Source organism: Delphinus delphis, chromosome 8 (assembly GCF_949987515.2).
Source record: "Delphinus delphis chromosome 8, mDelDel1.2, whole genome shotgun sequence".
In the NCBI taxonomy this organism is placed as follows: Eukaryota; Metazoa; Chordata; class Mammalia; order Artiodactyla; family Delphinidae; genus Delphinus; species Delphinus delphis.
The window spans coordinates 47,623,060-47,759,811 of record NC_082690.1 but is presented as its reverse complement, the minus strand read 5'-3'; the positions used below and the strand labels follow the sequence as shown (position 1 = coordinate 47,759,811).

General features: G+C 36.6%; 1 protein-coding gene across 10 annotated transcripts; it reads right to left on the bottom strand.

Annotated features, from left to right (window-relative positions):
• Window positions 1-18,861: 18,861 nt before the first annotated feature.
• On the bottom strand, window positions 18,862-126,549 carry PICALM (phosphatidylinositol binding clathrin assembly protein). 10 transcript variants are annotated; one of them, XM_060018154.1, is made up of 23 exons: window positions 126,208-126,549; window positions 94,253-94,395; window positions 90,603-90,678; window positions 87,321-87,423; window positions 70,365-70,458; window positions 67,224-67,335; window positions 65,553-65,659; window positions 63,208-63,249; window positions 60,000-60,085; window positions 57,994-58,117; window positions 57,585-57,721; window positions 55,281-55,384; window positions 49,998-50,147; window positions 46,510-46,590; window positions 42,281-42,388; window positions 40,598-40,729; window positions 40,475-40,505; window positions 40,195-40,294; window positions 36,798-36,821; window positions 35,350-35,409; window positions 33,523-33,627; window positions 22,047-22,149; window positions 18,862-20,780 (listed from the first exon to the last, which is right to left on the bottom strand). In XM_060018154.1, the coding sequence occupies exons 1-22, from the start codon at window positions 126,335-126,337 to the stop codon at window positions 22,057-22,059; spliced, it is 2,142 nt and encodes a 713-aa protein (XP_059874137.1). In that variant the 5' UTR covers window positions 126,338-126,549; the 3' UTR covers window positions 18,862-20,780; window positions 22,047-22,056. The 10 variants fall into 10 exon arrangements, with proteins under 10 accessions (XP_059874137.1, XP_059874128.1, XP_059874127.1 ...); XM_060018145.1 differs by lacking the exon at window positions 46,510-46,590 and having other exon boundaries at window positions 18,864-20,780; window positions 40,598-40,714; window positions 126,208-126,547; XM_060018144.1 differs by lacking the exon at window positions 46,510-46,590 and having other exon boundaries at window positions 18,865-20,780; window positions 126,208-126,546.
• Window positions 126,550-136,752: the final 10,203 nt, after the last annotated feature.

Sequence of the window (136,752 nt, the reverse complement as noted above, 5' to 3'; positions counted from 1 at the left end):
CTTATTGGTACCACAAGCCAAGGACACTCTGACTGTGCCTGAATTTGGCATCAGCTTTCCATTTTAAAGCTAGTTCTACTTATAAAGCTTTTTACAAGAAATGCCTTTTTTTTTCTTTCTTTTGAAACACGTTTTAAATATAAGGCCACAGATAGATTGAAAGTAAATACACCATGCAAACATTAACCAGAAGGAAGCTGGTGTGACCAAACTATTCGACAAAGTAGACTTTAAGGTAAGAAGTGTTAAGAAAATGAAGAAATATATGTCACAATAATAAGCAGATTAATTCATCAGGATGATATAACAATTCTAAATAATAATATAATCTCAAAATATATAAAACAAAATTTACCAAACTAAAAAGCAATATGGTAAACCTTATGTATATTTTACCACAATAAAAAAAGAAAAAAGAAAACAGGCAGAAACAAATTCACCATTAGACTTGAAGGTCTTACCACACCTCTCTCAATAACTGATTAAAAAACAAAACAAAACCCCAATCATTAAGGATATAAAAAGTTAAACAACTGTAGATTACACATACTTTTCAAGTGTACATAAAATATTTACAAAAATAGACTATATCCTGGGCCATAAAGTAAGTGACAACAAATATTCAAAAAGTTGAAATGCATGGAACGGTTCTCTGACCACAGTAGGAAATAACTAAAAACAACAACAACAAAAACAAAGCTGTAATTTTCAGGTAAGCAAGATACTTCGGAAAAGCCTATGTGTGAAAGGAGAAATCACAAGGAAAAAATACTCTGAATTATAATGAAAAATATGACATCAAAACTTGTGGGGACCAGTTAAAGTGATGTTTAAAGGGAAATTTATAACCTTTCATGTATTAAAAAGAAGAAAGTTTGAAAATTCAATCATCTAAGCTTTCATCTCAGGAATCTAAAAAAAGCAGCAAGAATAAACCCAAAGAAAGTAGAAGAAAGGAAATAAAGAGCAGAAATTAATTAAATAGAAAGTTGACATATAAAAGAGAAAATCAACAAAGTCAAAAGCTGGTTCCTTGAAGGGTTAATTAAAATTGATAACCCATAGTAAGACTAATCAAAAAAGAGAGGAAATAAATGAAAAAGAGACATCACTACAGAATTACAGACATTATTAAAAGGATAAAAGGAAATTAAGCAGAAAAAAACTTTCCCCATAAATTTGACAATTTAGATGAAATGGACACATTTCTTGAAAAATATTTCTACAAAACAGGAGGAAACAAAAATTCTGATTTAGGCCTAGATATGTTTTTAAAAATCCAATCTGCATTTAAAAAATTTAAGAAGCCAGCTGGCTTGCTTCACTGGTGAATTTTTCCAAACATTTCAAAAAGATACAATACCAAATATACACAAACTCGTTCAGAGAACAGAGAAAAAAGAAACACTTCCAAATTATTCTATGAGGTCAATATTATTCTAATACCCAAACCTGGCAACATCATTACAGGAAAAGAAAATTAAAGGCCAGTATTTCTCATGAAGATAGATGCAAAATCATTCACAAAATATTAGCTTATTGAATCTAGCAATATTATAATATATAATATTTCATGAATAAAGAATGCAAGGTTGGTTTAATATTCAGTAATCAGAGTGGAAACATGAATGAGATCAATGGATTATATCAATATCAATATCCTGGTTGTGACATTGTACTATAATTTTGGAAAAAATGCTTATTTTTAGGGAAACTGGATAAAGAGTACATGTGATCTGTCTGTATTATTTTTGTACAACTGCATGTGATTCTAAAGTTATCTCAAAATAAAAAAATCAAGGGTAAAATGAACAGAACATAGGTGGTAACTCATATGATCATCTCACTAGATACAGCATTTGATAAAGTTTAACAGTGTGATAAAAATTCATAATAATATGATAAAGCTCTCAGCAAAGAAGGAATATCTTTTTTTTAAAAAAAAAAAAAAAAAGCCCTGTAGCTAAAATTGTATTTAATAGTGAAATATTAAACATTTTCCCATTGAGGTCAGGAACAAGACATATATTCACCATCACACTTCTATTCAACAGTGTTGACTAGAACTGGAGTATTCTAACCAGGCAAGAAAAAGGAATTAAAAGCATAGAGATTAGAAGAAAGAAGCAAATTGTCTTAGAGATGTCAAGGTTTTGTATGTAGATAATCCAAAGTAATCTACAAACTACTAGAATTTACAAGTGAACTTAGCAAGGTCACAGAGTACAAGGTCAATAAAGATCCAATGTATTTCTTTATACTAGCAACAAACAATTGGGAAAAATAAAATAGAATCAATAACGTCAAATATCAAGGAATTCATGCAATGAAATATAAGCAAAATTTCTATGCTGAAGACTTCAAAACATTGTTGAGAGAAATTAAAGAAAACTTAAATAAATGGAATAAACAGAGAGATACACCATTATCATGAAGTGGAAGATTCAAAAGAGTTAAGATGTCTGTTCTTCCCAACTTGATCTATAGATTCAGTGCAATCCAAATCAAAATGCTAGCATTTTCTTGTAGACGTTAACAAGTTTTTTGTAACATTATTATGGAAATTTATAACCTAGGCAGAAGACCTAGGATAGCCAAAACAATCTTGAAGTAAAACAACAAATTGGAGACCTTAACACTACCAAACTGCAAGACTTAACATAACATTTCAGTAATTAAGACAGTGCACTACAGGCCCAAAGATGAAGAATCAGTCCGGTGGAACAGAATAGAGAGTCCAGAAACAAAGCCACACATTTACAGTCTCTTGACTTCTGCAAAGATGCCCCTATAATTCACTGGGGGGGGGGGGCATGGTCTTTTTTAATAATAAATGATGATGAGGCAATTGTGTAGCTGGGAAAAAAATGAACATTGACTCTTACCTCATACCATACACAAAAATCAACTCAAAGTGAATCTGAGACCTAAATATGGAACGTAAAACAATAAAGCGTTTAGTAGAAAATATAAGAATATTTTCATGCTCCCCTGTGCACATCCAATAGATCCTCAAAGCCTATGCCTGAAATTTTAAACTACATCTGGAACGTGGGTAAATGTGGATTTGGTAGTGTTCCACATGGCTCCATCAAGCCTACTGCTCCCTGTATCAACCACCTCCCTGGGAAAAATAAAAGTCATAAAAATAACCAATCATAAAAAGACTGATAAACTGCATTTTATTAAAATTAATATCTCTTTTCATTAAAAGACACCATTAAGAGAGTCAAAAGGCAAACCACATATTGGGAGAATTTATTTACTATACCTATATCTAACCAAAAAATCATATCCAAAATATATAAAGAACTTGTACAAATCAGTAGAAAGAAAGATTTGAGGAGGCACTTCACAGAAGAATATATCCAAATGACTAGGAAGCCTAAAAAGGAGATCAACACTATCAGTGATGAGGGAAAAGCAAATTAAAACCACGATATACTATACACCCACTAGAATGGCTAAAACTTAAAAGTTGAAAATAGTAAATACTGACAAGGATACAGAGTGATTTGAACTCCTCTCATAGTTGTTGATGGGAGTATTAATTGGCACAAACACTCTGGAATATGTTTGGCAGTAATTATTAAAGCTGAACATATATATGTATGTATACATGTATACATATATGTGTATATGTATGTCATGCTCCAGCAATTTCACTCTTAATATGGAACAGAAACAAGTGGTTATGTTTACCTGAAGACAGGGATAAGAATGTTCCTAGCAGCTTTACTGAAAATAGGCCAAAACTTGAAACAGTAGTAGACTATCGGCAGTAGAATATGTAAGTAAATTGTGCTATATTCATGCAATGGAATAATACTATACAGTAATGAAAGAACAAACTATTTCCATATGCAGCAATGTAGATCAATCTTATAGACGTAATACTGAGTGAAGGAAGGCAGACACAAAAGAACACATACGGTATGATTCCATTTACACAATATTCAAAAACAGGACGAGCGTGCTAATCTTGATGATAGAAGTCAGAAGAGTGATTACTTTTGTGGAGGGGAATGGCGAGGATGGTACATGAAAGAGTTTTCTGGTAATTTTGATGAGTGGCAGTTAACATGGACATGTTCACTTCGCAAACATTCATCAAGCAGGACACTTAAGATTGGGTACGTGACTGATATGTTTTATACTTCAGAAAGATTAAAAAAAAAAAGCCCCCCCACACACACCCAGGGAATTCCCTAGCTGTCCAGTGATTAGGACTCCCATGCTTCCACTGCAGGGGGCACGGGTTTGATCCCTGGTTGGGGAAATAAGATCCTGTAAGACGCGTGGCACAGCCAAAAAAAAAAGTCCCCCCAAATAACCATATTCCAATCCACTCCATGAAGTGACAGTGTGAACGGCAGCAAGAGTGTTTCCTGACAGGAAGGCAGAATACTTTGTTAGGACAATCTTTCAAAGGTCAACAGAAACAGAAACGTCCTTGGAAAAGTTAGTAACAATATGGAGTGAACTGGCCAATTTTCTTTTCAAGAAAGAAAGGTAAACTTTTTATAGATAAGATCTTTACTTTTCTTGGGTAGGAAAAAAAAAAAACTTACTGACCTTCCACTGGGACAAACCAAAGAGCTCCCAGTAACCAACAAATATAGCCTATGTGACAGCTCATTGGTTTCAGTAGGTCAGCAGAAACTGACTTTCACATTTGGAAAGTTCAGACCATGAGATTATTAAAACAAGCCAGGCATAACATGGTAGGATTCCAGCATTTATTTATTAGGTGTGGCAGTTTCTCCTTCACAATGTGAAATTGAATCAGAAGAAAATATCAAATGACTAAAAGTCCTGTTTGCTGCCAAGATGTCAGAGTGGAAAAGGCATCCTTTGGAAAAAGGGAAGAATTTTCTTTTCTTCTGTTAATATTCCTTGCGTTTAGAATTTGCAGATAGCAGTATCTCTAAAACAAATCTTCGGGATTTTCCTAACAACCTAGATTCTTAATAGCTTAGGGTGGTAGCCCTGTTAGGTGACTACATTACAAGGAAATCTCAATAAAGTTGTACCACTGTGAACTTCCCATCAGTGTCACCTATCCAACAAACCACTTATCAAATGAATCTTTGCACCCAGGCACTGTGTGTAGGACATGAGGGAGGCAACATGAAACTGCCCCTTTCCTCAAGATATTCACGGTCCAGCAAAAGTGCCTGATGGGTCAAGGAGCCTCTCAGCCTTGGTGTAACCTGCTTTCACTCTTAAACACTAACAGCAGAGAAGGAAGAAAGGAAAGTGGGAGATGGCAGAACAGGATATTCTAGGTGGTGCGGTGGTTGTGTTTAACTCAGAATACTTTATTTTTCACACCTTTAGCGATAGGTTTGGAAAAGAAATTTAAGATGAGTTTTGGAGAATTTTATGTTGGTTTCAGTTCTCAGAAAAACCAAGCATGTGAGTTCTATATGTTGTCATTCAAGACTGGGGAAGACAGGACAGGGTGTTGGCAGCCTTAGCATCAGGCTGGGAATGTGCTTACTGTGGCCCAGGAACAAGATAGGTTTGAAGAAATTAAGGTGTAAAGAGACTGGGTGGCGTGTGGGGAAACACTCTGGGATCAGGCTGGCTGCCTTGAATCTCGGGCAGTCACTTCACCTCTTTCAAGCCTATTCTCCTCAGTATTACATGGACCCAATTCCTGTATTGAAGGATTGTTTCAAGGATGACAGAGACTGCATGTAACCTGCACACAGTAGATATGCAATACATGGCAGTTGAAATGATAACTGAATTTAACAGCAATCTCTGGGAGAAAGGCCTAAGACTTCTGCTTGTCTTTACAGTACATTCACTCAAAGGTGCACAGACTGTGCCCGTGTCTGATCCATCACATGCTGTGAGGCGCCGAAAAAGCTCTGATGGCAGCTGGGCCCTGCGTGCTTGTATCAAGGGGCTCACTGAACCAAATTGGTTGTTACTGAACCAAATTTGGGTCCACTCACCTGTGTGCAGTAAAGGCAATCTACTGACACTAGGTTGTGGTGAAGAGAAGTGCAGCATTTATTGCAGGGCCAAGCAAGGAGTATGGGCAGTTAATGCTCTAAAGACCCAAATTCCCTGATCGCTTTCAGGGAAAGGTTTTCAAAGAGAGGGTGAGGGAGAGGGTTGCAGGTGTGGACAGGTGATCAGCTGTGGACATTCTTCTGATTGGTTGGTGGTGAGGTAAGCGGAAGTCAACGTCATCAACCTTCTGGTTCCCACCAGTCTGGGGTCTATGTGCTTGGGGTCAAAATGCAGTTAACTTCCTCCACCTGGTGGGGGTTTCAGTATCTGCAGAACAGCTCAAGGACATGGCTCAGAATATTATCCACAGCCCTGGAAGAGGAACTAAAGGTCCTGGACTGTTTAATGGCTAAACTGTTATTATTTTGTCTTGCTTGTTTTCCTTTCTGCATTTTCTCACTTCTCTGATTAAATTTGCTCTTTGGGACTCTGGGAGGGCCTAGGAGGCTAAAGTTTTTCTACAAACAAGATGCAGGCGCAGAACATAGCAAGAGTCTGTCCTGGGAAGGCACCATAGGATCCTGATCAATTACAATCTCCCCTTTTCTTTGATACTCCTCAATCTTGAGGGAGAACAACTGGAGAACAAGGAATAGAGTTTTGGATAGAGAGGTTAGTCAGAAACTCAGCAGAGGAACTCACTTCTAGGGGGGAATTCGTTTCAGGGTGGCTGGAAAGAGGGCTCAGCCACCCACTCGTGTGAGGACTCTAAGAAGCCCTGCCCTGGATCTGCAGATCTACAGCAGTAGGGACAAGTAGTAAACCCAGTTCCAAAATTCTTACGAGTGCAGTGGAGGAAGGGCACTCCGCACTGTGGGTCAGTGGTAACAATTTTGTTTCTTTCGGAATACTAGAGTCAGACACTGGAGTGATTCAGGGTCAGGGAGACCAAGGGGATTTTTGTGGCAATAAAGGGCTGTTTGTTAAAGGCCTGCTTGATCCTTGCTTGTTTTACTAGATCTCAACACAACAGTTCTCTGTATTTTTCTTGGAATAAAACTGGCTTTTGCACTCGACACAAGGAACTGTGCCCTCAAGCAGCAGAGGCTTTCTAAATATTAGTGACTTTAACTTGATTAAGTATTTCCATTTCCTGCTCCTGTGACTTTGTGAGGCTCAAGTTCCCAGAAAGGCTGCTTTTTTGACCATGACTCTTTAGATTGGTTATGTTTTAGGTCATTCTGTTCTTATGATCTACGTAAGTGCTAAAAAACATCCAAGATACTTTTAAAAGATTCTTCACATGGAAATGTTTCCAGACTTCCAGCCAGCAAAAGTTTGAAAGGACTGCAAATGCAGATATACTCAAAGATTCTTAGTAAAAGGTTTTGTCAGCATTTCCTTCCTCAAATCCTTTGCTCAACTCACTGACCTCTCGCCTTCTTGGGTTAGGGCCATCTTTTTGTATAGTCTCAGCTATAAAAATATGCTAGGCCTTGCAACATTTCCCTCCTCCTAAGAGGAATGAAAATTAACTCTGTTGGATTCCCCTCTGCCTGACTAACAGAGGCCAGCGAAGCGTTTTTATCTTTAAAGCCCTCAGACACCAAATCAGAGGGATGGTGGGCTCTGGCCTCACTTGAGGTTCTGGTGCAAGTGTGCAATTAACTTCAGATCTTTGATGTTCTTTGACTGCTACATTTCATTTTGCATGGGTCATTTTCTCCTAGCCACTTAAAAAGTGTCCTCTGTGGCTTTTGCGCTATTTATGTAAAAATGTCAACTTGGGATATAGCAGGGCCTAAAATCTATTCAGAAGGTACACATTTCCAACATGCTTGAAACATCTGCCGAACACTAAGAGTTTGGATTTGCTTATTTTTCCTTTTATAAGCTTTTAACTTTTTTTGCATTTAACTCCTTTGAAATATTTAAATTCTACAACTATAAACTATAATTCTTTTTTAGGATATCTCAGATCTCAAGTTACAATATGTGACATGGTAGGGTTTTGAGGTCATTGAGCAGAAAAGGTTCAAGAAATTAGCAATTCTTTTAATAAAAAATGTACGACTACGATAGCAGCTGCTAGTTTTCCTTCAAATCTATTCTCCCCGTTTCAATAATAATACATTCATTTAGTTGTTGAGAATACGGTCACCCCAATTAAAGTCTCTGTTTCCCAGCTTCCCTTGCAGTCACGTGACAAAGTTCTGGCCAATGGAAGGTGAATAAATGTTGTGCACAATTTCTGGGTCATCCCTTTCCCTCCCCTTCTCCCCCCTTCTTTCATCCTGCTGCTTGGAATGTAGTTCTGCTGCTCAGCCACAGTGGACTGTGTGATGAGAGGAACACCTTAAGGCCCGTGGAACAGCAAGACACCCAACACCTAAAAGTGGACACCTAACAACCTTGCAAAGCTGCCATGTCCACTCAGACTTTCACGAGAGAAAATAAACTTCTGTCTTGTTTGAATCATTGTTGGTGTGAACTTTCTGTTACACACAGCCAAACCTAAAACAGAGACTGACATGAATATTAATCTCACTGAAGTCAATGTTTTCAATAGTAAAATGTAGTCTCCAGGACACTAAATAAGTCTTTGCGGTATCTATTCTCTTATAAATTTTAAAAAGGGCTCAAACTACTTTAGAAAGTATTCTGCTTTATCTGAGGGCACCTAAAACTGCCGACCTAAGTATACTTAGATTTGTCGGGCTTGCTGTTTTCAAAACAGTGTTCTGTCACACCAAACTGAAGTATTGCTGAAGCTGCCTCAGCACCCAGGACTCCTGCTTGAGGTCATGTGGAGTCAGGGGCTTGGGGTTCTGCTTTGGAAGCAGCTCATGGAACCTCCACCAGCACTGCGCTGACATCAACTATGCAAACAGAACAGCTTGGATAAATCCAAAGCCTGATATTTTCAAAGGTTCTTTAGTAAGACTAATAATGGCAAACACTTAAATGCACTTATTAAACGCACTTTACTTACATTAACCTAGTTGATCCTTCTTATAATCCTATGAAGGTAGGGTCTCTAATCATTCTCATTTCACAGATACAGAAACAGGCAGAGGGAAATTTAGTAACTTTCCCAAAGTATCCCAGCTAGTAAGAGACAGTCAGGATTTGAACACAGGTGTTTTGTCTCCAGAATCTAGGCTCTTAACCACAAGCTATTCTGCATTCCAGTAAGAATAGTAAGTATGTATTGAACTTCTATCATGTGCCAGGCTGTTTTAAAATGCTTCCATTTATTAATTCATTGACTACATTGGCCCTATGAGGTAGGCACTATTATACCATTTTATAGATGAAACTGAGGCACAGGGAGAGTATGTAACTTGCCCAAACTAGGGTTCAAACTCATAGCAAGGCTGCAGAGTCCACAGTGTTACAGCTATGCTGCATTTTCTCATCAAGAAGCAGGTGCTTTCCTCAATCATGGAAATGCTTTCAGAAGGGAAAGAAAATGCTCTTCAAAGAAAGAGCATTTTCTGCACATTGTCCTCCGTATACACCTGTATTCCAGGCTCTCCATTTGACTTTCTTCCACCTCCCAGCCCATCTCACCTCCACTCCGGACCACTCAGCTTTCCCCTTCCTCCCACTGATTTTTCAGCCTATCTCCTCTCTCTTTTTTTAAACTTCCTTAACTCCTTCTACTCTAAGTAATTAATGCTGTTAGTACATTCTTTTTTTCGGCTCTATTAAGATATAATTGACAAATAAAAATTTCAGGTATTTACAGCGTATAATGTGATGATTTGATACACGTATCCATTGTGAAAGTATTCCCTGCCATAAAGTTAACACATCCATCACCTCACATTCTTACCTTTGGTGGGGGGCAGGGTGAGAACATTTAAATTCTACTCTCTTAGTAAATTTCAATTACACAGTATAGTGTTATCAACTATAGTTACCATGCTATTCATTAGATCCTCAGACCTTATTCTTTTTAACTTTGTATCCTTTTACTAACCTCTCCCTATTTCCCCCACCCTCCAGCCCCTGGAAACCAATTTTCTACTTTGTTTCTATTTATTATTATTTTTTAAATTCCACATATAAGTGATAGCATCCAGTAATTGTTTTGCTTTTTCTGGCTTATTTCACTTAGCATAATGCCTCACAGTTTCATCTATTTTGTCATAAATGACAGGATTTCCTTCTTTTTAAAGATGGAATATTTCATCATGTGTGTATATTTATCACAATTTTTTTTATCAGTTCATCTGTTAACAGACAGGTCGTTTCCATACCTTGGCTGTAGTGAATAATGCTGCAGTGAACATGAGAGTACAGTTGTCTATTTGAGATAACGGTGCTGTTTCCTTTGGATGTACACCTAGAAGTAGGATTGCTGGATCATGTTCTATTTTTAACTTCTTGAGGAACTTCCATACTGTTTTCCATAGTGGCTGTACTAGCTTACATTCCAATCAACAGTGCACTAGGGTTTCTTCTCTCCAAACCCGCACCAGTATTTGTCATCTCTTGTCTTGTTGATAACAGCCATCCTAATAGCCTCACAGGTGTGAGGTGATATCTCACTGTGGTTTTGAATTTCATTTCCCTGATGATTAGTGATGCTGAGTACATTTTCATGTACCTGTTGGCCATCTGTATTTCTTCTTTGGAAAAATAATTATTCAGGTCTTCTGCCCATTTTTAAACTTTTTTTTTGATGTTGAGTTTATGAATTCTTTATATATTTTGGATATTAACCCTTATTAGATGTATCATTTGCAAATATCTTCTCTTGTTCATTAAGTTGCCTTTTCTTTTTGTTTTGTTTAGTTTCTTTTGCTGCACAAAAGCTTTTTAGTTGATGTAATCCCACTTTTTTATTTTTGCTTTTGTTACCTTTGCTTTTGGTGTCAAATCCAAAAAATAATTGCCAAGACCAATGATGAGGAGCTTACCCCCTATGTTTTCTTCTAGAAGTTTTCCAGGTGCAGGTCTTAACATTTAAGCCTTTAATTGAGTTGATTTTTGTATATGGTGTAAGATAGGGGTCCACTTTTATTCTTTTGCATGTGGCAATCCAGTTTTCCTCACATCAAGTATTGAAGAGACTATCCTTTCCCCATTGTATATTTTCCGCTTCTATATTGAAAATTGACCATATACGCTGGGGTTTGTTTCTGGGCTCTATATTCTGTTCCACTGATCTATGTGTCTGTTTTTATGCTAATACCATACTGTTTTGATGACTATAGCTTTGTAATGTAGTTTGAAATCAGGAAGCATGATACCTCCAGCTTTGTTGCTCTTTCTCAAGATTGCTTTGACTATTCAGCATCTTTCGTGATTCCATACAAATTTTAGGACTGTTTTCTCTATTTCTGTGAAAAATGCTATTGGATAGGGCTAGCTAGCATGGAATCTGTAGAGTGCTTTGGGTAGGGTGGACATTTTAACAATATTAATTCTTCTAATGCATGAGCACAGAACAGCTTTCCATTTATGTCTTCAATTTTTTTCTTCAGTGTCTTACAGTTTTCAGTGTATAGACCTTTGACCTCCTTGGTTAAATATATTCCTAAGTACAGTTGACCACTGGAAAACATTTATATGTATATTTTTTTCAGTCAATATATACTACAGTACTACATGATCCACAGTTGTTTAAATTTGATTAGCTAATATTCCATTGAAGTTTTACATCTATGTTCATCAGGCATATTGGCTTCTACTTTTCTTGTAGTGACCTTGCCCAGTTTTATTATCAGGATAAAGAGTTTGGAAGTATTCTTTTTTGTTTTGGAAGAGTCTGAGAAGTGTTGGTATTAATTCGTTATCTGTTTGATAGAATGCACCAGTGAAGCCATCTCATAAATTGCCAGTGCTGTGGATCTCATAAATGCAAGCCTTGTTGGTGTTTTGGGAGCCCATCCCTTGTGTGGGAGTCTTAAAAGTTGAGGTGCTAAATGTGGGATCCAAACCCTTCACTCCTCAGGGAAAAGCTGGAACTAGACGTTCCCTCCCAATTGTTTGGTGCTGTGCTGGCGTGGAGTTTATGGTGAAAGTGTGTCTCAGCCTTACCTATGTGTTTTGATGTGGGTATTTCTGTTCTCATTCACTTGATGTGTAAGGGTTGCTCAGCTATGACTACATTTCCTATAGAGGTAGTTGCTCCACGTGTAGCTGTACATTCAGTGTGCCTGTGGGACAAGGGGAGTTCAGAAGTCTCCTGTCACCTTGGTCAACCTTCAGTAAATGCTCCTTCTACTGTTTGTGTCTTATCTTTGGTCAGCTCTTCCAGCTAATCCTCACAGGGCCTAAGTTTTGCTCATACTTAAGGACTATTACCATTGTCTCCTGACTGATTTGCCATTTCCTTCTTTTGTCTCTCAGTACAGCAGCCACAGTGACCTTTTTGCCAACAAAAGTTCTTAAAGAATCCTCTGCTCAACATGTGCAGTGGCATCCCAGCTCAGAATGAAATCCAAACCTCAGCATGACCTAGAAAGCCCTGCCCACTGCCACCTCTCTGACCTCTGCTCCCACCAAGCTCCGTCTCACCCACTCTGCTCAAGCCTTCCTGGTATTCTTGATGCTGCTCAGAGAAGCCAAGCATAGTCTCCTTTAGGATCTTTGGTCTTTCCTCTGCCTGTGTATGTGGGGAGGGCAGCCAGTCACCACATCTTACCCTCTTGCTTCCTCACTTCATTTGTCTTTGCTCAAAGGCCATCTCATCAGAGGTCTTCCTTGATAACTTATAGAAAGTAGCACCGTACTCTGATCATATCAGTCTATCCCTTCACCCTTTTTTTCAGAGTACTCATCATGTCATGAAATATTTGTCCACTGACTATTCTCACAAGAACATACACTCCATAAAAGCAAAACTTTTTTCTGTAGAAACACGTTTATTCAAATGACGGGCAGGAAGCAGTGGCAGCAGGGGGTGAGGGTGGCCAGGTGGAGGCTGTGCAGATTAGCACTGCTCCCCTGCATCCCTTGTGACCCTGGCTTTGATAGCCACCCAAGCTATTGGCATCAGGGTCAGAAATACTTTCCCTCCTCTCCCAAACTGAACAAATAGCATCCCTCTCCCGAGAGCCGGGAGGAGACTCATGTGCTGAGCTTGGTGCCCTGCCACAGTCCACAAAACCTTTGTTTATTGTTTCTCACACCTAAAACTACTGGCTCATAGAAGGCTCTCAAAGTGTCAAGTGGATGAACAAAGTAAATTTACTTTCATCTTAAAGAAAACTCTTCCTTGGCCTGTATGCCCTCTGCTTATTGTCCTTTACCTTTTTTAGTTCATAACCAAGCTTCTTGATACCTCTACATTCTTCCCACCTCCTCGATTCCATGTAATCTGTCTTCGGTCCCTGCAATGCCTCGGTATAGCAAGGGGTAGGGTTTAAATTCCTACCTGCTCAGTCCAATGGGCAAGTTTGAGGCTTTATTTCACTTGAGTTGACTATTCCTGACTTCAACTATGTCCTTGACATCTCTTTATTGGTTATTCTCTAGTTGACTGTTCTTTCCTGGTCTCCATTAATTCTTTACTACCCTTTAATGGAAATATTCTCTGGGACTCATCACTGAACTTATCCTTGGCCCGCACAGTTGTTCCTTTGGTAATCTTGATCACTGTGCTGTATTCTTCCACATATTTCCCATACTTTGGGTTAATTTCTTTAGACTTCCAGAAGTGGGATAACAGGGCAAAGGATACAAATATTTTTATGGCTTTCTGAAAGGACTAATTTACAGCCCCTAAAAATGATGAGTTGCTAGTTTTCCCTCCCAGGAGTGACAGGATTTGTACAGTGAAAATAGGTTAAACGTATAGATGCAAAGGGGCAGAAAACTCGAGTTCTATTCAGTGAAGAGAAAATGCCTGAGCAGAAGTACCTAGAATGGAGGTATGAGAAAGGTTGAAATTGTTGTAGACCTTGAATACTTGATGAGCATTGAGCCATACCAGCACACTGAAGGATTCCAGCAGTTAAAGTGTAGGATTGAAGGGGAGGGGCTGGAGCCAACCAGACAGATGAATCCAGCATGTGATGGATAATCCCCACCCTTCTCTGGAAGCTACAAATTGAGGAGAAAATTGTCAAGTGGCGAAACTTCGTGAAAATGTATGGTAAGGCTGCAATTGAGAAACTATGCCTGAGAAGCTGCTTGTTAATTGTGAAACTAAAAATGCCTGTGGGTCCTTTAGTTTCCCATAACACAGGACAAGTTTCCTGGGCAGTTCCACTTACCTTCTAAATTTCATATGAAAGTAGAACTCCTGCCGATGAGTGGGAGCCCCTCTTCTCTACTGGGTAGCCGGCAGGGAATCTTGTTCTCCTAAGCACTTCAGACCAGTATTCCTCCTGTCTTCAGTGGAGACTCCTTCCCTCCACCTCATTGTCAGCAGACCAACCCTTCCCTGAGGGTTGAAAACATATCTTACCTTTGGTTGGCTTGGCAACTGGCAGAGCTTGGGGGTAGTGTACACTGGCTTCTAATCTGGAATGATAACAGTAAAGATCTGAGTCTCTAATTGTCTACTATCTGCTGATGTAAACTAATCCATGACACTCACGCTGCTTTGTGTTGCAGGGATGGGGGGGCGTGGCTTCAGGGAGGAATGCATTCCATTAACCTGATCTCTTAGTCTCTGATATGAACAATTCCTATTTTCAAACTTATGTGCTATACAGCAGTTGAAGTCCCCTAGCTAAAACCCCACACCCAGGTTATTCATCTGGGTACATTTTCTAAAAGTATAATTGCTGGGTGAAGGGTAAGAACTCTCAAGTCTTCTGACAACATATCACCAAAAAAACAAAAACAAAAACAAAAAAGGTGTACTGGTTTATACTCACTTCAGCTTTAGATTAGCAATCAAACTCTGTGTACTCTTGCCCATGCTGTTATACAGATGCCGTCTGACAAGCAAAATGGCATCCTCCGTAACAGTATACAGCACAGTGGTTATGGCAGACCTGGAGCCAGACCATAAGGGCTCAGGATTGCAGCTCAACCACTTAGTTGTTAAGGATCACACAGTAAGTGACTTACCCCAGCGGCTAGGCCTGTACCCTTATCTATAAAATAGGTATAACAAAGGTGCCTCCTTCACAGACTTGATTAAATGAACAATCTGTCCAAAAACACTCAGAACAGCCTTACACTTGGAAAGCACTGTTGTTTTCATTTGAATTTTTCAGTTACTACTAAACTCTTTTCATTGGTCATTAGTATTTCATCTTTGGTGAACTGTTTTTTTAAATCATATCCTTCCCCTTTTTCTATTTGACTGAGATAGTCACCTGTATTTTCCTTCATCTTTATAGTTCCTTACATTTATACTTAACTCACTTGGAATTTATGTTGGTATTTGTTGGAGGGAATTCCATCCCCCTTCCCCAAATAGATATATGATGCTAGTAAAACTGGCTTATATAAATACTCTTTTGAAATGCCATCTCAATCACAGAAACACCTCAGTTATTAGGTTCATTATTTGTATGAGAAAAACACTTGTTTCTCCTTTACTCACACTTACAATATACACCAGATGTGTGGGTTTTCCACACAAATTTTAGCACAAACCCCATAGGTTACGGGCTCAGTCCCACGAGATTGCCTCCCCCCACAAGACTTCAGAGGCCAATTACAAGTCCAGGTTGTCACCTGTACTCCTGACTGATCAGCTATAAATCAGGGCTCCTGTGACTGACCCCCTTCTTGGTTTTGATAATTTGCTAGAATGGCTCACAGAACCCAGGAAAACACTTACACTTTACCAGTTTACTGTATAATAAAGGATATGATAAAGGATACAGATGGACAGCCAGATGAAGAGACACATAGGGCAAAGTCTGGAAGAGTCTCAAATGCAGGAGCTTCTGTCCCCATGCAGTTGGGGTGCACCACCCTCCTGGCACATGGGTATGTTCACAACCTGGAAGCTCTCTAAACTCCTTAATATTAGCATTTTTATGGAGGCTTCATTCACAAGGGCACAACTGATCATTAACTCAGTCTCTAGCCCCCTCCCCCTTCCTGGAGGATGAGGCTGCAGCTGAAAGTTCCAAGCTTCTAATCATCTCTTGGTCTTTCTGACTGGCCCCCATCCTGAAGCTATCCAGGAACCTATCAAGAGTCGCCCCATTAGAACAAAAAACACTCCTATCACCCAGGAAATTCCAAGGGATTTATAAGCTTTGCGTCAGGAACTAGGGTCAAAGACCAACTATTAGAACAAAAGATGCTCTTAGCGCTCGCCTATCACTTAGGAAATAATAGGGGTTTTAGGAGCTCTGTGCCAGGAACCAGGGACAGAGACTATAATAATGTATTTTCTATCATTTCACATGATGCTATTTCGTTCGTCTTCCTTTTACGTCAATATGACACCAGTTTATCGTACCTTTATCGGACGAAGCAAATTGTCATTCCTTGATTTGTACTTTGGACCCGTAGTGATGCAAATTCTGTCCACCATGAATTCCAAATTCTACATTTCAATATAGTTGTCAAAAGGTCAGCTCCTAGCAATAGCTGTTACGAGCAGCAAACACTGGCGTGGCCATTCCTGCACCTGCCTCTGAAGACTGCTGGCTGGGCTCCTTGGGCTCTCTCCCTGAGTCTTTCCTCTCCTACAGCAGTGCCTCTGCCTCCTCCAGGTACGTGACACCTGCCATCAATGAGTAATCACACAGAAGTGAAGAGCTTTTCAGTGGCTACCCTACTTCAGGACAAAAATGATGAGAGAAACGCAGACTTCACTGCCGTTTAGGACGCCACTGAACTAGATGGCAGCGCCAGTGCAGTGTGCTTGATGCTTCCATTTGAAGTGTTCTTGAAATGTCAAGCGAATCAACTGCAAGTTCTGCACATCAGTGCAGACCCCGGAGTCCAGGTTCGCGAAGGAGAGAGGGGGCTGCTTACTTCTCTTCTGATATTTCTTTACCTCCACTCCAAGCCAAGGTCACAATAATCCAGTGCTTATTTATCAAGAGCACAGGACAGCTGCCAAGTGCCCAGGATCAAGGCAGACGGGCAGGCGCCTGACTGCAGAACGCTCAGACAGGTTGAGGTTTAGCTCCCCAGGTGATTCTCACACAGAGACTTATTTCAAAACCAACTTTGGAATTAGCTTTTGCAGCAGATAAAGGAAAAGCTCTTTGGAATGAGAACTTATTAGGAAGTGAAGCTTCCATAAAGCTTTGTCCTTGCTTTTCTCTCCTTCTAGGTGTATGCCTAAACCCAGCGTAACCTACTCTGCCTCAGAATGGTCACACCTGCCCCAATAGTAACACCACAGAAGACCTTAACTTTTGACAATGTGGGTAGTTTCATACAGCATAAAAACTACACCTGCATGCTGCATCAGTTAACAAAGGGGACATTTCCTAAGTGCTTATAGCAAAATTAGACTAAAATACTAGCTAGAGACTTAGAAAGCATTTCTGGTTGGTGACACACTAAATAGAATGCCACTTCTTAGTAAAAGCAAGGAATCAGCTTGAGGTTTTCTGAGAGAGACTGCATGGAAGATGATACAGCAGCCTTTCCATCCAGAGCCTATTCAGACTGCAGAATTCTAGGTGTAGTCAGACCCACGGAAGGTAGCAAATGTGACAGAACAAAGATCTAAGCTAGATCTAAGCAAAGGCTGTGGAGCCATCTTTTCTCGAGGATAAGATAGATGAAGTTCACCTGGCTGAATGCTGTGGCCTTCCCACATACTGTGAGCTAGCCACTGGTGAACACACAGGGGCCACCCTCCCCTGAAGAGAGCTCCCTCCCCTGAAGAGAGAGATTCTGTTTTTCTCCATGGAGTGCTGGAGAATAAGCATTTACATCAGTACTCTGAATTCTCAAGAATTTGGAAACATGTTTATTAGTGACAATAAACAGGAGAAGAGCCTTGGAATTACTTTAGTTCAAGGAGAAACTTATCCCATAAAGGCCTGCTTTCCAGGGGTAATGTTTTGTTGGCTCGTGGAGAAGTAAAAGATTCCTGCTCTAACATAAGGCCTCTTCCTAAATATGGACTCTCACAGTCAATGGTTAAGAAAAGTATATCTTAAAAATATAATGAACAATAATAATGAGATGTTAAAAGGAAAAATTTTGCAAATGATCTGGGATGGGTTAGCTGCCCTCTGCTAACAGTCTTAATCTCTTTCTGCAGCCACTACCAACTTGTTAGCTGGGTAGTAAGATGGCGGGGGCATATACAGGTTTAGAACCTGATTTAGTTATGTATTTTTTTATGTATTCAACAGCTGACTTACTTCACTTACTTTTTTTTTTTTTTTTTTGGCGGTATGTGGGCCTCTCACTGTTGTGGCCTCTCCCGTTGCAGAGCACAAACTCCAGACGCGCAGGCTCAACGGCCATGGCTCACGGGCCCAGCCGCTCCGCGGCATGTGGGATCTTCCCGGACCGGGGCACGAACCCGTGTCCCCTGCATCGGCAGGCGGACTCTCAACCACTGTGCCACTAGGGAAGCCCCCACTTGTTACATTTTGATTAAAGTTAACATGCTCATGTGTTTTGCAGGAGGTGGGAAGTATGCTTCATAGGAGAAGACCATCTGAGAATAGACAGTGGTCATCAGGCTTGACCACAGAGGGAAATAATTCCCTTTTCAGTTTATGCACAGACAGAACAATGGACCATGAAGCAAAGACCTGATTCCAATGTCTGTTAGCTTGTCAACCTGAGCAAGTTCCTTATTCCAATCTGTAAAATGGGTAAAATGTGGATAATACTAATCCAACAAGCCCAAAAGTTTGAACAATAAGATGGAAATGTTTATGAAGGATTTCACAAACTTGAATATGTTGGGGGAAAAAAAAAAAGTAGTATAAAAGGAACAAGCCATAGACCTCAAATATAACATCCACTCAAACACCACCAGGAGAGACAAATCAAAATCTGTGATGATGTTAAGGAAGTTAACTTACAAAAGTACATTTTCCAGTCTGTATGAAAATGGTTTAATAATAGTGAAACTTAAAAAGTGGTAAAATTAACAATGTATATTGGTTAAAGACTATGTTTTCCAACCATGGCAAATAGTATGCAGACATTTATCAATGCAAAGCTTTTAGTCCCTCTATCATGTACTCTGGATCCTACTTACTATTCAACATGAAACACGATACAGTCAGAGGTTTCTTTGGCAGACATAATCACATGCATCAATAGGTCAAATTCAAAGCATTTTCTCCCTTAAACTTACCTGACCGAAGGCGTCTGATCAAAAGACAAAAATGAACAGTTTTAGTAAGTAGTTCAGTTTCTAGAAGGTAACAAAAGTACCAAGATCAAGCTTCTTGGAAGTTAAGTTAAAAGAGAAATAAATTTTACATTTTATTAAATCATCAAATATAATCACTTGGGTATACTTTTATTAGCAAAAAATAATAATACCAATGATAAAGAAAAGAGGAAAAAAGTAAATGTGCCTCAGACCAGAATACCATAACAAAAGTTTTGTGGAAGCTGCATTTTATTTGAAAATCCACCCATTTTTGCTAACATACATTTTAATATTGTAAACAAAAATAGAATCTGCAGAGACAATGCAACAAGTATGCTTAACTCATGTACAGAATTGCTTTCCTACAACAAACTGTCCTTCTTAAGGCCCCTCTCAACCCAAATGTTAAGATGTATTTACACAAAGCACCGATCAACAGTGCAGCTTAATTCTTCGTTAACTAAACTCTTGGCTAGACATTAACTTTAAAGATACTATTTCCCCTTATTTAAAAGGTACATGATCATAACATGGCATGAGCCAAATAAAAGGTTCAAGGATTTTGTCCCCTCCCCTCCCCCCATAACACCTCCTAGAGTTTTACTGAAAAGAAGGAAAGTCTTGAAGTGAAAGCAATTCCTCACATTCATTTTGGAAAGGCCCTAATGTCAAATGGAAAATAATGACATGCCAAGCACAAAGCAGTAAAGTCCCTTCCCAATGCACTAATGCTGAATTTAAAATGTAGTGCTTTTCCCAGTTCTGTGAACTGTTCCCTTGCAAAATCCTAGGCACAGAATTGACTATAAGGATTAATGCATTTATAATGCTTCCCTAAATCCCATAGAAACTGAGAATTCTTAAGCGATTCAGACCTATGGACTTGCCTTAAAATATTTAGTGCTCTGTATGTCAGCTGAAAAGCATTCTGAATCAGATTCATTCTTATGGATAAAAATCAAACATACTGTGTACATCCATACTCATTTTCATAAGGAGGTTTGATACAATATTAATGTTACGTAAATTGATAATCATAAATAAATACAAATACTTAAGGAATGTCTACTGCAAACTGAATATATAATTTTTTAAAAAGAAAAGTTAATTTTAGTTACTGTTTCTGTATCTGTGAGGACTGGAGAAAAGAAAGATACTGCATAATTAAGAATTATGATTTGATCCCCCCAAAAGAGTCCTGTTGCATTACAGTAAAGGACACAGCTCTTCTCTCCAGGCAGCTTTTCCAAATACAAATTTCACTCTTTCCAGATAAGGGCTTTTCTTGGTAGGTTACTGATTATGGGTATTAACAGGAGATGAAAGAACTGAAGAATTAGTCACCAAAAAGACAGTCTGAATTCATGGCAATTCTTGGCTTTATAAACTGTATTGATACGTTCTCCTATCGACTAGTCCCAATTTCCTTCATGGGCCTTCATTGGGTTACTGTAGCATTCTAATGAGAGTTTAAGAGACAGCAGTTTGGATTTTGCTGGAAGTAAGTATTTGCTGCTTGAGCACTTGTCTTTTTGGAATAATTCCATTCTCTTCCATCTAGTTACATAAACTGTATCTGGGGGAAAAAAAAGAGTGTAAGTTAATTCACTGCATTGTAGGGTATCTTCTCATAAGTAAAAATGCTTTGTGCCTCTTACTATTCAACCTGCCTGGAAGTGTTCATGGCATGCTTATCACAAACCCTGATTACAAAACGAAGTCAGTATTATCAGCTTATCATGAGCCAGAACTCAATACTTGAAGCATAACTACAGGAACTTCCAAATATCTTTCTAATGACTAAAAAACCAAGGGATATGGGAAGAAAGAAGACGAATGATTTTTCCATGACAAGTTCAGAAAATCTCTCCATGAACACAAATATTCCACATAAAAATCTCATTTAGGCAACAAGCAAAATTTGAAATATTATTTCCAAATATTATAATAAAATCAGAGATAATTAAGGCAACAGTAATATTATATTTATTAAAAATTTCTGATATAAATCAAAATCTGAAAGATCTACAAAAGAATACTTTTCAATAGGGTGTCAACTAGTCACTCAGATATTTCACTCATGATATCTTTATCCTTTAAACTGCTCATCCAAAGACATTACTGAAATGATGTGCTAATAAACTGTTGTCAAATCAGAAGAGTACAAACTCTCAAAGATCCAGAAGGTGTATCTACACTGGGGGCTACGGCATCAAGAAGAACAAATGACATTGTCTTCCAGGAAAAGAGGCAGTGTGGATCAAAAGCAGAATCTTTCTATCAAAAAGGGCACTAAGTATTCACTTGCCTTTAATTTAAAAAAAATATATAAGCTGTTTTTTTGGAAAATACTACTATTTTAAAATGAAAAAGGCATACATAAAAATATAACCCTTTAAAGAAATTGTTAAAATGAATTCTTCACAATGAATCCTGGCCATTATGTTAAAACTAAAGATGCTCTTAATAAAGCTTGAATCCAGTGTGTAAAATTGTGTTGTTCTCTATAAATCTTTTAAGACTGAATAAAACACCCAGTTTTTAACGGCTGGTGTTTGAGCTCATCCATCTGCTGTGCACAGTGGATGCTTATATGTACATATGTGAGATGGTCTTTTGATTTCACATCTTCTAATAATGTTAAAGATATTTTCCAAAAGTTCTTTGTCCTTATGCCCTGTCTTGATCTATTCTTCACCTAAAGAACAGAGGAGGAGGAGAAAGAGAGGGAACCTAGAGTCCTTTAAAGAAACAGAGGAGAAGAGTAAATTGTGCTTAATGTTTGGTAATTTTTAAAAGTATTGATATTTAAGTCCCCATCTCCCCCAACAAGCAGCAATACCTAAAGTGATTTATAAGAAATCCTCCAAAGAGAGCTCTGCAAAAGGGTCCTTTCCTGAAGCTCTGTGAGGACTGTGACTGGAGGGGCTGGATGCTGCCGACAGCTGGGGGAAAAGAAGACAGAGAGAGGGAAAGAAAAAAAGATCTCAGAATGACAGAACATGAAAGCAGAAAATGTAATGAAAGAAGAAGTGGTTTTTGTTTTGTCAACTTTAATAAATATAATGGCAGCCCTTGCAGAAGGTGGAATTATTTAAACAAAAGTTTCAGTCACACGTCTAGTTAAAAGGGTATCCAATGGCATGTGTTTTTCAGAAAACAAATTCTTGTTTCTGAATTCCAAAGGAATAAAGTCTTTTACCCAAAAAGGTTGAAATAAGCTGACCCATGGTTAAGACTTTTATTTTATGTGTGTGTGGGAGAGGGGAGGACGGGAACCACAGCCTAATTGTGAGCCACAGAAGATGGCTTCCTGTGTCCAGGCTGTCTGTCAAACGGTGTGTCAAATCTGACCTCAGTCCAGACCCAACACATCTAGCTGCAATACCCTTTCCTTCCTTCCTCATAAGAGGTGGAAAGTCCTGTTCTCAGTGTTTACACTTTTTTGACATGGAGTTGTCTCCTGCCTGTTTATCTGGACATGCCACAGCTGATGCTTATACTTTGGGAGGTAGAAGGAGCTTAGAGCTTATCTGGTCCAACTACCCGCATACTGCCCTGAATACATGGAATACTTAAGATCTTTGGTTCAGCTTCCTGTTAGAATACATTCACTTGATTCTTGGAATTTGCTCCTGTTGTTTAATTTGAATATACAGTAAGGCAAGCAGACTGTTGAACTCCATAACATATCTTTAGTAACCCTAAAGTACCAAGATGTTCATTTCATACATGTATCTCCTTCACCGAGCCTACTTTAAGAGTATTTTAAACCAAATATGAGCCATTTTAGTTTGGAACAAACTTTTAATTTTTTCCTCCTCCTGCATCAGATTGCAGAGGCATGAACAGGAATGTTCAACTGAGCATTAAATCAAAGTTAAGACTAAGTAGAAACAGTTTCAATTCATACCTCAACATTCGAATTCCTATAAAGGATTTCAAGGCTCAAAATCTGTCTTTGCTGGGTCAAAGTGATCTCATTTCTACCTTTTTATTTTCTTAAGAAAAGCACTATAAAGAATGAAGAGCCAATGAGTTTTCAACAAATATTACACCACAAGTATGTGCAATTTGTTGTTTTGGATGCCAAGATTAATTTACAGGTTTAGAAATCATCTTCAGTTATATTAGTGGTTGAGTCATTTTCTTAATCCATACCTTGTTCTCAGAAATAAATGTTCAAAGACAATGGGAAGAGACAATGGAAAAGTTGATGGAATTACACAAGCAGCTACAGATGGGAGGACAGGACAGCAGGTCTGGGTTTGGAGATTCAAGTATCATACGTGCTGAGACAGAATAAGGTGCAACTTATTAGAAAGACATTTCCTCCTCACCTTTCAGACCAACCAGGATGACCATTCAGAAGCGAAATGATTTTAAGTAAAGTGATCCCTGAGCTGGAGCGAGTTTAAGATTAACTGGGTTTTTCTCCAAAACAGATTTTCTTTTTCATTTGAAGTTAAAAAACAACAACAAAACCCCCCTGCTTACTGCAGATAGCTAAGCATCCAAAATCAACAGTCTCCCATGAGAGCCCCACACTGAAACATCTTCTTAAATCAAATTTTCATGAGGGCAGCAGTCTGAAGACCTGACAGTCTCAGGGGAAAATGTCCCTGAAGAATATGGTCAAAGGGAGCACCAGAATTCTGTTCTTTTCCATATGTGAGCATACTGCTGGAGAAAAGTCCTGGAGGCTCAAAAACAATGTTGAAGAGGATCAATTTTCCTTGAGGGAAGAAGTGCTAGTTTCTAACTAATACTTCTACTATTCTGTTAAATTGGCAAAACAAACACACACATATGTCTTACACCTATAAAAAATATGTAGCTAAATTAAAACATGAGAAAACAAGACTTAATATCCCTGCAGTAAGTTTCGTATCATCAACATCCATTTCAAGCAGATGGAACCTTGGCCCAGACTGGACTGGCTGACTGCAGCGAGTGCCAAGGACTGAGCCATGGAGCAGCCCTTCATCAGCGGGCCCCACCCCTTCCTGGCACCTGTACCGAAGCATAGGCACATCTTGCACTGGTGAGAAGGTAGTCAGCTCAGCGAGTAAATAAGGAAGCAGAAGGAAAGGAAATATACTGCAATCGCCCAGTTAATGCTCAAGGAAAGAAGGAAGAACAAAGTACACAAAGGAGTAACAGGATCCTGGCGGGTGAGAAGCAGCAGGATTTAAAGAGCCTGAGAAAGTCAAGTTAACCCTCCTTTACTTATAATTCTTGGGAGTAGATTAAAGAACACGTAGGGTTGCTACGTACTGGAGGATAAGGAATTTAAAAAAAGAAAAAATCCAATGACCATCATTAATTACAATATCACCATATTTTACAAGCCAGCGTAAGACAAATTGTAACTGACCATTCCAGTAAAATTCTACTACAAATATGCCAACACACACACACACACCAAACAAAAGAAAAAGACTTTCACTCATTTATTTCAAGTAACATTCTCTATACCAAAATTCCCACAGAACTAAAAAATTAGTACAGCTATCAGTTTGTTCAAATTAAATCGACCTACCTCACAACTAAATATGCCATTTAAACAAAGCAGTCAGTCTCACTAGTCTAATACAGACATACTTAAAGTCTTCTCATTTTATAGGAAAATGAAATACTGAGAAGCAGTGAAAGAAGAGCCGCAGATAAATAAAAATACTAAAATGTACAAGTAATTGATGATGGCAACTCTCAGCTGACATTCCTTCACCCACTCCCGCCACTCTAATCAACCTTTAAAAAAAATATGTTGAAATAGAAAAAAAAAGAATCTAATGTTACCAAAAATCTTTGTTTTTATCTCCAGAGCAAAGATTTTTTTTTGGCTGTAGTGTGTGTTTAGTAAAGACAAGAGTACAGAAATCGTAAGTTAACTTTATAAAAAAGCAAACATACAGAGAATAAAGGAATTTTTAAAAAAGAATTCTATCAGCACACTAAAGATCATAAATAAAAATGGTTACTCCTTCATTCTACTCCCATTCAACACCAAAGAAAGAAAATTTCATGTTAGAACAGGAAAATAGCATCAGTCTCAGAAAGTGAACCTAGTGCAATTGAAAGCTTACGGGAGAATAAAAGACTGGGTATTTAAGGACAAACTTGGCTGTGCTTAAAATTCTTAGCGAAGAAGCAAGGTGCCACATCTTTACATTTGAATTTGTATCCAAAAGCCTGGATAGCAAATAGCAATGCTGTAAAGACTCATTTTGTCTTTCTTGAAGAAGCAAAGTTAACATCTTAGGAAAAAATGGGCGTATTTCCTTTGCCTGGGATGAGAGAGCACAGTTTTATGGAAAGGAATCTAATCCTGGCTCTTTTGTAAAATGAGGTTAAGAATATCAAGACCCAATACCCACATCCCCGTTAATGGCTGTCTTGAGGATTAAAATATACAAAAAGCACCCTGGCATATGTTAGTCACTCAAATATTAGTTCAACCTTCCTTACCACCTACAATCAAATGCTCATCTAGTCTTACATAATAGGAGCCACTCTGTCTTGTCTGTGTTGCTCTTATAATAGTTCTTATTTTACCATCAACCAGTCACTTGTGCTTCCATATTATACTCACCTTTAGGCTCCTCAGATGTAAGAAACATATTCTCCCTGTCTCTTGTTCAGCAACTAGCAGTGACTTACACATATTATAAGCATTCTATAACATGCTAAATTAAAATGTTTTTTGGTGATAAAACAAGCTCTGTATAAAAATGTCACCAAAGTCGGATATTAGAAGTATTAGAACTTCCCTATTAATTTTTACCCTTTTAAAATGTCTATTTTTACATGTTATTTAATGTACATATTGTTGTAGGGATATATAAATATAAATACACTGAGGGTACATGCTTAAAGAATATTTTCCTGATATTGCTGTGCAATGGAAACATTTTAGAAACCTCAGCCCTACCTAATATGATTTCACAGAGATGTCAGATATAAAACTGAGCACAGAAAGGTATGTTGTTTTTGAATAATGTTAGACCACGGCCAGACCACTGAATCCAGATGCACAGGGATATAAACATATAGTGCTGCATTCCAAAATTTTATACTAAAGATAATGCTATTCTCAGCTGCCTCCGTGAAGTATAGCTAAAAGAGAGGACTCCTTTCTCCACTGCATAAGGTAGAGGGCCTGTCCTGTACGTTGAGTCTAGTGCCTTTTGATAACTGCTTCTTGGGTTTATGCTTAACACAACCCATCTTGGGCTTCTGCCCATCAATAACATCACAAAGTTACGCCAACCTTACTCCTGTCACCTTCAAAGCACTACTTCATCTTGTCTTAGGGGCACCAAACAGTGACCTAAGAGGATTTCTCTTTGAATGTGTTGTTTCTAAACCTCTCTACTGCTAGAGTCCACATAACTTAAAACTATTAACATAGGAGTGACATTATTCCAAAATGGCATCTAAGTCATCTCCTTAGAATTATGGCAACCTAAACCGACAAAGAGTTAAAGAAGACCAAATTGGAGAGAGGGAAATAGATCAGAAGATTTCCTAAACTCATGGGAGGAAATACTATTAACTGACCTAAGCCAAAAATAAACAACATTTCTGTATATCAGAAGCATTTGCAAGGGTAAGAGAAGTCTGTTTAAAGTTCCATTTGATGGATGGAAATCATGAAAACTGGCTCAGCTTATTTGAATAAAATGTTCACTGCTCATTCATATTAGACTCTTACCCCTTGAAAACCAAAGAAAATGAAAAGCTGTAATGTTTATGTCAACTGGTACATAAGGAGACAAAATAATAATTACATGTGCCTACAATGCACCACTTATTTGCTGTTTATTGAAAATATGGCACTTTTGTTTGGTTAAAAAAAATTTCCAAACCGTGTTCCATACATGAGCTTGAGGCTACCTGCTTTTACCTGATTTATCTATTGGGCTTCCACTAAAAACGTCTAAGACAGAGTTCCTTAGACTTAGACATTTTCAAAAGAGGTTTGCCCCTCCCCACAAAAAGAGACTTATAAACTGTATTAAATTGGACCAAATAAAGATTTTAATTACTATAAAATAAAGCTTGGTCCTTTAGGGTAACACCACCTCCACAAATGCTGAGCCAATTCAGGTGCTGCTGACAGAGTCCTCAAGAGCGGTGTGTCAGGTTCCTGTAAACAATGTCCGGCGTCTACACCTCATGTGGATGATTCAGGCCCTAATGCAGACCGTGCTCACCCAGCCCGCCCCATCCCCACACCACAGTGACTACCCTAGCCTGTGGTTCTCTATGAGTTTATCTGATGTCATCAGATAATAGTGAGTCATGATTAAGGTTTCAAAATAATGAAGTATGAATTATTATATTTACAATAAAGATAATTTGTAACACATGGGAAGAAATATAAACTGTATTATTATAAATCAGAAGTTGGGAATAGGGACACCTCATGGAATAGAAACAATTTCTGAAAATAGGGCAACCTTGTAACATTTTCTTCTAAAGACAAAAAAGGTTCCTTATAATCATCAATAAAAAAACATAAACATCCACATTCCTAAGTCAATTACAAATATTTTCATTTGGACCTTTCAACAAACTTATAAAGTACACAAGGTAAAAATCACCATTCTATATATAAAGAAACTGAGGCTCATCAAAGTTACGTAGACAATTTTCTCTGAAACACCCGGTTAAGTGAGGAGTCGAGCTGAGAGTCTGTTGAACTGTATCCCCTAAAAAGATACGCTGAAGCCCTGACCCCTATGAATGTATTTATGAATGTGACCTTATTTGGAAATAGGGTTTCTGCAGTTGTAATCAAGTTACGACAAGGTCATTAGGGTGGGCCCTAGTCCAATGACTGATGTCTTTGTAAAAAGAGGGAAAGGCCATGTGAAGACAGAGACACAAGGAGGATGCCATGTGAAAGAGGCAGAGACTGAAGTGCTGCAGCTCTAAGTCAAGGAATGACTGGGGCTACCAAAAGCTGGAAGCGGCAAGGAAGGATCCTCCTCTAGAGAATTCAGGAGGAGCGTGGCCCTACTGACACCTTGTTTTCGGACCTTAAGACTCCAGAACTGTGAGAGATTAAATTCCTGCTGTTTTAAGAAATCGAGTTTGTGATACACTTTGTTACAGCAGCCCCAGGACACTAATAACAGACTCGAAAGCAGATCTGCTGACTCCAAGGCTGGTGCTTTGCTTCCTCTCTAAAATCTGCTATCTCAAGCTCAACTCAGCTAGAATTCATGGCTATATTTTAATGTACAGAAAAAAGTTTAAGAGTCGAGAAATAATTTTTTAAAAAGGACTTCTCTAGTAAATGTTAGACGGTCAATATACCTGTGTGCTTTCTATATTCACAGTGCCGTACACAATCACTGATGTTCATCATGAGGATTTTGAAGAACTTCACAGTCACCCAAGATTTTATGAATATGTTCTAAGTTTTGTTTAAAACAAGAATTAGATTTCCACCTTTTAGAAAAAATGTTCTCAGCAAAAATCCAGTGAAAAGGCCTGGTCGTACATATTGTCTTATTAACAATAATGGTAAGCAGACGGGACTCCAGAAACATTCTCACCTATGGTCCTAAATCCCAATTCCCAAAGTAAATCCCCTCCTGAGCTCTTCTACTAAGCAAGGATGAATGAGCACAACACACTGCTGACAAGGAAAAAGGCTTTCACAGAAATGCAGCTGGGCAGATCAGCTGACAGAGAGGCACTGCCAACACCCACAGTTAACATACTAAGAAAGTAAACAAACAAACAAACAAACAAACAAAACTAAACTAAGCCTAAAAGCAAAGAGAGCTATTAGTTCTTATACACAGGAAAGTCATTAAAAGGCTTTTTTTTTTTTTTTGGTAAGACTTAAATTATTCCAATATCCAAAGCCAACAGTGCCCCCATTTACATCGGTAAAAAGCACTCACAACTAGCCATTGTGTCCTTTCAGACACTTAACTGATGTCATACTTACTTAAATTTGGCCAATACAAAAAAAACCCAGCAGCCATTTTACATCTTTAACCACAGCCTCCATTAAAAAAACCCCTCAAAGCCCCCCAATACCAACCAAGAAAACAATAAAACTTTTAATATGCTTATTTTAAAAAATAAATCCCCAAATGTAACACTCTACTATGGTTTTCATATTGCTTTTGGGAAAACAGATAAGGGATCAGTTTGAGTTTCTCATATAAATAAGTGATAAGAACATAATAAACACAACCCTCCCCCTCAAAAATCTTCAACATCTAAACTGTCTTATAAACATTCATTAAGAGAATGTTAGCTCACGTCACAGTAACTTAAAAAAAGCAAAACTAACTAGGTTAATTGTCTTCATGCTTAGTAACATAATAGCTGCATACTGCAACGCAGAACGAGTTTATAAAATATTGACCAGCAATGGATATTTCAATTTATATACCAGTAAGTACCAGTAAGATTTATACAAAGCATGAGCGAGAGGGCATTAAGAGTCCCCACTCTCCCCAAGTTAATGAACACATCAGTAACCGGTAACAGGCAATCAAATAGTGTGAGGAAGCACAGAAGAGGAAAAAAAAGCATTAACCAAAGGTATCTAGTGTTTTCCATGTAGTCAAACACCTAGAAAGATGCACTCATGTAAAACATTAAAAAAAAAAAAAGCTACAATGTTAGGCATGGAACACAAGAACGTAATACCCATCTTTAAGCATCTAATAGTTGTGTTAAAATATCTTAAAAAATACAGAATAAGCCAGCACAAAAAATGGGATGGGAACAGAACAGAAGAAGTGTATAGGTGTATAGGGAGGCATAATTTCAACACTACAGTGTAGTCTATTAGATTAAAGCTATTCTGAAGACCATTTCCTAAAGAACAAAAAGTCTGAGCTAACAGTCATGTGGAAGGTATTAGCTACTTTCTCACTAGCAGGCCCTAACACAGCACTAAGAGTAATCTAGATATAATTCAGAACACACAACACATTGTTTGAAATACCTCACTGATGGTAATATGATAAATATATGTGGGAGGGTTGAGGTACTCTCAAGAATATTAGCTTGGTTCAATGGTAAGTAGGCAAGAGACCAGGAGCTACAAGTTACACCTTTGGTAAGTAATGGCTCCCAAAAGAAATACTTCAAGGAATAGGAAAAGATTTTTGATAAGAGCTGGAGAACTGGGATTTGATTAAAAGATTCTATTTTGATGGCATTTGACTTACATTTAAACTATCATTTACTTTACAATGTACAAAGAGACGTCTCTGCCTCAAGGAATTTTTATTGAAAAAAAGAGCAAAACAATGAGAGAACAATTAAAAGGTAATTCATTAAGAAAAATTACTTTGGTTACTACTACCGTTGGATGGACAAAGTTAATGCAAGGGACTGGCTAAGAATCATTAAAATACTAAAGCATGAGAAAATCTTTCCTACTTCAAAGATAAATCGTTTAATTTTTAAATGATTAAAAATATTCAATCATGAAATTAAAGGTGTCTTCATTCTTCAGGTGACAGTCATCTAACATTTTAACTTATGGTCTATTAGCATAAATTAAACCAATTTTGAACACTGCTATAAATTATTACAATGGTTATGAGTAAGTAAAAAGCTATACCAATGAGAAGCAGAGTAAGTTACGAAATGGTAAAGGTAAGTTTTCAACCAAATTCACTTGTTTGACAAATAATGTTCAAAAACTATCATGAATCAGGCACTGTTTTAGGAACCATGAACACAGAAGTAAACAAGCCACATCTAAGCCTGCCTCTATGAGGGTTACAATCTAATATGGGATCAGATGGATGGATGGATGAACGGACAAATGGATAGACTGATGGACAAACAGATGTCAAGTAGTGGTAAGTTCTATAAAGAAAAATAATGCAGAATAAGGAAAAGAACTTCAGATCTCAGAAGAACTGAAAAGGGACAAGACATGACTAAGATTGAGTAAAGAGTAAACGCACTTTATGACAGACAAAGGACTTCTGGAAAAGACAAACAGCAGCAGAACACTGGATACTTATCGACAGTTATAAAGGCATGGGAATTGAATATTCTGTTTATTCATTATTATTCTTACAAAGAGGGAGATTTTGTGAGGTAGTTTTTATGACAGAAGGAAAGCCTTACATTTCAGTTATGTTAGATTTGTCTCCTCAGATTTTTGAATATGGAGAGGATACAAATGCTGCCTATAAAAGTTTACTCCAGTATCTACAAAATGGATTAAATTAGAAAGGCAAGAAAAGTTCCAATCTGGGCAAAGGATATAGACTGCAAAAAGGGTGGAGCTAATAATAGCAGAGGAACAATTAGTGGGACTTTATGACAAGACATATGGAAAACAAAGGGGTAAAAGGAATTAAAAGTAACATAAAATTTAAGATTCTGACTTTCAACTGATTCAAATAACTGCATAAGGAGAAGACCAAAGCCTCTTTGAGCCACTTTACTGCCACCTGATTTTCTTTTCCTAGTTATCAATTTCCTTCCTTCACAGGCTTTTCTCAATCAGTAATATTTAAAATTAAGTACTCGCTTCAAATTTGATTTCTCAACTAGAAACTTATTACCTTAATGTTCTCATTCTCTTCTCTTCTGGTATAATTAGAAAAAGGCAGTTCTATCACTCTTTCATTTAAAGAACTTGGAAATTCTTGCACTTTTTTTGGTGTTTCAGTGAAAGTTACATGGATTTCAAAAGGAAACAGGATATAAAATCTGTGTTAAGAAAACATGCCAGGAGGCCAGCAATTTTTTTAAAGGTAGATTTTACTAAGATTTTTTTTTTTACCATATTAAAAAAAAACCCTCATATAAAGTGTTTCAAGGTTAAAAGTATTATCCAAAATTGTATAGGATGCTCTTGACAACTACAGTAGTTATATCCCAAATACATAAATATAGTTTATAATATAACAGGAAACCCAAGGAATTAGCAGAGTGCTTCGTTGCTGACAAAAGGAAGACAGTACTACTGTAGTGGCCACAGGGGCTGAGTTGCACTAGTAGAGAGGCAGTGTGGCACAAATGAGCACTCGACCAGGAATCAAGGATTCTGGGAGCTAAGTTGCATTTCACCACTTATTTAGTTGAAGAACCTTTCCAAGTCTCAACTTTCTTTATCTATAAAGATAAAGGATGATGACAATAGCGATCCTAGGCCCATCTACCTTAAAGATTATTTTGAGAATAAGATGAGATAATGTATGTGAAAGTGCTTGGAGACTGTCAGGCAGCATCCAAGGTTAAGGTAACAATATATTCTGTTTTCTGTTTCTGTTTCTGAGACAAAAGCTTCAACTGGATCAATATAAATAATTTTGGCCATGTAACACTGTATGCACTGGCAAGTGTAATACTTATATCCATTCAAGTGGAAAAGGAATAAGTCCATTACCAAATACTCCCATGAATGTTTTCAAATAGCATTAAACACATAAAGTAACCAATCAGTTGGCATCGGAAGCCAAGAAAGGTGTACTTTAACAATCACATGTCATTATTTCTAACTGTTAAATAATATGAGCACAGCCACAGATACAGAAGGACAAGCTGTCCTATCACTTTACAAGGATCTCATTCCATAGTATGCTGCCAGAGAAGTAAATAACAGAGAAACTTCATATCTCCTCTCCTAACCACAATGAGAAGCTTTTTTCAGAAAAAACAGATTCCCCTGATGCTAATAACGAGATGAAAAAGAAAGAGTGAATATTTAGGTGAATTTTCTTGAACTGGAAGAAGGCCTTAGAAACATTTGAAGAGGAAAGTCTTTCCTGTGAAGACATTAGGTCAGCATGGCATTTCAAGCTTTTTTGTCCTTTTGGAGGGGTTGCTTTTAAATATGATCTTTAGCAGCAGGAAGTTATCTAATGAAAAAACAGCATTCGCAACTTTTGAAGACTCGTCAAGTTTCACAAATATCTCAAAGGCAACACCTTTATTGTAGCACCATTCAAGCCAAGGCACTGAGTTCTGAGTTCAAGGTTTCTAAGGCCCACAAAGGAGAGCATGTCAGAATCATCATCAGAAAAAAGGTTCCTTAACCTCAGAAAAACCATCCTCTGGACCCACCAACTGTAAGTTATCAAGAATTTTCCATCTTTAATATTTGTAATCTGCTTATCCTTTCTTTCTAAATAATCAATATTCCTACAAACTCTTAGATGAGAAAGATATGCGAAGAAAATAACATCCACAATGAAGAGGAAAAAATGCTAATAACCTGCTTCTCAAGTTGTATAAAAGGATTTTTTGCTATTATATTTCTTCCACATCAAGCACATTAAAACAGTTACATGTAGCATGTTAATTAGTACCTGTGCTCCTGATACAGGGCCAAAAGGGTTTGGTGGTCTCATGACAGGCTGGCTGTATATTAAGGTTGGTTGTGTCATTACAGGTACACTTCCCATTTGAGGAGGCTAAAAAAACAAAAAATGTCAAGTTAAAGGATGTTAACTCACATTTTCCTTATTATGAGTAAGTAAACAAGAAGGATGACAGGGATGAACAGTACTAGTACTTTTGCAGTAACTCAAAGGGAAAATACCTGTAAATGCAAATAAGACTGACAGCTACAAATTTTTTTTTTTTTTTGCTGTACGCGGGCCTCTCACTGCTGTGGCCTCTCCCGTTGCAGAGCACAGGCTCCGGACGTGCAGGCCCAGCGGCCACGGCCCACGGGCCCAGCCGCTCCGCGGCATGTGGGATCCTCCCGGACCGGGCACGAATCCATGTCCCCTGCATCGGCAGGCGGACTCTCAACCACTGCGCCACCAGGGAAGCCCCATCTACAAATTTTTAGGAGTATTTTTTTTAATATGGAAAGTCTTTAATGTGCTCATCTTTTAAAGTTTGCAAAAAAGCTCAACTTTTTCTACATGAGTTGCAAAATTCAAACTACGATAAACAGACAAAATAATTTAGACCAAAAAAATTTCCAAATTTGCCAGCTTTAGACATGGGAAACTTGAAACTATAAAATGGCTAAGACATTTCAAAGAAAACTGCCTTTGTGTATCAAATCAAGTTCTTATGCCATTATGCAAATAAGCACAAGGGAAAATAGTTGATTGTTTGAAGACATTTACTCCCAATTGAAAGAACCCAATGGTTCTTTCATTTTATTTCAGACGTTTTTAGGGAAAACCAAGAGGCTTAAATTACACACAAAGAGGTTAGTTCATTCTTAAATAATTGAAAATCTCAACCAACCATCTCTTTAAAAATTACCACTCCATGGTATATAATTAACGTAAGTGACAAAATAAAGTACACACTGACCACCATATTATTTTGGTTAAAATGCTATATTCTAAAACCTTACCTTTCTGCAAGTTCTATTTAACCTTTTAGGATGACTCCTATTTGTAGTGAGATTCATTTTGAGTTTTTTGTGCAGACACCTTTTTAATGTAATGACTACTAATCCAAAAGCTGTGAAACTCCTTCATATGCAGGAAAAGAGCTACAGATGTGTAATAAATAAAGAAGTAGCAGAAGCAGCCACAGTAGCAATACCAACGGATGCAGTGCTGCCTCCCAACAGCAACAGTTCCGCCAAGTGTGTGGTGGGCTGAAGCCACTACCTTCATTTCTTATTTATGTGAGTCTATGTATTAAGAGAGTTGGGAGAGTAAGGGCAGTCTAGAATGTGGGTTGTGGGCAGCTTAAAGGTTTAAGGACTGTTTCTGTACTATCCCAATCATGTCATAGAAAAATTTCTGTGGCCTTTACTAAACTAAATTTACCCCTACACAATTCAAGAACTATTAATTCCCCCCTTCCTCTAGAGTGGTATTCAGGTTATAAGACCTCACTGGTATTAATGTAAGATCACAGCAACGAAGACTTGGAGTTAACATTAATGTTTAAATGAGTTCATAATGAAGTATAAAATGCCTAACAAACTTATGAGAGGAAAAATAAGCCAAGTAAATACAGTGAACATTAATAAATAGTATCTGTTGTATAATGACTATTCTAGAAATACTTATGAAACCTATGCTATGGTGCAAGGTTCTGTGTTAGGCATTAAGGATATATGTGGCACTAAGTTCTTTTTTCAGTTAAGCTGCGAAATAAATTCATGTTAAATGTGAGTCAACCTATTTTCAAAAAGCTGTGTTGGGAAAAATACTTACGATTCCATATCCTATCATGCCTGTTGGTGTAGTAGCAGGATAGGCCATTACAGGGGGTGCCTGACATGATGAAAGAAAAAATAAACAAGGAAGTATAACTCATGTATGTCAACGGAGTTCAAGGAATTAATAGCTGTAGTTCCACTAAAAAGAATTGCTAAGACAGCTGTGATTAAATATGACATTTGTGTTCGTTAATAATTGTGTCAATTAAAGCTCAATGAAAAAAAGTGTCTTGAAATTAGCGGAAAAGAAGAATTATCAGAAAGAAAAAATACCATTTAAAGTTAGATACAACAGTGATCTAAGATTTCATTGTGCTTTTACAAGCTTTAAAAATATTCAGATTTTTAAAAATACTCAAAGTTCTAAATTTAAAGTCTATCACTAACATAAAAAATGTTTGCCTAGAAAAGTAGCATTACTGAATGTTTTCCTAGGTACTTCATTTTTTGAGCAAAATAAAATGTAAAGATCCCAAATCCATGAACAATCTGATCTTCCAAAAAATTAGTTTCTAAGGACCTCATTCACTCTTTTCAAATAACTCCAAAGATTTCAAACCACTATGGAGTATGACTATTTCTAAGAAGCACAAGTTCTTACATAGAGCATGTATACTAGTATTCCTTCTAATTTATTTCATAAATTATTTAAACTATCTTCTGCAAAGCACCAATTTGGAAGAGCAATACATTTTTAAGTCTGTTTATGCTTTAAGTCCTAAAAGAGCCATCTACCACTAAGATGTTTAAGGTCCCTTCCTCCTCCCACTTTAACTCAAAATAGACAATCTCAGCACAGAATCATTTTAGACATATCTGCTGTCTTAACAACATTCCCTGTGTGTGTTATCTTATAATAAAAACTGAAGAAGCTGAATACAGGTGAAAGACCAATAACACTGCTAAAACATGAAAAATAACAAATTATATGGCAATTTGAACATACACATGGAGAAGTTAAATGAAGCATAACTAAAGTGAACAGTTAAAAGTTTAGTATTTGGGTGAGCATGTAGGACTTATTGGTCTCTCCCTACTTAAAAACCAAGAGCTGCGAGAGCAGTAGACAAACTGCCAAGTTCAGCAGAAGCCTGTAAGATTTCATGCAATTGTTATTTTCAACATTACCACAATCAACATTTCCCTTCATTCAGAAGTCATCAAGTGCATAGTGGCAGCACAGATACAGACACAGACACCCAGCCATCTGGCAGCAAATGGCAGAATATTAAGCAAGAAAAAAAAATTTGTATTTCCCATGCCACCATCAGAATCAATTCTGCAACAAACCCACAAAATCAGTAGATGCTAGGAAGAATTTTTGGCACATTGAAAATCTGAATGTGAAAACAAGTAATAGCTAGAAGGTTATGAGATTCTGCTACAGCATTGGTTAACAGCATGCCAATTTATTGCAAAAAAGGCTAGTTTTTGGTCACTTACGTATTGTGGAAAATGCATGCCATTCTGTTTTTCCCAGGGAGAACAATTACATAATGCAATAACACTGGATTAGAACAAGTACTTACACAACAGAAAATACATAGAGAGCATTTTAGTTCACATGAACATTCATTAACTACTTAAAATCCCTTGTATTTCCAGTATCTAATGGAAGAACATCTATACTAAAACACTATCAAGGTTGACACGGGAAATTTAGTCTTTGGCATCATCACCTTACTTACATAATAGTTTATCGATTACAAGTGTCATCAAAACATAAAATCTATCAGTAGCATCAACAGTGCATCCCATAAACAGGGTTGCATTGCATAATGTCTACCACAGAAAAAAAGCAAACAGTAATAGAAAGAGTTGGTAGTGTAACATCATTATATATTTTAATAAAACATCAATGAATGGTTAAAATTTTAAAAAATCTAAAAACCTTGACAGTGTTTAAGGATTAATTAAAAAGGTTAGAAATGTAAAGAAATGTCAAAAGCCAGCAGTTTATCTAAGTAGTGAATCACATCACCAGCCCTAAATGTTAGTCATTACAAAGAACCTCTATAAAATACATACATACAAATGTTTTACCAAAATCCTTAAGAGATGATATACCTTACCGTATACAACACAGCACCATAGATATTGCTTCTTATCAACAAATTCTAGATGGTTAGATGCCTATTAAATGCTAAAAGTCAATCTTAAGTCAAGTGCTATTCACAAACTTCTAATACTTCATACAGATTAATACTAATTTCATACAAAATAAGAAAATATTCATTGTATTTTTATATCATTTGGATTTATATCATTCCTCATATACTGTCAATGTATAATTCACTCCTGAGGCTATAACATCTACTAACCTAACCTCCTGCCATCCCTAGTCAGAGAGGTGTGTTAGAGTGGGAAAAACACTGATTGCGAGTCAGAAAGGATGGATTTCAATTTAAATCTGCTTTCTAGTTGCTTTGCAATTGAGGGGAAAAAAAAATTGCATAACTTTATCCTTACAGCTGGGACAATAGCTGCTCAAACTCCCCCAAGAGTGCACTATTTACAGACTCCGGATAGTGTGTGTGTGAGTGTGTGAGTGTGTAAAAATGTAAACTATTTAAATGCAAGGTTTTATTATTGGTGACGGTAGTGACCACTACCAGAGAAAAAGTACTGATTTAAAAAGGTGGCTAAATTTCAATATTATTTTCCATTAATGGAGACTGAAACTAATAAAACTCTTTAATGTCATGTAAAACTTTAACAGCACACTATTTTTAGCTCAGCCCTATTAATTTTAACATACAATTAACCCAAGGAAACAGCAAAACAGCACAGTACTCTGGAAGAGATTTAATAACAAAAAGTAGCTATAACAAGGATAATGTGGGGAGATCAGCTTGGTGCTTTGTAAGGACCTAGAGGGTGGGATGGGAGGATGGGAGGGAGACTCAGGAGGGAGGGGATATAGGTATACATATAGCTGATTCACTTTGTTGTACAGCAGAAACTAACACAACATTGTAAAGCAATTATAACCCAATAAGGATGTAAAAAATAAATAAATAAATAAAATGAAAAAAATTTAAAAAAAGAACGCCCCTGAAGGTATATTTAAAAAAAGTGGGCAAATGGGGATATATGTATACGTGTGGCTGATTCACTTTGCTATACGGCAGAAACTAACACAACACTGTAAAGCAACTCTACTCCAATAAAAAAAATTTAAAAATTAAAAAAAAAAAGGATAATGGGGGTCTCTAACAACAACAGAAAGGATACAATGTGTGGCTCGTGTAATCAAATGCTGATTAGCACACACTGTTGCAAGAAAGCATGTTTCAAATTTTTCTACAAAAAAATTGGTTTTCTCCGATGCAGGGAGACTTACTGGATTGGTAAAACAGCAGCTGACCAAGGATTGGGGTACGGCCACAAAACTACTCTGGGACGACCATACCTTATATTAATTAAAACCATTAGAACTTCTTCAGTACTAGATGCTAACTCATTAATTATCATATACAATTAATTTTCATTACTCATGGATTCTGTATTTGCAAATTTGCTATGCACTGAAATTTATTTGTAATCCTAAAATCAATACTTGTGGTGCTTTTGAAGTCATTCACATACGTGCGCAAAGTGGTGAAAGATTTGTAACCAGATGCATTCATTCCCAGCTGAGGTCAAACAGGGGCTGTGCCTTGTTTCAGCTCTGACATGAAGATGACCAGAAGATGGAGAAGTAGGGAACAGTGTAGTGTACTGCAAGAAGCTCTGGGGCCAGTTGGATAGGGCAAGAGTCTCTCAATTCAGGCACCTATTAGTGGGGATGCCTCAGGCAAGTCACTTAATACCTCTGGCACTCGTTTTCTCTTTTGTAAAATAAAAAAATATATAATCCACTAGAATGAGTTTTTTTGTTTTGGGATTTAAGATTATAATCTATGTGAGATGTGTATGTGTATAGGCATACTCAATTAAAACTATACTTGCTTGGCTTTTGTTAATACTGTCATATAATTTATATAGTTGATTCTCCTTATTTGCTGCACTTACATTCTTAAAGTCACCAGAACACTGAATTAGTGAACACTGCACCATCAGTGCAGCGGTCCCCAACCTTTCTGGCACCAGGGACGGGTTTCAGGGAACACAATTTTTCCTCGGGTGGAGGAGCGGGGAGAGAATGGCTCAGGCGGTAGTGCGAGCGACGGGGAGCGGCAGATGAAACTCTGCTCGCTTGCCAGCCACTCACCTCTCCTGCTGTGTGGCCCGGTTTCCTAACAGGCAGCGGACCCATACTGGTCTGTGGCCCCAGGCATTGGGGACCCCTGCATTAGTGAACACTGAGCCACTGTTGGGGGAAACACGTGTATGTGTGTGAATCTAGCAATTGGTTCAGTGTTAAGGTTATTTATTTATTGTAGATAGATAAATAATAGATTTGAAACCAGCAGTAGAGAATAGTGATTAAGAAAATATGCTCTGAGGTAAGGCTGCCTGGGTTCTAAAAACCCACCCAATCTCTGTGATCTGGGCTTTCTACTTAATAACCCTGTGTTTTCATTTCCTCATCTGTAAAATTGGGATAATAGTTACTACCGTGTAAGGTAAATTTGAGGATTATATAAAACAAAACCACATATTATTTGTTAGAATCATGCCTGACACAAAGTAACCTTTAAATAAATGTTAGCTACTAAAATGTACCTGGCAAACATAGTCAACCAAGCTTCCTTTAAAAGAAATACAAATTACTTATATTTCTAAAACTTGGTAACAATCTTTCCACTTATGCCTTATCACTCTTTAAAAAACATTTTCATGTTACACATTTACCTAAATCATTCATGTTAGTATATAATGAGCTTTTCCAACTCACCATTGTTGCAGCATTCCAAGCAGTTGTTGGTGCAACCTTCGGTTGCCAGTTAGATCCTCCAGTTAGCTTCTTTTCACCTGGCTGACTCCAATTTACATCACTTTAAATAAATATGAGTGAGAATATTAAGTGTGTGTAATTATGAAGTTTCTTTACTACACATGTAGATTGAACAGAGCATTTAAGATGCAGATGACATCTCTACACATACTTTCTTGAGAGGAAAGCCTAATCAACCTCTAAATGGCACATAGGGAAAGAATACAAATAAAACACTCACTTCTTAGTGGTTCCATTTCCAATGCCAAGATCTAGGACAGGAGAAAAAGAAAGCATTTAAAAACTAGACTAATTTTTATAAAACAACTTATTTTAAAGATTAAAGAATACAAAAAATACTTACTGCCAACAAGGTTGGCTAAGGATGAATCCAAGTCATCAGATACTAACTTGTTAGGTGGGAGTTTGGCAACAGGAAGACTCTGGTTCTGAGAGGCCACTGTTGGTTTGAGAAGTCCACCTAGTTCATCAAAGCCTTAAAGTTACAAACAGACGAAATAGGATTTGTAAGGAACTTTATGGTGCTACAGCTTTCTAAAGGAGGTCTCTGCCTTTTCTCCTTGTTTGTTTACTGGAGAAGTCCTCCAGGTAAATGGGCACTAATAAATGCTCTTAAGTGGAAAAAGGAGAAATCCACAATTTCAAATCCCTTCTCTGTGAAAGAGAAGGGAATGGAATTAATCCTTCCCCTCAGCTGACAAAATTTTCTGAAGACTCACTTATACCTGAAGCAATACAGGTAAAAAATATATCTCTGTAACTTTGAAAAAAAGTTCCTTTTAAGAAATAATATTTTATAGACCTTTTAATACTCTTCAAAGTGGAGAATGTAAGGTATATGTAAAACAGTATATTAGAAGCAAGTGAAAATGAACCACTAGGTTATCTCTTTTCCTGTCTAAAAACAGCTAGCCTAAATTATACACAAGAAATAGTTAAACTACACTCAAACTGCATAAAACTATCTAGTAAAGTAGAACCCTGTTTAAAAATTAAAAATAAAATAAAATAAATAAAATAAAATCCCTTAAAGTTCTCTACCAAACGGTAAAAGGTGAAACAGATCCAATCAACAAACCACCAAAGGACTGAACGGCACAACCCAGGAATACCAAAGAATATGAAAAAGAAAGTCACCAAAAACAGGGGTTTATAAAATATGAACAATTGGTTTCTATTTCCTTTATCCTTTTTCCCAGCAAGATAAACTCAAGAGGACAAAGTCAAATGCATCAAAAAATGTAATTATAAACCTACTAGTGCACAGAAAAAAATAAATTCCTAGTTCATACACATTCTTTATAAGTTTGCTTCTTACTTTTGTATGTATACTTATGATAACTAATTGTATATTATAAAATTAACAACACCTCAATATATTTCTTTAAATGGCTTGAGTTTAATTACTACACTTACCACCCCATGATTAAGAATATAATTTGGTGCCAACTTTACAGGAACTCAATCTTTACAAAACTTGAAATTACCAAGATGTTAAATGGAAACTTGGCTCTACAGATTTTATAAAGTTCTCTTAAGATGACTAAACAAGCATACTATAAAACAATAAAAAGCCCCTGAACCCACAACTCTGATATTTAGTTATTCTAGCTGTTCATTACACAGACTACCTCAACGAGGCAAGGTACCACAGGTCATATTTTCCTAGTTTTCAAAAAAGCCAATTTCATTTCAGTAAAGGTAAAAATTAGAGTAAAAGGTACAGCATTCTACACACAGTCCCTAGCAATTTAGCAGTCTAATCTGAGTAAAACCTCTTTTTTTCTCTCTTATTTAATAGCTCTGGGAGAAATAAAATCTACCCAGATTCAAAACTGCCACTAAGAAAAGAGTAAAGGCTAACAACAGTCCCTTGAAGCTTTCTTCTAGTGGCTGGGGGAAGAGGGACCACTTCTTTGGCTACCCCAATTTCATCTATTTACACGTTAAAAGGACCATTATCTGTCCTTACACAGACTCTAAACTAGAACATTATAGTAATGTTAATAAAGCAATTTTTTCTTACCCCCAGAATCTACAATAACGTTGGTAGATTTATTTCCAAACACAGATTCAAAGTCAACATTAAGGCCAGCTGAAGGATGTGGCTGTGCAACTGGAGAAGGAGTGAATCCTAAGAAAAACCAAAATGGAAAAAGCTCAATTCTTTAATAACTCTACATCTACAGCTCTTTAATAATGATGACAATAGAATGGAAAAAGCAGTAATTTCCCACAACAAAAACAAAGCCAACCCTTCAAGCAAAATGCTTCCTAGACTACCACATCTCTTGTGATTACATTTTCCAAAACAAAATCATCCCACTAAGAAAACTAACAAAAGAGCAAGTGAAGTTGAACTACTAGTTTGTTTCATTACAGAAATAACATTTTTTGCTTATTTTTTTACCTTAAACTTGTAAGCTGATGTTAAAAAACCAAACACATCTAAAATTCTAGGATTTTGCATGAAGCCAAATTTAATTTAAGGGATCATTTGGGAATAAAATAAGTATTCTGTGGTGCTTTAAAAAAATATGAGTCTACTTAGTATCCCCCAAGAGTCTTTCTCCCTCTACCTACTCACCTTCCATATTTCTCTCTCCTTCCTTCCTTTCTCCCTTCCTTCCTTCGATGGTTAATCAAAAGCTATATGGTTTAAGTTAATTTCAGAAGTGACAGGATTCTGAAAGTTATAACCCACTAATCCTTATGAGCCCCCCCCTTGTGTCCAGATGTGTTCTGAATATTAAACAAAAAACAGACTATTTTCAACACCCAACCACCCTCTAGCTTCAACTTAACTACTTCCTAAAGTGGAGCTGACATGTATAATCAAATATACTAATTTACCTAACTGTTCTGAAACACCAGAAAATTTATTCTTTCCTGTCCATGTTACACTGATGGTGGTGGCAATAAGCCAACAGACACCCAGCTCACGTTGCTGAAACCAGACAATGCTGAGTTAAACGTTAAGATTTTCAATTGTGTGAGGTTGTATTTTGTGAGGTGAGGCTCTGAATTTCCAGAGGCTGACAAGAAGAATTAAAATCATCTAAAACCATTAGGCCTGTCACATGACTTGGGGAGCTTTCAATCACTGAGTATATATCCAAGTAGAGAACAGCCTAGCAAGGATCACAAAGAAGGAATTCTTTTGCTTTGTGGAAGGTTGTAATAAATGGCTCCGGAATTCTCTTCCATTTCTAAATTCTATAAAGTCAGAATGTTAAAAATAAAAAAAAAGTCTGGTATCAGAAGATTAACAACTATATCATTAAAGAGAAGTTAAACTTTTGAGCCCTGAACATAGACTCTCTCTCTCTTCCTGTCCCAACTTTCTGCTAAAGGACTTTCAGTCTATAAGAATCTCACTTTGAACTCTTAATGTATACCACCAGGATATAAAGAAGTACAATAATGCTGTACTAAAAGGACTGATCTTAAAGAAAAACAAAAAGTAGGACAAGATTTGGTGAGAAGTTCAAGAAGGTCCTCAAAGCCAGAGAAGCCAGAAAGCAATGACTTATTATTAACAATGACCCACACAAGCTGGTATACATCAATGATACTACTTTAAAAGTAGCATTTTACATCATAGTATGAATATTCTGTAGGGCACAAAATTTTTTAAATGTACAAATTTGATCTTATTCCATAATTATTTAACCCTTTCTTAACTCAAAGACACTGGTCATACAATGAGAATACAAGCACTATCAAAACATAAAATAATTTAGTAAATAAATCTGACCATTCATCAAAAGGCTCCTAGAATTCTATAGATATACTGATTTAACAGCTCTTTGAAGTGTACAAACTGCTTAAGAAATATACCATGGGCTTGACGGTTCTTCTCCTAACTCCTTACAAAAAGAACAGATGTATCTACTCAAGAAAGACAAAAATCTATCATGCTTAATTATATGCCCATGCTGAACCACCACACATAGCATTCTTTAAATCATCCTGGAAATAATATCTGAGCTATGATATCATTAAACTTTAGAAAACACAGGGAACAATAATTTATAAAGTAGGATGGCATACCAATTTCTCTTTTCCCTTGCTATCTTGTCCGAAATTCTTTCTAGAATTTGATTGATATCAGAGATGAGCCTATCCTTTATAATAACACAAAAACAACTTCATTACTTTCTGTGAAGAGAGGAGCCATCTCCTGAGGTCCCTAGGGGCACCAATCTGTGAAATTATATTACTGCCTAAAAGTATAAAAGCTATGAAAAGATATAAAGTAATCCAGAGCTAGTACCTCAAATTTTAAAAGCTTCTACATAGCAGAAGAATAAACTAAAAGGGAAATACCTAATAAATTATAATAGCTGATTAGATTGTCAACCTTCAATTTTTAAAAGTTACTTAAAGCAAAGTTACAGAATTAATATTACCATTTCAAAAGAGCAGATTTAGGGACCGCCCCCAAAAAAGATGAATAGGCTATCAAAGTTAAGGATAATTTTATGAAATAATCACTACACTGAACTGCCTAACTTTCATTTCACAAAGCCCAATGAAAACTCTGTCACTGAACAGCTCCAGTTCACAGATTAACATTTAGAAACCACTGTACTACAGGGCAAATCTTGAGAGGACAATAGTAAGGTGACGGAAAGGTACAAGATGAAAACGCTTTTGGGACAGAAAGGCAATCCAAACACCTTTGAGAAAAATTGGCTGGGTTGTTTAATAGATTTTGATGGTAGTTCTGTAATAAATAGGCCTCATTCTTTTTTGAGAAAATTACTGCTACTATTTATTAAACATTATGCAAGGGCTTTATAGATAGGTTATTATTTAAACCACACAATAACACTATGAGACAGTTATTATTATCCTCATTCTACAGATGAGGAAACTAAGAGATTAAACAACTTATCCAAGGTAAAATAATTAGTAAGTGGCAGAATCAAGACTTAAACCCCAATTTGTTTGATTCCAGAATCTATTAAGGGTTTTTGGTTTATCCTGAGTATTTCATCTTATATAAATTAGTAGGTAGGAAAATTAGTTTTTATTATTATAGCTATAATAATTATATCTATCAGGACTCTTCAAGTTTTATGAACTTCTTGAGCTTTGAAATAGCGAATACTGGGCTAAAAAATAAATAGCCCTTGGCAATTTAAAAATCTATCAGCAATACAAAAACAATGAGTTTTCAAGATTATATCTGATGATTAAATAATTTAGGTAAGAAGTATACTCCAAGTATGAAATGATCTGCATACACAAGATAATTGCTTTTTTTTTTGGCCTCGCCCTGCGGCATGTGGGATTTTAGTTCCCAATCAGGGACTGAACCCTTGCCCCTGCAGTGGGAGCGCAGAGTCTTAACCACTGGACCACCTGGGAAGTCCCCACAAGATAAGTTCCCAATGCAAGTAGTTTTAATGATACTTCTGTGTCAGGCATTGTGCTAGATGTTATACAGGCATATATGTACACCTCATTAACAATCCTGCAAGACATTATTATCCCAATTTTCATAGTCTTAGAAAGGTTAAATACTTGCTTAAAGTCACACAGGTAAAGGAGTGTAACTGGAATTCACACCCAAGTTCACTGTATTCCAAACATTTTCTTTCTGTTAAATGCCCTCAACAATTCCATTTTTAAACACTTTTAACCATGTCTAATTCTTACTGCCAGTCAAGAACCTCAGTTCTTCAGTTGTGTCAAACCTACTTTTTAATGCCAACTTAACTAAGGTAACAACTCCTATACACAAAAAAATTCAGCTGGATTTTGAGGTCTTATTGCTACTGCACTGGTCTAGACAGAATATATTTGGAAAGATACAGATCAAATTGGTTACACCTCCCTGGAAACTACTTCCCATTTCTATGGCCTTTGCATAGCGCTGGAAAAGTATACTTCTTTCCAGTATAATCTCCCTTCACCTGTGCCACAACTGTTCAAATCAAAATTATCTGCCATTCTATCACTAAGATCTATACACAGAGATTTAAATTCCATAAGCTTGTAATATTAAAATATTATAAACTCTTCTGAAAATTTGAAAGTTTTGAGAATGAATAAAATCAGGAAGATGACAGGCATCCATTCATAAAACAATTGTGTTTAATCAAGGAAAACAAAATTAAGCAAAAAACTACCTGTTCTTCCAAACCAAGTATTTTTTTTCTTACCAACTCATTTTAAGGAAAACAACAAAAAGAAACCCCTCTTGCATAAATAAACTGATAAATTTTAGAGATTATTGTTACCTACCTCCAAATAAACCAGCTACAGTAGAAGGCTCATGGCACATAAGGGTAGTATTACGATAAGCTTGAGTACCACAAAAAGAATCTGACAAGGCATATAAGGGGGGAAAAGAAAGGACAGGAAAAAAAGAAAAAAGAGAAAGAGAAAAGTGAGAAAGTGAGGAGGAACAGTTAAGAGTGGAATGGAGTAATTAAAAACAAACAGAAACAAATAAAAACAAACAAAAGAAAAAACAGAGGAGTCCAAGCCATTGGTGTTCTTCAAATTACAACTTACTAAAAAAAAGCACTTAAGCCTCCATTGTAAGTACTATATTTAAAAAATATATATAAATAATATTCACAACAAATTTTTAAAAATAACCAATACTGCATTTCTTTAGATAAAGAAATATGAACCAGTTGGCTTTTTAGTCAATACCAACATGTCTCCTAATGTCTTCTTTTGCAGATGAGGAAGCAGGCCTAGACAAGGTCACAAACATGGTAAGGCTGAGACCACAACCCACTCCCCTTGACTTACAAATTTCAGTATTCTTACAGCTTTAATGAGGACAAGCTACAAAGTACACTGAGAATCATATCATCAAATCAAGGTCCTCTCCTGGAAGGGTTGGAAGGTATCTACATACCTAACTCTGATTGTTCTTGGTTGTTCTTAATCCTATAGAGCAGGGGTTGGCAAACTACAGCCTGGGGCCTATTTTTATATGCCCATGTGAGCTAAAAATGGTTTTTACCTTTTGAAAGGGTTGTTTAAAAAAAAAAAAAAAAAAGAAAAAAGAAAAGATGACGACTCAAAGATTTTATGCATCCTATAAAAACCTAAAGCATTTACTATCTGGTTCCTTACACCAGAAGTTTCCTGACCACTGTTCTAGAGCACTATCCAACAGAGCTTTCTAATAACAGAAATGTTTTATAAATCCACACAATATGCAGATATGTGCATATGGTACATTATGGTAGCCACTAGGCACATGTGCCACTGAAGAACGGAAATGTGGCTAGTACAAGTGAGGAAGTAAAATTTTAATTTTATTTAACATTTAATTTTAATTAACCTTTAAATGATGACATGTGGCTAGTGGCTAATTAGACTATACAGTGCCAGGAATGGCACACCTTGGGTGGTCCTCTCATGCTCTTACTACTCTGAGTAAGAAAGTATTGGAATTTTTATTACACAACTCTACTTCTCAGGAACTTTCAACTTGCATTGAAAGACTTATTAAAAAGCCTCTTCTAGGACAGGCATCAACAAACTACAGCGGCTTATCTTTGTAAATAAAGTTTTACTGGAACACATCCAAGCTCATGTGTTTATGTCTTGTCTACAGCTGCTTTCACGCTATAATGTCAAAGTTGAGCAGCTGCGAAAGAGATCGTGTGGCTCACAAGCCAAAAATATTTACAATCTGACCTTTTAAGAAAAAGTTTGCTGACCCCTATTCTAGACTAATGCCTAATGGTTTGACATCAGTGGTTTTTAATTTCCCCTTCTGCACTCATTTTCATTAAAAAAGAAAAGTATTTAACAAGTTTTTTTTCTCTAATGACAAAACTTAGCAGATGTGATTTTTTTTTTTAAAGTATACTTCATACTTTCATTTGTATTATTCTCCATCAGAAAGAGGAAGATAAGGGTTTAAATGAAAGTCTGCACTTCCATAAGGGAAAGAGCGCTGCAGAGCAAAGCTGCTGTCTCCTGATTTAGGCTTTGCTCCCACTAGCTGGGTTATCTTGATTAACTTTTCTAGGACTCAGGTGATGCATCCATAAAATGGTAATAATGTTCTCTTACTACTGTGAGAGTTGAGCTGGACCAAACATTCTCTGCAGGTTTTTGCAAACTCTAAATCACCAATTCTATGATTTTAATTTTCAAATGGACCGACTGACCTTGGAGTATATAGCCATCAACTTTACTAATCCGCTTTGCTTTCTGGTCTTCCTCTTGCCCCAAATCATAGGCCTTAAACTTAAAAAACATTAGGAATATGACATTTCTAGGATATTCCTCTTATTACAGGCTTTTTTCCTTGAAAAGTCAAAATAATAATTAACTCTCTCACATGACTTTTATATATTTTTACTCTGTTTTTGTTTATATGTGAAATACCTACAACCTTCAGCACTTAAGGTTACTGTCCTCCATTCTGTCCCCCTTCAGGGGATACAGATGTGACATCCTGAAGCCCATGCACTGCTCTGACCTAAAAGATCTAAATATATAGTCCCAAAGCAAAGACGTATCTGTTTCATATCCCCAAATTAAGGCAACTGACTTAAAAAGATACAAACAGCCATATTTACAACATACAGACTATTCATATTCAGTAAATACGAAGAAAAGATAAACCTAAAAAACCACCACCCCAACAGAACACTCCAAAGATAACTCTAGTTACTCCTTATTACCAAGCAAAAAGGCACTCCATTTGACAAATTTCTAGAGCAACAAAATGTATAATTTAGTTTCAATTACTTTTTATATAATTTTTAAACGTACTACAATAAAGGAATTATTGCAACCAAATATTACACTTTAGAACTATTAGACTAGTTGTATAACTGGAGCACATGCCTTGAAACTTTCTCATATCTCCAACTACTGCTTTCTAGTCACCTTCCATCCTCCCCTCTCTCAGATATATCTAACAGAATATGGCCACATGATCTACCTAGGGTACACAGATGACTTTCTGCATGCTGCTTTAATCAAAGATTTAAATTTGTGTCACCTTACGTTGTTTCTCTGAATTGAATAAAAGCAGTTTTCATCATCTTTTAAGGGGGTTTAGTATCTTTTTAGTAGGATTCAAAAACATTTATTTCAGTTTAGTATGTACTTAAAAACTTATTCTTCCTTGTACAACTTTGGTATGAAATTTTGCCTTTTTACAGATTTTTAGACCACAATTAAGCCTATTCAGTCAAGTTGCTTTTCATTTTCTACTTTTCACCCCAGGCTAACAATGAAATGAGACCCTTAAGATTGGACAGAGGGTATAGTGGGTTTTAGACAATATAAAGTTGTACCATTATTTGAAATTAAAAACGGAGAAAAAAGGAAGATTCAGAAAGCTACTAAGAGTGATAATCACCCTCTTTCTCAAGCAGAGAGGGGAAAATATAAGCACACATAAATACGTAACTAAGTTTAAGAGATGTTACGCCTTCAATCAACTCTCCTAATAACCACCTCTCTGAACTAATAAACAGGATGTAGCATGTGATGCTACAGTATGATAGAGAACAAAACAAAGTCCAATTTCAAAGGAAATTTTCTTTCCTAAAAACTTGCATTAAATAAAATTAGGGATACTGGTGTAAAAAATCTCACTACATTATTGCTCTTTAGTTTACTTAAAAATTTATTATTAAAATACAAAGTAATTATTGCAGTGCTTTAAAAATAATGGATACGTTAAAAAAAATACTTAGGCAGTATAAACATTAATTGGAAAGAAAGGTTAAATGGTACTTTACCAACAAACATTTCATGAGTAGGTGTCCTAGTAGTAAAAGTGGATACATCTGAAGAAATGGGAGGGTGAACATCACCACTACTTTTTGTGAGGAAAGGATTTAAGCTTGGAATGGCATCATCAACAGCATCTACAGTAGCAGAGAAAGGATCTGTGCAGTCCAAGTGCATTATAGCAAAATGAAGAGAGGAAGTAAATTAATTAGTATTGTAATCAGTCAAAAGATGCAAAGTGAAAAGTAGTAGCTATATTATTATTAATCTAAATGCAAATGATCAAATCTAATCACCAAGATAGAAGAAATGCATTTAACATATTTTAAAATGAACCCTCAGAAAAAAATACTTATGTGTCCATAACAACAGTAGCATACGAAGGCTAGATCTGCTTTACATCAGAAAGCCAACAGTCATGTAGTTAAAAAAGAAGATAAGTAAGAACAAAAATGTTTCTATAAAAGAGCCATCTACCCTGAACCGTGTTCCCCACCCAAGGTGGGAGTGTATCAGTTCTGGTGGCATAGCTATGTTTACTCACATAATTGATATAAATAATTCAAATGTGGAATAAGCAGTATTTCAAAAGCCAAAGGGAATTAGGGGTTTCTAACATGTGAATATAAACTCTTGTATGGGTTCAGATGTAGGAAACAAAATAATAAAGACGAAGAAAAGGTCTAATGATGGGAAAGGAATTTTAGAAAAATTAAGAACAGAGACAAAAGACTGGCCATCCCAGTAGACTGGGATTAGCTTTGAAGGCCTAGCTATGAGTTTTAAAGCCTAAATGATTTGGAAGGAATAACAAAAGTATTGTTCCCTACTAGAATGGTACCAAATATGTACTTTATTATCAAATTTAGAATCACATATTTACTATACCTATACCTCATTCAAGATAACTGTCACTGTAATGACTGAAAGCCATTCATCATACCTTAAGTTAATGGGGAGAAGAAAAAATAAAGAGCAGCGAAAATATAGTGTCATAATTTTTTCTCTTATAACACAATTAAAAATGAAAAGATACTCCTGTACTTCCAACCAGCACCTGTTCTTGCCTCTTCTAGTCTAGTTTGTGGTCCTTACTTAAGAATACAGTATTAAGCACTGTATTTTACTCTAAGACTGTATGACAAAACAATAAGGAAGCAATGGCCTAAGGATCAGCTTCTGCAAAACAATATAGGCACACTTTATCCTTAAAGTCAATAAATTCAAAGCTAGTGTTCCACAAATCCTGCAACTGCAACTTTAAAAAGAAAAATATCAAGATAATATTGAGGTCATTGTATGAAGTCCTACAAACATCAAAACTCACTGATGTACTATTCTAACTCAAATGATCATGTTAAACATCTTTCCCACCCCTCCACTTCTCAATAAATGGAAATATGGGGGAAGAGAGTCAGAAAAAATAATTCAGAAATAAAAAGCAGAAAATAGTCAAAAACAAGATTCATTTTTTTGTACTAAAATAAAAATGTAATGATGACCGCTCTAACTCCTTGTTGTATAAGAAAGGATTTGCGTTAAGTTTAGAGTTGACCAGTTTGGTTGAAAGTACTACTTTTAAATATTTGATAGAGGCATGGAGTTTTTAAAGTACATCATACTTTGTTGGACAAGTAACACAAAACTTCTCTCTGGTTTTCCATGCAAAAGAAGTCATGAGAGAAGTCATTCAAAAAGAGTACACATATTTCTACAACAGATCTATTAGGTTCATGAGAAAAGACATGTTTGGAAAAAGTTACTAGTTATCTGCTATTCTATTGATTGACACTTTTTACCTAAGCACTTAATATCAATCATTTCCTATTATATGAAACATCCTAAAGAAGAATATGCAGAAATGCATAAGTGAATCTGTATATTTAGATCAGTCAGACAATAAGAAAAACCAGCTCTTAATCTACCTTGACAAAACACTACTACTATGGGTAGCAGATTAACATCATTTAGATTAGATGACGATTTTTAAATCTAAATGTTAGTCTACTATACCATAAATGATTAATTCAAATTCATTAAAGATAAAAAAAATAGTAATAATGTTCCAGCTATTCCAACTTAAACTGTACTTATCAGACTGGCAACTCTAAAATTCCTTATACTTTTAATAAATACTTTTTTCCATTATTTTTATCATTATTCACTTGAAAGTTTAATTTTATGTTACATTAGAGTCATAGAAAAATAATGCAAAAAATTAAAACAAAAATAGTACCAGTCATATTACAGTCTTGAGGTAAATATTTGATATCTATGTTTATTCACAGAAAATTGAGAGTTTTCATAGTGTTGTGTGTCTCATGCCAGCTGAGACTAAAACAAATTCAACTTCAGAAAGGGTCATTCTTTTTTACCTGAATTAAATTTTGAAATCTTGCTTAAAATATACAACAGTATACTTAACCTGGTAATACTGTATATTTTTAGATTTGCTGTAACTCAAAGTTTTCAAGGTGATGAAAACTGATATCTCAAGATATTAGTATTCAACACCAAGTGCTTGTTTAGATGCCAGACCATTTCTTGAAAAATCAAAGGCTCACTAATAATGCAATGAGAGAAACAGGAGAGCTTGTGTTCTCTCTCTTCAATGTTCATTTTTAGGTGGAACCATAAAATGCCTCTCACATTAAACATACGAACTTTACCTCCTCTTAACTCTAATCACTAACCTAGCTGTGATTGGGAATATACATCGTTTCTGTGGTGCATATAAGAACTAAATTAAATACCAAATCTGTTGTTAACATCCATTTTTAGCAAATGAGAGCAAGGAAAGCATAGAATAAGATTTTAGAATTATCAAAAAAAAAGCATACCTCTGTTTCGTCACATACTATAAAAAGCATGATGTAAAATGCTACATATTTCAAATGTTCAGGTAAATGGTTAACGTCAAAAAAATGCCTTTTAGAATTTACTGTTATGATCAAAGCTTTTTATATATAAGATTTATTTATCTTAGTAACTTTAATTTTAAAAATAAAGTAAGAAGTCTTAATCTGAATGTCATGGGTATGAACAATACAATGACTAAATTAGTAAGTATTCAAAGTTCTTGGCTTAAAATACTCTTCCACTATCCAATTATGCAGAAGTCAAAACTCTGAAATTATCACCAACTCAGAAGCCAAATATCTTTATATGAAATATAAGACAAGATTTCATTCTTCTTAAATTGAGGGGTTTATATAAGATCACTGTCCTTTCCTCGTATATAATTGTAAGCTTTTGGAAAAATAGTAGTCAGTTGCTACTGCCTCTGCTCTCAACTATACTTGATAATACTTTTTTTTTTTTAAACAGTTTAACAGTGTCACTTGGACACAGCAAGCCTAATGTTAAAATATGGGGGAAATTTTGATGAAAATAGTACATAAACCAAAATAACCTAAACTATAAAAGGAAATCATGATTAAATGTACTCCCACACTGTATTCACACACAAATTGCCATGGAATATTTCTTCTAACAGAATATAAAACAATTTTTACAGGCTGAAATTACTTAAAATTATTCTCCTACAGTAACAGTCTATCTGCCTTCATATATGAGCTCAATAATTCCAAGCAGAAACTTTGTCATTGTTAGAATTAATTGTACATGGTATCCAGACAAAATAATTTCACAGTTCAGTTTCATTGAAATGTTATATTAGTCCTCATTAAGCCTTCTGTAAAATTTTTCATCTATCTAAAAATACAACTTTTCAGCCTTAATTTTAGAAAAACTGGTTTGTTTTTTTAAAAGGTGAGCAAGCTAAAACTGCTTAAACGGTCATGTTAATCCTACTAATGTTTCCTAAATCAATTCACAATAAGCAGGAAATAAGCATGTAAATTTTGGCAGATTAAAAATCCTAAAATTGTAATGACTGTTAGGATATTAAGAAAATGCTTTCTTAACCTTAATTTGCTGTCTACAGATCATTCAGATAAATAATTCTAAAATATTTACTGACTTTAAAACTAGCTTATCATTTTTAGAAATTACTCCCAGATCTTAAGATTTAGCTAAATTAAACTAGCTTTCAAAATCAATTAGTTTTAAAAATCAAGTTATGGCTCACAAAATTAGTCTAAAAATCTAGTATTTTAGTGTTTCACTATTCCTGTTCCCTGCCCTGTCTTGAACCACAAATAACCTGCCCTCCAAAAAAGAAAACGTCTAATCATTCAACAAATATTTACAAAGTACATGTTATATATCAATAAGTGTTCTAGGCATCAGGGATATATCACTCAACAAAACATTTTGGAGCTCTTCCCTTCACATAGTTTACATTCTATTATATAAAATATAGTCTTAAGAAATAACTATTAAAAAACCCCTAAAAAGTTATTAACTCAAATCAGTGAAATAAAGATGAAAAAGTCGAATACACCATAAAAACTCACTAGAACAATGAATCCTGCTATGGGAAGTAAGCTAGTCAATTCCGATTTTACATGTGACCAACATAAATGTTAAGGTAGCTTGCCATTCTCTAACGGTTCTCTAGACAGTGTCCTTTCTCAGAGTATCTTTCCCTCCCAAATAATTTTTCAGTGTTTATAAAATAATATTGATACTTACATAAAAACAAACAGAAGTACCAAAACCAAACAAAGGAAATGATTTGAAAACATACTAAATGTCTAAGCAAAACTGCTTAAAAACTGACATGGACTAGGCTCATTCCTTCAAAGATGCCAGGTCATGATCATAATATGGTCACCTTAAGATCAAAGAACTACTCAAGGTCAGCAAACTTTCCTGTTGGTACTAGGGGAAAAATTCTTTGAATACCAAAATCTTGCAGGTCTGAATTAAATCAACATTTTAAATACAAGTAGCATAAAGTTTGTCATGACATTCCTGCAGAGAAGCTAGTGCACTGCCTGATAACACCATCCGAATTTTATTAGAACTTTTATTAGATGAGTTTTCCCCTCTGCAAGTAAATTTTTTTTTATATACCAAAGGTAAGATAACCATTACATATTTTTGGGTAATAGAACAGAAATTCAACATTGAAAGAATGATTTCACAACTAAACATACATTTGGTCCTTTTTCATCTTCATTAAACTTCATTTCATAATTTAATTGAACATACATTCCAAAATTGCATTTATAAATGAATGGAAATGTCTTCAAGGGGCAAAACAACTTCACTGTCATATTAATATTTTTCAAGTACTCATGTATCAAGTGTAAGGCAAGTAAACCCCACAGAATGGGGAAGGGAGATGCCTATACAACATACAAAGTAAGTTCATTAATGCTTACCTCCCCATGTACTTGCTACCTGAGAAGCAGCTGACATAGGAAGTACAGATGGGTGAAAAGTTGGCTGTTGCAAATCAAGCAGATCATTTGGTAGCTTTGATGTGCTAGGAAGATATTTTGAAAAGATGCTTTATTTATTAGATAAACTTTGCTACATTAGCCACTCCCCTCATCCACCCCGGTAAATAAAAACATTAAAAAGAAAAGTGAAAAAAGAGTCCCAATAATATAAATCTCCAAAGGAAAAACAGGTGCAACAAGATAACAGTTGCATACCCCTCACGTAACAGCATATTTCTAAGGAGGCCTGGAAAATTATTCAAGTACCATATCTTAAGTTTACATAGGATTCAAATAATAATAGCCCTTCTGGAAAGAATCAATGACCTCCCCAGGAAAAAACTAATTTCTTTATTGAAAAGAACCTAGAACCTAAACAACATAATTTTAAAATATGAAACGTCATGGCAATTAATTTTTTTTGAAAGCAATTTGTTTTCTTAATCTTCAAAAAAACTTCAATTAAATTTGCAACACTAATACTCCTACAAAGTAAAATACCTGTTAACCTTACCTTTATTGCTTCAAATATCAAACAACATACCAACAATACATGGAAAAGCTTATACATGCATATATGATATAAATTTACAACGAAGCCACCCCATTACATAACTCTAGGGGAGTACTACTTACGTAATATATTTCGTGTTACGTGATTAAGGAACAACACAAAAAAAGATCCCAGTTTCCATGAATTGAGGCATTATGTGTATCTCAGCATAGATTATTTTTAACTTACACTTATTCAAAAACAAAAGTTTTGAAGACATATCTTTCAGATGTAAAACGTAGTTTTATAAGTAGATAAATCAAAATACAAATGCATTTAGTGCTTTGGGGAAAAATACAGAATATGCAATAAGCATTCTGTAATAGGCTGTAGGTTTGTCCTCAATTACTGTTAAAAAGGTGAAAATGTTGAGGGTACTAAGTGAAATAAAAAGATTAGTTCTTTACCTAATAATTTGTTTCATCCTCAAACCGTCAACATTCTTTTCCATTTACCCCCATCCCCCCACCCTACTAAGACAGACTTCTTTTTAAGGTCCCTAAGTGAAAAACTTGACACTTAATGGTTCAGTGTTACTGGGGACTAAGGAAGGTATTATACAAAAATCAAAACAAACAAAAAGATAAAGCTGAAAGAGAAACACATAGCTAAATTCAACATCTACTAAGACTTCAGAGAGCAGGTAGCAGCTGAGTTAGTAAAAGTTACACTGAGCTGTGACAGGAGTCGGTAGGTGGAAGGGAAGACCATTTAAGGATGAGTTAATAAAATGAACAGCAACAACAACAAAATCAAAGAAACACAAGCAAACAAAACACCCCATCACTCTCTATGTAGCATTTACCATGCACTAAGCACTGTGTTAAACCCTATACTAGTGATCCTGTGACCCTGGCAGAAATGAAAATTCTTGGGCCTTACCCTGCAGGTGGGGCCCAGAAACCTGTGGTTTAATAAACCCTCCAGGCGATTCTAATGTTAGGTAAAGACTGAGAACCACTGACTTATACCATACATTATCTTGCTTGGAAACTGAGGTTTAAAAAAAAAAAAAGATTAAGAAATAAATAAACCAGGATTCAAACCAGAATCTGAACTTCAAATTTCTCTAAACCACTCTGAGGTAAAACATAGGAGGAATTTAGAAAAATCCAGTTATTCCAATTTGCCTGGAAATATAATATTCCTATTGTTAAGCAGCTTGAAGTTGGGCTGGTAAGCTTCAATACCACAGAAATCTGGCAACTAAACTCTTATTGTGTTCCAGATTACTGAGTTTGAGTTTAACACCAGGGACTAGATATGAAAAACATTTAACATCCAATGAAAGGATATCCTGAAATACATATCATACATACATATCCAAGAGTTATATACAGGGTCTTGAACCATTAGACACTTCACAAATGTGTTTAACTATAGTTAATTTTTTCACAATGAAACGTTTGCCCAGAGATAACCCACCACCTTTCCAACTGGTATACCACCACCTTTCCAATTGCTATAAGTCTATCATTTAGCCATATCCCATTTCTTAAATATTTGAAATATAAAGTCTTTCACTTTATATTTAGCTATTATACCACTACCACCATTTATCACTACCTCCTTTGTGTGAATTTATGATTACAAAATCATGTATCAAACTAAACCTGAAAAACTCTGCAAAATTTCTGTTAGAAGTCTTTAAGCCTAAGTATTCAAAGGTAATCATTAACCACTCCACCTACCTGTTAGAAGAACTAGGGGTAGAAAATATGTCAATGGCTGGTGCAGTCACTATACCCCCTGCTGAGGTGGACACAGGAGAGGCTGCAGTTGTTAAAGAGGTATGAGGTTTCTTTGCAAGTTCTTTTAGGCGCTGTTCCTGTTGAGAAAGGGAACTACCATAAGGAATCCAGAAACCAGATTTGTTTGTATGGCCTCTGAAAAAAAAAAGCATTTTCTAATTTTGTTTTGATAGCAGAAAGGTATTCTCTGTTTTGCAAGTCATTCAATGTCAGGATGAAAAATTAGACTACTGAATGTCACCCCATTTGTACAAATATTTATTAAATACTGTTAGTCTGTACAGAAGTCCCAGTTACTTTATGAACGCCTATACTTGTTTTTCCAAATAAAGAGAATGCACACACCTACCTTTAAAGCTTTTAAACGAGCCTGTTCTTCCTCTAATGCTGCCTGCTTTTCCCTTTCATCCACTTTGGTAAGAGACAGGCCAGTGCTTGCCAGGGAAGAGACTGCATTGGAAAGTGTTGTTGCCCTTGGATAATCAGACAAAGGTAATTTGGTATTTTGCCAAACATTTATTTCACTGGTTATGAAATGGTCTAGCAAGCTAGCCATGGATAGGCACCATAATTATGAACTAAACTTATGGAGTCAAAACCCATACTTCAGATGAAATATTCTACCCACTGACCTAGAGGATTATTAGAAATTAGTTGATCTACACATACATTCATTTATTTTTTTAAAGTAAGTGTTAGACTTTGGAAAGGGTTCACAGTAAAGGTGAGGGACATTGCCTCTTCCAAGCCCCAAGGTAGGGAACCAATGCAATTAGAGAAGAGCTGACATACTTCTAGGAAAACCCTGATGTGTAAAAAGTATTGAATTTCTCATAGAAAATGATCTTCTGCTAATTTACAGCCTGGGTTTGGCAGTACTACTACAGAATACTAAAACATAAGTACCAGCAATAAATAATGTATGTCTAGGTATGTTTCCCTTATAATAACACCCAAAGATGTCATTCCCAGAGGATCCACAGGTTCTCTCAAAGGAAGATCAGTTTCATTCCAGTCACTGGTCCATCTGGCTCCCCCTTTCTGTCTGCTACCCTTTTGCCAAGCTAGAATTTTCTTTTCAAACATATTATATATGCACAATACATCATCCCTTACTGATGGATTCACAGCAAACCACCTCATTTCTCTTATATCAAAACCTTATCCAGATCATAAACCCCAACATTTAATTCCCCAATGTTATTAATCCTAGGCAAAATAAACATGTGTGGTAAAGAATTCTAACAGGAAACTACTCCTCAGTGACTGCTACTAATTTTCCTTTTCTCACACACCAAACACCATTAATTTCTACTCTAAGCACACAAGTGGAAAAACTAAGTTTTATGTAAAATCAATTTTATAAATGAGCCAATATAAAGATATAACTCAGAAGACAAAGGAAGAGTAATACTGCTGTGAAGAAATACAAGAAACCCAGAAAATTTTATGTTAAAAAACATATGAGGTAAATCGGTGTACCTGAGCTACCTGGCTATATTTTTCATTACTTTCTCAAATAATCGGACCTTATAACTTGGCTTATACTTCTAAAAACCTACTAGAAAATCCAAAGAACAAATCTACAATTAAAAAGCATTAAAATCCAGTAATGACATTTTCCTTTACAAATTACTTAAATTTTGTTGCTAAAAAAAAAAGTTCTGAAACAACAATCAAAAAGAAGAAGAGTTCTCATCATACTTCATACAAATTTCTTCTTCATACTGCTAAAAGGAAATCTTCATAAGAAAACATGAGAATTACTCAAGTTACTAACCAACACAAAAATCACGTTACAAGGTCAATAAGCGATGATGTATATTACTTTCAATTTGCTGGTCTTGGTCTTGGAAATCAGCTAAAAGTCTAATAGAATGATTAAAATATGTCCACAGTCAACCCCATAAACTGGCATTAGAGAAAGATGATGAAATCTTATGTCAGACATCCTAGGTTTGAGTCCCAGAATTACTACTGCATACTTCACAGGGCTATTGTGAGGGTTAGTCAAATCTGTAAAAAAGGCATCTTGTAATTATAATACACCATATGAACCTATGCATTTCATCTTAAAGAGAAATACTGACACTATGAACACCATTCTAAACCACGTAGTTTTCACTGCCATCATCTTAACAGATGCTGACATTTACTGAAAATTAAGAACTATCCCCAAAACTTACATGTGTTAATCCTTAACAGCAACTCTCTGAGGTTGATACTATTATTAAACCGACTTACAAATGGTTAAATCAAGATAAAGAGAAGTTCAATAACTTGGAACTTCAGCTAGACTCATCTACTTTCTCAGAAACATCACTACTGTTCTTTGCCCCACAAAGAATAATGTACCTGCTTGCAGCTGTAGAATCTTTGATTTTCTTTCCTTCCAAGGAAGCTAAATGTTGCTCCAAAGCATCAAGAAGACTGCTGGGGGCCTAAAATTGTACAAATATTAAGACTTTCTTTCGTCAAAATAAATCAAGTATCATCTAACACAGGAGAGCAATAAAAATAAATAGGTATATTCCTCATGATCTAATTAACAGTGTAGTTTCAGCCACCTAAGAATGACACTATTATTTTTATTACGTAAGTATGACCTGGTAAGGAGTATTAACAAACATAAAGATATAAAAACTAAGACTATGTGAACATGAAACATTAAGAGAATCTTAGAATTTTCTATATTTAACTTATTTAAATTTTAAATAGAAACACAACCCTAAAAATCAGACATACTGTTGAGCATGGTCCTGGTACTTAATAACTACTCACTGAGTAACTGAAAATGTCCAAACACTATTTCTGAATAGTTATTGACAAATGAAACTGAAGACTAACATCAAGGAAACAAAAACTGAGATCACAGTGAGATATAACTTCTTACCCACTAGAATGGTTAAAGTTAGATAGACTAGTAATATCAAATGTTGATGAAGATATAAAACAAATGCAACTGTCATACAATGCTGGTGGGAGTACATCCACCTTGAAAAAAGCTATGGGTTTTTAAAAAAAATAAAGTTAAATATACAACTACCTTAATTACCCAATTCTATTCCTAGTTATTTATTCAAGAGAGAGACAAATGTTATCTCCACAAGACTTGTTCAAGAATGTTTTAAGCAGCTTTATTTATGATAGTTAAAAAACTGCAAATAATCCAAAAATTTCCAAATTTTCCAATTTAGAAAACAGATAAACAAAATTGTGGTAAATTGACATGATGGAATACTATTCAGCAATTAAAAAGAATTAATCAATGGTATATTCAACAATATGGACAGATCTCAAAACATTATGATGAGCAAAAGAAGCCAGATATGAAAATAGTTGCATGATTCCATTTATATTAAATTCAAAATCTGATACAAATTATTCTATTAGAATTCAAAATAGTTATTTGTGTGGAGCGGATTAGGGAGTGACTGGAGGGGGACAGGAGGATTGGGGTGATGCAACTGATTTATATCTTGAATGGGGTGTTGATTACACAAGTGTTAATGGTTATCAATCCTCATTCAAATAGATATTTACCTCAATTTTTTTTAAAGACTAGCTTTAAACCTTCAGTCTATATATCAAATCTCAACTTAATATGAACAGTTAATTACTTTCAAAAGGAAATCTTTTCTGTGAGTTGAAAAGGAATTTTTCACTATTTTTAAGTGAAGCAAATACATCAGTGGCATTCACTTACATCAAATATTCTTTAGGATTTCAGATAGAGTTTCTCAATTACAGAGATCCAAAAGCAGTTGCAAGAGACAATACTAGCCAACTTCTCTGCCAATTATGACCTGAACAATTTCCTTCATCCTGTATTTTCTCTCTACATATCAAGACCTTAGCACAAGAAAGATATGGTAGAAAACATTGACTTCTTTGTTGATCTGAGAACACATGTGCACTCCCTCAACCCCAATAAATCAGCAGGCCAACTACTGTCCCAAGAGCTATTGTTAACAATAGCGGTTAACATTTAAAAACCTCCTGTAACACCACAGGCACTGTGCAAGCTACCTTATATGTAATCACTGACTCTATGAGAAACACACTACTACATATCCATTTTACAAATAAACAACCTGAAACTGAAAATTAAGCAACTTGTCCCAGATCACATATCTGATACATAGCAGGAGCTAACATAGTGTGCAAGGTTTGTCCGATCTGAAAGCCTAGATACTAACTACTATGCTACAGAATCCTAAATTAAAACTGTGGTCATTTAAAGTGTACTTTAATTTTTTCTGAAGGGTTTAAGCTGTGCTTACAAATATTAAACTACCTAGTTATGATAATTAATAAACTATTTCCCAAATCCCTTCTAAATGTATCTGGCTGTTCTTTAAAAGTCAAACCCACATTACAAAGAGTGAAGGAAATGTGATGCTTCACATCCTAAAAAGAGCAATTTATAACAAACAAAAAAAGAATAAATAATCTCAAATTTCCTCTCTTGTGTTTAACTACCATCTTGCCTTAAGTATAAAAAGCTTTGTTTTAATTCACTTGAAAATTTTCTGAATCATTCAGAGATCATCAGTGAAGAGGGAGGGACGGAGGAGGGTCAGAGGCTGGCCAACCCTACCCAATCACAATACCATGAATATTAAAGTACAGACACATAATAACAGTCTGGCCTGAGGCTGATGCTTTTTAAACAAAAATAGGTGAAGCTGACATGACAAATGGGGTAATGGCTTATCTGAAACTGCCAAATTAGCTTATACTACTATTGTTCAAACAATGACTCTTCTCACTTTTAGCCTACAGTAATGTGCTTAATCTTAATGACATCAATTATCTCATGTGGGCATATGCAGAAATTTTTTATTTACATACAATCCATAACTAAATCTAGTGCATACTCTTAGCCTGGTGATCAAAGGGATGAATTAGAACAAGTGAGTACAGAGAAAAACAGTAAGAACCTTGATACATAAGGATAGTTTATGCCAGGTACTTTCATTCTTAATGCTCAGTACACAAACACCAAAAAAGGCCAGAACTTCAGGTTTAAAGTTTCCTTCCCAGAAATTTTTAGAAGATAATGATGATAAAAATAATATTATAATAGCTAACATTGAGTACTTAATGCTCTAATTGTTTTTTAGGTATTAACTCATTTAATCCTCCAAACTACCTAATGAAATGGGTATTGTAATATCTGCATTTTAGAGATGAAACTGAACCATAGAGAGAACTTCTCCAAATCACAGGGCCAGCTAGTGGAACAGCCAGGACTCAAACTTAGACAAAGCCTGCTCTCTTAACCCAACATCATGTTCTGAGGTTTATCCCATTTAATATATTTACCTGAGCCAAAGAGCCAAAGTGGAAGGTTTAAAACAGGAAAAATAAATCCTGTATAAGATCATTTTATACTGTAATAATGTTAGAACAATTGTCAGCAATATATCAAAATGTTAAAATCTGTCAAGAAAAATTACACTGATCTCCTTGACAGCAGAGGCTGCATATTATTCATCTTTGTACCCTTCATACCTAGCAGAATATAGCAGGCAGTGATTGGTATTATAACAATACTTACCTGTGAAAGGTCTGGTATATCACCTCTGTCAATTCCAACTTGCTGTAAGAAGAAGAAGCATTGTATTTAATAGATAAAATTACAATAGGGTGTTTTATAAGTAAAATTTAGAAAATGACATTTATGACTAGTACTATGAGCAATATTTTAGAAAGAATTCTTTAAAATTAGAAGAATATTTAATCCCCACAGATATCATTCAGTACTTCCAAGGACACAGATGTTGTCTGATGGCTCTACAAGTTCTAACAGGAGGGGAATAAGAGTTGGAAATTCAACAAGGCTCTTAAGTTACCATCTCCACATCTTCTAAACACCTATATAAACCACCTTGTCACAATCTGAAAAGTCCATCACTTCTATGACAAAAACATTACACCAAGAATGAGAAAGGCTGACCATGAACAAGTCCTCTGGGGCATAAGAAGAAGTTAAAGGAACAAACCTAATGACAATGACTCTCTCTCCATATAGTATGCTTTCCCTGGCAATCACCACAGATAACAATTTTTAAAACCTATGTTCACTCAAGCAGGTCAGGTTTTATACAAATACCAAGTGATATTTAACCAGGATATAACTGTCACCACAAAGCAATCCCCATACACTTTCATGATGTTCAGGTACTAGGTAATTTCTAGCAAAAAAGATAAGAACCATTTCTATTTATTACAACACCCAAATTTAAAAATTCTTTTCCCTCCCATGACTATATGACTATATTTCATTTTCTAATCATTCTCTCTTCCTTTTCTCAACCTCTCAAGGGCCAGTCCCAGAATGATAGCAGTAGAAAATTTGATAAAATAATTCATACTAAGATCTTAAGAGCTAATTGATATATTTGTCCTCTTCAAACACATTTAAAAAGGTTACTTGTGTCTTTTTTCATTTTTAAGTATCATTTTGACTTTATTTATTTTTATTTATTTTGGTTGCGCTGTGTCTTCGTTGCTGCGCGTGGGCTTTCTCTAATTGCGGGCAGCGAGGGCTACCCTTCGTTGCAGTGCGCGGGCTTCTCATTGCAGTGGCTTCTCTTGTTGCATAGCATGGGCTCTAGGCACGCAGGCTCAGTAGTTGTGGCTCACGGGCTCTAGAGCACAGGCTCAGTAGTTGTGGCGCATGGGCTTAGTTGCTCCGCAGCATGTGGGATCTTCCCGGACCAGGGATCAAACCCATGTCCCCTGCATTGGCAGGCATACTCTTAACCACTGCGTCACCAGGGAAGTCCCAGTTATTTGTGTCTTTACTCCAAGAACTAAGGTCTCATAATGAAATTGCTAGCCCAAAGACCGCCTCATGAAAGAAAAGAAGCCAAAGGGAAAAGCCAACAAACTAAAACTTTATTTAAGGAATTTGCTAGAATCATAGCATAAACACTACCTTTTTCTGGTTTTAGTATGTGACTGACCCTAAAGAAATGGGGAAAAAAACCCATTGATTTCTCCTTGAGAGATACTTTAAATCCAAAATAAATTTCAGTACACTTCACAAAATAGCTGATTAACACCACAAAGCTATTTTCTTCAAAGGTCTCGTCATCCTTTTCTATCCTATTCCATCTGCTACAGAATAAAACATCACTATGGTAATAGAGCTAGAATCACCAACTTGCTAGTTTCAGATTAACTACTTTGATATTATTAATCAGTTATATAGTCTATTCATCTTCTAGAATTATCCTAGCAAGACACCTCTGGTGGTAATGCATAGAGGGCAGAGAAAGGGAAAACAAACAAAAACACTTCAAGTGCCGCCTCTGTGCAAGCAAGATAATGCCCACAAGCATTACCACAACTACCTTCTGTGACAGTCGCAGAAAATTATTTTTTAAACCGATTTGTAAAATTAGATTATCCTATAACCTACGTTCATGGTTTTCATAATCAATGACAAACAATAAATGCACTATATTCACTTCTGAAGGGAACAAAACATTTTGAACAATGTGGCTCCAGCTGCAACTCTCGCTGGAGAAAAGAGACTTGCACTAACATAGAATATTCTCTACCATATTGAATAGAATAAATCTTCTACAATACATGGCCAATTCCAAACATAAAAGTCACTGTCACCTACTTGATTTTATAGAGAAATAAACAATTTAAAAATAGATTACTTTTCACTATTCAATACTGAATTAAATATACAGGAAATTTTTTATTCAATATTATATCATATTCATACCATAGCACAGAATTCAATATCGCATAGTGATATAATTGAATATATACCTTACTATATTTGACACTTCTTTCACTTGGATATAGACTGATTTCTTTGAAATGCACGCTTAAAGACAAAAAAAGCAACTTAAGAGATACAGTCACTTAAAGACAGTTTACCTCTGCAACTTTGAGAAACTCTGAGATTCTTGTCATCCTAGTCAGGAACTTCTTATAGATGTCAAGACCTTCTTTGCACTGGTTCTTTTTCATATCGAAATATTTTTCTGCAAAAAGTAGATGTAAATATACTTTTATTCACTTCAAAATATAACACTCAAAAAGGAAAAAGATTTAAAACAGCTCTAAAGAGATTATATTGATGTCTCAGAGAACACATTTACCCTACAGAAAAAATAGTGTTAAATAAGCTTAGATATTTAAAGCAAATTAAAATAGAGATGCTGTTATACTAAAAACTAAGAAATTATGACTTTACTCATATTACTAGTATGTTCTACAATATTTCTTCCCTCACAATTCCCTAAATATATACTTGCATGTTAATACAGATCACATTTGACTCCATTTAAAACAGTGCTAACATCTATTTCCAAATATTCTTACTAATGATAAAGAAAGATGGGGGCTTCCCTGGTGGCACAGTGGTTAAGAATCCGCCTGCCAATGCAGGAGACATGGGTTCGATTCCTGGTCCAGGTAAATCCCACATGCCACGGAGCAACTAAGCCTGTGAGCCACAAGTACTGAGCCCATGTGCCACAACTACTGAAGCCCGTGCTCCTATTGTCCATGCTCCTCAACAAGAGAAGCCACTGCAACGAGAAGCCTGCGCACCGCAACGAAGAGTAGCCCCCGCTCACTGCAACTAGAGAAAGTCCACACGCAGCAACAAACACCCAACACAGCCAAAAATAAATAATTAAAAAAGAAAGAAAGAAAGAAAGATGGCAACTTTTCCACGTCCAAATGTCACTTGGAAAGCTAATTTAACTTAATATATAAACAGCAGTAAAGAGCTTAATTTATACCAATCACAGGGTGGGAGACTATGCCTTCCAAAACTTTGTAGAAAAGAAAACTTTCCATTTTTCACTTGTTAAAAAAAACAACAACCTTATTTCCCTATCTCCATAGATTAAAGCATCCCTGAATGAGTCTGTGTTAAGCCAGCCTATGAAAAACAAATTTAAATAAATTCTAAAAAAAAAGAAGTACTGAAAAGGGAGAACAATTACATTGGAATATTTGACATCTGACACTTGATACTTTGGCACACTTGGCAGACTGTTAATTGTCTACTCCAACCAAATCCCATTAAAAAAACTAGCATCTCTAGGCGAAATTAACTGCATTCCATATATACTGAATACACAGTAAAGCACCACATTCCTGAAATGCCTCAAAAGTAAAAAGCATCCTTAAAAATGCGTGTTTAATTATTTTAAAATAATTAGCAATCTGAAAATTAAGTTTAGAATAAAATACCAATTTTACAGTTAAAGTTCATTTTGGAGTAAATTGTGAGGAAATGATTTTCCTGAGACAGAAAATTCCAACTTAATTTTTATGAAATTTTTGTATTTCTAAAAATAATAAAACTAATAGAAAAAAAGATATATCTAAAAAATACAAAATTCATCTAGCTGAACATTCTAGTTGTATAAGTATTTAATCACTTAGCATATGTAATCAGATATAAAATTCTTTTCTCCGAATTGTTACAATGAATGACTATATCTCAGTGGATTTTTAGGCAGCTTTAAGTAACAACTTACTATATGACACAAGATAAGAAATAAAATGTTATTTAACTATAGAAATACTTACCCAGCAGGTTAATAATTCCTTCATTGTACGCTGCAAACAGTCTAATGGCATCTTTGAACAGGAGCATGAAGGCAGCATTTATTACCCCATTTGTAAGTTCATTGCTATTAACCTGGAAAAACAAAAAGAAAGATTAGCTAATGTTTTGTTTTAAAATGACAATTACTTCCTTCAAATTAAAATACAATGAATTCAAACATTTAGGTGTATGAGAGGAAGACATTTACCTCTAGCAATCAGTTATAGCCATATAGTGCAAAAATCTTGATCAAAGAGTTCAGATTTATTTAAAAGCTACAAACACAAATCCTACAACATTCAATTTAGTTCAGAAATAAGTCATTGAGAACAAAAGTACCCTTTAACTCTTGAAATTCTTAGGCTACATCTCAAAAGTTTTTTAAGTTCAATTCAACATTAAATACTTCTAACTGCAAAATAAAGCCCATTTCTAGGTAGAAGTTCACTCTGAGTCATGAAGAATTTACTGAATATTTATAAATCAAAAAATATTTATTAAATGGCTACTACAATCACCAAGGCACTGAGTTAAGCTAGGCAGAATATATATATTTTAAAAATATAACTTTTCCCAATATTACAAACAAGCTCACCTTCATAATGGTTATAATAATATTTCTACCTCACACAGTTACTGGGAGAATTAAATGATATACTGAGTGTAAACAGCCTGATGCAGTACTTTACAAATAAATGATCAATATTTATTATTATTAGTGAATTATGCTTTAACAAAAAAAGCACTTATTTGTTTACCAAGAAATACAAGAAACACCTTTAGTTTTATCTTAAAGAAAGAATCAAAAGGATAAACCAAATTTATCTTAAATTCCTTTTTAGATATCTAAGTACATGATAGTTACCTTGTTAGGTATAGAAAAATATAAGCACAAAACTGAATGGTAAGCAACCAACTGGTAAATATTTGCAGAATATCTGACAAGGTTGACTTCCATCATAGAGAGAATTCTATAAGACAATTCACAAAATAAAAAATACATACAGCTAATAACATGTGAAAAGAAGTTCAACTTCATTGATCAAGTAAATTAAAATAATCAAATTAAATTCCTGAACTATCCTTTCTTGAGCACCAGACTAGTAGGTATCAAGATAATCAAAACCAAGGTATTATTCTATACAGATAAGGATGAAGAAAAACAGGCACCTTTTGACAAGTGACTAGCTCAACCCTTTTGGAGTGTTAAGTTGGCAAAATTTAAATTTCTTAAAAATTTAAATGCTGGGACTTCCCTGGTGGCGCAGTGGTTAAGAATCTACCTGCCAATGCAGGCGACATGGGTTTGATCCCTGGTCCAGGAAGATCCCACATGCCGCAGAGCAACTAAGCCCATGTGCCACAACTACTGAGCCCGGGCACCACAACTACTGAACCTGTGAGCTGCAACTACTGAGGCCACACTCGGCAACTACTGAAGCACGCACACCTAGAGACAGTGCTCCGCAACAAGAGAAGCCCGTGAACCACGACGAAGAGTAGCCCCGGCTCGCCCCAACTACAGAAAGCCCCCGCGCAGCAATGAAGACCCAATGCAGCCAAAATAAATAAAGTTAGTATTCCTTAAAAAAAAAAAATTTAAATGTTTATGTCCTTGAACCACCAAATTCTTTTCCTAGGCATTAACCCTATAGAAGTAGGTTTATAAATGTGTAGATACACTATTATCTAACACACACAGAGTACGTAGTGTCCCTCCCACTTGTTTTTTTTCTCCATTTATTTTCTGAATTAAAAAACCAAAATACCCTAAATATTTATCAACAGGAGGATCATATAAGTTGTTACACACAATGCAGTATAATAGACACTGAAAAGAATATGCAATTTTATAAAGGTATCCACAATAAATTAAGTGAAAAAAAAATTCATGGTTGAACCCTTTCTCTATAAAAACCAAAATAAAGCTCAGTAGTTACATTAATCCCCTGTCATGTAGACTAGGGGCCAGCAAACTTTTTTGTAAAGGGCCTGATCGTGAGTATTTTAGACTTGCAGGCCATATGGTATCTGTCACAACTACTCAATCCCGTTATTACATCAAAAAAAGCAGCCACAGACAACATGTAACCAATGAGCCTGTTCTAAAAACACAATTGTGGACACTGAAAAATAAACTTCATATACTTTTCACCTGTTAAAAATATTCCTTTTTTTATTATTTGCAACTATTTAAAAATTTAAAATTATTCTTTGTATTATTTGCAACCATTTAAAAATGTTCTCAGTTCACAAGCCTATAAAAAAATACTGGTTTGAGAACCTGTTCTAGTCTATAAAGCACCTTCAGGATTCATTTATTGAATGTTTACTGAACACTATCTATGTGCCACACACTACTGACAATGGAGACACAGCAGGGAAAAAGAAGACCCGGTCCCTACCCTCCAGAAGCTTAAGACTACCAATTAATAGCATACCATTAAAGGAAAATCAATTTCAGCATAAAACTGTCACAGTTCCAATCACTAACTTGCACTTACAAGCTCTAAAATACAATGTCTCTAAGCTAGATGAACCAAAAAAGAAAAGACTTGTAAATGCTAACACCTAACATATTACAAACAAATGACAAAGCTGGCAATTTGGTTCAAGTAACAGTCATTAAAACAAAAATCCCAGGGAACACAACATCCTTGGGCAATAGCTATATAACATGTTGTTACAAGTATATTTGAACTTCCCTTTATTTCTCAATAACTGTCACGCTTTGAGTTCTACAATGCAGACAAAAAGTGAAATATTAAGTTAGCTTATCATAAAGAAAATCTTTATACATTTTTAATATCTAAAAACCATTATCAAAAGAAAGTAGATTTTCACATCAATCTCTTCATCTCTCCATCACTTTCTTTAGCTTATATACCCTATAATTTGGGGGTTAGAGAAGCACCACCAAAGAAATCAGAGTAAATCTAAAACAATTATAAAAACGGAAAGTAATCTGGTTTGGGACCACATTTATAGAAAATCCTTAGGCAAGTAGGATATTAGTGTGAAAAAATTAGTCTATGATAACTTGAGAATAAAAACTCTGACCAATTAAAATGATATAATTTTTAAAATCTCAAATTATAAAAGCATTTATGCAATCAACTTACATTAAAATCAAGAAGGGCATCCATTTGATTTTGAATAATTGGTACAGTTTTTAGGAGTTTTTCTGTGTTCATTGTTCTCATAACTCCATCAGCCCTGTTTAAAAAAAAAAAAAAATGAGTTTGTTATTAAATCTACATTTTGAACTCCCATCTGATTCTCTATTTAAACAGAGAACAAGGTGCTACAAAACATCGCATGTTTTTATCACTTTTTTTTTTTTTTTGGCGGTACTAGGGCCTCTCACTGCTGTGGCCTCTCCCGTTGCGGAGCACAGGCTCCGGACGCGCAGGCTCAGCGGCCATGGCTCACAGGCCCAGCCACTCCGCGGCATGTGGGATCTTCCTGGACCGGGACACGAACCCGTGTCCCCTGCATCGGCAGGCGGACTCTCAACCACCGTGCCACCAGGTAAGCTCCATCGCATGTTTTTAAGTCATTATTGAACCTGAAACCTCAAGTATCAATAGAAATCATATAGAGAAAACAAAAACAGGAAACACCGTTATGTCCAATATCAAGGTGCTCGTTTATAACTAAAAAGAAGATGTAAAGCATGAGACATAAAAATAAAAGCTTGCATTATATAGCCAAGTTTATACTATACTTTTTACATGAGAAAATCGTCTGATCCTCACACCACTCATATGTGTGTACAGGGCAGTTTTACAGATTTTTTTTTAATTATAAATTTAAAAAAATCATTTCCCTCAAATCACTAAATAGGACACAATGGAGTCTGCAGTTGAACACAAGTCTTGGTGAGCACCACTTTACTTAAGGTACTTTATTTGTGACTCAAATCAAAATAAAATTATTTTATTATAAAATAAAGAACAATTTTACCAAGTCATTCTAATCTGGCCATTAAAATAAGTGATAATTAAGAGGAATGGTTTTTAATAAAATGTTCTGTTAAATATTTCCAAAAAGATTTCTTTAAATATTTCTTTAGATATTTCTAAAAATAGAGAAATATCAGCAGTACCAAATAAACTAGAATTTTACAAAACTGACAACAAAAACACTATATAAGAGGTACTGGGGTTAAGGTGCAGAACTAACACTAAGTGTTTATTATATATCAGGCTCCATATTAAGGGCCTGATGTATGTTTTTAAAATCCTCACAAAAATCCTCTGGACAGTCTTGTCCCATTTTATAGACATGAAATTTTAGGTTCAGGGAGGTTATGACTATCTAAGTTCAGAAAACAAATTCATTTTAGGGTCAGTATGTAAACCCAGGTGTATGAGACTCCAAAACAGTGCTTTTCATAATCTTTTGGCAGAGGAACAAGACCCTTTCAAAAAATATACAGGCTTTCCCTAATTTACAAATGATCCATACTTATAAACAGCTGTTCTACCTTAAGCTACCCCTTCAACCACAACTCCAGATACCAGAAAAACAATTAAGCTATGAAAAGCAAAAACAGTGCTTTGCAGGACAAAACAAGAGTTTAAAGAACAAACACTGGACTGCCTTACATAGGCAGCTATTGACCAGCTTTAGTCCAACAACTCTCCCACATAAGATGTGTTAACCCACCGACACCTATATCCTCTCAGGTATTAAACTACATTGACTGGAGTTTGGGATAAGGACGCCACTCCCTCTTTGTAACCCTTTCTTTATTCTCATACACATCACACTCTCGTTTTATCAGTCACTGTTAGTCCCCTTTTAGTTCTTCCTCCCTCTCCTTGCTGAAGTAATTTTTGATCTCCTGGTCACTTCCCCTCCATCACAGAAGACTTGAATACTGGCTCAGTTTTTCTCAGTTAACTTCAACATCTTAACATGCACAACCAATCCAACATCTTGATCGCAAAATCCCTTAACCACAACCCCTATTCCCATAGTCAGATCCTAACCTTAACTGCCCACCCCCCAAGAAACAACATTATCCCTACTCCCACTCCTACTCCCTTACCCCCAACTTAAGAAAAAGGCAAAATTCAGACACCTTATCCTGACAATAACCTTTTAACTTTCCAGCTGCCTTGGTCAAGTGTCCCATGGCAAAAACTATTTGACTTTATCATAAATTTCAATGCATCAACCCCACCACTACCCACATTGATCCCTTTTCATTTTTCCTTCTTTAATCTAGCTTATAATTCCACAGGTCATTATTATAATCACTCCCTTGCTAATACCCTAACTCTCTTACACCTCTCATTCCCTTGCGGTCACCTGGCAAATTCACAATCCTGGGTGAACACACATTTATCTTCTCCGTGCCTGTACACATGCAGCTGAGTGCTAGTAAAGAAAACTGGGTAAACTGGTTAAACTACAAATTCTTGATCATCAGCCTCAAATGGGGACTCAGCATTGCCAGCAGTCCTCTTAGCCTCCCTAGTGAATCCCTCCCCTGAGTACTTTCAAACCACCTTCTCCCACCTGTCCTTCTCCACCCCTCCCCCACATCCAACACACAAACTCTCAGCTCATAACTCTCAAAATATTTCATTCAGAAATAGAAAATGACAAAAAGAGATTGTCTGATTATCTTGCCACCAAAACTATATTTATCTGATCTGCTCATATTACAACGGAGGAAGTCTATTTCTTTCTATCAAATGTAAATATCAATCACACAGGTCCTTTGGATCCCACTCTGTCACAATCTTTGGTTATCCTCTTTCTCTTTAACACAGCAGTGTCCAATAGAACTATCTGCAATGGTAGAAATGTTCTACACCTACACCATTCAGTATGGTAGCCACCAGCCACACGTGGCTACTGAGCACCTGAAATGTGGTTGATGGAACTAAGGAAATGAATTTTTAATTTTATTTCAGGTGAATTTAAACAGCCACACGTGGCAAACAGCTACCATATTGGACAGTGCAGATCATTAATCTCTTTTAGACTATATTATTCCCATGAACATGCAAGCGAAGTCTACCACACTTTAAACACAACCACACTTTAAACACAAACACACACACACTTGCACTAACCCCACATTCCCATTCAGCTACCACTTCTATTGCATAGTCAAGCACACTTTTTAAAAGAATTGCCACTTCCTTTTCATTCATTATTCAATTCACTCCAGTAAAGATCCACTCTTGCCTCTCCATGTTGCCTCTCCAATGGGTACTTGCCTAACATTACCTGACTAGACTTCTCAGCATCATTCAAAAGTTTCCCTCATTCTTGTAATACTCTGTACTCTGTCTTAGCATCCCCTATATCCCCCACTCCTTGTTTTCTGCCTACTTCACTACCACTTTTTTAGTCTCTTTCATTGACTCCTCATCCTCTACTCATTCTCTAAAATAAATGCTGTGTATCTCAAGATGTTTCTAGGCCCTCTCCTCTCATTCTGTATTTATTCCCTAGAATACTGTCATTCCCAAGCCAGAAATTACCAAACTGCCACTGATATATTTATATTCCCAGACTAGAAATCTCAAAGTTCCTAGTTAGTATTGTTGAATTGCCTAATTGATACTTTAACTTATAAAAATTACAGGCATCTAAAAACTAATATTTCAAAAACGAAATCCTTAATTTTTAATCACTATACCCTACCCTACCATTCCCAAAAACCTTCCCAGTAAAAGGTAACATCTCCCCAGTGACTTAGGCCAGAAACTATGGGGATGTTTTTTTATTCTTCCCTCTCTCACTAGCCACATCATTTCATCCCAGAGAACTTTAAATTTTTCAATTAAGAAAAATCCTAAGTTATCACATGCTTACATCAGACTTCAAAAAACTCAACTCACAAACCCAAATGCTTAAATATGATTCAGAGCAAATGTATGACAGTTCATACTCTATGTAGAAAACAAGCTTTTATTACTTCTTAAATAGATTATAATTCAGATGCTTGCTTCCCAAATATAAGAGCAGTGAATTAAAGGATGATCATCCATATCCTTACTCACAGACAATACCTCTAATATTCTTTCTTTTGCTTGTTATGTAACAATGTCTTGTTACTTTGAACCGTACTAATTTAGAATTCAAGATAATTAAACATGGTAAGTTAACACTATCAAAAAATGGAATGTTAAACAAATAGAAAATGAAGGGACCAATCTTTAACACAACTAACTAAAAAGATAAATCTACAGGCAATTTACTGGATCCATTTTTCATAGAACCGTTTAATGTACTATTTAGAAACACCTAGTCATCTTTTCAAAAACTATTACATATTTACTATGTTTAGATACTGTGGAAAGTCCTGAAGATATGAATCTGAGTAAGACTATATTGTCTTCATGGACGGACAATCTCATATAAAATCTAACAGAAATAAGGCTTCCTCAAAAAAATGATGTTTGAGTGAATTCTTGAAGAATGACTAAGAATTTGCCAGAATAATGAATAAGGGGCTAGATAAAAGAAGTATATTTAAGTGAGAAGTCATTTAACCATACAAGGGTAATAATTCATTTTGATTTTGAATATCCTATATTTCTATTAAAAATTACAGTTATCTCCACCTCAATTTCTAAATACCAAGATATATTCTAAATGAATTAAAGATTTAAATATAAAATACTGGATCCATAAAAATATCTAATGAAAACATAAATACCTAGTTGATCACTTTGGGGTAGAAAACCCAGCTCCAAGTTTGCTTAAAAAACAACAGCCATAAAAATAAAGATAATGGGCTTCCCTGGTGGTGCAGTGGTTGACAGTCCTCCTGCTGATGCAGGGGACACGGGTTCATGCCCTGGTCCGGGAAGATCCCACATGCCGCGGAGCGGCTGGGCCCGTGAGCCATGGCCGCTGAGCCTGCGCGTCCGGAGCCTGTGCTCCACAAAGGGAGAGGCCACAACAGTGAGAGGCCCGCGTACCACAAAAATAAATAAATAAATAAAATAAAGATAACAATTTTTAACACATAAGATTTTTTTTAAGTTTCAATACTGCTAAAATAAAACCAGGAGCAATATTTGTAACCTGTGACAGTTTATTTTCCCAATAAAACCAAAAGCTTATTTGTTACTTTGCCATGTGCTATAAACATTACATAAAATATATCATTTAATTCTCATAACAATCCTAATAGATAAGTGCTATTAACATCACCATTCTACAGATGAAAATATATTTACAGATGAAATAACTTGGAGCATAAGTCAAGGCTTCCCAAGTTGTGCCACAGCAGACTACTGTGGTACAATTGGATTATATGTATGCCAACACATTAATGCCTAACCCTTCAGCCTCAAACAGTCTTCTCCATGTAACTAACCCACTGTCCTGTACAAATAACATAAGTTTGTGTAGCATGATGCCGAAATAGTTAGCAAACTGATGGATATGTAAAAAAAAGATACTTGTTCTTAGGAAATAGACATTGAAGTATTAAGAGCTATACAATGTAAAAAGGCATGAGGTATGTAATCCACTTTCAAATGGATCAAAAAGAGAAGTATACAAACACACATACACAAAGAATGATTAAACAAATGTGACAAAATGTTAAAGCCTGGTAAATCTAACTAAAGTGTATAGGAGTTATCTGTATTATCCTTGCAGCATTTCAGGAAGTGAAATTATTTCAAAATAAAATTATTTTTTAAAACTTAAGCTGGGGGCTTCCCTGGTGGCGCAGTGGTTGAGAGTCCACCTGCCAATGCAGGGGACGTGGGTTCGTGCCCCAGTCCGGGAAGATCCCACGTGCCACGGAGCGGCTGGGCCCGTGAGCCATGGCCACTGAGTCTGCGCATCCGGAGCGTGTGCTCCGCAACGGGAGAGGCCACAACAGTGAGAGGCCCGTGTACCGCAAAAAAAAAAAACAAAAAAAAAAACTTAAGCTGGCTGAAGTATCCTACTAAAATCTTTCATATAACTGGAGTGAAGCTAGAAATCAAACCTAAATTTATCTGACAAAACAGCCAGTTAGTCTTAAGACAACAGAAAAGAATTGTAAAAGCCCAACAGTGAAGTGGGCAAAGGACACTGAAAAGCAATTAACAAAGCATGAATGGCATTTTTAAAAAGAGAGAAAGAGGCTCAATATCACCATTTAAAAATTAGTTGATCAACCAACATAAAATGAACACCTAATGAGATACATTTTCATGATGAGGGAAGAAAACAGAGGAAGAGGTATTTATAGCTGTAATTAACTCAGTAATCTGGTACCACTTTTATCCAGGGCAACTTAATATTTTCTAATAAATGGTAAATGTCTGTAACGTTTGACTTGTCAATTCTAAGAATTTATTCTACAGGAAACTTCACTTAATGCAACCAGAGAGGACAGACGGAAGAATTATAATCCCGCAGCCTGCAGAATGAAAACCACAATCACAGAAAGACAGACAAAATGAAAAGGCAGAAGACTATGTCCCAGATGAAGGAACAAGATAAAAGCCCAGAAAAACAACTAAATGAAGTGGAGATAGGCAACCTTCCAGAAAAAGAATTCAGAATAATGATAGTGAAGATGATCCAGGACCTCAGAAAAAGAATGAAGGCAAAGATCGAGAAAATGCAAGAAATGTTTAACAAAGTCCTAGAAGAATTAAAGAGCAAACAAACAGAGATGAACAATAAAATAACTGAAATGAAAAACACACTAGAAGGAATCAACAGTAGAATAACTGAGGCAGAAGAAAGGATAAGTGACCTGGAAGACAGAATGGTGGAAATCACTGCTACAGAACAGAATAAAGAAAAAGGAATGAAAAGAAATGAAGACAGACTAAGAGACTGCTGGGACAACATTAAACACACCAACATTCACATTATAGGAGTCCCAGAAGGAGAGAGAGAGAAAGGACCTGAGAAAACATTTGAAGAGATTATAGACGAAAACGTCCTTAACATGGGAAATAGGCACCCATGTCCAGGAAGCACAGAGAGTTCCAGGAAGGATAAACCCAAGCAGAAACACGCTGAGATACATAATAATCAAACTGACAAAATTAAAGACAAAGAAAAATTATTAAAAGCAACAAGGGAAAAATGACAACATACAAGGGAACTCCCATAAGATCAACAGCTGATTTCTCAGCAGAAACTCTGCAAGCCAGAAGGGAGTGGCACGACATATCTAAAGTGATGGAAGGGAAGAACCTACAACCAAGAATACTCTACCCAGCAATGATCTCATTCAGATTCAACGGAGAAATCAAAAGCTTTACAAACAAGCAAAAGCTAAGAGAATTCAGCACCACCAAACCAGCTCTACAACAAATGCTAAAGGAACTTCTCTAAGTGGGAAACACAAGAGAAGAAAACGACCTACAAAAACAAACCCAAAACAAGAAAATGGTAATAGGGACATATATATCGATAATTACCTTAAATGTGAATGGATTAAATGCTCCAGCCAAAAGACACAGACTGGCTGAATGGATACAAAAACAAGACCCACGGGCTTCCCTGGTGGCGCAGTGGTTGAGAGTCCGCCTGCCGATGCAGGAGACGCGGGTTCGTGTCCTGGTCTGGGAGGATCCCGCATGCCACAGAGCGGCTAAGCCTGTGAGCCATGGCCGCTGAGCCTGCGCGTCCGGAGCCTGTGCTCCGCAACGGGAGAGGCCACAGCAGTGAGAGGCCCGCGTACCGCAAAAAAAAAAAAAAAAACAACAAGACCCATATATACGCTGTCTACAAGAGACCCACTTCAGACCTAGGGACACATACACACTGAAACTGAGGGAATGGAAAAAGATATTCCATGCAAATGGAAATCAAAAGAAAGCTGCAGTAGCAATACTCATATCAGATAAAATAGACTTTAAAATAAAGAATGTTACAAGAGACAAGGAAGGACACTATATAATGATCAAGGGATCAAGCCAATAAGATATAACAAGTAAAAATATATATGCACCCAACAAAGAAGCACCTCACTACATCAGGCAACTGCTAACAGCTCTAAAAGAGGAAATTGACAGTAACATAATAATAGCAGGGAATTTTAACACCTCACTTATACCAATGGACAGATCATCCAGACAGAAAATTAATAAGAAAACACAAGCTTTCAATGACACAACAGACCAGACAGAACTGATTGATATTTATAGGACAGTCCATCCGAAAACAGCAGATTACACTTTCTTCTCAAGGGCACACAGAACATTCTCCAGGACAGATCACATCTTGGGTCACAAATCAAGCCTCAGTAAATTTAAGAAAACTGAAATCGTATCGAGCATCTTTTCCGACCACAACGCTATGAGATCAGAAATAAATTACAGGAAAAAAACATAAAAAACACAAACACATGGAGGCTAAACAATACATTACTAAATAACCAAGAGATCACTGAAGAAATCAAAAAATACCTAGAGACAAATGACAATGAAAACACGACGATCCAAAACCTATGGGATGCAGCAAAAGCAGTTCTAAGAGGGAAGTTTATAGCAATACAATCCTACCTCAAGAAACAAGAGAACTATCAAATAAACAATCTAAACTTACACCTAAAGGAACCAGAGAAAGAACAAACAAAACCCAAAGTTAGTAGAAGGAAAGAAATCATAAAGATCAGAGCAGAAATAAATGAAATAGAAACAAAGAAAACAATAGCAAAGATCAATAAAACTAAAAGTTGGTTCTTCGAGAAGATAAACAAAATTGATAAACCTTTAGCCAGACCCATCAAGAAAAAGAGAGGACTCAAATCAATAAAATTGGAAATGAAAAAGGAGAAGTTACCACAGACACCGCAGAAATACAAAGCATCCTAAGAGACTACTACAAGCAACTCCATGCCAATAAAATGGACAACCTGGAAGAAATGGACAAATTCTTAGAAAGGTATAACCTTCTAAGACTGAACCAGGAAGAAATAGAAAATATGAACTGACCAATCACAAGTAATGAAATTGAAACTGTGATTATAAATCTTCCAACAAACTAAAGTCCAGGACCAGATGGCTTCACAGGTGAATTCGTTCAAACATTTAGAGAAGAACTAACACCCATCCTTGTCAAACTCTTCCAAAAAACTACAGAGGAAGGAACACTCCCAAACTCCTTCTATGAGGCCATCATCACCCTGATAGCAAAACCAGGGAAAGACATTACAAAAAAAGAAAATTACAGACCAATATCACTGATGAATATAGATGCAAAAACCCTCAGCAAAATACTAGCAAACAGAATCCAACAATACATTAAAAGGATCATAAACCATGATCAAGTGGGATTTATCCCAAGGATGCAAGGATTCGGATACTGTAAAACTCTTAGAGTAAAACATATGCGGAACACTCTCTGACATTAATTGCAGTAATATTTTTAATCCACCTCGTTGAGTAACAGAAGTAACAACAAAAATCGACAAATTAAAAGCTTTTTCACCACAAAGGAAACCATAAACAAAACCAAAAGACAACCAACAGAATCGGATAAAAATGTTTGCAAATGAAGCAACCGACAAGGGATTATCTCCAAAATATACAAACAGCTCATGCAGCTCTATGTCAGAAAAACAAACAACCCAATCGAAAAATGCGCAGGAGATCAAACCAGACATTTCTCCAAAGAAGACATACATGGCCAAGAGGCACATGAAAAGCTGCTCAACATCACTATTAGAGAAATGCAAATCAAAACTGCGAGGCATCACCTCACACTGGTTAGAATGGGCATCATCAGAAAATCTACAAACAAATGCTAGAGAGGGTGTGGAGAAAAAGGAACCCTCCTGCCTGTTGGTGGGAATGTAAATTGATACAGCCACTATGGAGAACAGTATGGAGGTTCCTTAAAAAACAAAAAAACAGAACTACCATATGACCCAGCAATCCCACTACTGAGCATATACCGAGAAAACCGTAATTCAAAAAGACACATGGGGCTTCTCTGGTGGCGCAGTGGTTGAGGGTCCGCCTGCCGATGCAGGGGACACGGGTTCGTGCCCTGATCAGGGAGGATCCCACATGCCGCGGAGCAGCTAGGCCCGTGAGCCACAGCCGCTGAGCCTGCACGTCCGGAGCCTGTGCTCTGCAACGGGAGAAGCCACAACAGTGAGAGGCCCACATACTGCAAAAAAAAAAAAAAAGACACATGCACCCCAGTGTTCATTGTAGCACTATTTACAATAGCCAGGTCATGGAAGCAACCTAAATGTCCATCAACAGACGAATGGATAAAGAAGATGTAGTATATATATATACAATGGAATATTACTTGGCCATAAAAAGGAACAAAATTGGATCATTTGTAGAGACGTGGATGGACCTAGAGACTGTCATACAGAGTGAAGTCAGAAAGAGAAAAACAAATATCATATGTTAACGCAGGTATGTGGAATCTAGAAAAATTGTACAGATGAACCAGTTTGCAAGGCAGAAACAGAGACACAGAAGTAGAGAACAAACGTATGAACACCAAGGGAGGAAAGCAGCTGGGGGTGAGGGAGGGTGGGATGTATTGGGAGATTGGGATTGACATATATACACTAATATGTATAAAACTGATAACTAATAAGAACCTGCTGTATAGCACAGGAACTCCACTTCACTGTAGAGTAGAAACTAAGACAACATTGTAAAACGACTATATTCCAATTAAAAACAAAAACAAACCAAAAAAAACTGCCCAGTCATATGGTTTGGCCCTCTTTAGGCAGAAGAGTGGATATTCTCCAGGGATCTCTGATCAGATCCCTGGAAGCTAATTTATAACAAAGCCCAACGCTAATGGCTCCCTATGAGGGCCACAGCAGCATCCACATATAAGGTGTCAAGATGAGGAGTGGACCTTTGGTAAATCATACAACTACTATGCTGATTAATCCTTCTGCCCACAGTTTTCTTGTTGAAAGCCCTGACATACATTTTGATGCTGTGTAAAGTTTCCTTATTCCGCATGTCCATTCCTAGGGAGTAAGCCCAAATCTAGTTTGTTATTCCCCCTTATTCTCTAAAACAATAATACTTGTATATACATCTAACATATAATTATGTTACTTACATTAAAAAAAATGCAACCATATGTAAAAGAATGGTCAATGTGTTACTTTTGTAAGATAAAAAAAATGGGAATAGGGCTTCCCTGGTGGCGCAGTGGTTGGGAATCTGCCTGCCAATGCAGGGGACATGGGTTCGACCCCTGTGCTGGGAAGATCCCACATGCCGTGGAGCAACTAAGCACGTGAGCCACAACTACTGAGCCTGCGCGTCTGGAGCCTGTGCTCCACAATGGGAGAGGCCGCGACAGTGAGAGGCCCGTGCACTGCGATGAAGAGTGGCCCCCGCTCGCCACACCTGGAGAAAGCCCCTGCACAGAAACGAAGACCCAACACAGCCAAAAATAAATAAAATTTTTAAAAAAGGGAATAAATCAAATGTACATCTAGAACATAATTCTAAAGCCATTCAAAAGAATGAGATGGGGATTTCCCTAGTGGCACAGTAGTTAAGAATCCACCTGCCAATGCAGGGGACACGGTCTTGAGCCCCGGTTCGGGAAAATCCCACATGCCACAGAGCAACTAAGCCCGTACGCCACAACTACTGAGCCTGTGCTCTAGAGCCCGCAAGCCACAACTACTGAAGCCCATGCAGCCTAGAGCTTGTGCTCCTCAACAAGAGAAGCCACTGCAGTGAGAAGCCCCGCACCGCAACGAAGACAGCCCCCATCTGCCACAACTAGAGAAAGCCCGTGTGCAGCAATGAAGACCCAACGCAGCCAAAATAAAAAAAAAAATTAAAAAAAAAAAAAAGAATGAGATGGTTCTATGTGTACAGACATTGAAGATACCTAAAATATATATTAGGGGAGGGAAGCAGTCTTCAAATAATGTGATTATGTAATTTTCTGTGTCCCTTCATACACGTATTTACACACAGAAAACTGATTAGATACACCAAAATATTGTTTCTTTAAGTGAGAATGCTATGTTGCCTGAATTTTTGTAATAGTTTATTACTTTTGTAAACATAAAAATTCGTTACCCTAGTAAATAAAACTTTACTATATACTACACAAACCCTCTCCAAAACTGAAACAGTCTACTCAGGTTTTTGCCATCATATAATAAATTTCACACCTTCATCTTATACTCTTATGTTCTATACTCTTCTTTCTTATTTATACTGATATATATGTGTATGTGTAGGTATCCGGGTATTTTATACACCCAGATACATACACATGTTGTGCTACTCTTGATTCCACTCAATCATAGGTCCTCTTTGATTCACTTTCCTTTTCCTTAGCATTAAATAAGAGTAATTTCCTTTAAATCAGTACTAATTACATTGTGTATAATCAAGGACTGTTCTCATCCAAGTAATAAAAGTTTGCTCTATTAAATATAAAAATGCAACAACACTCCTCAATTGAGAAACTGACCCTTCAGATTAGAAAAGAAGTTACAATTTTTAAAATATATTAATCTGGGACTTCCCTGGTGGCGCAGTGGTTAAGACTCCACGCTCCCAAAGCCAGGGGCCCAGGTTTGATGCCTGGTCAGTGAACTAGATCCCACATGCATGTCACAACTAACAGTTCACATGCCACAACAAAGGAGACTGTGTGCCACAACTAAGGAGCCAGCGAGCCGCAACTAAGGAACCCGTGAGCAGCAACTATGATACAGCGCAACCAAATAAATATTTTAATATATACATATGTGTGTGTATATATATATATATTAAAATGTGAAATCTACAAATATCTTGATCAGTTTTAACTGAACATGCTTTACAGGGAAGTATTAATATAAACCCAGCTGGAAAGTGGTTTACTGGACAGAATACTGAGGGTTAAGAATCAGACCTCTAATATGATCTCCTCTATCATAATCACCTACAAAGTACCTAAATATATGAAACAAAAATCTGTGGAATTCAGTTTTGGTAGGTTCCAAACTCATCACCTCCCAATTAATTTGAAACAGTGACACAGAAACATTTAAATTCAGCTTTAAAACTTCTTGAATAACTGAGAGGTTACTTTACATTTGTATTAAAATTTCCATTTCAGTCTAGTAATTTAACATGTCAAGAGAACAATTTAAAGGAACATATTAATTGCATAGATCTTTGGGATCTTTAAAGAGCAGGGAAATTCAGAAACTCAGAGTATTTCCGCAGAAGCCAGATTCCCCTCAGGGCAGGCCTCCATAGTTACAAGGGTCATCGATGCCCCTTAAGAATGTCTTCTTTCCTGAGGACTCATCATATATCCTAAAAAAAGCCTGTACACCGGACTTTTTATCAGGTATAGAAACACTGATTCTATCATTCGTGAGATTAGTTCTTATGACAAGAAGACTGTGATTTAGGGCACAGCAAGAAATAAATTCAACCTCTGCGTTCAAGATTAAAAAGAACCTTAAATGCAAAACAGCAATGAAAGAAATTACACAAGATAAACAGAAAGATATCCTGTATTTATGGATTAGAAACAATGTGTTAAGACACTTAACGCTTCCCAATTTGATCTAAAGATTAAATGCAATCTTTATCAAAATCCAGCTACCATTTCTGCAGAAATTGATAAGCTAATCCTAAAATTCATACGAAAATGCAAGAGATACAGAATAGTCAAAACAATCTTGAAAATTAAGAAGAGAGCCAGAGAACTCACACTTCTCAATTTCAAAACTTACTACCAAGCAACATTCTTCAAAACAAGTGTGGTACTGGCATGAGGACAGACATAGATCAACAGAATAGAATTGAGAGCCCAGAAATAAGCCTTTACATTTATGATCAATCCATTTTCATCAAGACCATTCAATGGGAAAAGAAAAGACTTCAACAAATGGTGCTGGGATAACAGAATATCCACATACAAAAGAATGAATTTACACCCATACCTCATACCACATACAAAAATTAATTCAAAGTGGATCAAAACGTAAATGTAAGAGCTAAAACTACAAAACAGAAAAAAGGTAGGAGTATATCTTTGTGATCTTGGATTAAGCAATGTTTTCTTAGACATGATGCCAAAAGTATACACAACCAAAGAAAAATAAATAAATAAATAAATTGGAATCCATCAAAATTAAAAACTTACGTTTTTCAAAGGATACCATTAAGAAAGTGAAGACAAGCCACGGGAGGTGAGAAAATATGTGCAAATTATATATATGATAAGGAACTGATGTCCAGAATATATTAAAAAACGCTTACAATTCAACAGTAAAAGGACAACCCAATTAAAAAACAAGGACTTGAACAGACATTTTTCCAAAGAAGATATACAAATGGCCAATAAGCACATAAAAAGACACTCAACATCATTAGCCATCAGGAAAATGCAAACCAAAACACGATACATCACTCCACACCCACTAGGACGGTTATAATCAAAGACAGAAAATAACAAGCATTGACAAGAATGTGGAGAAATTGGAACCTGTATACATTGCTGGTGGGAATGTAAAATGGTTCAACTACTTTGAAAAACAGTTTGCTACCTAAGGAGACAAAAGACCTGTACTCCAAAAACTATAAGACACTGATGAAAGAAACTGAATATGATGCAAACAGATGTAAAGATTTACTGTGTTCTTGGACTGGAAGAATCAATATTCTTAAAATGACCTTACTAACCAAAGCAATCTGTGGATTCAGTGCAATTCCTATCAAATTACCAATGGCATTTTTCACAGAATTAGAACAAAAAAATTTTAAATTTGCATGGCAACACAAAAGATCCCAAATAGCCAAAACAATTTTGAGAAAGAAGAATGGAGCTGGAGGAACCATGCTCCCTGACTTCAGACTATAAAACAAAGCTACAGTAATCAAAACAGTATGGTACCAGCACAAAAAGAGACATATAGATCAACAGAACAGGATAGAAAGCCCAGAAATAAACCCATGCACTTATGGTCAATTAATCTATGACAAAGGATGGAAGAAGATACAATGGAGAAAAGACAATCTCTTCAGTAAGTGATGCTGGGCAAACTGGACAGCTACATGGAAAGAAAGAAATTAGAACATTCTCTAACACCATATACAAAAATAAGCTCAAAATGGATTAAGCACCTAAATGTAAGACCAGATACTATAAAAACCCCTAGAAGAAAACTCAGGCAGAACACTCTTTGACATAAATTGTAGCAATATTTTTTTGGATCCATCTCCTACAGTAACAGAGATAAGAACAAAAATAAACAAATGGACCTAATTAAATTTAAAAGCTTTTGCACAGAAAAGGAAACCATAAACAAAAACAAAGACACCTATGGACTGGAAGAAATTATTTTCACACAATGCTACCAACAATGGATTAATTTCCAAAGTACACAAACAGTTCATACAGCTTAACATCAAAAAAAGAAAACTCAATCGGGACTTCCCTGGTGGCTCAGTGGTTAAAAGCTGCCTGCCAATGCAGGGGACACGGCTTTGTCCCCTGGTCCTGGGAAGATCCCACATGCATGGAGCAACTAAGCCTATGCACCACAACTACTGAGCCTGCACGCCCTAGAGCCCGCACCACAACTACTGAGCCCACACACAGCAACTACAGAAGCCCGCATGCTCGAGGGCCTGCGTGCAGCAACTACTGAGCCAGTGTGCTGCACCTATTGAAGCCTGTGTGCCTAGAGCCCATGCTCCACAAGAGAAGCCACCTCAATGAGAAGCCCACGCACCACAACGAAGAGTACCCCACACTCGCCGCAACTAGAGAAAACCCTTGTGCAGCAACAAAGACCCAATGTAGCCAAAAGTAAATTAATTAAATTTAAAAAATAAAATCCAAAAATGGGCAGAATAAAAAAATAATTTTTTTAAAAAAGGGCAAAAGGCCTAAATAGACATTTCTCCAAAGAAGACATACAGATGGCCAACAGGCACATGAAAAGATGCTCAATATCACTAATTATTAGAAAAATGCAAACCAAAACTACAATGAGGTATCACCTCACACCAGTCAAAACGCCCATCATTAAAGTCTACAAACAATAAATGCTGGAGAGGGTGTAGAGAAAAAGGAACCCTCCTTCACTGCTGGTGGGAATGTAAACTGGAGCAGCCACTATGGAGAACAGTATGGAGGTTCCTTAAAAAATGAAAAATAGAGTTACTGTATGATCCAGCAATCCTATCCTGGGCATATATTCAGACAAAACTCTAATTCAAAAAGATACATGAACCCCGATGTTCACAGCAGCACTATGTACAATAGCTAAGGCATGGAAGCAACCTAAGTGTCCATCAAGGACAGATGAATGTATAAAGATGTGGTATGGGGCTTCCCTGGTGGCACAGTGGCTGGGGGTCCGCCTGCTGGTGCAGGGGACGCGGGTTCGTGCCCCGGTCCGGGAGGATCCCACATGCCGCGGAGCGGCTGGGCCCGTGGGCCATGGCCGCTGGGCCTGCGCGTCCGGAGCCTGTGCTCCGCAGCGGGACAGGCCGCAGCAGTGAGAGGCCCGCATACCTCAAAAAAAAACAAAAAAAACAAAAACAAAAAAAACCAGATGTGGCATGTATATACATATGGTGTCTCTACATGATAGAATATTACTTGGGCATAAAAAGGAATGAAGTACTGATGCATGCCACAACAAAGATGCTGTAACTTGATTATGTTGAATGAAAGAAGTCAGACACAAAAGGCCACATATTGTACGATTCCACTTATACAAAATGTTCAGGACAAATCCATAGAGATATAAAGTAGATTTGTCGTTGTCAGGGTCTAGAGGAAGAGGAAAATGGGAAGCAATGAAATGTTTTGGGATTAGATAGCTGTGATGCTGCACAACTTTATAAATATACTAAAAACCACTTAATTATACACTTCAAAAGGGTGAATTTTATGTTGTGTGAATTGTCTCAATAAAGCTGTTATAAAATTCAAAAGAACTTTGAAAATCCTAGTGCAAAAAGTATCTGATATACTTCTTCAGAGAAAAATGAAGTTCACCTTTTAAAACTGGCCTGAAATTCCATAACGCATAATCAATAATGCCTACGATTTATATTTAAAATATTAAAATACATCAGATATCAAAAAAAAAAGCAAGCTTAACTCACCCTCTTTTCACTTTTGTGAAATCAAATGCAACTTGTCTGTATGAAACTGCTTTTTCATTTAGATATCTACTATACCGCCTAATAAAGGTAGACATATCATATCCTGTAAGAAAAGAAACAGAAAAGGGTTTCATAATTAAAATCCCAATTAGCTTAGAAAACCAACTCATTTCATCCAATGGCCATATTGTCTTGTTATCCCACCTTCAATTTAGTGATGTAAATTAAGTGACATTAAAATCTAATACTTAACATTTTTAAAGTCAGTTATGTCATATGTGGCTTAGAAAAATTTTCCCCCTTAGAATTTCAATAAAACAACAATTCTGTTTTACTTCTGACCAATATTCCTATCTTTTATTTATCAGGAATTGAAAAGCCTGTTTTCTTATACTACCTGATAACCTCATAACTCAAATTTAACATCCTATGGAACCACAACCCCACTCCTTAAATCATTAATCAATTTAATTATTTTCATACTTACTAATCTTTAGCTGCATATGACTTAGAACAACTATAACTTATGTGTGCCAACCTTATAAGTAGCAGAGAAAATTACTGCATAGTACAATGAAAGAAATGGCAATACGAAAGTTTAAGGCCTAACAAAAAACAATTATGTGAATGATTTCAACTAAACTTCCAAAATGAATACCTAAATCATTCTAAGATTTTGTTTCATCACAATCATGAGATTTGAAAACTTCAGCACCATAAAAATCTAATCAGTATTACTAAAAAAAAAATTTGTGTTTTAGCTATTGCCTGGCTCAGTGAGGTCTACAAATTTTTGCTTCTCATTGTACAAGCAGGTCCATTCTATCATTCTATTTTAGGTCATCTTCATCTAACACATTCAACTTTAGTTGTTGATGGTCTCTGCTACTTTAAAAAGGTAATACCAAAACAAGCAAAAAAAAAAAAAAAAAAGAAAGAAAGGAAAGGAAAGTGACTGGATTTAACATAATCACCAATTCATTTATTCAGCAAATATTTCTTGAGTGCCTACTAATTTGCCACTGGAGAAAAATCAGTAAATAGAAAAAAAAAATCACTGCCCTCAGATATTCTCATAGCTACTAGTGCATTTTATAAGGTGTTACATACTCACATTCTTCAGCTCTTTAGTTAATATTGTCCCCTCTAATCCACTCTACTCCATCCTCGATAATGGGAGAAATCTCTCTTATCCTTCAAGGCTCAATCTCTGAAACTTTCCCTGAGCTCTTTGTGCTCCCATATTATTCTTACTCCAAGTACAGCTCAAAGCTATTAGATGTACACAGTGTCTATCTCACTCACCAGACTGGAAGTTTGTATTATATACACCCATTATATATTTAAGAAAATATACCAGACTCCACCCAACAAAATACATCAGCAATCAAAACTACAAAAACACCACTGAATTATATACTTTAATTACCATTTCAGTCTTACCTTCATAATCTCTTTAGAATATGAGCTTTAAATAAAAGGCCTAAAAACTGTTCTCTACATAAAAGGAATGAAAGCCTTAAAACCTTATCACTAGAAGTGCTTAATTTCCATCTTAAGAAAGTAGAAAATCAGTAGCTAATAAGACACAAAAAACCCACTTGGACATATGCATATTTTCTGCTCTAGAGTAGTGGTTTGTATGTTGCTTTCCACAGACTCTTACAGTTCAAATGAACTGAATAAGGGGGAAACCAGAAATAAAAAGATGAGCAGGCAGAGTTTTCTCCATGTTCCGGAAAACACAGCAGCTCCAGTTTCATCTGTTATATGTATCTAGCTTCTATTTAAGATTTTATTTGAAAAAGGGATTCCACTGCTTCATTTTTTTCCCCCTTAACTATTTAAGGCATTATATCTCTCATTAAAGTAAAATCAATCTTGTAACACTTGGTCCTATGTATAGATTACTGACCTTCCAGAATCTCTGGAAGACTGGGTATTCAATTCATTCTAATTAATACTTCCATCTGCCAAAAGTAAATAAGTATTGAACTGGACAGTTCCTAAACACAAACACAGTTAGTCACTAAATTCCATTGATTTTTATTGCCGTAAAAACCACAATTCAGGCCCTCATTAACTCTCTACCAGATGACCAAAATAATGACCAGAGCAGTCTCAAGGTCTTTAAGACTTTATTCACTCGAATCCAACCTGCACTGTGCTATGGTGCTTTCTTTATAACACACACTCCCTCTGTCCTCCTCCCTCAACTCAAAAAAGTTTGATGGTTTCTCACTGCATTACAAAATCCCAACTATATCAAAATCTTTTGTGCATGATTTTGGCCCCAGACAGCTTCTTGAGGGCTATCTGTCACTACATGTTCTCTAATACCTCCACCTACATTCTATTCACATTCATTTGCTCTATAAATCTTAAACACCCTTTCTCTTTCACATCCACGTCCATCTGTGTACCTCTGCTTAAGCCAACTCATGTTCTCATCCATCTTTCAAAGCGCAGCACACATCTCACAGATCTCTAAAGATACTTCCCAGTTGAACCTTATTGCTGAGTATTCCTTTAGTTTGTCTTAGTATGGTCTTAGTATGTCCTTTATGAGGCTCTTCCTAGAGTTAACATTCTATAATGCTAACAGCCTAGTTCTGGAACTAAGTATAACAGATCCCATTAAGACAGAATGTACATGGAGGGTGAGAATACCAGATTACAGCAATTTCCACTTACTGAATTAAAAGTAAAATAAGTAACAGGTAAGTATCAATGAACAATTCATCTGAATAACACATAATGCTTACCTTTGCTACTAAAATATATGATATTCCCAACTACATTTCTTGGAATAAAGCATAAAATAATAAGAACAACAATGAAAGCAGATACTTACATAGTGTTTCCTATTTGCCAGGCATCATTCTAGGCACTTTACATGTATAACTAGGTTAAGCCTCATGATAATCCTACAGGGTGGGTGCTATCATTATTCCTGATTTTACAGATGCAGAGAGGTGAAGTAACTTGCTCAAGTTTATGCAGTTGGTAAGTGTTACAGATGGGATTTGAATGCAGTCCGTCCAGTTCCAGAACCCATGCTCTCAAATTGCTACCTTATGCTACTTTTCAAAAAGCTCTGGGTGTCAAGTAGTGAAGTCCATCTTTATCTTCACATGAAAATACAGTTTTTCCTTCCCTACAACCCTCACTAAAACATGAGGTTCCTCCATAGCACATGTTCTAAAGGAAAGAGTTCAACTCTGCAGTAATCCTCAAATGGGGTCACTCTTGATTTTCTATAATGAATAAGTTGTTTTTTACCTTGCAATCCACTTTTATCCAAAAAATTGCTTAAGTTAAACAACGTGTTTCTTGAAGCCAAATACTGAATAAAACGCTGGGGAAAAAAAACAAACAAACAAATAATTATGTCAAATAGTACTGCCATCTAAGAAACTCTAATTTGAGAATTAAGGGAGAGAGTGGTGGTTAACACATTCCATTAATCTTATCTAGTTTAAATTTATCATCCTCAATCCCCCTAAAAACATAAAATATATTTTTCACTAGCATGCAGGAATTTATTAAAGTCTAATGCCCACAGCTATGGTATTAAAGTTAAAATAAAAGGAAACAGGCACTTTTAAACTAGAAGCAGTTATTTTTGGCTTTACTATAGCATATTATGGCTATAGTTAATCATACTCAGATGGTGCCTTTATTTTACACGGATACCTGGTGACTCAAAAATTTTTATGACTTTTTTTTTAAAAAGCAAAATACCTGTAATCATACTGGAGTATAATATTACAGACATCCTCTTACCCACTGTCCAGATTAAACACATTACCATAATCACTTCAGACCCCTTACAGAATCAAATTACGGACTATTGAAGACACACACCTTCAAAACCATTCCCTTCCCTCCCTCCCTCTTCAGAGGCAATGGCTTTCTGAAGTAGGTTTACATCATTCCCACAAATGTTTTTACAATTTTACTACATATATAAGTATCTATAAACTGTACATAGTTTTGTTTTCTATTTTAAATTTACAGAAATACCATACTGTACTTATTCTTTTCCAATGTGATTTTTAACAACTTCTTCCCAAGAATTATCCATTTAATACATGTACATCTAGTTCATTCATTTTAAACAACGTTTGAGCATTTAAATGAACTACTATATCATTATGTATCCATTTCTATACGGATATTTAAATTCTTTGCAATTTCACTATTATTAACAATGTTTCACTGACATCCTTGTACTGGTCTCCCACCTGCAAACATACAAGAGTTTCTCATGATATATACTTAGGGTTGAACTGTTGGGTCGGTATGCGTATGAAAGTTCATTTTCTCAAAATACTGTCAAAACCCTCTCCAAAGTGCTTACCACAGAACACTACCTTAGCTTCCCTTTACATACAACCTCTAAAATAGCTAAAGAAACTCCTTTCGATTTCCTTTAAAAGGATTACTTTTTTGTAAATGTATGCAGAGGATTATTATCAATTTTATGTACACCATCACTTCTCTGACTCAATCTTGTTCATCAGCGATCACCCCAAACAAACCAGGATTTTGAAAAACAATTTGTAAATCGAAGACTCCTGTTTCATCATTTATCCTAAAACAACCTGTTTAAAAAGGTGTTAAAATATCCTAAGAAAATATTACACTCTATGATTTTTTTATAAGTTTTGATCATTCTGATCATTTTTGTGGGGGCCTGTCCTGTGCATTATAAGATGTTTAGCACGCCAGTAGCCTCTACCTACTACATGCCAGTAGCATCCCCTCCAGTTATGAGCAATGTCCCTTGGGGATGAAAATCACTCTCCGCCCTTGCCCTATTTGAGAACTACTGTTCTATGTAATTTCCAACACCATAGCATAGTGAAATCCTATGCATACTCTCTCACGGACTAATAACACCTGCCAATGCAAAAACCTGAGGGTTGTACAAACTAGCACCAAAAAAAGAGCAGAGCATCGGATTTCTCTTAGCTGCTGAAGGGAAACTAGAGTTCATCTGAAAACCACTACTGAAATGCTACCTTTCTCTTTCTGTCAGTCAACTGTAAGGAATGACAGTCAACTTTCTGGGTTTTTTGCCTTTATAAAGTTTTTGCTTCTGGTATCATCACCTTATTTACCTCTGAAAGTCACCACTGATAGTGTGCCTCCTTATCCAGCATTGTAGTTGGTTATATTTGTGGCTTTTTCTTTTTAAAGAATAAACTATATATATTTTTTAGAAAGGTAAAAAATACATACAAGCCTGAAATTCTTCTGAATAAATGATCATGATCTTAGACAAACACATTCCTGATGAAAATAGAAACTAATATCCTAGTTAAGATCAAAACGTTTCAAGTTACACGGAGGCTAGTATATCCAAATTTTTCTATTGACTCTATATACTGCTTATAATGAATGAGAAAGCAACTGAGTAACATATGTCCTAAAAATGGTCACGTCTGTTACCCAAGTAATCATATTTCAGGTAACGCTTCTGGAACTAATTTTTAAAACTTAAGAACTACAAATAAAATCATTCAATGTGGTACTGTAACGGTGAATAATCGGAAAACTAAATTTCCAGGAAAGAGAAGAATTAAGAAAATGATGGACCATATGATCAATTATGTAGTCATTAAAGATGATAAACAGAAAGAACACAGAATATGGAGATGCTTCTTATGCTGTGATATATAAAAAAGTTAAATATAATATTTTATATAAATTATTATAGCTATAAAAAAGACCAGAAAGGAACATCAAAATATGCAAACAGATCTGTTGCAATGTAAGAGTTATGGGTAAATTTCTGCTTTAATTCTGAACTCTAATGATGTTCTCTTTGGTATCTGTCAAAGATAACAGCAGGGGCTTCCCTGGTGGCGCAGTCGTTGAGAGTCCGCCTGCCGATGCAAGGGGACACAGGTTCGTGCCCCGGTCCAGGAAGATCCCACATGCCACGGAGCAGCTGGGCCCATGGGCCATGGCCGCTGAGCCTGCGCGTCCAGAGCCTGTGCTCCGCAACGGGAGAGGCCACAACAGTGAGGCCCGCGTACCGCAAAAAAAAAAAAAAGATAACAGCAGAGTCTCATGACTGAAAAACCCAAAATAATGAGTAAAGTGATGATGTCAGAAAGTCATGTTTATAAATCTGATACAAATGAATAAAGTCCCTCCCCACCTCTATGGGAGCTATCTCCCAGCAACCAGTGGTCTGCATTTTTCTAAGGCACATACCAAGGTACCAGATTTATCTAGTTCCATTCAAATTTTCTTTTAACACAATTTAAAATACTCCTTTTGACACAATTTTACAAGTAAGTATGCTAGGCTGGGAAAATCACCTAAGGTAAGAACTCAAAAATTAGCTATCATGGAAAACAAGATGATTCTCTCCAAACAGTTAATTGCAAAAGCTCATGCATCTTATCTGTTACCCTTTTTTGGGAAACAAAGGCTTTAGACACAACTCTTTGCTGAAGAAGGCGTTCTTCAGTCAGTCTCCTCAGCAAAATGCCATCTTAGTCCTTAATATCACAGCCTTGAACTAGGCAAAGAGCGTCTATAGACAACTACATCAGATCAGACAGAAATCTGATTGGGCTACGATAAAAAAGTAAATGAAAATAGACGAACATACAATCTATACACAAAGGCCTGCAAAAAATCAGTGATGCTTATAGAACCCATCTCTAGGCATTAATCTTTGCTTCCTGATCCCATTACTGAAAGTGCCCTGTGCTCTGACCCATTTTCTGCTTTCTGACTTAAAGGCCATCTTTCCTCAAAGTGTAGGGTCTACAGTTATATTTCTGTATAAGCACCTTGCCCTTTTTACCTATATTATTCAGTTGCTATAGCCATTTCTGAAGTGTCAGTGAGAGAAACAAGCTGAATCAGTCAACTCCCCAGTATACTTGTTAACTAAAAATACTGCTTACCTCATTTCCATACACCATCAAATGATGAGTTGTAATGAGAGATTTGAAGACCACCACCCAACTACTGTTAGTAGTTCTTTCAAATAAACTGTCTGCCAACTGCGGGATGTTCACATTCATCTCATTTGTGCACTGAATTAAGTCTGCAATAAAAAAAAAAAAGATTAATTTACTCTGGCTTTCATTTATTTTTAATGCTAGATCTGCATACTAATAGGGTAAAGATCTAAAAAGAGTGGAGCAACAATGGACAGTTTGCAGAAGTTGTTAAAAATCTCTCAAGAGAACAATTGAGACAGTACTTCTACCTGAGAAGTAAACAGCACATTGATTAATATCACACAATTGATCAGTAATACCAGAAAGTAAATCAAATTCCTTTCATCCTTAAGTATTTTATGTATCTCAAAAGGAACTGTTTCAAGGCCTTGAGTAACACTTTCAGTTCTCTTACTACTCACAAACCTTTAGTTACAATACCAATATTATACATCCCTACATTTAAAAAAGAACTTTAAAAATTCATACATATGGAAGCATAAACAAGCTGAAGTTCAAACACTTTATTAATATCCCCCCCTAGAATGCTGTGTTTGCACTAATAGAAAGAGCAGATATGTGGTCTGTGAGTGGATAGGATTCTCAGTTTGTTTAAATAAAATAATTCTCATTCTTTTCTCCCTTCAGTTCTACTGAGTTAGCTCAGTTTTCACTTGATATCAACTAGCTAACACTGACAAACAAAACTGAAAATGAACTGAAAGTTTCTCAATGCAATAAATTTCCAAAGAAGTGATCCAGGAATTCTACTTGATTATTACTCTGAACAGTTAAAATAATGTAAGTTCTAATTTTATATTTTAAAATATAAATAATTGGAAAGCATTACCATAAAATCATCTAATACACAATTGTTTTAGCACCAAAACTGAAAAAAAAAGTTAATATACCTCAGAGTTTCACCTCCAATCTGCTTCAGAGATATTACTGGCAAATTCAATGAAGAAAATACAAAATATGGTCCAATTTAGAGACTTAATGAAGAGGAAGACCAAGAAATGAGTTGTTTTATTTTTAAAGTATGCATAAAACAAAGTGTATAAATACCTCCATTATAACTACCATAAAGGGGAAAAAATTAGTTATCTGTGCTTCATCAGCAGTTTTGTCCACTTTTAACCTTTAGTACCTAATGATTAAATATGAATTCAAGCGACCTAACTTGGCCGTGATTGCTAGTAAGAAACATCAATGTTAACTATGACCGTTTATCTGCTTATAATCTTTCAAAAATGTTTGTTCTAACAGGTCTAATTACTATACAAAGTAACATTTGATAAGCAAATGCATTTTAGAGAAGCAGTTACCCTGGCCCACAATGCCTGAAGAACAAAGCACAAAACAGTCAAACAGAATGCCCATGGAACAGGAGAACGACACAAGGTTTTCACAATTGAGACTACCTGCAACAAAAATTAAATAGTACATTCAACTTGGTTTGTATGGCTCAGCTTCTGATATTTCACTTCTGGTATTTTATAATTTGACCTCTGCCTTCTCTGAAAACTTCTTGAATAGTACTTTATATCAGTCCTATGGTACTGAATATACTGTACTTGCCTTATTCCCGAAGATAAATTTTCTGTCTCTCTCTCAAAATATAATTTACTGGGGGCAAGGCCTATCCATGTCTTGCTCATTCTGAATCCTTTAAAACTTCAAGCACAGTGGTCAAGTTCTGAACTTTATAAGAAGTTATATTTCTAGCTTCCTTTTTTCCCATGGATTTATCCTTATATATTTTTCTATATCCTTCTAGAAACTATCTTGATAAGCTATTCAGTTCTTAAATATAACAGTTACTTTCTCACAATGACATCAATAGTCATTTTACTCCTCAGAATCTTATTTTAGTTTCCAAAATTGAATCTGTCACAAAATTTCTTGTCGCAATACTTGCCCAAAGGTGCTCCTACCTGTGTGTGTGTGTTTATAAACACTCCCTAGAGCCAATAGGTAACCAAGTCTCTTAAACCTCTAGCAATCCCACCTTCTCCTCTCCATCCCATTATCACTGCCAAAGCCAGAGTTCGGATCCCATTTTTCCTTAACTAGAGGTCACCACTTCCGGGAGCATTCAGAAATTGGGGAGAGTGATTATCACACTCTCTGAGTTTTACTGGCACTTAATGTCAAGGATGAGGGAGACTGTCATGCAATGCACAATTAACACTCCACAATTAAAAATTACCCCACCCAAAACTGTCCCCACTGAGAAAATGCTGGACTGACTGGTCTCTTCACTTCTAACGATACCTAATTTGGGGTCTTACCCACACCACACTTCCAAACATTCTCTAAACTGGCCATAAACTGACCTATAACACAACACTGACTGTCACTGCCTAACCTCAATGATGTCCCAAATGCTTACAGGATTGGCATACATTTCATCTTTGTCCATATCCTCCTTCTTGAACCTTAGCTTCCAACACAGAACCACCTTCCAGCGTTCTGTAATGTTACCTTTTGCTGTTACACAACCGAATCCTTCCATTCTTGCTCATTCTTCAAAATGAATGACGTCTTTTCCTTTGTGAAATCTTCTCCTCCACAGACTAAGGTACTCACCAAACAGACACTAAAGCTGGTACATAATTCTACATTTTCATTATTTACTTCCACATCATTCTCTTCTTCTACAATGAGAGATTTTAGAAGGAACCTGCAAACACTTTTGTTAGTAATTTCCATACTCTTAATCAGGGAGGTAAGTAAACTGCTAGATTAGTCAGATAGAGCCTGATCCTAAATGAAGCCAAAAGTATAGATTTCAGTTTCAACAACTACAGTATTTTATATATTAGAATATATATATTCTATCTATGCTATGTTCCCTTTGTGATCAGCTCTCCTCTCTGCAGCGCTTTGCTTCAGTTACACTAATGTCTCCTTTGCAATACCTCCCATGAGTCAAGTACCCTTACCTCAGGAGCTCAGTACTTCTGTTCCTTGTGCCTAGAATACTCTTCTCCCAGATATCCACACTTCTCTTACTCCCTGGCTTTATTACTATAGATCTTTGCTCAAATGCCATCCATCAGAAGAACATCTCTCAATATTTATAAAAAGTAATAAAGCCTTAAGGGCACTCCTCTACCTCCATACCCTCACTATACCCTCTTACTCTGCTTTATTTCTCTCCAAAGCACTTATCATCACCTAACTCATTTTAATTTGTTTAATGTCTTTCTCTCCCAATTAAAGTATAAATTCCATGTAGGTAGGGCTCTATTACGTTCTCTGCTGTATCCCCAAAGGCCTAGAATAGTGCAACACATACAGTGGTCACCCATACTTTTTGAATAAATACACTTATTTTAGTATGCACAAGGACAGTCGTAACAGGACCATCCAAAATGGTTTTTTTTTTACGTAGACTAAACCAACGATCCACAACTCTCTGCACAACCTGCTGTTCCCAAAAAGTTGAAAAACAAACCTGAGCCCATCGCATGTGAAAATTTTCAATTTCAAGTTAAAGAGGATCTAACAAATAACGGTTTATCGTAATGCTATGAAAACTATATAGTATGCTTTAGAAATGACCACATAAAAACTGAAGGAAAACTCCAGAAACTAAAATGTAACACTTCACATAAAACAGGAAAAATGAGATGAGTTCATGCATGAATTCAGAGTAGACCAAAAGCAAAACCAAAGATATACAAACATTACTGGGAGAAAAAATACTGCACGGTTATACAAACTCTGCAGAACACACTTCCCCATAGTACTTTAACTCAACCAGTCATTTTCTCCAGGGGTAACTTTTCCTCTGAACAATGTTTCTACTATAGTAGTAACCTGAAAATGCTTTTAAATCTGACCTCCAACAACTCAGGAAGGAAGATGTTTTCCCCACCTCTAACCAAAAGCAAATTGTTTCAAACAAAAGTCAAGCACATCATGGAAATCTTGATAGCTACTGCTTTTCTCATTCTCAATCCAGATTTCATTTCTTAAAAAGCACAAACTTGGTATTAAACCTCCTTTACCAATCAAAAGGCTTCCAAACTAGAAACTCATATTTTTTTTTTTAGCTATTTACCTTAAGAATATTAAAAACTGTAAAACCTTCTTTAATATTACATTAGTAACAAATCCTAAACCCTACACTCAAAAAGTAACTACTATATGGCATATAGATTCTCTGCTTTAGGTAGGTGAGAATTCATGAGGATTTCTAGTATTTAAGGGCAGGGAGAAAACAGGCCCACTATGGAAATGAAGAGCATTTTTCCATACAGAGACAGCAGAAAGAATCAATCCCTACTATATTAAAAAAATGTTCTCACTTTTATTATTTAATATGCCTCTCCAACAAACAAGGTCTGGGGTAGATAAAATAAATGTTAATTGTATTAACACAGGTTAGGTGCTTACCCATAGGTAAGGTCACAGGAGCTCACTACTAAATATAACAGATTTATTAATAGAATTTTTGTAAAAGATAAGGGTGCTTGGAAACATATACGAAGTGAATACCCAACCAGCCAATTTAATGCAAGTTCTAAATTTCTAGCTAACTAAAAACAAAAAAACAGAAAAAGTAGTGAAATGCAAAAAAAAAATTTTGTATTCAAGGGAAAATGTTCAGCAAAGTACAAAACTTCGGAAGTAACTAGTTACCAGATGGTTTCATTAATCTTACAGCCGTATTCATAGAACGTGCCACACATCTGTATAGACCTCCCCAGGCAAAGTTCACCAACTTTAGAAACTTACAGGACTTGGGGCTGACTTCCACAGCAAGTCAGGCAATCCAGCCAGTGGCATGCACCATTAGCAGAATGTAGAGGCCTCAAGTTCCCATCTAAACAGGCACTCTCTAGGCTATATCAAAACTATGCTGACACCCAGGTAGATTTTCTAATAAATGAGCTTGCCTAAAACTTGTCTTTAAGATAAAAAAAATTATATATATATATATATATATATATATATATAAAATCATTTAGCCACATATCATTGTCTCTTTCAAAAGGGTCACTTCGAAAGATACTCTTTTTGCAACTGCTTTCATAAGTGATTTTAGTAACATAAGACTGATTTCGTCAACCATCCAGAAAACTGGAGACACTCAGTTTGGAAGGCAAATTAAGTGGTTCATCAAATGTTCCTTCACTGATCAGATCTCTGAAATTTTTCCTGGGTAGGAGTACAAATAAAAAGAAAAAATATTCACCAAATATCCAGTAACTAGAGGATAAAGAAAACAGTTTCTGAACTTTTGCTATAAAGTATTGGCACAATTTTTTTCACTTAGCAAAAGTGTGAAAGTATTTAGAAAACATGCAAGCTGAAATCAGACCTCAGCCAAAAGATGTCTGGGAAACAAAATGAACAGTCTTATACCTTACTCCATTCAATTTTTTGTGTAAGGGGTCACAAAACACGGTCCAAATTAAGATGTAACTGTTATAATTTTATCTTTAAAGTTTGTGGGATCCTCTGTGAGAAACATGTTACACTTTAACATAACTTCCATTAGAATTCACTCAAAAATACAGTCTTCACAGACTGATTTATACCTTAAGGAATAAATCTAACCAACATTTTAGTTGGATGTTAAAATTAAAACTAGGGAAAGACACAAAATATAGAATGCTCAGTACAAGTAATAAGGATTGAATTAATTTGAAAAGAGGAGAGAAAGGAGCATCCAAAGTACTAAAAAGAAATGACAAAGGTATCTAAAAGGCTTTGATAAAAGTACTATGATGCTAGGATACCTAAATCACAATGTGGGTGGGCACATCCAATAATGGAGCAATAGCTCATTAAATGGCAGCAGTCTGACAGTGAAATACTATGAGGCCAACAAATACATGGCAAGAAAAGCTGAGTGGGGAAAACGCTCACAGTATATTATATCAAAACCATGTTAAAGGGACTTCCCTGTTGGCACAGTGGTTAAGAATCCGCCTGCCAATGCAGGGGACACGGGTTCGAGCCCTGGCCCAGGAAGATCCCACATGCCGCAGATCAACTAAGCCTGCATGCCACAACTACTGAAGACCCCGCGCCTAGAGCCTGTGCTCTGCAACAAGAGAAGCCACCGCAAGGAGAAGCCCGCGCACCGCAACAAAGTGTAGCCACAACTTGCCTCAACTAGAGAAAGCCCGTGCACAGTAACAAAACCCAACGTGGCCAAAAATAAATAAATAGATAGATAGATTTATTTTAAAAAAAAAATGTTAAAGAACAATGCAGAGTAAGATTCCATTTTTTAAAATCATAGATATACTATATTTTCTGATATATAGTGTATTTGCCCAAATATGGGATGATGCAAAAAGAACTGAACACTTTCAAAATTACTCAGCAATTAAGTTATATATGAACATGTAGTTAAAACCAATATGTAACAGAACTATATCACTGTTATTTCCATAATTTCACAAATTTCAGTAAGCACCTCTCATGTCACACAGCCAACACCAATCCTGTACTGTAATTCATTCCAGACCCTTTGGAGCATATTATGATCAATGGTTGAAAGGACAGCACTGACATGTCCCTTTATTTCCTCAAGAATATGAGGAAGAGGTGGTAAAAGTACAAGCGTTGCATGGTGTAACAGCTGGAAATTCGGCAGCCACTCTTGCAGAGGTAGGCCAATATTTTGAATACAAGCTCAATCTCTCACCATGGTAGGTGAGTCTTGAGGAATCTCCAGAACCCATAAAGAAAGTAAGGCAAACTCCCATCTTACTAAAAAGAAACAAGTTGCAGCTGTAGGAAAAATCAATCTGTTAGCACAACTAGATATGCTATTTCTGTCACCGTGTTTTCTGCAAAATGAATGGACTAAGAATTCACACGTGAAAACTAAGAAATGTAAAGATAACTCTACAATTTGATAATCATATATTAGTATAGTTATATTAATAGTATGATAGTATAGTTATTTTTAACCTGGTTATTGAGCGGTAAGTTTTTCTTTAACTGTTTTTTTTTTAATCACCATGTAAAAGGAGAGGTTTTTTTCCCCCTTAGAAACTATTCAACAGAAAAGCTGCTATAAATCTTCACAAATTCTCTCATTACCTAGTTTTGTTTATTTTAAACAAAGTTTTTTTGAAGAAGATATTAACCTGACAACACCTCCATCAGTGCTAATTTCAGGTGCTTATGGAGGCCACCAAAAGAAATCAATTTTTTTACTAAGAGGAATTAAAACAACAGATTTAGGAAGTGTTCAGTGCCTTCAGAACACTTTAAAAACCAATAGAAGAGAAAGGATTGACCTCCTTTACATCTGTAGCAGAAGAAAGAAGAAGAACTAAAAACGGAATTCCTGGGCTTCCCTGGTGGCGCAGTGGTTGAGAGTCCGCCTGCCGATGCAGGGGACGCGGGTTCGTGCCCTGGTCCGGGAAGATCCCACATGCCGCGAAGCGGCTGGGCCCGTGAGCCATGGCCGCTGAGCCTGCGCGTCCAGAGCCTGTGCTCCGCAACGGGAGGGGCCACAACAGTGAGAGGCCCACGTACCACAAAAAAAAAAAAAAAAAAAAGGGAATTCCTAAGAGAAGAAAGAATTCAGATGGAACTAGGTAAACAAAGCCAACCCTAAGGTACTCTACATTAATATTTCACTGAAATTTAGCTCTTCTGTCACAGATTAACACAAGCCAAGTTTGCTGAGTCGTCCATACTTTAATTTTAAAAGTTCAAAATAAATTGTTTTAGTTAATGGAATCATCACGTAGTTGCCGTAAAATTTTAATCACACACCAAGCATCTTCTTCAAATCAGCTCAACCTGTCTCTTAAAATTATCTATTATTATTTATTCATCGCAATCTGTCATACATAAAAGTCTTACAACAAGAGCAGAAGAAAGTTTAAGTCATGAAAGCACTACACAGAGAAACATATACTCCTGGAATACTCTCAGAATTCACTGCCACTACCTTCTTTCTCAAGTGAAATGGTCGTTTTCCACCCCCTGCCACTACCAAAATGTTTTAGCCTACTATGTAAAAGCATTCTTAATATGAAAAAGTCTGAAAACCTAAAGCTTTCTCCACAGTGTTGTGGTGTATTCTGCATTCCTACCACTAGATGGGAGACTGTACAGAGAAACAACAGGACTGGCAAGACCAGACAAGGGTTCAAGCTTACCTATAAACAGACCCCTTAATTTTGAGACTGCTTAGGATTCCACGTAATTTCCAAACCTAGACAAGTTTAGTCCCAACCCAGATTCCAAATAAGATCTTAGAGGTGAGGAGAATCACATTTTGGTAAGCACTACCTCAGGGGTAACTATTACTTCTGTATTAATGTTTAATTTACCAGATAATGTAAGGTAACAATAAAAAGTTACTTAATAGAATAAAAACACATCGCTTAATATAAGAATAAAAAATTTATTTAAATTTATTTAAACAAAATAAAAACATTACAGTGTTCCAACTTAAAAAAAAAAAATCACATGTCTATGGTACAAGCACAAGGCATTCTCCTTCCCTTCTTTGAAGATCTGAAGTTTCAGAATTACAATCCCACCTGTAGAAAAGAAAACAAAGTACAGATTGAGTAATTTAAGAGTAAATGCCAAAATTACAAATTCTCTTTGTACTACATTCTAGGAACTTAGTAATAGTTCATCAGCCCAGTTAAGGAGATATAACCAGGATTCTCAAAAACAATCGAACACTGGATCAGAAACACACAAAACCTGATTTCCTAAGCAAAATAAAAGGTCAACTAACAATACATTACAAGTTCTGTACTTACCTCCACCAATGCTGTAAACCAGAACAGTCCAGGGCTCCAGAAAATATGGAACGAATTCTTTTCATTCCACTGAGACCAGGAAAAAGGAACCAAAGCTTGAGATTCTATGAGTGCAGATCAGAGTTCTCTAAAGGAGAAAAAAATTATGTGGAGAGGTTCAAAGAACTGGGACTAAGTCTGTAGGAAAGTATGTTATTAGTAAGGGGCGATCAGTGCCCTGATTTTCCTGGAACAGTCCTGGTTTACACCTGTTGTCCCAGTGTTCCATTCAGATAGCATATACTTCAGATAGCATATACTTTCACGCTTGAAAGTGACCCAGTTTGGAATATAAACCATATGTCACTCTAGTTATAAGTGACCTAATGAAAGTCTACATGTAGCTACGGAATTAATAGACAATCACCATCTACTCCTAGTATATTTTGCATTTTTCTTTCTCTGAGGGCTATACCATTCTATTTTGTCCTCTCATCCCCAACAAAAACCTCTAGGCAAATGATTCTCAAGTTTCTTCTCTGGGGAACTGGAAATACTAGAAATTTTCACCTCTATGTCCAAAAATATCTTCTGCTTAAAAAACAGGAACATAATCTTAACTGTTACCTGACTGTCCCACCATTTTTGTTTTAAGTGATCAAGATTCATTCTTTGCTTTTTTAAAATAAATTCAGGAATCTTTTGTTTCCTTTTATCTTCCACAACGTGTGGCATGATTCCTTGTACATGTGTTGATATGATGGTATAAATACTTGTAGAGTTATAGGTGAAACAAAAGTCCATTTCTCCACTCTAAGATCCAGAGGGAAGAAGAGAGAATAAGAGACAAAAAGTCCTCCCCATAGCTAGGTTAATGTTATTCAGTAACAGCCAACCCCACGTCTAAAAAGTAGGAATCCAAAAGAATTTTAATGGCTTCTCTTAAGAGTTTAAATCTGCCTAGACAGAGGGAATAACAAATTGCAGTTAGCCTCTGTGCCAAAGTCTACTCACCCAGAAAGCACAAATTTCATGTCCCCAATGCAATTAGAACAATGGAATCTTTATATTCCATCTTCCCACAACTTTGCAAACTTCAGTACAAACAAACAGAAATCCCATTTCTTCTACAATACTCACTGCATACTATAATATGCCAAATAGTCTGACGAGTTAGAAATATACAATAGTGGACAAAGTTCCTGCCATCATGAAGCTTATATACTAGTGGGAGAGACAATCAATAAACAAATGAACAAAAACATGTCAGATGGTGAGAAGTGCTAAGGATTTGTTAGGCCTTAAGAAGAATGGGGCAGGTGCTTGGGGGAGGTTGCTATTTATACATGATAATCAGGAGTCTTGCATAAACAGACTTCTAAAAATTAACAGCAACAATGGTAGGGTGTCACCAGTGGCTTGGAGGCCTATGGAACTGACCACCATGATTAATTACCATCTTCCACATAGTAGGGAAGTACGGAGGCATTCCATTCATTCTACATCACCTATGTGTGCTTCACCCTTACCAAACCAAAGTTATGCTGAACAGCAATCTTGTTGATTCTGCAAAGCCTCTAGTTTTATGTAGTTAAGTAGAGACAGTGGAAATCTCATTTATTCACACATTTCACAATTAAATCAAAGCAATACGTTCACCTTCAGTGAGTCAAAATGGTACCAGCCATCTACTACAGTTCACGAAGTAGGCATCAAGAGACCCCTCAAAGCTAGTGGGTAACAAAGTGAATGCCATTTCTGAAAACCTTTTTTCAAACTGATGTAAACAGTAATGACAGATATAACCAAAAATAGTAAGCACCAAACAATAACCCACCTACATGGCTTTAAATTTTGAAATAATGCTAAGTGAAAAATGTGAGTAATCAATATATTATTAACAAATCCCAATAAACTAAAGCCAAAGTATTTTTCCTAGTAAGTTTAAACTTGAGCCTTTAAGTTTCTAAAGGAAAAAATAATCACTCAGAGTATTTCAGCCAAAAGATCTCCATTCTCACACATTTCGTAACCATACAACTGTTCTTATAAAATTCACTATAACCCATGTTAGCCTATTTCTCAGCATAAAAGAAAAAAAAGCTGAAATTTTCATGACAAATGACTTTCTTGAAAGGCGTAATAGCTTCTGAGATAAAAATCTGCTTTATAAGATGTCAAAATTGAAGATATTACTTTTTTTAACTTAAAAATTCCATGTAAATTATGCAATAATATTAAAGAAAAAAACACCAGTTTGAATCTAAAAATCCAAGCTTTGGCCATTAAAAATTGTTTGTTGATCTGAAAACAACACTTTTTCAGAACTATGCAGGAGAATAGGGAAGGAATTTGGTACATTTATTTAAATTCTAAAATAAAGTTATTTGAGCTGTTTAAAAGTCATCAACCGATTAGCTCTTCTGTTAAAAGTTGACAGGATCACAACTTATTCTACACAGTTAGTTACGGATTTATTTCCCCTAAATATAGGCTTTAAGTATTTCTCAATACAAGACATTTTGATAAACAGATCTCTGCTGCTACAGAATTTGGAAACAATCAATTTAACACAACATATATTGTACATAGTACTTACAGTGGGTTTTAATTTAGTTCTGCTTTTATGTACCAACTTCAATAACACTAATAATAAAAGACTAAGAAAAACAGTTGATTCTTTCATGTAAGTATCTATATTTAGGTAGATAGATAATATCACATATATTTTCAAAATCCACATTCTGTCTGTGGATGGATATCTGAAGAGTTCCTCAAATTTGAAAGAATGTATCTTTCACTTGATTTGTTATGGTAAGGTAACACAAATCTTAAATGGTCCAGACAAGTAGCAGGGAAAATTTAACCACCTTTCTCCCTTCAATTTACAATACCACCCTTACACCAATTTCCCTTTTGCTGCAGTGACAAAGGCTCCCCAAGTAGCCTTCTACCCAACTAAAATGCTACTACTTTGAAGACTACTATTTTTAGGCTACAATCCTTGCCAAAAGACAATTTTTCCCACTGAAGGCGGGGGTGTGGGGGGGTGGGGGGGTGGATGGTTCAGGCGGTAATGCGAGTGATGGGGAGCGGCAGATGAAGCTTTGCTTGCTCTTCCACCACTCACTTCCTGCTGTGCCGCCGGCGTCCTGCTAGACCAGGAGGACCCTGCTATATTGGATACCTTCCAGAATGACTGGGATTGGCCAGTGAGGAGAAGGAACGTCTGTTTTTAGTTCTTTCTATTCCTTTAAAGTTCATTTCTCCCTATTAGAGCTCTTCTCTGACTCCACTTATTTGACAGTCTATCCTAAGTGCTATTCATTTCCAAAATGCATCGAACAGTAATGATGGGGATGCTAATTCCACCAATCGCTAAAATTCTGCTCTAGGCTCTCCTTCCAACACTCCCATGCATGGCTGAATCCACTTCCATGTGCTAGGACTGTACTGTAACAGGATGAAGTGACATCAGAATAACCAAAGGATCCAGAACCAAATTCTAGATTCACTATTTTACCATTATGACTTCAAGCATGTTAATTAGCCACTCCGTTTCAATTTCGCCATTTTAAAAACAGGGATAGCAGTAATTAATTTTCACAACAATATAAACTGTAAGACAACATATTTAGAGTACTTTACAAACTTTAAAGCACGATTAAATATTAGATATCATTCAGTTTACTTAGTATCATATTTTACTGGTGAGTTTTCCCTCATTTTAGTAGACTATATTCCTCTATCACTTTTCCAATACAGTACTATGAAACCACCTCAAACTCAAGGACATCTGCAAAACCTTCTTCAGAATGTTTATAAAGCCCAACTTCTTCCACTGAGAAGTGTTAACCAGTTACTCGCAATGGATTGTAAGAGGGGCAAAATCTTTATACATAGGGATTTCTTCATACTTTATAACAAAGTTCTTTCACATCCTTAGTCTTTTGATTTTGTATTACAATAGCCTTGTGACAAGGCAAGGGATGCTTTGTTATTTCCATTGTAAAGATTTAAATACTTGCTTACCTTGCCTACCTAAAGTAACACAAACTAGTAGCTGTGCTGGAATTAGAGTCTTTAAGAGTATTTTCCACTAGAGGAATGGATGAAGATATATACATATTTTCCTCTCAATTCTCTCTCTCTTCATTTCACATGGTTCGAGTCTTGTCTTCACCTTCTCTAATTATTCTAAAATTCACACATTTCTTTTTAGCCCTCACAAATCTAATTACTAGTACAGACAGTAACCACCTCTTAACTAGTATAGTATATTCTGCTCATTAGCATCCTCGTTTTCATTCTGACTACAATAAACTGAAGTTGACAGGGTGTAAGGAAGGAACCATATCATTCAACTAAAGTTCACAAGGAATGGGTTTAAAGAGTTTTGGCATCCCCATCTCCAAGTGACTCAGAAACTGCAAGCCTTAATTTATAAGCAAGGTTTAAAAAGCCAAGAATATTACAAAACAAAGTCAACTCACCAGATTTTAGGTGAGTAGGGCTTACATGATTTTACATGAGAGGAACACATAAGGCAGTTTTCCAGTCATCTGCCAGAGATGTTATCATTCCCACTTCTAAGTAATAGGAGAAGAGGTAAACTATGTTTAAAAGGGCCTCAAAAACTACCATACCTTCTGGTTGGTCACTGGCTAAGTTAGGAAAACCTAACTCTGATGAAGAAAGTCAAAGAAAAGGCACTTCTAGGTTAAGTCTACAAGCCCAAGGACAGGAAGCAGCTTAAGCTTGTCTTAAAAAGTTTTCCAGCTCCTGATCGGAAGAAACAGCTTTCTCCCAGCAGTTAAGCAAGGAGTGTCTCAGCCTCCTCAGCTGCTTTATAAATATCAATAGCTTTCTAACTTAGCTGCCAGTTGTAACTCTGTAACTAATTTCTTTTTCTGTAACTGATTTTTAAGTCAGTACTTATGGTTGTTGTTTACTGCCACTCAGCTATGTTTATGCAGTGTTTCTGGGATGTGCTACAGAAATCACCTGCAAATAATGCCTTGGTCCACTCTAGGTTGCCAATTCAAAACATTTTGCAAGAATATGAAGAACAAAAATAAAGGAGGGTTGGGCTTCCCTGGTGGGCACAGTGGTTGAGAGTCCGCCTGCCGATGCAGGGGACACGGGTTCGTGCCCCGGTCTGGGAAGATCCCACATGCCACGGAGCAGCTGGGCCCATGAGCCATGGCGGCTGAGCCTGCGCATCCGGAGCCTGTGCTCTGCAGCAAGAGAGGCCACAACAGCGAGAGGCCCGTGTACCGCAAAAATAAATACATAAATAAATAAAAAATAAAGGAGGGTTTATACCATACCATGTCTAAAATCTCATACTGAATTAATACCTAACACAAATTCCAAACCTGATAACTAATACACAATTACATAGTTCTGTGAAAAGTTACAAAAGTTAATGCTGAGAAAAGAAAAATAAAAAAGGAAATACTGCCTGCTAAACCTTAACTTCTCAGTCATTGAAAAGCTGGTGTTACTTCTAAAAAGAAATGTACAAATGGGAATAAGGATAATGTGGTTATATCTTCCAGATCTGAAAACTGAAGACAACGTGATCATGTAAAGAACAAACCAGATCTTGCCTCCTTGAGTTTCATACCAAGAGATCAAACGCAGCTATCCTGTAACCCTCTTGGATATGCAGTTCTTAAAAACAAATTCACTGTAGAGCAATCCATTCAATTTCATTCAATTGAATTGAATTGAGCAATCCATTCAATTGAATCCATTCAATTAATTGGTATTTATACCAATTAATCTTCACACTGGCCTTATAAATCAAAACTAGACCCATTTCCCCACAACATCTCATCTGAAATAAAGCTAGTAACTGCAATTAGTGAGATGTTTTGTTTTCTACTCACCTAATATAAATGCTACACATTTCCAAAATCTTGCCCCTCCCTCCCCAAAAATGCTACCTGAAGACAAACTTAGCAGTTAAAAAAGATACCAACACATATTAAAACAAGTTTCCTAGGTATAATTCATATTGTATACAACTAAAGATTATTCTAAATGATATCAATAAGTTACTTACTTAAAGTTAAAAAAGGTAAAAAGACTGCCAAAAAGAAAGACAGCTCACACTGTATTTGACAAGTTAACTGAAAACTAACTACACATACATGTACCTGCAAGTAAAACTTTTTTTTTTTTTTTTTTGGCTGCACTGAACGGCTTGTGGGATTTTAGCTCCCTGACTGAATCCGGGCCCTCACCAGTGAGAGCGTGGAGTCCTAAACCTGGACCGCCAGGGAATTCCCTCATCTTCTCTTAGTGGTGGCCCTAAGAACACAAAAGGTTGCAGGCCAAAAAAGAGTAGGCAGCTATACTTGGAAAAACGGATGCAGTGTTGGTCTATTACAAGTTCCAGCCTTAATAAGTAGACATATGCAACCCCCATCCACAATAAATATCCATAGTATACATATAATTCAAGAAACAGTCTCCCCAACAAATAAATAATCTTTGAAACAAAAATAACGCTTAATTTCTATGGTTCTATGAAATAAAATAAGTGATAAAAATAAGGTATAAGGCTTTAATTCACAAATTCATCACTTAACCAAATAATTTTAAATTACTGTGCAAATGAACACAAGGGGATGGATTAGTGATGCTCCATTATATACAGTCAACTGATCTCCCATTATAACCAACAGCCAACAAAAGCAAGATAATCACCAGTGTACATCATTTAGTCTGTGGCAGTAGTTAAGGGACCACCACCATCACCGCTTTTCAGGTATCAAATTCATAATCCTAGCATGAACACTATGAACTTATCAGGTGAACCAACTAGCTAAAGACCAAGATCATATCTGAATATTTGCAATAAAGATTCTGTCCAGGAAATTCACATTTAAAAAATAAAACAAAAAACTGTTGACTAAATAGTTCATTAACCAGCCCAGTATATTAAGTCCATTATCTTCATCAAAGATTTATTAAATATTTACTAAGATATAATTATGCACCAGGCATTCATTATATTCTGGGTATTGGGGATACCGAGACAAAACAGTCCCTGTTTTCAGGAGAAATAAACAGGCTCAAGATGCTCTGAGTTAAAAAAAAAAAGAAAGAAAGAAAAAGACGACGACGAAAAAGAAAACAGAAAAAAGAAAGCCTCTGCAGAGGGATAGAGGAGCAATTTGATTACAACTGCTACTGAAGGCTTGACAGATATGGCTCATCTGACCAACCAGGGAAGGGGGAAGAGGGGAGAAGGGTCCTGTTCTCCCTCACCAAATCCAACTCAAACGTAAGTGCCCCAAGGGGGCAAACATGAAAGGAAGATAAACATCCTGTGGTCAACCTGGCTGACTTAAGTGAAAAATTCAGAAAAGAAAGCATTTGAAACATGGTTGGAAAGGCTAATAGGAAGTATTTTATTATCAAGTATGTTAATATTTTACATAATTCACATATTTTTAATAAGATAGAAGAAAATTCACATTTTTGTTGGCCATTTTCTCCTAAAACAAAGTCACAGAAAACAATGCTACCCCTCCCTCCCAATGACAGTAAAATATTTAAGTTAAAATTGTTTTTCAAGGAAAGATGATATATTGGTAGGTGAGCTACTCTAATTAATGGAGAATGAAGCAAAAGCTCATAAAGAAACCATCCTTAATCTTAGTTTCCAAAGCACCAAGCCAAGAACAAAAAAGCTAAAGGGGCACAAATACAGCATCACAGAACAACAGAGCAGGGAGGCAATTTAGAAAATAAGCAATTTAAGTGAGTAAGGGATTTTCCTAAGGTCATATGGAGCTGGGGCCAGCACACCACATTCCAGTTCAGGCTTATTCCTCTAAAAGCATAAGAAGCATAAGAAGTTGCTGTTTCCAAATGTAATCTTACATATTTACAGAAATTATATTTCTCAAAGAAAGGCTTTCTCCTAACTATATCCCATTCCCTAAAAGTTCTCTGTGAGCTAAGAGATTCCCCAGATTGCCTGACTTCCACTCAAGGTTCTTCATTGCCATTTAAGTGCTAAATTTATTCTCTATTTCCTTTTATTAATAATGTTTCCTTTATGTATCTGTATAATAGAGCTAATAAGACTACATATTCAATAGGTTTTTTTATGAAGATTAACTGTGTTCATGCATGTCAAGTGCTTAAGACAGAAAGGATTCTTTAAATCTGAGTTATTATCCCCATCACGCAGGTTGTGTCCTTAAAAAAAAACTGATCTGATCAGATTTTGTGCAACACTGAAGACTGAGTTTCCTTAAACTTTAATAAAATCTCTATCTTCAGATCAAAATTAGGAATATATTATTACTGTTTAGAAGACTTCTTCAATAATTCATTCCTGTGCAATCTATATACTCAGAAATCCCCAAAGCCTTAGATATTGCCACTATTAATACAGTCTATAACCAAGTTAATATGAGATATAAAATCTCATTCTCAGCTTCAAGATCAGCAAAACTTCTTGCCTTCCCTATTTTAACACTGGCAGCAGAAAACATAGTGCAACTTTGAAAATCAGCTCTAACTATGGTTCAACTTTACCTACAGCAGCCAAAAGCTACCAGGAGATGAGATATATCTAAAGGTCATATGATTAAAATCCATACTCCCTCCACAATCTCACCTCAGACAATTGCTCCAACTATCTCTCTCCTTACGCCTAACCTGTCCTTCCTCTGGCCTCAAAGCACCCCATTTACCATCTCAAGTTAAACAGATTGCTTTGTTCCCCAAGCACAGTTCCAGCTTTCCTACCTACAAATGTTTGCTCAATGCTCTTTCCTCCAGCTGAAATGCCTACTGCTCCTCCCTAATTATCATTTAAGGTCCATTTCTCCCCCTCATCGAAAGCAGTTATCTCTCTCTCTCCTCTAATTTTCAATGACGTCTGATCTGAGCTTATCTCACACTGCCTGGTAATACAACTATCTGTATATGTCATCTTCCTTACTAGACTGAGGACATGATCAGCAATTTCAGTTTTAGATTTCTCAATAATCTCAACATGGTAACTTGTTTATATAATAGACACTCAATATGCAATTGCTAATGAGTATATTAATTTCCACTAGACTAATAAAGTCTTGTTTGGTAGAAATCAGGCTTTAAAAACCTAAAGAAACTAATAATTAATGTATCCTTTGTAAATAAATTGATATCAATTGTTAAACCACATAAATCAAACATGCCCCCAAGAATCTTATCAAACTTTTCCTCTTCACGCTGACCATCGTCAGATGATAAGATAGTTTGTGTTTAAGTTCATTCATAAATTTGGAACTCAAAAACACTTCACTTGCATCCAAGCCCACAAAAGCCATGAGATCAGTGTACCTGATTTTATTTACTCAGTGAGCCAAACCACCATGTATAACAACATTCAGAAGTACAACTTCAGGTGCCAAAGCTCATCTAGCCCCCTGCACAAAAGGCAACAGGATTGTAGATTCCTATCTTCCTTCCCTTTCAATAACTCTGCCACAAATTACCAGGAAAAAGGAAAGCAGTTCCTCCAGTTCCATAACACTGGAATCTAAAGCTAGGAAAGCAGCTAATAAATGGGAGGAAAGGGGATCCTAAAATCAGGATCTGGGGAGGAGAGACCAGAGTCTATCAAGATAACTCCTGTCCTTACAAGACATTTAAGGGCTCTCTCTCCAACCTCATCTCCCTCTTACTCTCATTAACACTTTACATTCCACCATACAGCACTACTTAAAGTTTTCCCCAAACACATCAAAATGCTTTCTTGCCTCTGTGTCCCTAAATGTGCTAACCTATTTAGGAGGAATCCCTTTGTCCATCTGGCAAATCACTGTTCATTCTTAAAATTCTTGTTACCTCCTCTACAAAGCTGTCATTAACTCCTTCAAAATTACTCCAGCCCCTACTTTGATACTTTATGTAAATAATATTACGCATTTATCTCAATTATTACAATTATTTGTTTACACATTTTCAACATCAGATCTCATGTTCCTTTTAGAGTAACGATTAAGTGCCATTCATTTTTACATTACTTTCTAGGCCTTGATCACTTTTCCTCAGCACCCCATTTAATGCTTCTAACCAGGGGTTTTGCCAGCACTGTTCAATTCAACAGAACTCAATCTCAGAACTTTCACCCCATATTCTTGCTCATAGAACAAGTAAAAGATTTTAATACAGTTTCCTAGATAATTTTACTAAAATAACATGAAATTTTAAAAAAAGATTTGCTCTTATAATTCTCTTTTTTCCACTCAGGTCTTCTCCAAGAAATACAAAGTCACACAAAATAAACTCTTCAGTCTGTAGGTACACAAATGAATTAAGATTTATCTACATTACACATTCAAAAAAAATTAATTTGGATTTCCATAAGCAATTCACCACAGAGCCCTAAGACTAGGACAAAAAGGGCATAGGTGAAGTAGGTAGTAGAAAGAAGCCAATCAAGGTCAACATCCAGTTCATTATAGCCTATGAAAGACATATACTTCATTTCTATCTTACTTTACAAGTTTTGCCAATATCTTATAACAAAAAACACAAGCATTTAGCAAATAAGGCCTATAGCATTCTGCTATCAGGTGTGAACTATCACAGGTAACACAAAGTCTAAAATCAAAGACTGCCTGGAATTCACTTACAACAACCGTACATTAGCAAATAATACTCATAATAACAGGGGAAAAAAGAAAACAAAAACAGAAGAAACATTTGAAATCAAATATACCAATATTAAGTAGGTCCTGGAATAAATAATATTTTAAGTGTGTCAAACTACCCTAATTTTATATAATCTAACTCTGGAAATTTACTTCTTAACTTCCATAATTCCTCACATTTTCAACCAATAAAGAATAAAAATTTACTTCATCATGGAAACAGAAAGAAGTTTAAACAAACAACTACTACTTATAGCAAAGGCATTAGCCCTACAGTAATCTTTGTCTTCCTTTATGGAAAAAATCCTAAAACGTTCTTTGATAACACATTAGAAACCCCTCATGGAAATTTCATCCCTTCTTCATTCTTTCAGCATCTTTTTATTACATACTTGCTATATGCTCTATTTAGCACAGTAAAGAGAACACACAAGGGTTTTCTGTAAACACTTATAATTATAGAAGCTATACGTACCCCAATGTCCACTGCAGCACTACTTACAATAGCCAGGACATGGAAACAACCTAAATGTCCAACAACAGATGAATGGATAAAGAAGATGTGGTACATATATACAATGGAATATTACTCAGCCATAAAAAGAAATGAAACTGGGTCATTTGTAGAGATGTAGATGGACCTAGAGTCTGTCATACAGAGTGAAGTAAGCCAGAAGGAGAAAAACAAATATCGTATATTAACGTATATATGTGGAATCTAGAAAAATGGTACAGATGAACCTATTTGTAGGGCAGGAATAGAGATGCAGACATAGAGAACAGACATGTGGACACAGGGTTGGAAGTGGAGGGTGGGATGAATTGGGAGATTAGGTTTGACATAAATACATTACCAAGTGTAAAATAGATAGCTAGTGGGAACCTGCTGTAGAGCACAGCGAGCTCAGCTCCATGCTCTGTTAACGACCTAGATGGGTGGGATGGTGGGGTGGGAGGGAGGTCCAAGAGGGGGGATATAGGTATACATATAGCTGATTCACTTCATTGTACAGCAAAAACTAATACAACATTGTAAAGCAATTTTACTCCAATAAAAAAAAGTAGTAGTACAAGTCATTATGGAGAAGTACAAGATACTATGGAAACATACACACCATTCTGTATAGACAAAAATTACTGCTTATGGACACTCATGCAACTATGTATTATCTCTTCACACATTTAAACTATCCCAAGAACCTAAAAAAAAAAAAAAAAAAAAGGTTGTTGGATTAGATTAATTAGTCCATTCAGTTGAAAAATGTTTGACTTGAATTTTCCATAGTCAATGAACTATTACCAGTACTGGAGAATGCCATCAAGGAAAATTTTTTCTCCCTCACTAATCTCTATTTCCACATTACACAGAGGTAGCAGAGTTGTACCCCATGTAAACCTCAAAAGAAGGGGAAAAACTCAAATATCCTTCATTTTCCTTAACGTCATCTTGTGTCCACACACCATATATAAAAATTAACTCAAAGCTGATCAAACCTAAAAAAGCTAAAACTCTTAGGAGTAGGTAAGGTGTAAATCTGCGTAACCTTGGATTAGCCAATGGTTTCTTAAGATATTATACCAAAAGCACAAATATTCAAAGAAAATATAGACAAACTGAACTTCAAAATTAAAAACTTTTGTGCATCAAAGGACACTATCATTTATTTAAAAAATTATGAATCACTATGTTGTATACGTGGAACTAATATAATATTGTAAATCAACTATACTTTGCTTTTTAAAAGGGCAGGGGGAACACTATCAAAAAAGTGGAAAGACAAGACACAGGATGGGAAAAATATTTTCAAGTCATATAAGGATCTAGTATCCAGAATATGTAAAGAACTCTTCTAGCATTCCAAATAATAAAGAACCAAATTTAAAATGGACAAAGGATCTGAATAGACATTTTTTCAAAGATATACAAAGGGTCAATAAGCTCAACATCATTAACAAGATGTTTAACATCATTAGTCATTAGGGAAATGCAAACCAAAATCATGATATATACTATATATATATATATTTAACTAGGATGACTACGATGAAAAAAAATTTTTAAATACCCTGAAAATAACAAGTGTTAGCAAAAATACGGAGAAACTGAAACCTTTATACATTGTTGTTGGGAATGTAAAATGGTGCAGCTGCTGTGGAAAACAGTCTAGTAATTCCTCAAAAAGTTAACATATAACCACCATATGACCCAGAAATTCTTCTCCTTTGTACATACCCAAGAGAACTGAAAACACATGTTAACACAAACACTTCTATACAGATGTTCATAGCAATACTATTCTTCCTGGATTTAAAGGGATAAACAACCCAAGTGTCCATCAATGGATGAATGAGCAAAATGTGGTATATCCATACAAGGGAATATTATTAGGTTATAAAAAGAATGAAGTGTTGTTACATGCTACAACATAAATAAACCTTGAAAACATTATGCTAAGTGAAAGAAGGCAGACATGAAAGGCCATGTATTGTATGATTCTACTCATATGAAATGTCCAGAATAGGAAAATCCATAGACAGAAAGTAGATTACTGGTTGCCAGGGAATGAGGGTGGAGAGATGGGGGGAGTGATTGCTAACAGATAGGTGGTTTCTTTTGGGGGTGGGGGGAAACGTTCTGTTATTAGATACTGGAGATGGTTGCACACAACACTGTGAATATATTTTGTTATGTGAACTACATCTCAATTTAAAAATTGCATGAAAAAAATCACTTTGCCTCACAATCCCCCTTTTCACATTAGCTTTGGATTAAATGACAATATCTCAAATCAGTCAATACCATGCATGATAATAAATTTCTGCAAACAACTGTTTCTAATACACCAAAAAGGTCTGCAAATCCTCTCTGGTGTGAATACCACCCTATTTACTTTTTGGTATATACTTGAATTACGATAAGATTTTTGCATATTAGATGTATTTAAAATGTTACATTTGTATTTCTCAAGCTTCCACAGGATAACTAACTCTATTACCAGCACATAAAAATTTTAACATACATACACACACACACACCATGACCCTTGTTCTCAGAGCTTATAAATCACATGAGGAGATCTATAATCAGCAGAAACATGTACATTAAAATACAGCAACTGAGTATACCCTATGAAGTCACTTGTAAAGTATACCTGCAATCTTTAGTGAGGGAAGAAGTTTGCAAAGCATATCTAGCTTCCTCAACCACTACTTGAAAGAAATGTCCCTTGAGTAAAATCAGGGCCCCTAGCAAGCTTTCAAGTACTAAGTTTATGACTATAAGTACCAGCACCGTTTCAGAAATCACTGCTGGAATTCCAAGCATTCAGAGAAGACTTGCAGCAACTCCTACCAGCCCCTGGAATGAACTGATGATCTGGATTTAGTGGTCTTACTATCATGGCCATCACTACTTAGCACTCCAACCTTTGCTTACCCTACAAGGCTTCGTTCTAAAACGGTCATTTGTTTTCTTTTGCATCTTGACGTTACCTACTACGTGTACTTTAGGCCATCACTACTACTACTCCAACCTTTGCTTCATACCTCACAAGGCTTAATTCTAAAAGTCATTTCTTTTCTTTTGCATTTTGACATTATCTATTAAGTGTACTTTATCCTAAAGTGAGGCTGCCACACAGTTATATACTGGAGGCACCCTGCACATAGATTATAATGTGATCAGCACCTCCTAGAGCTGTACAAGGAAGCAGCTCTGATAAACATTTCAAATCTAATTCTGGTACCCTGTTTAATTCTTAAAATTAATTTCTACTTTTAAGACCATATCCTCAAAAACCATGCATTTGAATATAGTTTTCAAACTGAGTAGCTGTAACCAAGAAACTTTTTTTCTTTGCTATAACAATACTTTGGAAAAACCACATAATACCTAAACAAAACTAAACCTCAATGCCTCATAGGTGCCATAGCAATTTGTTATAATCTTTTTTATCAATGCTACTGAATGACTTCATATATAATTTTGTAATCGGGTGATTACCATTCACTGCAACTAAGATAATGCCCACAAAAACATTATTAAAATATCTACTGGAATAGATCTCTACGGTGTGTCCACCATACATTGTTCATGGAATAGCCTGAGCTGTGACGGGAGATTATGTGTAATCATTCAGTACTTACTGGGCACCCAAAGGGCCACTGATTAGTTACTTTGAGAAGAGACATAGAACAGTACAAAAAAGAACAGTTCCTATTCACAGAGAAAACACACATGAACCCAATATATACATAAAAGCATAATACTGAGTACAGTTTAATAAAAAAAATATATATATATGTAAACTTTAAATGGTGATAATAATGTTGGACTGACAGAACCAGGGGGAGTTATTCAGTAACGTCTTTAGGAAAGTGGTTACTTTAAAGGTGAATGTTAACAAAAGCAAGTTAGTTTAAAGAAGGTTTAAAAGGAAGGATGCATCTGTACTGACAGAGAGGTGAAGATATTTTGTGTCCAAGGAATGGGATTTGCAAAGGCTGGCTAATAGTTTGAGGGTCAAGAATTTATTTTGGTTCAACTGGTACCTAACCTGCTTGACTGAAAAGAAATAGCTTAGATATATTTAAAACAAAACAAGTGAGGAAAAATAGATCAAGAGTCTCAATTTCATGCCCCGGTCCGGGAAGATCCCACGTGCCGCGGAGCGGCCGTGCCCGTGAGCCATGGCCGCTGAGCCTGTGTGTCCGGAGCCTGTGCTCCGCAACGGGAGAGGACACATGGTGAGAGGCCCGCGTACTGCAAAAAAAAAAAAAAAAGAGTCTCAATTAATGATGGACTCTATCAAGGCCTTTTAGGAAAACTTACATTATTACTGTTAGAGACTCTTTTTGCCCCCCAGAAGTCTCCTTTCCAAGTCACACAGCACATTCTTTCCAATCTACTCAACCGCATGACATAATCGAAAGATCACGTCACATCTCTTGCTCAGTCCTACAATGATTGGACCACTGTTACCCATCAAATCAAATCAAAATTACTCTGAGAATTTAAAGGACCACTTACATCTAGTTTCTCTCTAAGTATTCTTTTCTCCCCTCTTCTAAACACCATTCCTTAGAGTTGCATTTTTTAGTCTCAGAACCTTTACAATCTTAAAAATTGAAGACCCCAAAGAGCTTTTGCTTATGTGGTTTTTCTCTATTGGTATTTACTGTGTTAGAAATTAAAACTGAGAAATTTTTAAATATTAATTCATTTTAAAATAATAAAGTTCATCATATGTTAGCATTATTCATAAAAAATAACTGTATTTTCCAAAACCAAAATTTAGAACAGCGGCATTGTTTCACATTTTTTTCCAAAACTCTTTACTATCTGGCTTAATAGAAAACAGTTAGATTTTCATATCTGCTACTACATTCAATTTGTTGCAGTACCACATAGCCTCTGGAAAACTCCACTGTACAATAGTGGAAGAATGAAAATGGAAAAGGAAAATAATGTCTCAGCATATGAATATAATTTCGATTTCACAAATACGCTGAAGGGGTCTTGGGGACTCCCAGGAATCCCTGGACCACACTTTAAGAAACAGCCATGAATAGATAAACATGGTCTATTCATTCTCTAGAATAGAAAATCATTACATAAAAAGTTACACTAAAGTGAAAGCCAGACCTGATGCTAGACTACCTGGGTTCAAATCCCAGTTCTCTTCTTCCTGGCAATGTGACCTTGGGCAAATTACTAAACTCAGTGCCTTAGTTTCCTCTTCAGTAAAATGGTGATAATAATAAAATCTCTTGGACTTCGCTGGTGGCACAGTGGTTAAGAATCCGCCTGCCAATGTAGGGGACACAGGTTCGAGTCCTGGTCCAGGAAGATTCCACATGCTGCGGAGCAACTACTACCGAGCCTGTGCTCTAGAGCTCGTGAGCCGCAGCCCGCACACCTAGAGCCCATGCTCTGCAACAAGAGAAGCCACTGCAATGAGAAGCCCACGTACTGCAAGAGAGTGTAGCCCCCACTCGCTGCAACTAGAGAAAGTGCGCGCAGCAACGAAGATCCAACGCAGCCAAAAATAAATAAATAACTTTAAAAATAATAATAATAAAATCTCTCACAAAGTTGTTGAAAGGAATAAACAAGTTTATAAATGCAAAGTGTTCAGTAATGTGAGTGCCCAGCACAAAGTAAGCATAAACATTTGTTAAATAAATATAAACACAACCTAGGCATAAACACAAAAAACATGTCTAGCTGTGAGTATTGCCACTATATTCTAATGTAACTTGAGAAATCCTTAATATTCTGATAACCCGGCAAATTACAATTCTGAACATAATTTTTAATACAAAGGTTTAAGTTCATTAAAATTCCCTTTTAAAGGAATATCATTAGTAAATTGTAACTGCCTACAAACAATTCTCCATGAAAAGAACCATATACACAGTGAATACACAAAATTCTGAAAGATCAGATCCAAAAATTTCAATTCTCTAGAGAAATATATAAAGCCATTTAACTGGGAACATACTGAGACAGAACACAAAGTAACGGAAATGCCACTTCAGCCACCAAAAGAACAGGAAAAGCAAATATTAAGCCTTTACTTTGAAAATCTAACCCTACTTCTTCTTGGTAGGGCGCTAACCTCTTGCCAAGAAGTCTTTAAGTTTATTTTACTTGCTTCTTTGACTTTAAGGGCAAAATCACGGAACTAAGCACTTTGAAACTGAAGAAAACAGAAAAGACTTTCTATGTATTAGGGTGAACTTTCACATTAAATATTCTAAATGATAATCAGAGTCAAAATAAAGTATTTTATTCAAATTAAAGCAATTCTGATGACTAATTAAAATCAATTATTTTAAACAAATCGGTGAACTTTCACATTATTTAAATTAAACCAATTCTGATTAGTTAAAATAAATTAAACAATGTATTTTTAAAACATCTGGGGGGGGCTTCCCTGGTGGCGCAGTGGTTGAAAGTCTGCCTGCTAACAGGGGACACGGGTTCGAGCCCTGGTCTGGGAGGATCCCACATGCCGCGGAGCAACTGGGCCCGTGAGCCACAAGTTCTGAGCCTGCGCGTCTGGAGCCTGTGCTCTGCAACAAGAGAGGCCACAACAGTGAGAGGCCCGCGCACCGCAATGAAGAGTAGCCCCCGCTTGCCACAACTAGAGAAAGCCCTTGCACAGAAATGAAGACCCAACACAGCCAAAAATAAAAATAAATAAATTAAAAAAAAAAATCTAGGTAATTCCCTGGCGGTCCAATGGTTAGGACTCCACGCTTCCACTAAAGGAGGCACGGGTTCAATCCCTGATCAGGAAACTAAGATCCCTCAAGCTGTGCGGCACGGCCAAAAAAAAAAAAAAATAGGGACTTCCCTGGTGGTGCAGTGGTTAAGAATCCACCTGCCAATGCAGGGAACACGGGTTCGAGCCCTGGTCCGGGAAGATCCCACGTGCCGCAGAGTAGCTGGGCCCATGTGCCACAACTACTGAGCCTGTGCTCTAGAGCCCGCAAGCCACAACTACTGAGCCCAGGTGCTGCAACTTCTGAATCCCGCATGCCTAGAGCCCATGCTCCTCAACAAGACAAGCCAGCACAACGAGAAGCCCACACACCGCAATGAAGAGCAGCCTCCACTCACTGCAACTAGAGAAAAGCCCGCACACAGCAATGAAGACCCAACACAGACAAAAATAAATAATAAATAAATATTTTTTAAATTTAAAAAGTAAAGTGGAAGAGCTTAAAAAAGTTAAAAAAATAAAACATCTAATTAAATATCATACAAGTGCTTTACAACTCAAATGAGAGGGAAAAAAGCATGTCACTTCATAATGATGCTTCACTTCTTTTCCACTGAAATTAAATTCTAAGACATCTTTAAAAATTATTCAGACATATAAAATATATAAACAAAAAAAGCACTGCTACAAGGATAAAAAATAGATGAATAAAGTCTAAACAGTATTTCTTAAAGTAACAAGTCCACCAGTGAAGCCTAATTACTTTACAAAGAAATTTTAGAATTAATTTGCTAGTTACAAATAAGGCAGCTACCGAAATGGCTACAGGTAAAATTCTCTTCAGGTTGCTCTTTTAAAATACATACTATTCAGAAACATAACTAAATATGTCAAGGAGGAAAAACTTATATTTGTGGAGTTCTACTATACATCTCCTACAATTGACATAAGTAGTCAAATCTTGCTATTACCACTTTGATGACTCAATTACCATTTTTTTTGTATTTCAGAACTATTAAAGTAGTAAGGGACAGAATAGGTCAAATAATGAAAATGAAAATATAAATCATACGATTAATTCTTATGGGAAAGAACAGTAAGCTCAAACATAACTATGAAATAATTGTCCATTTGGAAAGCCCCAGTTACCTTATTTCTAAACAAGCGCCATCTAGGGGCAGATCTTCTACTTACTATCTTCCTCACAGGTACCTTCTTTCAAATCAGATCCCAGTTACCAGATATATTCTTGACAATACGCAAACTAAGGACCCATTGGATATCATTAACTAAGACATTAAAAATCAATAATTTGCTTAGAAAGATAATTATTTTGGGTGCATGTCAATATTTTATATGTATTTTCAATGGTTATACAAACCACTTACCCAAATACAAATTCCACCCTCTACATATTCAAAACATTCACAAATTCTTACTTAAAAAAAAATAAATTTCCACAATTAAAATTAGGCAGAGTCTAGAGCCATTACACAACACACAAATACCCACACTGTATCTACTTTAGAGGTATGCTTATAACGGATACTTAATAAGAACATGATCTTGATTTTGTTATACAGAATGTAAAGCAGATGGTGGCTGGAATGAAGTGTCCCTTGAAATTAACTGTAAAAAATATGGATATAAAAGTGAAAACATTAGAGCCATTAACATAATATTTCATCTCAGTGAAACATGCCCCAACATAAATGTCCAAGGAAAGTAAACAAGTATAGAAAAAAGTGTTCTTGTCAAAAAAACAAGAGTAAAGGTTGTGAAATCAGGTAAGAATGTTTTTACGTCAAGAATTTATAAATTTTAAAACTCTTCTCTGGGCTTCCCTGGTGGCACAGTGGTTCAGAGTCCGCCTGCCGACGCAGGTTCGAGCCCCGGTCTGGGAGGATCCCACATGCCGCGGAGCAGCTGGGCCCGTGAGCCATGGCCGCTGAGCCTGTGCGTCCGGAGCCTGTGCTCTGCAATGGGAGAGGCCGCAACAGTGAGAGGCCTGCGTACCGCAAAAAAAAAACACAAAAAAACAAAAAACAAACAAACAAACAAAACCTCTGTTCTGTCTGTACTTCAACCAATAATGTTTTAAGTATTCTATACCTCTTTAAATTTAGTTACAGATGATCTTCTATGCATATGACTTGCCTCTCCCATAGCTATGAGAAAGGATTAAATTAGATAATGGTTAATAAGTGCCTGGCAAACTGAAGTCCTTCAAATACAAGGCTGCTATTCTTCTATCTTGATTATGGCCATTAGAGGCCTGAAATTAAATGCAAACCATGTTTAGTTTTAAAAATATGCTTCAGGTTTGACAATTCTTTTCATATTAGGGACACTACTTAACATTATTATCTACTGACCCCTATAAGCAAAGCAAAAGCTCTTTCTTAAACAAGTATACAATGTAGTATGAATTAAGCCATAATTCATGGATTACAATCATCATTTCCTAATATAGACAGATTTTGGCGAAGTACACAGAAACCACCTCCACACTCTAAAGGCTTATAGGAAAAAGCAGTCTTAAGCATATTTTTGTTAAATACTAATATTTAAAAAATAAAATCATTTTCATTAGGGTCAACTAATTAGGCAACAGTTTCTCAGTATATTAAAAGGCACAAGAGAACTAAGCCTTCACTAGAAAGAAAAATTCCTAAAAGAGGAAAAATTGTATCTACATTAAAGACTTAAAAGTCCATGATGTCAAAACCCAGAACTGTTTGTGAAAGCCTTTTCAATTTCCTCAAAGTATGTTAAAGTGTGTGGGGGAAGAAGGTGTTTACAAAAACCACTCATTGGTCAGACTTAAATTTATTCCATTAGTGGAACTGGTTATAAGGGTGTTTTAAACAACAATATAAAGAAAATAGTATTTTTAAAAAATTGTATTTTAAAAATAGTATTTTAAAAACCTCATAGAGTAAGTGGCTCCTTATTCATACAGATTTTTTTAAAAAATCAAACATTACCAGGAATATTCAGGTTCTAAAGTGGGAATTTATAAACACAGCAGTGGTAGAGAAAAAGACTACAAATGTGAGATTATCCATATACCAAACTTAATCCCAGTTCTTATCTGCAGCAGCTTCCATTACAAGAGAAAAGGCTAACATTCATAAAACCACAAGCAAGTCTCACTCTCCTAAATTTACCTAGCCTATTTTCTGACCTTTTCCACAATGTGTTAGAACTGCAACATTTGAAATAAGACAAGAACCTTTAAAAAGACTTTTAAAAGTGGTATCTATTCGTGTTATAATTTATCATTTTGAAGGGAGAGATGAGGATAACAGTTCACAAAGTCACAAGTAGTTTCTTCAACGCCAAAAACAAACAAACAACAAAACCAACCTAACAAAAGAATTAACAGTGTTAGGGCAAACCATAGATTGGGTAGAGCAAGCCAAGTAGTCATTTGAAGAGAAGTAAACAGTAGAAATGTCTACTCCAAATATCAGACAATCAAAAGAGGTACTTAACAGCTTCATAATGTATTTAAAACAATTTTCCATTTATAAATATGTCACCATTTAAATATATTCTGAATTCTTTAAAACAGTCAAGGATTGATAGTTAACAAGCAGCCTCCATGAACCGCACGTCAAAAGAAGAACCAAGCAATAATGATGCCTTTTTAAACTTTTCCACAAGGAAGGAATAAGTCACAGTGAATAATGGGTTTGTCTGTAGCAGTAACTTGTTCTAACAGTACTTCATGAGCAAAGTATCTTGGAAGAATTCACATTTTGTACATTTTTTTAAAAAGCGCAAACCTTACGGCCAAAGTCCAAACAAGAACTCAAAACAGGACTCCCGTCAGTGAATTCCCTTTCAGGACATGCTCACTCTTGCTTCATACAGTAAAGCAAAGTAACTTTCACGTAGGATGAAGTCAGTCAGGCATATGTGTCCAGTAGCCATTTAAAAAAGGAACTTATCTATTACAATGCCTTTTTCACTATGTTTCCCTGAAAAGTTTCAGGTCAAAGCTCCATTGAGTCAAAGCTTGAGTAATCCACTGATCTTTGTACCTTGAGGTAAAGGAGTGGAATAAAAAAGGAGGATATTACAGGTGGCTTCCAGGTTTGGAAAAAGTTGGGAGGAGTTAGCTCTAGTAATTGTAGCTAAGTTAGTGAATGGTGTAATATCATGCGTGTAAGAAAAACTAGTTCCTCAAAAGATAACCAACATAAATTAAAATGGAGTCCAAACTCAAGCATCACCAAATATCTTTTTACCAGTTTTTTAAAGGATGTATGTTATTTGTAGATTTGATTATTAATCTATTTTGAATTCCAATAGTCTACGCTTCACTCAAGCTTCAGAATTCAAACCGCCAGGCTTAACAGCTCTAGGAACTGATACCAAAATCAGCAAACCCTTTTCCATATCCCCATTAGAAAAAAGAAAAGGGGGGGGGGGTGACTGACATTCACAAATTATCCCAGTCAAAAGCATGAAAATACAATGATTAAACCCCACCAGAGGTGATTAAAACTCCCGGCGTTCCACAAAGCTTTCCCCACACCAACAGAATCCCTTTACTTTCACGCCCACGAAGAAAGTAGTCAGAGGAAAAAAGTCGGATATTGAGTATGATATTTACAATGAGACGAAGGAACTTAAGTGAAGATACAGAGGCAAAGAAAGGTAACCCAAAGGGCGGGGTGGGGGGGGGGAAGGTGGACGAGAAAACCGGGAAAGGAAGGGACAGAAGAGGCCAGTGGAGCAAAGGAAGTGAGAATCACTTCAAGGGAGGCGGCCCTCAGGGTTGCGGAGAAACAGGGATCCGGGCCCACGGAACCAGGCGTTTACGGAAACCCGAAGAAGGCTAGTGGGGAAACAATAGGGCGGTGAGGCCGGGAGCAAGCGGGGAGACGCTCAGGAGAGGGCGGCTAGGCAGCACGGGACAGATGGGAAGAAAGAGTAGAAGGCTGCAGCAGACAGAGGAGGCCGGGAGGTGAGGGGCTAGGTGGAGAGGCAAGTTGGCCGGCTGTAATGTGTATCGCGGAGCACCGGGCAGAGAAGCCAGGGTCCCCTAGGAACCTGGAGGGGAGTGGCTTGTCAGGGATTTTTAGACAGGGAACGGAAGCCGTGAAGGCAGGTGTGATGGAAGCAGAAAGAACACAGCTCGGATGAGCACAGGACCCGCCGCGCCAGAGAAGACGCAGGGAGGGAAGAGGCAGCTGAAGCGGGGAAGAAGAGAGATAGGGAGAAGGACGCGGGTCGCGGGGGCAGCGGTCGGCTTCACTCACAGTCCAGGTGCTTTTTCTTGGGCCCCATGATCTCGTGGGTCGTGGCCTTGCATACTGTCTTGGACACGGCGGAGCCGGTGACACTGTGTTGGGCGGCGGTGATTCGGTCCGTCAAGCTCTGGCCGGACATCTCTGCGGCTCCTCCGCCACCCCTCCCGCTCGGCAGCCGGCGGGGACTGGGACCCCCAAGCGCCGGAGGACCCCCACCCCCCCTACCCCCACCGGCTCCTTCTCCGCCTGCCGGCCTGGGGCGGGGCTCAGGGCCGCGCGCTGCCACCCAGCCCGGAAAGAACCGGCTCTTGTCACCCGCGGGGTCAGGCACGATATCGGGCACTCCCCTGCCCCCGCCTCAGCTCAGCCCACCCCCTCCCTGGTCAGCTGAAGCCGGGCAGGGCAAAAGGGACAGGCAGCTGCAGGAAAATGGCGGCGCCAGGCTCCTCCTCGGAGCTTTCCGGGCTGCCCCGGGTCACGTGACTCGGGCACCGCCCCTCCTTCTCCGTCTCCCGCCCCTTTTCCCTTCTCTTTCCTCTTCGACGCAGGCCCTCCCTCGCTCGGCGAGGGAAGAGCGGGGCGGCGCCCGCGCGTTACGTGATGGAACCCGCCCGGCGGGCGCAACAGGAGGCTCCCCCGCGGGGGCAGTGCGCTGCCCGCCGCGTCACGTGACGCTCCCTGCTAACAGGTCGCCCGAGGCTGGGCTCGCTGGGGTCACGGGGGGGGGGAGGTGGGAGGCGGGGCGAGGGACGTATGGCTTCTCCCTTCTCCCCGCACAAGGGTGTCCTAGCGTCTGTGATTGAAACCAACGGCTCCCCACAGAGGAGGTGCAGCTACCTTCACAGCTACCCCTGAGCAAGGGGGTGTCAGAGCTGCTTGGGCTTTCCTAGCAGAATCAAGAATGTGTTTAGGGAGGCCCCCAAAACCATCCTCCTGGCTTTAATGAAAAGGAAAAGGCTTCCGTCGACCCATTCTCGGAGGCTGTCAGCAGACCTCTCCCTACAGTGGGTATTGAAGCTCTCCCTGCTTACTTACCCCAGAAGGGTTGGGGGTTTTTTCCCCTTTTCTTGAGAGGCTTGGAAATGTCACCTGTTTTTGTTTATCTCTTCCCTGAAAACTTGACACATTGCTGCCAGTCTAAATTTGGATACTAATGGGCCAGTATTTTTTTCTCTAGGGTGTCAAATAGGACAGGAAACACATAGCTTCACTGGAATTTGAAAAGGGAAGTAGTACGATGATGTCAACAGAGATTAGCTGACCCTACAAGGCTGACTGCTGTGGTGATTAAAGGTCCAGACCATAGAAGGAAGTGAGAAGGTAGTAAGTGGAGAAGTCCCATTCAGAGAATCCAGACATCACTACCTGCCATCTCCCCTGGTTTAGTCTTTGTTCTCTTTGGCCTCTTTTTCTCTTGCGTAAGCCAGATTTTCAGGGAAAGAAGACACTTGAAACTGTCCTGTGGGCATTTTAGAGGAATTATTATATCCTGTGAATCTATTCTATGAGATCCAGATCTATTTCACAAAGTCTTTTAAAATGTTAAAATGCCCCACTTTCAACACAAGTTTAAGGATAAATTTTAAAATCTCCATGAATGTTAAATTACCATGATAGTCCTATGTAATCTTGCTAGTTTCAAATGAAATGCTAACATACTCAGAAAGTCTGTGTACACCATCTGCTAGCCAAGTCCAAAATACTGTGCTTCAATCTGGTGACTCTCAAAAGATGCAAAGCTAATGGTTAACATTTTATGTATCATCATGAATTTTGTGGTCTCCTCCCATTCCCTTTCCCCCCCTTTTTTTTTCACTATGGCTGGTGAAAATTTGCAACACCATGCTTTTGCCAAGAACATAAAGTGCTTAAACCAGCAGGCTTCATCTGTGTCAAGCCAGCCCCAAATTTCTCAAAACTGTAATGACTTCCTTCAGTGCATCTGCAATCCATCTGCAGTTTGGTGCCCAGTTTGCTGCCCTGTGTCCATTGGGCCGTGGAGTTACCCAATTCTTAAGACCTCCTTACTATTCTTCTGTGGGTTCCACTTAATAAGTTACCGAGTGGCCTGAGCCTCTGCATTGGTAGACCCCTGCTGAGGTAAACAGGAGCTAAATCAGTAGCTAAATATTTCATCTTTAGGGAAAATGTAAAAGTTATTCCTAAACACACAGAAGGCAACGTGTATTTTTTGCACTACTATGAATGTCATTCTAGGAAGGTATTTCACCATTACTTTTACCAAAGAGATTCTTACAAACCACCATTATTCAAATAACTGTAGACATGTTCACCTTATAAATAAACTAGCTTCTGTTAGAAATATCACTGTACTTTTTTTCAAGGGTGTATTTTAGAAGTTTCTAAATATGTAAACAATTAGTGTCAATTAATTGTTAGGGTCCCCTAAATTAAAAAGTATATTGTAGAGAGGTGCGAGGTACGGGGAGGGAACAACCGTCTTTTGAATGCTTTCTATGTGCTAGGAACACTACATGAATTTTTTCATTTAGTTCTCATTACTATAACTCTAAAAAGTATTGTGCCACTTAATAAAGGGAAGAAAAAAGTCTTAGAGATTAAATGCTTATATAATTTTCTCTATTGCTTAAAAAAAAAATTCTTAGAAGTCCCAGAATCCCACAAATACTCAAGTGATAGAAGCAAGATTTAAAAACTCATTGTCTTTCCATTACTTTATCTAGATTCTTTAGACAAGACTTGAAGCAACTACCATATATATTAAATTCATTCAACAAATATTTCTTGCCTGCATACCCTGTGCTAGGCATTGCTAGGTGCTGATGTAATAATGTGTGATGCAAACATGGTCTCTGTTCTCAGAGTTCTTACACTATTTTAAATGGCAACAGAGGAGAAAAATAAGTGGGGAGAAGAAAATATGCTGCACCTGAAGAATCTTTATGATGTCTGTAACTTTAAGAAAATGAGGGAGAAAAAGAATATGGAAGAGGGGATTGATCAGAATTTTTACCCTTTATTATTTCAGTTAAGCCCATTCCCAAATCCAAAGAGTCTACCAGTTCCCTACACCCACTCTTCTTAGACATTAAGGTTATCTAAATTATAATCTTTTGACATTCTGTTAGCTAAGCTGACATGAACAACTTGGCAACCCCTTCATCCCTCACCTTTCAATGTTTATGTTTCCTGATGCTGCCAAATCAGTTAAAGATCATAATCTTATATAACCTTACACAAAGGTAAGGACTTTTCTTTGAATGTACCTGAGCTCTCTTGCTAGAACCTCCAAGCAAGGACTTCACTTCCTTATTCAGACTCGCAGCATACACCCTTGTGATAATAATAATTACATGCAACTGTGTTGATTACTTACCCTATGCTAAGCACGTTATATGCATTATCTCAGTTAAACCCTAAGACCACCTCATGACCTGAAGTGGCAGAGACACCTCTGAATTCCCCAAAGTCTGTTTCCTTTTCTCCTGAGCACACATACTATGTTTCCCAGCCTCTCCTGTGATTACTTGGAGTCAATACACAATAGACTGTGGACAGAAACAATGAAAGCTGTTTAAGTTTTGGCCCACAAAACCTCTAAAACCTCCTACACATGCGCCATATTCTCTTTCTTTCCCTACCTACCAGCTGAATGAAGATTTCAAAGAATCTAGAGGAAGTCAAAACTGCAAAATAGAAGAAGCATGGGGCGCCAAATTAGTCCTTGAAGGAATCCTGCCCCAGAGAACTGCATGACTAGGAACACCTGTATTGGATTTTACTTGTTTTATTAAATTATGCCTCTAAAATTTTAATGCTGTGTGTTATAGTAGTAATTAGCTACCCTACCTAATGCCCTTCTTTTCTCTCCATTTTACTGATGAAGAAATTGAGGCTTAAGAAAAGTTAAGTAACTTGCTTAAATTTGCTCAGCTATTAGGTAGGGGAGCAAGGATTAGATCTCAGGTCTGTCTGACTTTAGAGCTTGGGCTCTCACTGCTTGAGATCCTTGTGATACTATTTTATGTACTTCTAAAAACTTTATTAAAATTTTAATACACACTGCTTCACCTAGCATGCAGAAAAGACAGAAATCAGGGTAACCACCAGGTTCTCTCCCATATGTGAGACTATCTTACTATCTTCAACTCATTCCTGCCACATTTTCCTTTCTTCCAGGTATATTAATTCTATAATTTCAATATGACTTTCAATGTATTTGGGCCTTTTATACCTCTTGAAAGATGACATGTGGACTAGCTCTTAAATATAATCCTTCTCTTAAAAGGAAAGACTAACCAAACCTTGACCCTGAATCATCATCAAAAACTCTCTAATTATGAAGCAGAATAAAAGTAGGATACCTGTGCTGTTAAGGTACCTGGGGTCCATTCTTCTCTGTAATATAAAGAGGCTGAATCAAGTAAAAATGTATTCGAGCATGCAACACTGAACTAAAAGATCAGAGTTTCAATGTTAATGGTAAAATTAGGATATTAAATTTTGACCAGTAAGTATCACTAAAATTAAGGAGATTTATTAATTCATTTGAGGCAATGGGAGAAATACCAGTTTGGAGTCAGACACACTTAGGTTCGAAACTCTGGGCAAGTTATTCAGTTTCGTCGTATGTAAAACAGGGGTAGTAGCATATATCTTATAGATTTCTTGTCAGGATTAAGATAATGTACATTTGTAGCCTTTATTTAGATTCCACGTATAAGCGATATCATGTGATATTTGTCTTTGTCTTACTTCACTCAGTATGACAATCTCTAGGTCCATACGTGTTGTCGCTAATGGCATTATTTCATCCTTTATTATGGCTGAGTAATATTCCATTGTATTTATGTACAAATGAACTTATCTACAAAATGGAAATAGAGTTACAGATGTAGAAAATAAACTTATGGTTACTGGGGGTAAGGAGTGGGGGAGGGATAGATTGGAAGATTGGGATTGACACATAATACTATATATAAAATAGATAACTAATAAGGACCTACTGTATAGCACAGGGAACTCTACTCAACACTCTGTAATGGCCTACAATGGGAAAAGAATCTACAAAAGAGTGGATATATGTATATGTATAACTGATTCACTGTGCTGTACATCTGAAACTAAAACAACATTGTAAATCAGCTATACCCCAATAAAAATTAAAAAAATAAAATAATGTGCATAAAAACTAGTACAGTGCTTGACACACAGTTGTCACTCAATGAATAAAACCATTCAACAAACATTTGCTCAGAATTTACTATGGGCAAAGCCCTCTACTAGAGTCTCAGGATACAGACATAGATTAGACAAAATGTTAATGCAATGTACAATTAACCCTTGAACAACATGGATTTCAACTGCACAGGTCCACTTATATGTAGATTTTTTTCAATAAATACATACTATAGTGCTACATGATCCCTGGTGGTTGAATCTGCAGATGCAGAGGTAGGACTGCAAAGCTATGCATGGATTTTCGACTTGACAGTGGGATGGGAGATGGGGGCTAACTCTTGCCTGGTTCAAGGGTCAACTGTATTAAGTAATATGATAGACGTATGCCTAGAGTACTATTAGAACAAAGAGAGATGACACCTAGTTCTTCCTGATGGGATCAAGGAAGGTTTATCAGGGACAGTGACACATAAACAGACTCTTGAAGGATGATTAGGAATTGTGAAGGAATCAAAGAGAAGTTATTGCAGGCAGAGGAAAACCACATCTGCAAAAGAAGGAGCCATTTGGGGACTGCAAATTGTTATATACGGCTGAAACATAGTGTATGTGACGTTTTTATTTATTCAGTCAATCAGCGAGTAGTTATTGAGCACCTACGTATGCTGAATAGTGTTCTAGGTCCTGAAAACACATCAGTGAACAAAATAGAAAAGTTTTCTGCCTTCTTGAATGGTGTGTATATTCAAGTGGGGCATATAACAAATAAATATGAAACAGATGCAGGGAGAGAAGAGTGCTATGAAGAAAAATTAAGCAAGGTAAAAGAATCAAGAGGACTTTAAATTGGATGATGACAAGGGAAAGCCTTTCTAAGAAGGTGACATGTGACCTGAGTGGATTGTGGGAGTCAGCGGTGCAAATATTGGGGAGATCATTTTGCATAAAGGGAACAATGAGTACAATGTCTCTCAGACAGGAACAAGGTTAACTTGTTTGTGGAACAGTAAGGACAGTGTGGCCACCAAAGAGAGAGTGAAGAGAAAAAGATTCAGGAAATGATCCCAGAGATATGACCAGATTATGAAGGGCTTTATAAGGCATGTTGAGGAATCTAGGTAACATCTAGAGGTAGATGTCCCATGAGAAGAGACAGCCCTAAGTCCTTGGAACAACTAAAGACTGCATGAAGTAGGCTGTTTCCAACCAAGACAGCTGGAACAAGACCCCATTTGTTGCCATGTTCTTCTTTGTACCTGTATCCCCTTGGGTTTGCATCTTTATCTTCTCAGCTATTTTCTTCCCCCACTTCAGGATTAAGGTCCAAGATAGCTAATGGCTATCTGTGTCCTTTACTCATGGTATCCCCAAGACCTGTATTCCTCATACACTAGTAAGGTTGATTAAACCCTACCCAAATTAAAGGGCAAAAGAAACTTGATTACATAAGGAAAGTCTAAATAGATTGTCACATGCTTTCATTGTTCAGTTTTCAAAATCTAAGAATATGGCTTTCAAATGCCTTTCAAACTCTAATAATTTTTGTCTTAGTGTCTGTCTGCATAGCAGTTACCAGATATATGATCTTCAGAGTCTTAAATGCTGCTGCACAGCCACTGCTAACACTAGATGATTTACAAATGATCATCCAACCAAAAGAACAAGAAAGCCTGATACTTATAGAGGTCAATATGACTACCACGAAAAATTCAATACGTAATTGCAACTTACTAAATAGCAGTGCAGATCTGGATTGATCACCTCCCCAGGAAAATAATCGTCTTTCTTTCGACTTACGCTGCAGATTGACCAAAAGAATGGGGACTGAGAAATGAAGCAAAAACTAATGATTTGCAAAATGAAATGAAGCAAAAACTGAAATGATCCCCTGTACCATTCCATGATATGTAATAAAAACTATTTAAGCTCTTATTGTTTTAACACCAGCTTATTTAGGCCCATTTGTGACAATATAAGACCACAAATAAACTGATTTAACTGTAACTCTGCATAGATTCATAGGTTCTGGTAATTCAATTACTTTACAAATTCTAACCAATTCCTGCCTAGGCTACTAATATCCACCTCAAAGGCAGCCTATGGTTAATCCTATAAATATCTTTCCCTTACCACCCCCTTTTGAGACGTTATTGAGACTCTATTACTGTGATGCTTCCCCTTATTAACAACTTTAACAAATACATGTTTTTATGATGAAATATTTTTCTCATGATCTTTGTATGGAATGTGGCAGACTAAATCATATGCCCCACAGAGGTGTCCATGTCCTAATTCCCAGAACCTGTGAATTTGTTATCTTACATGGTAAAAAGGATGTAGCAGATAAGATTGAGGATGGAGAGATTATTATCTGGGTGGGCCTGATGTAAAGGGTCCTTATAGAGGGAAAGAGGAGGTCAGAGGGAGAAGAAGGCTATGTGACAGGAGAAACAGAAATTGGAGTGATGTGACCACAAGCCAAGGAATGCCAGTCACCTCTAGAAGCTGCAAGAAACAAGGAATGGGTTGTCTCTCGAGCCTCTATAAGGAACCAGCCCTATTGTCACCTTGAAGTGAATTCTGGAGGTTACAGATCTAAAATAAGACAACAGAATAAATTTCTATTATGCAAGTCACTGAGTTTGTGGTAATTTTGTTACAGTAGCAATAGGAAACTAATGCAGAGAACTTTGGCAGGAATTTGGATTTTATTCTAAGTGAGATGAGAAGTCATCAGATGGATCTCAAAAAAAAAATATATATATATATATATATATTTTTATGTACATTCTTGCTGTGTGGAGAACGGAATTTAGAGCAAGGTAGAAGCAGGGAAAGTAGGAAGGAATTGCTTTAGACAAGAAGAGCAGTCAGTGACAGTGACTTGGATTAGAGTGGAAGGCATGGAATGAACAGTAGATAGATTTAGGTATATTTTTAATGTAGAATCAACAGAATTTGCTGGTGGCTCAAATGGTGGAGAGAGACTCTGAGGACAGTGACTCAAGGGAAAGAGATTATACAAGGATGACTTCTAAATTTTGGCCTGAACAAGTGGGTGAATGCAGAATAGGGGCAGATGAAGCTGGAATGAAGATAGTAGGCAGGTCATGAAGAACCTTGCTGTGTTTAGGAATCTGGATATTGTCCTGAAGGCAAAGGGAATGCATTGAAATATTCTAATCACAGGAATTGGATGGAGGTCTAACTGACCTTTGTGTCCCTTTCATTTTCTTAGTTCGATTAATACAGTAAAAGATGTCCCAAAGCCATAAACCATTATTCCATCTCTTTTCTCATTCTCTACCTGTGTAATGCTTTGGTTTTTAATTTAATTGAAGCCTTGGTATGAGAAAAGTTATCAAGAAAGTTCTGAACAGCTAAGCTTTGCATTTTATGGTCTGCACTGGGCCTGATTTACAGAAGTCTGATAGATTAGAAAACAAAAAGCTTATAAAAATAGTTGTACTTGTTCATAACAATTAGCGCAAGGGTAGATCAAGGGAAAACTGGTTGGTGGGTAGAGGGCATTGTAGCAGTGGCATTAGAGAGGGGAAGAAGGAGATAGATTCTAGAGATATGAGGGGAAATGCATAGAACTTGATAAAGAGATTGTATGAAATATGCAAGGGAGAACACAAAGTAAAGGTTGATTCCTAGGTTTCTGATGGGGTTCATCTGGATACATCATGATTCCAGTTACTGAAAAGGAGGAACCTAGAGGGAGAGGAAGTTGGGAAGATGGCAGGGAGAGAATGATGCATTCAATTTGGATATAATTTATTTTTTAACTAATAAAATTGATATTTTAAGAGCAGTTTTAGGTTCACAGCAAAACGGAGTAGAGAGTACAGACAGTCCCCGTACACCTCTGTCCCCACACATGCACAAACTCCCCCACTATTGACGTCCACAGCGGTACATCTGTTACAACCAATGAGCCTATACTGACACATCATTATTATCCCAAGTCTGAAGTCTACTTTAGTGTTCACTCTTGGCGGTGTACATTCTATAGGTTTGGACAACTGTATAATAACAAGTATCTACCACTGTAGTATCATAAAGAGAAGTTTCTGCCCTAAACATTTTTGTGCTCTCCCTTTTTATCCCTTCCTCCCCACCCCCAACCTCTGTCAACCACTGATCTTTTTACTGTAGTTTTGCCTTTTCCAGAATGCCATATAGTCGGCATCATACGGTATGTAGCCTTTTCAGAGTTGCTTCTTTCACTTAGTGGTATGCATTTAAGGTTCCTCTATGTCTTTTCATGGCTTGATAGCTCTGCTTTTTTGGTGCTGAGTAATATCCCATGGTCTAGATGTACCACAAGTTACTTTTTCATTCACCTACTGAAGGACATCTTGGTTGTTTCCAAGTTTTGGTAATTATAAATAAAGCTCTATAAACATCTGTATACTGGTTTTTGTATTTTGTATAGACATAAATTTTCAATTCATTTGGGTAAATACCAAGGAGCATGATTGCTGGATTGTATGGTATTAGTATGGTTAGTTTTGTAAGAAACTGCCAAATTGTCTTCCAAAGTGGCTGTACCATTCCCACCAGCAATGAATGAGAGTTCCTGTTACTCTACATCCTCACCAGCATTTAGTGTTTTCATTGTTCCGAATTATGGCCATTATAATAGGTGTATAGAGGTATCTCTTTGTTGTTTTAACTTGTAATTCCCTAATGACATATGATGTTTAACATCTTTTCATATGCTTACTTGCTATCTGTGTATCTTCTTTGATGATGTACCTGTTCTGGTGTTTTGCCCATTTTTTAAGTGGATTGTTTGATTTCTTATCGTTCAGTTTTTAAAGTTTTTTGTATACTTTGAATAAGTCCTTTAATCAGATGTGTCTTTTGCAAATATTTTCTCCCAACCTGTGGCTTGACTTCTTTCTCTTGACATTGTCTTTTGCAGAGCATAAGTTTTTTACTTAATTAATTCCAGCTTATCAATTTTTTTTCTCTCGTCGATGATGCCTTTGGTGTTGTATCTAAAAAGTCATTGCCATACCCAAGGTTATCTAGGTTTCCTCCTATGTTATCTCCTATGAGTTTTATAGTTTTGCATTTTACATTCAGGGCTATGATTCATTTTGAGTTAATTTTTGTGGCAGGTGTAAGGTCTGTGTCTAGGTCTTTTTGTTTTTGCATGTGGATGTATTCCAATACCATTTATACAGAAGACTATTTTTGCTCCATTGTATTGCTTTTGTGCCTTTGTCAAAGATCAGTTAACTATGTTTATGTGGCTGTATTTCTGGGCTCACCATTCTGTTCCATTGACCTATCTGACTATTCTTTAGCCAATACCACACTGTCTTGATGACTGTAGTGTTATAGTAAGTCTTGAAGTTGGGTAGTGTCAGTTCTCCA

Excerpts from the sequence above, each read along its gene's own strand:
- PICALM (XM_060018154.1), bottom strand. The coding sequence starts at position 126,337 with ATGTCCGGCCAGAGCTTGACGGACCGAATCACCGCCGCCCAACACAGT. Across the intron at positions 57,722-57,993 it reads CTCGTTTAAAAGCTTTAAAG|GAACAGCGCCTAAAAGAACT; the intron begins GTAGGTGTGTGC and ends CTTTCTCAACAG. Across the intron at positions 35,410-36,797 it reads GCATGCATTTTCCACAATAC|GCACCCCCTGTAATGGCCTA; the intron begins GTAAGTGACCAA and ends TCATCATGTCAG.